The sequence below is a fragment of the Taudactylus pleione genome, unplaced genomic scaffold (assembly GCF_031769625.1).
Source record: "Taudactylus pleione unplaced genomic scaffold, aTauple2 ptg000275l, whole genome shotgun sequence".
Taxonomy (NCBI): Eukaryota; Metazoa; Chordata; class Amphibia; order Anura; family Myobatrachidae; genus Taudactylus; species Taudactylus pleione.
This window is the reverse complement of record NW_028284677.1, coordinates 166,233-310,411: the sequence shown is the minus strand read 5'-3', so window position 1 is coordinate 310,411 and position 144,179 is coordinate 166,233.

The following is a 144,179-nucleotide window of genomic DNA, read 5'->3' as shown; positions in this document are numbered from 1 at the left end:
TTTTGAGCTGTCTTTGTTTGCTTAAGAGGAGATATCACAAATTATGCGCTTTTGTTGTTTCCATTGGTTTCAATGCATTTTGGCCTAAAATGAGCATTTGCTGTTTTCTCTTAAAGGCAACACGGGAGAAAACCCATTTCACATCACATTTGTGGGTCTTGGTCTTCAACACATTCTGTGAAATTTTGAGTTGTCTGTGTTTGCTACAAGAGGAGATATCACAAAGAATGCACTTTTGTTGTTTCCTTTCGTTTAAATGCATTTTGGTCTAAAACGAGCATTTGCTGTTTTCTCTTAAATGCAACATGGGAGAAAAACCATTTCACATCACATTTGTGGGTCTTGGTCTTCAACACATTCTGTGAAATTTTGAGCTGTCTGTATTTGCTACAAGAGGAGATATCACAAAGTATGCACTTTTGTTGTTTCCTTTCGTTTAAATGCATTTTGGTCTAAAACAATCATTTGCTGTTTTCTCTTAAATGCAACATGGAGAAAAACCATTTCACATCAGATTTGTGGGTCTTGGTCTTCAACACATTCTGTGAAATTTTGAGCTGTCTGTGTTTGCTACAAGAGGAGATATCACAAAGTATGTGCTTTTGTTGTTTCCTTTGGTTTCAATGCATTTTGGCCTAAAACGAGCATTTGCTGTTTTCTCTTAAACGCAACATGGGAGAAAAACCTTTTTCACATCATATTTGTGGGTTTTGGTCTTCAACACATTCTATGAAATTTGAGCTGTCTGTGTTTGCTACAAGAGGAGATATCACAAAGTATGTGCTTTTGTTGTTTCCTTTGGTTTCAATGCATTTTGGCCTAAAACGAGCATTTGCTGTTTTCTCTTAAACGCAACATGGGAGAAAAACCTTTTTCACATCACATTTGTGGGTTTTGGTCTTCAACACATTCTATGAAATTTGAGCTGTCTCTGTTTGCTACAAGAGGAGATATCACAAAGAATGCACTTTTGTTGTTTCCTTTGGTTTCAATGCATATTCGTCTAAAACGAGCATTTGCTGTTTTCTCTTAAATGCAACATGGGAGACAAACCATTTCACATCACATTTGTGGGTCTTGGCCTTCAACACATTGTGTGAAATTTTGAGCTGTCTGTGTTTGATACAAGAGGAGATATCACAAAGTATGCGCTTTTGTTGTTTCCATTGGTTTCAATGCATATTGGTCTAAAATGAGCATTTGCAGTTTTCTCTTAAACGCAACATGTGAGAAAAACCATTTCACATCATATTTGTGGGTTTTGGTCTTCAACACATTCTATGAAATTTGAGCTGTCTGTGTTTTCTACAAGAGGAGATATCACAAAGTATGTGCTTTTGTTGTTTCCTTTGGTTTCAATGCATTTTGGCCTAAAACGAGCATTTGCTGTTTTCTCTTAAACGCAACATGGGAGACAAACCATTTCACATCACATTTGTGGGTCTTGGCCTTCAACACATTGTGTGAAATTTTGAGCTGTCTGTGTTTGCTACAAGAGGAGATATCACAAAGAATGCACTTTTGTTGTTTCCTTTGGTTTCAATGCATATTCGTCTAAAACGAGCATTTGCTGTTTTCTCTTAAATGCAACATGGGAGACAAACCATTTCACATCACATTTGTTGGTCTTGGCCTTCAACACATTGTGTGAAATTTTGAGCTGTCTGTGTTTGATACAAGAGGAGATATCACAAAGTATGCGCTTTTGTTGTTTCCATTGGTTTCAATGCATATTGGTCTAAAATGAGCATTTGCAGTTTTCTCTTAAACGCAACATGTGAGAAAAACCATTTCACATCACATTTGTGGGTCTTGGTCTTCAACACATTCTGTGAAATTTGAGCTGTCTGTGTTTGCTACAAGAGGAGATATCACAAAGTTTGCGCTTTTGTTGTTTCCTTTCGTTTCAATGCATTTTGGCCTAAAATGAGCATTTGCTGTTTTCTCTTAAATGCAACATGGGAGAAAACATATTTCACATCACATTTGTGGGTCTTGGTCTTCAACACATTCTGTGAAATTTTGAGTTGTCTGTGTTTGCTACAAGAGGAGATATCACAAAGTATGCACATTTGTTGTTTCCAATGGTTTGAATGCATTTTGGCCTAAAATGAGCATTTGCTGTTTTCTCTTGAATGCAACATGGGAGAAAAACCATTTCACATCACATTTGTGGTATTGGCCTTCAACACATTCTGTGAAATTTTGAGCTGTCTGTGTTTACTACAAGAGGAGATATCACAAAGTATGCACATTTGTTGTTTGCAATGGTTTGAATGCATTTTTTCCTAAAACGAGCATTTGCTGTTTTCTCTTAAACGCAACATGGGAGAAAAACCTTTTTCACATCACATTTGTGGGGCTTGGTCTTCAACACATTCTGTGAAATTTTGAGCTGTCTTTGTTTGCTTAAGAGGAGATATCACAAATTATGCGCTTTTGTTGTTTCCATTGGTTTCAATGGATTTTTTTGCCTAAAATGAGCATTTGCTGTTTTCTCTTAAAGGCAACACGGGAGAAAACCCATTTCACATCACATTTGTGGGTCTTGGTCTTCAACACATTCTGTGAAATTTTGAGTTGTCTGTGTTTGCTACAAGAGGAGATATCACAAAGAATGCACTTTTGTTGTTTCCTTTCGTTTAAATGCATTTTGGTCTTAAACGAGCATTTGCTGTTTTCTCTTAAATGCAACATGGGAGAAAAACCATTTCACATCACATTTGTGGGTCTTGGTCTTCAACACATTCTGTGAAATTTTGAGCTGTCTGTATTTGCTACAAGAGGAGATATCACAAAGTATGCACTTTTGTTGTTTCCTTTCGTTTAAATGCATTTTGGTCTAAAACAATCATTTGCTGTTTTCTCTTAAATGCAACATGGAGAAAAACCATTTCACATCAGATTTGTGGGTCTTGGTCTTCAACACATTCTGTGAAATTTTGAGCTGTCTGTGTTTGCTACAAGAGGAGATATCACAAAGTATGTGCTTTTGTTGTTTCCTTTGGTTTCAATGCATTTTGGCCTAAAACGAGCATTTGCTGTTTTCTCTTAAACGCAACATGGGAGAAAAACCTTTTTCACATCATATTTGTGGGTTTTGGTCTTCAACACATTCTATGAAATTTGAGCTGTCTGTGTTTGCTACAAGAGGAGATATCACAAAGTTTGCGCTTTTGTTGTTTCCTTTCGTTTCAATGCATTTTGGCCTAAAATGAGCATTTGCTGTTTTCTCTTAAATGCAACATGGGAGAAAACATATTTCACATCACATTTGTGGGTCTTGGTCTTCAACACATTCTGTGAAATTTTGAGTTGTCTGTGTTTGCTACAAGAGGAGATATCACAAAGTATGCACATTTGTTGTTTCCAATGGTTTGAATGCATTTTGGCCTAAAATGAGCATTTGCTGTTTTCTCTTGAATGCAACATGGGAGAAAAACCATTTCACATCACATTTGTGGTATTGGCCTTCAACACATTCTGTGAAATTTTGAGCTGTCTGTGTTTACTACAAGAGGAGATATCACAAAGTATGCACATTTGTTGTTTGCAATGGTTTGAATGCATTTTTTCCTAAAACGAGCATTTGCTGTTTTCTCTTAAACGCAACATGGGAGAAAAACCTTTTTCACATCACATTTGTGGGGCTTGGTCTTCAACACATTCTGTGAAATTTTGAGCTGTCTTTGTTTGCTTAAGAGGAGATATCACAAATTATGCGCTTTTGTTGTTTCCATTGGTTTCAATGCATTTTGGCCTAAAATGAGCATTTGCTGTTTTCTCTTAAAGGCAACACGGGAGAAAACCCATTTCACATCACATTTGTGGGTCTTGGTCTTCAACACATTCTGTGAAATTTTGAGTTGTCTGTGTTTGCTACAAGAGGAGATATCACAAAGAATGCACTTTTGTTGTTTCCTTTCGTTTAAATGCATTTTGGTCTAAAACGAGCATTTGCTGTTTTCTCTTAAATGCAACATGGGAGAAAAACCATTTCACATCACATTTGTGGGTCTTGGTCTTCAACACATTCTGTGAAATTTTGAGCTGTCTGTATTTGCTACAAGAGGAGATATCACAAAGTATGCACTTTTGTTGTTTCCTTTCGTTTAAATGCATTTTGGTCTAAAACAATCATTTGCTGTTTTCTCTTAAATGCAACATGGAGAAAAACCATTTCACATCAGATTTGTGGGTCTTGGTCTTCAACACATTCTGTGAAATTTTGAGCTGTCTGTGTTTGCTACAAGAGGAGATATCACAAAGTATGTGCTTTTGTTGTTTCCTTTGGTTTCAATGCATTTTGGCCTAAAACGAGCATTTGCTGTTTTCTCTTAAACGCAACATGGGAGAAAAACCTTTTTCACATCATATTTGTGGGTTTTGGTCTTCAACACATTCTATGAAATTTGAGCTGTCTGTGTTTGCTACAAGAGGAGATATCACAAAGTATGTGCTTTTGTTGTTTCCTTTGGTTTCAATGCATTTTGGCCTAAAACGAGCATTTGCTGTTTTCTCTTAAACGCAACATGGGAGAAAAACCTTTTTCACATCACATTTGTGGGTTTTGGTCTTCAACACATTCTATGAAATTTGAGCTGTCTCTGTTTGCTACAAGAGGAGATATCACAAAGAATGCACTTTTGTTGTTTCCTTTGGTTTCAATGCATATTCGTCTAAAACGAGCATTTGCTGTTTTCTCTTAAATGCAACATGGGAGACAAACCATTTCACATCACATTTGTGGGTCTTGGCCTTCAACACATTGTGTGAAATTTTGAGCTGTCTGTGTTTGATACAAGAGGAGATATCACAAAGTATGCGCTTTTGTTGTTTCCATTGGTTTCAATGCATATTGGTCTAAAATGAGCATTTGCAGTTTTCTCTTAAACGCAACATGTGAGAAAAACCATTTCACATCATATTTGTGGGTTTTGGTCTTCAACACATTCTATGAAATTTGAGCTGTCTGTGTTTGCTACAAGAGGAGATATCACAAAGTATGTGCTTTTGTTGTTTCCTTTGGTTTCAATGCATTTTGGCCTAAAACGAGCATTTGCTGTTTTCTCTTAAACGCAACATGGGAGAAAAACCTTTTTCACATCACATTTGTGGGTTTTGGTCTTCAACACATTCTATGAAATTTGAGCTGTCTCTGTTTGCTACAAGAGGAGATATCACAAAGAATGCACTTTTGTTGTTTCCTTTGGTTTCAATGCATATTCGTCTAAAACGAGCATTTGCTGTTTTCTCTTAAATGCAACATGGGAGACAAACCATTTCACATCACATTTGTGGGTCTTGGCCTTCAACACATTGTGTGAAATTTTGAGCTGTCTGTGTTTGATACAAGAGGAGATATCACAAAGTATGCGCTTTTGTTGTTTCCATTGGTTTCAATGCATATTGGTCTAAAATGAGCATTTGCAGTTTTCTCTTAAACGCAACATGTGAGAAAAACCATTTCACATTACATTTGTGGGTCTTGGTCTTCAACACATTCTGTGAAATTTGAGCTGTCTGTGTTTGCTACAAGAGGAGATATCACAAAGTTTGCGCTTTTGTTGTTTCCTTTCGTTTCAATGCATTTTGGCCTAAAATGAGCATTTGCTGTTTTCTCTTAAATGCAACATGGGAGAAAACATATTTCACATCACATTTGTGGGTCTTGGTCTTCAACACATTCTGTGAAATTTTGAGTTGTCTGTGTTTGCTACAAGAGGAGATATCACAAAGTATGCACATTTGTTGTTTCCAATGGTTTGAATGCATTTTGGCCTAAAATGAGCATTTGCTGTTTTCTCTTGAATGCAACATGGGAGAAAAACCATTTCACATCACATTTGTGGTATTGGCCTTCAACACATTCTGTGAAATTTTGAGCTGTCTGTGTTTACTACAAGAGGAGATATCACAAAGTATGCACATTTGTTGTTTCCAATGGTTTGAATGCATTTTTTCCTAAAACGAGCATTTGCTGTTTTCTCTTAAACACAACATGGGAGAAAAACCTTTTTCACATCACATTTGTGGGGCTTGGTCTTCAACACATTCTGTGAAATTTTGAGCTGTCTTTGTTTGCTTAAGAGGAGATATCACAAATTATGCGCTTTTGTTGTTTCCTTCCGTTTCAATGCATTTTGGCCTAAAACGAGCATTTGCTGTTTTCTCTTAAATGCAACATGGGAGAAAAACCATTTCACATCACATTTGTGGGTCTATGTCTTCAACACATTCTGTGAAATTTTGAGCTGTCTGTGTTTGCTACAAGAGGAGATATCACAAAGCATGCGCTTTTGTTGTTTCCATTGGTTTCAATGCATTTTGGCCTAAAACAAGCATTTGCTGTTTTCTCTTAAAGGCAACACGGGAGAAAACCCATTTCACATCACATTTGTGGGTCTTGGTCTTCAACACATTCTGTGAAATTTTGAGTTGTCTGTGTTTGCTACAAGAGGAGATATCACAAAGTATGCACTTTTGTTGTTTCCTTTCGTTTAAATGCATTTTGGTCTAAAACGAGCATTTGCTGTTTTCTCTTAAATGCAACATGGGAGAAAAACCATTTCACATCACATTTGTGGGTCTTGGTCTTCAACACATTCTGTGAAATTTTGAGCTGTCTGTATTTGCTACAAGAGGAGATATCACAAAGTATGCACTTTTGTTGTTTCCTTTCGTTTAAATGCATTTTGGTCTAAAACAATCATTTGCTGTTTTCTCTTAAATGCAACATGGAGAAAAACCATTTCACATCAGATTTGTGGGTCTTGGTCTTCAACACATTCTGTGAAATTTTGAGCTGTCTGTGTTTGCTACAAGAGGAGATATCACAAAGTATGTGCTTTTGTTGTTTCCTTTGGTTTCAATGCATTTTGGCCTAAAACGAGCATTTGCTGTTTTCTCTTAAACGCAACATGGGAGAAAAACCTTTTTCACATCACATTTGTGGGTTTTGGTCTTCAACACATTCTATGAAATTTGAGCTGTCTCTGTTTGCTACAAGAGGAGATATCACAAAGAATGCACTTTTGTTGTTTCCTTTGGTTTCAATGCATATTCGTCTAAAACGAGCATTTGCTGTTTTCTCTTAAATGCAACATGGGAGACAAACCATTTCACATCACATTTGTTGGTCTTGGCCTTCAACACATTGTGTGAAATTTTGAGCTGTCTGTGTTTGATACAAGAGGAGATATCACAAAGTATGCGCTTTTGTTGTTTCCATTGGTTTCAATGCATATTGGTCTAAAATGAGCATTTGCAGTTTTCTCTTAAACGCAACATGTGAGAAAAACCATTTCACATCACATTTGTGGGTCTTGGTCTTCAACACATTCTGTGAAATTTGAGCTGTCTGTGTTTGCTACAAGAGGAGATATCACAAAGTTTGCGCTTTTGTTGTTTCCTTTCGTTTCAATGCATTTTGGCCTAAAATGAGCATTTGCTGTTTTCTCTTAAATGCAACATGGGAGAAAACATATTTCACATCACATTTGTGGGTCTTGGTCTTCAACACATTCTGTGAAATTTTGAGTTGTCTGTGTTTGCTACAAGAGGAGATATCACAAAGTATGCACATTTGTTGTTTCCAATGGTTTGAATGCATTTTGGCCTAAAATGAGCATTTGCTGTTTTCTCTTGAATGCAACATGGGAGAAAAACCATTTCACATCACATTTGTGGTATTGGCCTTCAACACATTCTGTGAAATTTTGAGCTGTCTGTGTTTACTACAAGAGGAGATATCACAAAGTATGCACATTTGTTGTTTCCAATGGTTTGAATGCATTTTTTCCTAAAACGAGCATTTGCTGTTTTCTCTTAAACGCAACATGGGAGAAAAACCTTTTTCACATCACATTTGTGGGGCTTGGTCTTCAACACATTCTGTGAAATTTTGAGCTCTCTTTGTTTGCTTAAGAGGAGATATCACAAATTATGCGCTTTTGTTGTTTCCATTGGTTTCAATGCATTTTGGCCTAAAACGAGCATTTGCTGTTTTCTCTTAAATGCAACATGGGAGAAAAACCTTTTTCACATCACATTTGTGGGTCTATGTCTTCAACACATTCTGTGAAATTTTGAGCTGTCTGTGTTTGCTACAAGAAGAGATATCACAAAGTATGCGCTTTTGTTGTTTCCTTTGATTTCAATGCATTTAGGCCTAAAACAAGCATTTGCTGATTTCTCTTAAATGCAACATGGGAGAAAACCCAATTCACATCACATTAGTGGGTCTTGGTATTCAACACATTCTGTGAAATTTTGAGCTGTCTGTGTTTGCTACAAGAGGAGATATTACAAAGTATGTGCTTTTGTTGATTCCTTTCGTTTCAATGCATTTTGGCATAAAACGAGCATTTGCTGTTTTCTCTTAAATGCAACATTGGAGAAAAACCATTTCACATCACATTTGTGGGTCTTGGTCTTCAACACATTCTGTGATATTTTGAGCTGTCTGTGTTTGCTACAAGAGGAGATATCACAAAGTATGCGCTTTTGTTGTTTCCTTTCGTTTCAATGCATTTTGGCCTAAAACAAGCATTTGCTGATTTCTCTTAAATGCAACATGGGAGAAAAACTAATTCACATCACATTTGTGGGTCTTGGTTTTCTACACATTCTGTGAAATTTTGAGCTGTCTGTGTTTGCTACAAGAGGAGATATCACAAAGCATGCGCTTTTGTTGTTTCCATTGGTTTCAATGCATTTTGGCCTAAAACAAGCATTTGCTGTTTTCTCTGAAATGCAACATGGGAGAAAAACCATTTCACATCACATTTGTGGGTCTTGGTCTTCAACACATTCTGTGAAATTTTTAGCTGTCTTTGCTTAAGAGGAGATATCCCAAAGTATGCACTTTTGTTGTTTCCATTGGTTTCAATGCATTTTGGCCTAAAACGAGCATTTGCTGTTTTCTCTTAAATGCAACATGGGAGAAAAACCATTTCACATCAGATTTGTAGGTCTTGGTCTTCAACACATTCTGTGAAATTTTGAGCTGTCTGTGTTTGCTACAAGAGGAGATATCACAAATAATGCGCTTTTGTTGTTTCCATTGGTTTGAATGCACTTTTACCTAAAACAAGCTTTTGCTGTTTTCTCTTAAACGAAACATGGGAGAAAAACCATTTCACATCACATTTGTGGGTCTTGGTCTTCAACACATTCTGTGAAATTTGAGCTGTCTGTTTGCTACAAGAGGAGATTTCACAAAGAATGTGCTTTTGTTGTTTCCATTGGTTTCAATGGATTTTGGCCTAAAACAGGCATTTGCTGTTTTCTCTTAAAGGTAACATGGGAGACAAACCATTTCACATCACATTTGTGGGTCTTGATCTTCAACACATTCTGTGAAATTTTGAGCTGTCTGTTTTTGCTACAAGAGGAGATATCACAAAGTATGCGCTTTTGTTGTTTCCATTGGTTTCAATGCATTTTGGCCTAAAACGAGCAATTGCTGTTTTTTCTTAAATGCAACATGGGAGAAAATCTGTTTCACATCACATTTGTGGGTCTTGGTCTTCAACACATTCTGTGAAATTTTGATCTGTCTGTGTTTGCTACAAGAGCAGATATCACAAAGCATGCGCTTTTGTTCTTTCCATTGGTTTCAATGCATTTTGGCCTAAAACAAGCATTTGCTGATTTCTCTTAAATGCAACATGGGAGAAAACCCATTTCACATCACATTTGTGGGTCTTGGTCTTCAACACATTCTGTGAAATTTTGAGTTGTCTGTGTTTGCTACAAGAGGAGATATCACAAAGTATGCACTTTTGTTGTTTCCTTTCGTTTAAATGCATTTTGGTCTAAAATGAGCATTTGCTGTTTTCTCTTAAATGCAACATGGGAGAAAAACCATTTCACATCACATTTGTGGGTCTTGGTCTTCAACACATTCTGTGAAATTTTGAGCTGTCTGTAATTGCTACAAGAGGAGATATCACAAAGTATGCACTTTTGTTGTTTCCTTTCGTTTAAATGCATTTTGGTCTAAAACAATCATTTGCTGTTTTCTCTTAAATGCAACATGGAGAAAAACCATTTCACATCAGATTTGTGGGTCTTGGTCTTCAACACATTCTGTGAAATTTTGAGCTGTCTGTGTTTGCTACAAGAGGAGATATCACAAAGTATGTGCTTTTGTTGTTTCCTTTGGTTTCAATGCATTTTGGCCTAAAACGAGCATTTGCAGTTTTCTCTTAAACGCAACATGGGAGAAAAACCTTTTTCACATCACATTTGTGGGTTTTGGTCTTCAACACATTCTATGAAATTTGAGCTGTCTCTGTTTGCTACAAGAGGAGATATCACAAAGAATGCACTTTTGTTGTTTCCTTTGGTTTCAATGCATATTGGTCTAAAACGAGCATTTGCTGTTTTCTCTTAAATGCAACATGGGAGACAAACCATTTCACATCACATTTGTGGGTCTTGGCCTTCAACACATTGTGTGAAATTTTGAGCTGTCTGTGTTTGATACAAGAGGAGATATCACAAAGTATGCGCTTTTGTTGTTTCCTTTCGTTTCAATGCATTTTGGCCTAAAATGAGCATTTGCTGTTTTCTCTTAAATGCAACATGGGAGAAAACATATTTCACATCACATTTGTGGGTCTTGGTCTTCAACACATTTTGTGAAATTTTGAGTTGTCTGTGTTTGCTACAAGAGGAGATATCACAAAGTATGCACATTTGTTGTTTCCAATGGTTTGAATGCATTTTGGCCTAAAATGAGCATTTGCTGTTTTCTCTTGAATGCAACATGGGAGAAAAACCATTTCACATCACATTTGTGGTATTGGCCTTCAACACATTCTGTGAAATTTTGAGCTGTCTGTGTTTACTACAAGAGGAGATATCACAAAGTATGCACATTTGTTGTTTCCAATGGTTTGAATGCATTTTTTCCTAAAACGAGCATTTGCTGTTTTCTCTTAAACGCAACATGGGAGAAAAACCTTTTTCACATCACATTTGTGGGGCTTGGTCTTCAACACATTCTGTGAAATTTTGAGCTGTCTTTGTTTGCTTAAAAGGAGATATCACAAATTATGCGCATTTGTTGTTTCCATTGGTTTCAATGCATTTTGGCCTAAAACGAGCATTTGCTGTTTTCTCTTAAATGCAACATGGGAGAAAAACCATTTCACATCACATTTGTGGGTCTATGTCTTCAACACATTCTGTGAAATTTTGAGCTGTCTGTGTTTGCTACAAGAAGAGATATCACAAAGTATGCGCTTTTGTTGTTTCCTTTGATTTCAATGCATTTAGGCCTAAAACAAGCATTTGCTGATTTCTCTTAAATGCAACATGGGAGAAAACCCAATTCACATTACATTAGTGGGTCTTGGTATTCAACACATTCTGTGAAATTTTGAGCTGTCTGTGTTTGCTACAAGAGGAGATATTACAAAGTATGCGCTTTTGTTGTTTCCTTTCGTTTCAATGCATTTTGGCATAAAACGAGCATTTGCTGTTTTCTCTTAAATGCAACATGGGAGAAAAACCATTTCACATCACATTTGTGGGTCTTTGTCTTCAACACATTCTGTGAAATTTTGAGCTGTCTGTGTTTGCTACAAGAGGAGATATCACAAAGTATGCGCTTTTGTTGTTTCCTTTTGTTTCAATGCATTTTGGCCTAAAACAAGCATTTGCTGATTTCTCTTAAATGCAACATGGGAGAAAAACTAATTCACATCACATTTGTGGGTCTTGGTTTTCTACACATTCTGTGAAATTTTGAGCTGTCTGTGTTTGCTACAAGAGGAGATATCACAAAGCATGCGCTTTTGTTGTTTCCATTGGTTTCAATGCATTTTGGCCTAAAACAAGCATTTGCTGTTTTCTCTTAAAGGCAACACGGGAGAAAACCTATTTCACATCACATTTGTGGGTCTTGGTCTTCAACACATTCTGTGAAATTTTTAGTTGTCTGTGTTTGCTACAAGAGGAGATATCACAAAGTATGCACTTTTGTTGTTTCCTTTCGTTTAAATGCATTTTGGTCTAAAACGAGCATTTGCTGTTTTCTCTTAAATGCAACATGGAGAAAAACCATTTCACATCAGATTTGTGGGTCTTGGTCTACAACACATTCTGTGAAATTTTGAGCTGTCTGTGTTTGCTACAAGAGGAGATATCACAAAGTATGCGCTTTTGTTGTTTCCTTTCGTTTCAATGCATTTTGGCCTAAAACAAGCATTTGCTTTTTTGTCTTAAATGCAACATGGGAGAAAACACATTTCACATCACATTTGTGGGTCTTGGCCTTCAACACATTGTGTGAAATTTTGAGCTGTCTGTGTTTGATACAAGAGGAGATATCACAAAGTATACGCTTTTGTTGTTTCCATTGGTTTCAATGCATATTGGTCTAAAATGAGCATTTGCAGTTTTCTCTTAAACGCAACATGTGAGAAAAACCATTTCACATCATATTTGTGGGTTTTGGTCTTCAACACATTCTATGAAATTTGAGCTGTCTGTGTTTGCTACAAGAGGAGATATCACAAAGTATGTGCTTTTGTTGTTTCCTTTTGTTTCAATGCATTTTGGCCTAAAACGAGCATTTGCTGTTTTCTCTTAAACGCAACATGGGAGAAAAACCTTTTTCACATCACATTTGTGGGTTTTGGTCTTCAACACATTCTATGAAATTTGAGCTGTCTCTGTTTGCTACAAGAGGAGATATCACAAAGAATGCACTTTTGTTGTTTCCTTTGGTTTCAATGCATATTCGTCTAAAATGAGCATTTGCTGTTTTCTCTTAAATGCAACATGGGAGACAAACCATTTCACATCACATTTGTGGGTCTTGGCCTTCAACACATTGTGTGAAATTTTGAGCTGTCTGTGTTTGATACAAGAGGAGATATCACAAAGTATGCGCTTTTGTTGTTTCCATTGGTTTCAATGCATATTGGTCTAAAATGAGCATTTGCAGTTTTCTCTTAAACGCAACATGTGAGAAAAACCATTTCACATCACATTTGTGGGTCTTGGTCTTCAACACATTCTGTGAAATTTGAGCTGTCTGTGTTTGCTACAAGAGGAGATATCACAAAGTTTGCGCTTTTGTTGTTTCCTTTCGTTTCAATGCATTTTGGCCTAAAATGAGCATTTGCTGTTTTCTCTTAAATGCAACATGGGAGAAAACATATTTCACATCACATTTGTGGGTCTTGGTCTTCAACACATTCTGTGAAATTTTGAGCTGTCTGTGTTTGCTACAAGAGGAGATATCACAAAGTATGCACATTTGTTGTTTCCAATGGTTTGAATGCATTTTGGCCTAAAATGAGCATTTGCTGTTTTCTCTTGAATGCAACATGGGAGAAAAACCATTTCACATCACATTTGTGGTATTGGCCTTCAACACATTCTGTGAAATTTTGAGCTGTCTGTGTTTACTACAAGAGGAGATATCACAAAGTATGCACATTTGTTGTTTGCAATGGTTTGAATGCATTTTTTCCTAAAACGAGCATTTGCTGTTTTCTCTTAAACGCAACATGGGAGAAAAACCTTTTTCACATCACATTTGTGGGGCTTGGTCTTCAACACATTCTGTGAAATTTTGAGCTGTCTTTGTTTGCTTAAGAGGAGATATCACAAATTATGCGCTTTTGTTGTTTCCATTGGTTTCAATGCATTTTGGCCTAAAATGAGCATTTGCTGTTTTCTCTTAAAGGCAACACGGGAGAAAACCCATTTCACATCACATTTGTGGGTCTTGGTCTTCAACACATTCTGTGAAATTTTGAGTTGTCTGTGTTTGCTACAAGAGGAGATATCACAAAGAATGCACTTTTGTTGTTTCCTTTCGTTTAAATGCATTTTGGTCTAAAACGAGCATTTGCTGTTTTCTCTTAAATGCAACATGGGAGAAAAACCATTTCACATCACATTTGTGGGTCTTGGTCTTCAACACATTCTGTGAAATTTTGAGCTGTCTGTATTTGCTACAAGAGGAGATATCACAAAGTATGCACTTTTGTTGTTTCCTTTCGTTTAAATGCATTTTGGTCTAAAACAATCATTTGCTGTTTTCTCTTAAATGCAACATGGAGAAAAACCATTTCACATCAGATTTGTGGGTCTTGGTATTCAACACATTCTGTGAAATTTTGAGCTGTCTGTGTTTGCTACAAGAGGAGATATCACAAAGTATGTGCTTTTGTTGTTTCCTTTGGTTTCAATGCATTTTGGCCTAAAACGAGCATTTGCTGTTTTCTCTTAAACGCAACATGGGAGAAAAACCTTTTTCACATCATATTTGTGGGTTTTGGTCTTCAACACATTCTATGAAATTTGAGCTGTCTGTGTTTGCTACAAGAGGAGATATCACAAAGTATGTGCTTTTGTTGTTTCCTTTGGTTTCAATGCATTTTGGCCTAAAACGAGCATTTGCTGTTTTCTCTTAAACGCAACATGGGAGAAAAACCTTTTTCACATCACATTTGTGGGTTTTGGTCTTCAACACATTCTATGAAATTTGAGCTGTCTCTGTTTGCTACAAGAGGAGATATCACAAAGAATGCACTTTTGTTGTTTCCTTTGGTTTCAATGCATATTCGTCTAAAACGAGCATTTGCTGTTTTCTCTTAAATGCAACATGGGAGACAAACCATTTCACATCACATTTGTGGGTCTTGGCCTTCAACACATTGTGTGAAATTTTGAGCTGTCTGTGTTTGATACAAGAGGAGATATCACAAAGTATGCGCTTTTGTTGTTTCCATTGGTTTCAATGCATATTGGTCTAAAATGAGCATTTGCAGTTTTCTCTTAAACGCAACATGTGAGAAAACCAATTTCACATCATATTTGTGGGTTTTGGTCTTCAACACATTCTATGAAATTTGAGCTGTCTGTGTTTGCTACAAGAGGAGATATCACAAAGTATGTGCTTTTGTTGTTTCCTTTGGTTTCAATGCATTTTGGCCTAAAACGAGCATTTGCTGTTTTCTCTTAAACGCAACATGGGAGAAAAACCTTTTTCACATCACATTTGTGGGTTTTGGTCTTCAACACATTCTATGAAATTTGAGCTGTCTCTGTTTGCTACAAGAGGAGATATCACAAAGAATGCACTTTTGTTGTTTCCTTTGGTTTCAATGCATATTCGTCTAAAACGAGCATTTGCTGTTTTCTCTTAAATGCAACATGGGAGACAAACCATTTCACATCACATTTGTGGGTCTTGGCCTTCAACACATTGTGTGAAATTTTGAGCTGTCTGTGTTTGATACAAGAGGAGATATCACAAAGTATGCGCTTTTGTTGTTTCCATTGGTTTCAATGCATATTGGTCTAAAATGAGCATTTGCAGTTTTCTCTTAAACGCAACATGTGAGAAAAACCATTTCACATTACATTTGTGGGTCTTGGTCTTCAACACATTCTGTGAAATTTGAGCTGTCTGTGTTTGCTACAAGAGGAGATATCACAAAGTTTGCGCTTTTGTTGTTTCCTTTCGTTTCAATGCATTTTGGCCTAAAATGAGCATTTGCTGTTTTCTCTTAAATGCAACATGGGAGAAAACATATTTCACATCACATTTGTGGGTCTTGGTCTTCAACACATTCTGTGAAATTTTGAGTTGTCTGTGTTTGCTACAAGAGGAGATATCACAAAGTATGCACATTTGTTGTTTCCAATGGTTTGAATGCATTTTGGCCTAAAATGAGCATTTGCTGTTTTCTCTTGAATGCAACATGGGAGAAAAACCATTTCACATCACATTTGTGGTATTGGCCTTCAACACATTCTGTGAAATTTTGAGCTGTCTGTGTTTACTACAAGAGGAGATATCACAAAGTATGCACATTTGTTGTTTCCAATGGTTTGAATGCATTTTTTCCTAAAACGAGCATTTGCTGTTTTCTCTTAAACACAACATGGGAGAAAAACCTTTTTCACATCACATTTGTGGGGCTTGGTCTTCAACACATTCTGTGAAATTTTGAGCTGTCTTTGTTTGCTTAAGAGGAGATATCACAAATTATGCGCTTTTGTTGTTTCCTTCCGTTTCAATGCATTTTGGCCTAAAACGAGCATTTGCTGTTTTCTCTTAAATGCAACATGGGAGAAAAACCATTTCACATCACATTTGTGGGTCTATGTCTTCAACACATTCTGTGAAATTTTGAGCTGTCTGTGTTTGCTACAAGAGGAGATATCACAAAGCATGCGCTTTTGTTGTTTCCATTGGTTTCAATGCATTTTGGCCTAAAACAAGCATTTGCTGTTTTCTCTTAAAGGCAACACGGGAGAAAACCCATTTCACATCACATTTGTGGGTCTTGGTCTTCAACACATTCTGTGAAATTTTGAGTTGTCTGTGTTTGCTACAAGAGGAGATATCACAAAGTATGCACTTTTGTTGTTTCCTTTCGTTTAAATGCATTTTGGTCTAAAACGAGCATTTGCTGTTTTCTCTTAAATGCAACATGGGAGAAAAACCATTTCACATCACATTTGTGGGTCTTGGTCTTCAACACATTCTGTGAAATTTTGAGCTGTCTGTATTTGCTACAAGAGGAGATATCACAAAGTATGCACTTTTGTTGTTTCCTTTCGTTTAAATGCATTTTGGTCTAAAACAATCATTTGCTGTTTTCTCTTAAATGCAACATGGAGAAAAACCTTTTTCACATCACATTTGTGGGTTTTGGTCTTCAACACATTCTATGAAATTTGAGCTGTCTCTGTTTGCTACAAGAGGAGATATCACAAAGAATGCACTTTTGTTGTTTCCTTTGGTTTCAATGCATATTCGTCTAAAACGAGCATTTGCTGTTTTCTCTTAAATGCAACATGGGAGACAAACCATTTCACATCACATTTGTTGGTCTTGGCCTTCAACACATTGTGTGAAATTTTGAGCTGTCTGTGTTTGATACAAGAGGAGATATCACAAAGTATGCGCTTTTGTTGTTTCCATTGGTTTCAATGCATATTGGTCTAAAATGAGCATTTGCAGTTTTCTCTTAAACGCAACATGTGAGAAAAACCATTTCACATCACATTTGTGGGTCTTGGTCTTCAACACATTCTGTGAAATTTGAGCTGTCTGTGTTTGCTACAAGAGGAGATATCACAAAGTTTGCGCTTTTGTTGTTTCCTTTCGTTTCAATGCATTTTGGCCTAAAATGAGCATTTGCTGTTTTCTCTTAAATGCAACATGGGAGAAAACATATTTCACATCACATTTGTGGGTCTTGGTCTTCAACACATTCTGTGAAATTTTGAGTTGTCTGTGTTTGCTACAAGAGGAGATATCACAAAGTATGCACATTTGTTGTTTCCAATGGTTTGAATGCATTTTGGCCTAAAATGAGCATTTGCTGTTTTCTCTTGAATGCAACATGGGAGAAAAACCATTTCACATCACATTTGTGGTATTGGCCTTCAACACATTCTGTGAAATTTTGAGCTGTCTGTGTTTACTACAAGAGGAGATATCACAAAGTATGCACATTTGTTGTTTCCAATGGTTTGAATGCATTTTTTCCTAAAACGAGCATTTGCTGTTTTCTCTTAAACGCAACATGGGAGAAAAACCTTTTTCACATCACATTTGTGGGGCTTGGTCTTCAACACATTCTGTGAAATTTTGAGCTCTCTTTGTTTGCTTAAGAGGAGATATCACAAATTATGCGCTTTTGTTGTTTCCATTGGTTTCAATGCATTTTGGCCTAAAACGAGCATTTGCTGTTTTCTCTTAAATGCAACATGGGAGAAAAACCTTTTTCACATCACATTTGTGGGTCTATGTCTTCAACACATTCTGTGAAATTTTGAGCTGTCTGTGTTTGCTACAAGAAGAGATATCACAAAGTATGCGCTTTTGTTGTTTCCTTTGATTTCAATGCATTTAGGCCTAAAACAAGCATTTGCTGATTTCTCTTAAATGCAACATGGGAGAAAACCCAATTCACATCACATTAGTGGGTCTTGGTATTCAACACATTCTGTGAAATTTTGAGCTGTCTGTGTTTGCTACAAGAGGAGATATTACAAAGTATGTGCTTTTGTTGATTCCTTTCGTTTCAATGCATTTTGGCATAAAACGAGCATTTGCTGTTTTCTCTTAAATGCAACATTGGAGAAAAACCATTTCACATCACATTTGTGGGTCTTGGTCTTCAACACATTCTGTGATATTTTGAGCTGTCTGTGTTTGCTACAAGAGGAGATATCACAAAGTATGCGCTTTTGTTGTTTCCTTTCGTTTCAATGCATTTTGGCTTAAAACAAGCATTTGCTGATTTCTCTTAAATGCAACATGGGAGAAAAACTAATTCACATCACATTTGTGGGTCTTGGTTTTCTACACATTCTGTGAAATTTTTAGCTGTCTTTGCTTAAGAGGAGATATCCCAAAGTATGCACTTTTGTTGTTTCCATTGGTTTCAATGCATTTTGGCCTAAAACGAGCATTTGCTGTTTTCTCTTAAATGCAACATGGGAGAAAAACCATTTCACATCAGATTTGTAGGTCTTGGTCTTCAACACATTCTGTGAAATTTTGAGCTGTCTGTGTTTGCTACAAGAGGAGATATCACAAATAATGCGCTTTTGTTGTTTCCATTGGTTTGAATGCACTTTTACCTAAAACAAGCTTTTGCTGTTTTCTCTTAAACGAAACATGGGAGAAAAACCATTTCACATCACATTTGTGGGTCTTGGTCTTCAACACATTCTGTGAAATTTGAGCTGTCTGTTTGCTACAAGAGGAGATTTCACAAAGAATGTGCTTTTGTTGTTTCCATTGGTTTCAATGGATTTTGGCCTAAAACAGGCATTTGCTGTTTTCTCTTAAAGGTAACATGGGAGACAAACCATTTCACATCACATTTGTGGGTCTTGATCTTCAACACATTCTGTGAAATTTTGAGCTGTCTGTTTTTGCTACAAGAGGAGATATCACAAAGTATGCGCTTTTGTTGTTTCCATTGGTTTCAATGCATTTTGGCCTAAAACGAGCAATTGCTGTTTTTTCTTAAATGCAACATGGGAGAAAATCTGTTTCACATCACATTTGTGGGTCTTGGTCTTCAACACATTCTGTGAAATTTTGATCTGTCTGTGTTTGCTACAAGAGGAGATATCACAAAGCATGCGCTTTTGTTCTTTCCATTGGTTTCAATGCATTTTGGCCTAAAACAAGCATTTGCTGATTTCTCTTAAATGCAACATGGGAGAAAACCCATTTCACATCACATTTGTGGGTCTTGGTCTTCAACACATTCTGTGAAATTTTGAGTTGTCTGTGTTTGCTACAAGAGGAGATATCACAAAGTATGCACTTTTGTTGTTTCCTTTCGTTTAAATGCATTTTGGTCTAAAATGAGCATTTGCTGTTTTCTCTTAAATGCAACATGGGAGAAAAACCATTTCACATCACATTTGTGGGTCTTGGTCTTCAACACATTCTGTGAAATTTTGAGCTGTCTGTAATTGCTACAAGAGGAGATATCACAAAGTATGCACTTTTGTTGTTTCCTTTCGTTTAAATGCATTTTGGTCTAAAACAATCATTTGCTGTTTTCTCTTAAATGCAATATGGAGAAAAACCATTTCACATCAGATTTGTGGGTCTTGGTCTTCAACACATTCTGTGAAATTTTGAGCTGTCTGTGTTTGCTACAAGAGGAGATATCACAAAGTATGTGCTTTTGTTGTTTCCTTTGGTTTCAATGCATTTTGGCCTAAAACGAGCATTTGCTGTTTTCTCTTAAACGCAACATGGGAGAAAAACCTTTTTCACATCACATTTGTGGGTTTTGGTCTTCAACACATTCTATGAAATTTGAGCTGTCTCTGTTTGCTACAAGAGGAGATATCACAAAGAATGCACTTTTGTTGTTTCCTTTGGTTTCAATGCATATTGGTCTAAAACGAGCATTTGCTGTTTTCTCTTAAATGCAACATGGGAGACAAACCATTTCACATCACATTTGTGGGTCTTGGCCTTCAACACATTGTGTGAAATTTTGAGCTGTCTGTGTTTGATACAAGAGGAGATATCACAAAGTATGCGCTTTTGTTGTTTCCTTTCGTTTCAATGCATTTTGGCCTAAAATGAGCATTTGCTGTTTTCTCTTAAATGCAACATGGGAGAAAACATATTTCACATCACATTTGTGGGTCTTGGTCTTCAACACATTTTGTGAAATTTTGAGTTGTCTGTGTTTGCTACAAGAGGAGATATCACAAAGTATGCACATTTGTTGTTTCCAATGGTTTGAATGCATTTTGGCCTAAAATGAGCATTTGCTGTTTTCTCTTGAATGCAACATGGGAGAAAAACCATTTCACATCACATTTGTGGTATTGGCCTTCAACACATTCTGTGAAATTTTGAGCTGTCTGTGTTTACTACAAGAGGAGATATCACAAAGTATGCACATTTGTTGTTTCCAATGGTTTGAATGCATTTTTTCCTAAAACGAGCATTTGCTGTTTTCTCTTAAACGCAACATGGGAGAAAAACCTTTTTCACATCACATTTGTGGGGCTTGGTCTTCAACACATTCTGTGAAATTTTGAGCTGTCTTTGTTTGCTTAAAAGGAGATATCACAAATTATGCGCATTTGTTGTTTCCATTGGTTTCAATGCATTTTGGCCTAAAACGAGCATTTGCTGTTTTCTCTTAAATGCAACATGGGAGAAAAACCATTTCACATCACATTTGTGGGTCTATGTCTTCAACACATTCTGTGAAATTTTGAGCTGTCTGTGTTTGCTACAAGAAGAGATATCACAAAGTATGCGCTTTTGTTGTTTCCTTTGATTTCAATGCATTTAGGCCTAAAACAAGCATTTGCTGATTTCTCTTAAATGCAACATGGGAGAAAACCCAATTCACATTACATTAGTGGGTCTTGGTATTCAACACATTCTGTGAAATTTTGAGCTGTCTGTGTTTGCTACAAGAGGAGATATTACAAAGTATGCGCTTTTGTTGTTTCCTTTCGTTTCAATGCATTTTGGCATAAAACGAGCATTTGCTGTTTTCTCTTAAATGCAACATGGGAGAAAAACCATTTCACATCACATTTGTGGGTCTTTGTCTTCAACACATTCTGTGAAATTTTGAGCTGTCTGTGTTTGCTACAAGAGGAGATATCACAAAGTATGCGCTTTTGTTGTTTCCTTTTGTTTCAATGCATTTTGGCCTAAAACAAGCATTTGCTGATTTCTCTTAAATGCAACATGGGAGAAAAACTAATTCACATCACATTTGTGGGTCTTGGTTTTCTACACATTCTGTGAAATTTTGAGCTGTCTGTGTTTGCTACAAGAGGAGATATCACAAAGCATGCGCTTTTGTTGTTTCCATTGGTTTCAATGCATTTTGGCCTAAAACAAGCATTTGCTGTTTTCTCTTAAAGGCAACACGGGAGAAAACCTATTTCACATCACATTTGTGGGTCTTGGTCTTCAACACATTCTGTGAAATTTTTAGTTGTCTGTGTTTGCTACAAGAGGAGATATCACAAAGTATGCACTTTTGTTGTTTCCTTTCGTTTAAATGCATTTTGGTCTAAAACGAGCATTTGCTGTTTTCTCTTAAATGCAACATGGAGAAAAACCATTTCACATCAGATTTGTGGGTCTTGGTCTTCAACACATTCTGTGAAATTTTGAGCTGTCTGTGTTTGCTACAAGAGGAGATATCACAAAGTATGCGCTTTTGTTGTTTCCTTTCGTTTCAATGCATTTTGGCCTAAAACAAGCATTTGCTTTTTTGTCTTAAATGCAACATGGGAGAAAACACATTTCACATCACATTTGTGGGTCTTGGTCTTCAACACATTCTGTGAAATTTTGAGTTGTCTACGTTTGCTACAAGAGGAGATATCACAAAGTATGTGCTTTTGTTGTTTCCTTTGGTTTCATTGCATTTTGGCCTGAAACGAGCATTTGCTGTTTTCTCTTAAACGAAACATGGGAGAAAAACCATTTCACATCACATTTGTGGGTCTTGGTCTTCAACACATTCTGTGAAATTTTGAGCTGTCTGTGTTTGCTACAAGAGGAGATATCACAAAGTATGCGCTTTTGTTGTTTCCATTGGTTTCAATGCATTTTGGCCTAAAACGAGCATTTGCTGTTTTCTCTTAAATGCAACATGGGAGAAAAACCATTTCACATCACATTTCTGGGTCTTGGCCTTCAATACAATGTGTGAAATTTTTAGCTATCTGTGTTTGCTAGAAGAGGAGATATCACAAAGTATGCGCTTTTGTTGTTTTCCCATTGGTTTCAATGCACATTGGCCTAAAACGAGCATTTGCTGTTTTCTCTTAAATGCAACATGGGAGAAAAACCATTTCACATCAAATTTGTGGGTCTTGGTCTTCAACACATTCTGTGAAATTTTGATCTGTCTGTGTTTGCTAGAAGAGGAGATATCACAAAGAATGCACTTTTGTTCTTTCCATTGGTTTCAATGCATTTTGGCCTAAAACAAGCATTTGCTGATTTCTCTTAAATGCAACATGGGAGAAAAACTAATTCACATCACATTTGTGGGTCTTGGTTTTCCACACATTCTGTGAAATTTTGAGCTGTCTGTGTTTGCTACAAGAGGAGATATCACAAGGCATGCGCTTTTGTTGTTTCCATTGGTTTCAATGCATTTTGGCCTAAAACAAGCATTTGCTGTTTTCTCTTAAAGGCAACAACGGGAGAAAACCCATTTCACATCACATTTGTGGGTCTTGGTCTTCAACACATTCTGTGAAATTTTGAGTTGTCTGTGTTTGCTACAAGAGGAGATATCACAAAGTATGCACTTTTGTTGTTTCCTTTCGTTCAAATGCATTTTGGTCTAAAATGAGCATTTGCTGTTTTCTCTTAAATGCAACATGGGAGAAAAACCATTTCACATCACATTTGTGGGTCTTGGTCTTCAACACATTCTGTGAAATTTTGAGCTGTCTGTAATTGCTACAAGAGGAGATATCACAAAGTATGCACTTTTGTTGTTTCCTTTCGTTTAAATGCATTTTGGTCTAAAACAATCATTTGCTGTTTTCTCTTAAATGCAACATGAAGAAAAACCATTTCACATCAGATTTGTGGGTCTTGGTCTTCAACACATTCTGTGAAATTTTGAGCTGTCTGTGTTTGCTACAAGAGGAGATATCACAAAGTATGTGCTTTTGTTGTTTCCTTTGGTTTCATTGCATTTTGGCCTGAAACGAGCATTTGCTGTTTTCTCTTAAACAAAACATGGGAGAAAAACCATTTCACATCACATTTGTGGGTCTTGGTCTTCAACACATTCTGTGAAATTTGAGCTGTCTGTGTTTACTACAAGAGGAGATATCACAAAGTATGCACTTTTGTTGTTTCCTTCCGTTTCAATGCATTTTGGCCTAAAATGAGCATTTGCTGTTTTCTCTTAAATGCAACATGGGAGAAAACAAATTTCACATCACATTTGTGGGTCTTGGTCTTCAACACATTCTGTGAAGTTTTGAGTTGTCTGTGTTTGCTACAAGAGGAAATATCACAAAGTATGCACATTTGTAGTTTCCAATGGTTTGAATGCATTTTGGCCTAAAATGAGCATTTGCTGTTTTCTCTTGAATGCAACATGGGAGAAAAACCATTTCACATCACATTTGTGGTATTGGCCTTCAACACATTCTGTGAAATTTTGAGCTGTCTGTGTTTACTACAAGAGGAGATATCACAAATTATGCGCTTTTGTTGTTTCCATTGGTTTCAATGCATTTTGGCCTAAAACAAGCATTTGCTGTTTTCTCTTAAATGCAACATGGGAGAAAAACCATTTCACATCACATTTGTGAGTCTTTGTCTTCAACACATTCTGTGAAATTTTGAGCTGTCTGTGTTTGCTACAAGAAGAGATATCACAAAGTATGCGCTTTTGTTGTTTCCTTTGATTTCAATGCATTTAGGCCTAAAACAAGCATTTGCTGATTTCTCTTAAATGCAACATGGGAGAAAAACCAATTCACATCACATTAGTGGGTCTTGGTATTCAACACATTCTGTGAAATTTTGAGCTGTCTGTGTTTGCTACAAGAGGAGATATTACAAAGTATGCGCTTTTGTTGTTTCCATTCGTTTCAATGCATTTTGGCATAAAACGAGCATTTGCTGTTTTCTCTTAAATGCAACATGGGAGAAAACCCATTTCATGTCACATTTGTGGCTCTTGGTCTTCAACACATTCTATGAAATTTTGAGTTGTCTGTGTTTGCTTAAGAGGAGATATCACAAAGTATGCGCTTTTGTTGTTTCCATTGGTTTCAATGCATTTTGGCCTAAAACGAGCATTTGCTGTTTTCTCTTAAATGCAACATGGGAGAAAAACCATTTCACATCACATTTGTGGGTCTTGGTCTTCAACACATTCTGTGAAATTTTGAGCTGTCTGTGTTTGCTACAAGAGGAGATATCACAAAGTATGCGCTTTTGTTGTTTCCATTGGTTTCAATGCATTTTGGCCTAAAACGAGCATTTGCTGTTTTCTCTTAAATGCAACATGGGAGAAAAACCATTTCACATCACATTTCTGGGTCTTGGCCTTCAATACAATGTGTGAAATTTTTAGCTATCTGTGTTTGCTAGAAGAGGAGATATCACAAAGTATGCGCTTTTGTTGTTTTCCCATTGTTTTCAATGCACAGTGGCCTAAAACGAGCATTTGCTGTTTTCTCTTAAATGAAACATGGGAGAAAAACCATTTCACATCACATTTGTGGGTCTTGGTCTTCAACACATTCTGTGAAATTTTGATCTGTCTGTGTTTGCTAGAAGAGGAGATATCACAAAGAATGCACTTTTGTTCTTTCCATTGGTTTCAATGCATTTTGGCCTAAAACAAGCATTTGCTGATTTCTCTTAAATGCAACATGGGAGAAAAACTAATTCACATCACATTTGTGGGTCTTGGTTTTCCACACATTCTGTGAAATTTTGAGCTGTCTGTGTTTGCTACAAGAGGAGATATCACAAAGCATGTGCTTTTGTTGTTTCCATTGGTTTCAATGCATTTTGGCCTAAAACAAGCATTTGCTGTTTTCTCTTAAATGCAACATGAAGAAAAACCATTTCACATCAGATTTGTGGGTCTTGGTCTTCAACACATTCTGTGAAATTTTGAGCTGTCTGTGTTTGCTACAAGAGGAGATATCACAAAGTATGTGCTTTTGTTGTTTCCTTTGGTTTCAATGCATTTTGGCCTAAAACGAGCATTTGCTGTTTTCTCTTAAACGCAACATGGGAGAAAAACCTTTTTCACATCACATTTGTGGGTTTTGGTCTTCAACACATTCTATGAAATTTTGAGTTGTCTCTGTTTGCTACAAGAGGAGATATCACAAAGAATGCACTTTTGTTGTTTCCTTTGGTTTCAATGCATTTTGGCCTAAAACGAGCATTTGCTGTTTTCTCTTAAACGCAACATGGGAGAAAAACCTTTTTCACATCACATTTGTGGGTCTTGGTCTTCAACACATTCTGTGAAATTTTGAGTTGTCTCTGTTTGCTACAAGAGGAGATATCACAAAGAATGCACTTTTGTTGTTTCCTTTGGTTTCAATGCATTTTGGCCTAAAATGAGCATTTGCTGTTTTCTCTTGAATGCAACATGGGAGAAAAACCATTTCACATCACATTTGTGGTATTGGCCTTCAACACATTCTGTGAAATTTTGAGCTGTCTGTGTTTACTACAAGAGGAGATATCACAAAGTATGCACATTTGTTGTTTCCAATGGTTTGAATGCATTTTTTCCTAAAACGAGCATTTGCTGTTTTCTCTTAAACGCAACATGGGAGAAAAACCTTTTTCACATCACATTTGTGGGGCTTGGTCTTCAACACATTCTGTGAAATTTTGAGCTGTCTTTGTTTGCTTAAAAGGAGATATCACAAATTATGCGTTTTTGTTGTTTCCATTGGTTTCAATGCATTTTGGCCTAAAACGAGCATTTGCTGTTTTCTCTTAAATGCAACATGGGAGAAAAACCATTTCACATCACATTTGTGGGTCTATGTCTTCAACACATTCTGTGAAATTTTGAGCTGTCTGTGTTTGCTACAAGAAGAGATATCACAAAGTATGCGCTTTTGTTGTTTCCTTTGATTTCAATGCAGTTAGGCCTAAAACAAGCATTTGCTGATTTCTCTTAAATGCAACATGGGAGAAAACCCAATTCACATCACATTAGTGGGTCTTGGTATTCAACACATTCTGTGAAATTTTGAGCTGTCTGTGTTTGCTACAAGAGGAGATATTACAAAGTATGCGCTTTTGTTGTTTCCTTTCGTTTCAATGCATTTTGGCCTAAAATGAGCATTTGCTGTTTTCTCTTAAATGCAACATGGGAGAAAACATATTTCACATCACATTTGTGGGTCTTGGTCTTCAACACATTCTGTGAAATTTTGAGTTGTCTGTGTTTGCTACAAGAGGAAATATCACAAACTATGCACATTTGTTGTTTCCAATGGTTTGAATGCATTTTGGCCTAAAATGAGCATTTGCTGTTTTCTCTTGAATGCAACATGGGAGAAAAACCATTTCACATCACATTTGTGGTATTGGCCTTCAACACATTCTGTGAAATTTTGAGCTGTCTGTGTTTACTACAAGATGAGATATCACAAAGTATGCACATTTGTTGTTTCCAATGGTTTGAATGCATTTTTTCCTAAAACGAGCATTTGCTGTTTTCTCTTAAACGCAACATGGGAGAAAAACCTTTTTCACATCACATTTGTGGGGCTTGGTCTTCAACACATTCTGTGAAATTTTGAGCTGTCTGTGTATGCTACAAGAAGAGATATCACAAAGTATGCGCTTTTGTTGTTTCCTTTGATTTCAATGCATTTAGGCCTAAAACAAGCATTTGCTGATTTCTCTTAAATGCAACATGGGAGAAAAACCAATTCACATCTCATTAGTGGGTCTTGGTATTCAACACATTCTGTGAAATTTTGAGCTGTCTGTGTTTGCTACAAGAGGAGATATTACAAAGTATGCGCTTTTGTTGTTTCCATTCGTTTCAATGCATTTTGGCATAAAACGAGCATTTGCTGTTTTCTCTTAAATGCAACATGGGAGAAAACCCATTTCATGTCACATTTGTGGCTCTTGGTCTTCAACACATTCCATGAAATTTTGAGTTGTCTGTGTTTGCTTAAGAGGAGATATCACAAAGTATGCGCTTTTGTTGTTTCCAATTGTTTCAATGCATTTTGGCCTAAAACGAGCATTTGCTGTTTTCTCTTAAATGCAACATGGGAGAAAAACCATTTCACATCACATTTGTGGGTCTTGGTCTTCAACACATTCTGTGAAATTTTGAGCTGTCTGTGTTTGCTACAAGAGGAGATATCACAAAGTATGCGCTTTTGTTGTTTCCATTGGTTTCAATGCATTTTGGCCTAAAATGAGCATTTGCTGTTTTCTCTTAAATGCAACATGGGAGAAAAACCATTTCACATCACATTTCTGGGTCTTGGCCTTCAATACAATGTGTGAAATTTTTAGCTATCTGTGTTTGCTAGAAGAGGAGATATCACAAAGTATGCGCTTTTGTTGTTTTCCCATTGGTTTCAATGCACATTGGCCTAAAACGAGCATTTGCTGTTTTCTCTTAAATGCAACATGGGAGAAAAACCATTTCACATCACATTTGTGGGTCTTGGTCTTCAACACATTCTGTGAAATTTTGAGCTGTCTTTGTTTGCTTAAGAGGAGATATCACAAAGTATGCGCTTTTGTTGCTTCCATTGGTTTGAATGCATTTTTTCCTAAAACGAGCTTTTGCTGTTTTCTCGTAAACAAAACATGGGAGAAAAACCATTTCACATCACATTTGTGCGTCTTGGTCTTCAACACATTCTGTGAAATTTTGAGCTGTCTGTGTTTGCTACAAGAGGAGATATCACAAAGTATGCACATTTGTTGTTTCCATTGGTTTCAATGCATTTTGGTCTAAAACAGGCATTTGCTGTTTTCTCTTAAAGGCAAAATGGGAGACAAACCATTTCACATCACATTTGTGGGTCTTGGTCTTCAACACATTCTGTGAAATTTTGAGCTGTCTGTGTTTGCTACAAGAGGAGATATCACAAAGTTTGTGCTTTTGTTGTTTCCAATGGTTTGAATGCATATTTTCCAAAAATGAGCATTTGCTGTTTTCTCTTAAACGCAACATGGGAGAAAAACCAATTCACATCACATTAGTGGGTCTTGGTATTCAACACATTCTGTGAAATTTTGAGCTATCTGTGTTTGCTACAAGAGGAGATATCACAAAGTATGCGCTTTTGTTGTTTCCTTTCGTTTCAATGCATTTTGGCCTAAAACGAGCATTTGCTGTTTTCTCTTAAATGCAACATGGGAGAAAAACCATTTCACATCACATTTCTGGGTCTTGGCCTTCAACACAATGTGTGAAATTTTTAGCTATCTGTGTTTGCTAGAAGAGGAGATATCACAAAGTATGCACTTTTGTTGTTTTCCCATTGGTTTCAATGCACATTGGCCTAAAACGAGCATTTGCTGTTTTCTCTTAAACGCAACATGGGAGAAAAACCATTTCACATCACATTTGTGGGTCATGGTCTTCAACACATTCTGTGAAATTTTGAGCTGTCTGTGTTTGCTTAAGAGGAGATATCACAAAGTATGCGCTTTTGTTGTTTCCATTGGTTTCAATGCATTTTGGCCTAAAACGAGCATTTGCTGTTTTCTCTTAAATGCAACATGGGAGAAAAACCATTTCACATCTCATTTCTGGGTCTTGGCCTTCAACACAATGTGTGAAATTTTTAGCTATCTGTGTTTGCTAGAAGAGGAGATATCACAAAGTATGCGCTTTTGTTGTTTTCCCATTGGTTTCAATGCACATTGGCCTAAAACGAGCATTTGCAGTTTTCTCTTAAATGCAACATGGGAGAAAAACCATTTCACATCACATTTGTGGGTCTTGGTCTTCAACACATTCTGTGAAATTTTGAGCTGTCTGTGTTTGCTACAAGAGGAGATATCACAAAGAATGCGCTTTTGTTGTTTCCATTGGTTTCAATGCATTTTGGCCTAAAACGAGCATTTGCTGTTTTCTCTTAAATGCATCATGGGAGAAAAACCATTTCACATCACATTTCTGGGTCTTGGCCTTCAACACAATGTGTGAAATTTTTAGCTATCTGTGTTTGCTAGAAGAGGAGATATCACAAAGTATGCGCTTTTGTTGTTTTCCCATTGGTTTCAATGCACATTGGCCTAAAACGAGCATTTGCAGATTTCTCTTAAATGCAACATGGGAGAAAAACCATTTCACATCACATTTGTGGGTCTTGGTCTTCAACACATTCTGTGAAATTTTGAGCTGTCTTTGTTTGCTTAAGAGGAGATATCACAAAGTATGCACTTTTGTTGTTTCCATTGGTTTGAATGCATTTTGGCCTAAAACAGGCATTTGCTGCTTTCTCTTAAAGGCAACATGGGAGACAATCCATTTCACATCACATTTCTGGGTCTTGGCCTTCAACACAATGTGTGAAATTTTTAGCTATCTGTGTTTGCTAGAAGAGGAGATATCACAAAGTATGCGCTTTTGTTGTTTTCCCATTGGATTCAATGCACATTGGCCTAAAACGAGCATTTGCAGATTTCTCTTAAATGCAACATGGGAGAAAAACCATTTCACATCACATTTGTGGGTCTTGGTCTTCAACACATTCTGTGAAATTTTGAGCTGTCTTTGTTTGCTTAAGAGGAGATATCACAAAGTATGCACTTTTGTTGTTTCCATTGGTTTGAATGCATTTTGGCCTAAAACAGGCATTTGCTGTTTTCTCTTAAAGGCAACATGGGAGACAAACCATTTCACATCACATTTGTGGGTCTTGGTCTTCAACACATTCTGTGAAATTTTGAGCTGTCTGTGTTTGCTACAAGAGGAGATATCACAAAGTATGCACATTTGTTGTTTCCAATGGTTTCAATGCATTTTGGCCTAAAACGAGCATTTGCTGTTTTCTCTTAAATGCAACATGGGAGAAAAACCATTTCACATCACATTTGTGGGTCTTGGTCTTCAACACATTCTGTGAAATTTTGAGCTGTCTGTATTTGCTACAAGAGGAGATATCACAAAGAATGTGCTTTTGTTGTTTCCTTTGGTTTCAATGCATTTTGGCCTAAAACGAGCATTTGCTGTTTTCTCTTAAACACAACATGGGAGAAAAACCTTTTTCACATCACATTTGTGGGTTGTGGTCTTCAACACATTCTATGAAATTTGAGCTGTCTCTGTTTGCTACAAGAGGAGATATCACAAAGAATGCACTTTTGTTGTTTCCTTTGGTTTCAATGCATATTCGTCTAAAACGAGCATTTGCTGTTTTCTCTTAAATGCAACATGGGAGAAAACCATTTCACATCACATTTGTTGGTCTTGGCCTTCAACACATTGTGTGAAATTTTGAGCTGTCTGTGTTTGCTACAAGAGGAGATATCACAAAGTTTGTGCTTTTGTTGTTTCCTTTCGTTTCAATGCATTTTGGCCTGAAATGAGCATTTGCTGTTTTCTCTTAAATGCAACATGGGAGAAAACATATTTCACATCACATTTGTGGGTCTTGGTCTTCAACACATTCTGTGAAATTTTGAGTTGTCTGTGTTTGCTACAAGAGGAGATATTACAAAGTATGCGCTTTTGTTGTTTCCTTTCGTTTCAATGCATTTTGGCATAAAACGAGCATTTGCTGTTTTCTCTTAAATGCAACATGGGAGAAAAACCATTTCACATCACATTTGTGGGTCTTGGTCTTCAACACATTCTGTGAAATTTTGAGCTGTCTGTGTTTGCTACAAGAGGAGATATCACAAAGTATGAGCTTTTGTTGTTTCCTTTTGTTTCAATGCATTTTGGCCTAAAACAAGCATTTGCTGATTTAATGCAACATGGGAGAAAAACTAATTCACATCACATTTGTGGGTCTTGGTTTTCTACACATTCTGTGAAATTTTGAGCTGTCTGCGTTTGATACAAGAGGAGATATCACAAAGCATGCGCTTTTGTTGTTTCCATTGGTTTCAATGCATTTTGGCCTAAAACAAGCATTTGCTGTTTTCTCTTAAAGGCAACACGGGAGAAAACCCATTTCACATCACATTTGTGGGTCTTGGTCTTCAACACATTCTGTGAAATTTTTAGTTGTCTGTGTTTGCTACAAGAGGAGATATCACAAAGTATGCACTTTTGTTGTTTCCTTTCGTTTCAATGCATTTTGGCCTAAAACAAGCATTTGCTGTTTTCTCTTAAATGCAACATGGGAGAAAACACATTTCACATCACATTTGTGGGTCTTGGTCTTCAACACATTCTGTGAAATTTTGAGTTGTCTACGTTTGCTACAAGAGGAGATATCACAAAGTATGTGCTTTTGTTGTTTACTTTGGTTTCATTGCATTTTGGCCTGAAACGAGCATTTGCTGTTTTCTCTTAAACGAAACATGGGAGAAAAACCATTTCACATCACATTTGTGGGTCTTGGTCTTCAACACATTCTGTGAAATTTGAGCTGTCTGTGTTTACTACAAGAGGAGATATCACAAAGTATGCACTTTTGTTGTTTCCTTCCGTTTCAATGCATTTTGGCCTAAAATGAGCATTTGCTGTTTTCTCTTAAATGCAACATGGGAGAAAACATATTTCACATCACATTTGTGGGTCTTGGTCTTCAACACATTCTGTGAAATTTTGAGTTGTCTGTGTTTGCTACAAGAGGAAATATCACAAAGTATGCACATTTGTTGTTTCCAATGGTTTGAATGCATTTTGGCCTAAAATGAGCATTTGCTGTTTTCTCTTGAATGCAACATGGGAGAAAAACCATTTCACATCAAATTTGTGGGTCTTTGTCTTCAACACATTCTGTGAAATTTTGAGCTGTCTGTATTTGCTACAAGAGGAGATATCACAAAGTATGTGCTTTTGTTGTTTCCTTTGGTTTCAATGCATTTTGGCCTAAAACGAGCATTTGCTGTTTTCTCTTAAACGCAACATGGGAGAAAAACCTTTTTCACATCACATTTGTGGGTTGTGGTCTTCAACACATTCTATGAAATTTGAGCTGTCTCTGTTTGCTACAAGAGGAGATATCACAAAGAATGCACTTTTGTTGTTTCCTTTGGTTTCAATGCATATTCGTCTAAAACGAGCATTTGCTGTTTTCTCTTAAATGCAACATGGGAGACAAACCATTTCACATCACATTTGTTGGTCTTGGCCTTCAACACATTGTGTGAAATTTTGAGCTGTCTGTGTTTGCTACAAGAGGAGATATCACAAAGTATGTGCTTTTGTTGTTTCCTTTGGTTTCAATGCATTTTGGCCTAAAACGAGCATTTGCTGTTTTCTCTTAAACGCAACATGGGAGAAAAACCTTTTTCACATCACATTTGTGGGTTTTGGTCTTCAACACATTCTATGAAATTTGAGCTGTCTCTGTTTGCTACAAGAGGAGATATCACAAAGAATGCACTTTTGTTGTTTCCTTTGGTTTCAATGCATATTCGTCTAAAACGAGCATTTGCTGTTTTCTCTTAAATGCAACATGGGAGACAAACCATTTCACATCACATTTGTTGGTCTTGGCCTTCAACACATTGTGTGAAATTTTGAGCTGTCTGTGTTTGATACAAGAGGAGATATCACAAAGTATGCACTTTTGTTGTTTCCATTGGTTTCAATGCATATTGGTCTAAAATGAGCATTTGCAGTTTTCTCTTAAACGCAACATGTGAGAAAAACCATTTCACATCACATTTGAGGGTCTTGGTCTTCAACACATTCTGTGAAATTTGAGCTGTCTGTGTTTGCTACAAGAGGAGATATCACAAAGTTTGTGCTTTTGTTGTTTCCTTTCGTTTCAATGCATTTTGGCCTAAAATGAGCATTTGCTGTTTTCTCTTAAATGCAACATGGGAGAAAACATATTTCACATCACATTTGTGGGTCTTGGTCTTCAACACATTCTGTGAAATTTTGAGTTGTCTGTGTTTGCTACAAGAGGAGATATTACAAAGTATGCGCTTTTGTTGTTTCCTTTCGTTTCAATGCATTTTGGCATAAAACGAGCATTTGGTGTTTTCTCTTAAATGCAACATGGGAGAAAAACCATTTCACATCACATTTGTGGGTCTTGGTCTTCTACACATTCTGTGAAATTTTGAGCTGTCTGTGTTTGCTACAAGAGGAGATATCACAAAGTATGAGCTTTTGTTGTTTTCTTTTGTTTCAATGCATTTTGGCCTAAAACAAGCATTTGCTGATTTAATGCAACATGGGAGAAAAACTAATTCACATCACATTTGTGGGTCTTGGTTTTCTACACATTCTGTGAAATTTTGAGATGTCTGCGTTTGCTACAAGAGGAGATATCACAAAGCATGCGCTTTTGTTGTTTCCATTGGTTTCAATGCATTTTGGCCTAAAACAAGCATTTGCTGTTTTCTCTTAAATGCAACATGGAGAAAAACCATTTCACATCAGATTTGTGGGTCTTGGTCTTCAACACATTCTGTGAAATTTTGAGCTGTCTGTGTTTGCTACAAGAGGAGATATCACAAAGTATGCACTTTTGTTGTTTCCTTTCGTTTCAATGCATTTTGGCCTAAAACAAGCATTTGCTGTTTTCTCTTAAATGCAACATGGGAGAAAACACATTTCACATCACATTTGTGGGTCTTGGTCTTCAACACATTCTGTGAAATTTTGAGTTGTCTACGTTTGCTACAAGAGGAGATATCACAAAGTATGTGCTTTTGTTGTTTACTTTGGTTTCATTGCATTTTGGCCTGAAACGAGCATTTGCTGTTTTCTCTTAAACGAAACATGGGAGAAAAACCATTTCACATCACATTTGTGGGTCTTGGTCTTCAACACATTCTGTGAAATTTGAGCTGTCTGTGTTTACTACAAGAGGAGATATCACAAAGTATGCACTTTTGTTGTTTCCTTCCGTTTCAATGCATTTTGGCCTAAAATGAGCATTTGCTGTTTTCTCTTAAATGCAACATGGGAGAAAACATATTTCACATCACATTTGTGGGTCTTGGTCTTCAACACATTCTGTGAAATTTTGAGTTGTCTGTGTTTGCTACAAGAGGAAATATCACAAAGTATGCACATTTGTTGTTTCCAATGGTTTGAATGCATTTTGGCCTAAAATGAGCATTTGCTGTTTTCTCTTGAATGCAACATGGGAGAAAAACCATTTCACATCACATTTGTGGTATTGGCCTTCAACACATTCTGTGAAATTTTGAGCTGTCTGTGTTTACTACAAGAGGAGATATCACAAAGTATGCACATTTGTTGTTTCCAATGGTTTGAATGCATTTTTTCCTAAAACGAGCATTTGCTGTTTTCTCTTAAACGCAACATGGGAGAAAAACCTTTTTCACATCACATTTGTGGGGCTTGGTCTTCAACACATTCTGTGAAATTTTGAGCTGTCTGTGTTTGCTTAAGAGGAGATATCACAAATTATGTGCTTTTGTTGTTTCCATTGGTTTCAATGCATTTTGGCCTAAAACAAGCATTTGCTGTTTTCTCTTAAATGCAACATGGGAGAAAAACCATTTCACATCACATTTGTGAGTCTTTGTCTTCAACACATTCTGTGAAATTTTGAGCTGTCTGTGTATGCTACAAGAAGAGATATCACAAAGTATGCGCTTTTGTTGTTTCCTTTGATTTCAATGCATTTAGGCCTAAAACAAGCATTTGCTGATTTCTCTTAAATGCAACATGGGAGAAAAACCAATTCACATCTCATTAGTGGGTCTTGGTATTCAACACATTCTGTGAAATTTTGAGCTGTCTGTGTTTGCTACAAGAGGAGATATTACAAAGTATGCGCTTTTGTTGTTTCCATTCGTTTCAATGCATTTTGGCATAAAACGAGCATTTGCTGTTTTCTCTTAAATGCAACATGGGAGAAAACCCATTTCATGTCACATTTGTGGCTCTTGGTCTTCAACACATTCTATGAAATTTTGAGTTGTCTGTGTTTGCTTAAGAGGAGATATCACAAAGTATGCGCTTTTGTTGTTTCCATTGGTTTCAATGCATTTTGGCCTAAAACGAGCATTTGCTGTTTTCTCTTAAATGCAACATGGGAGAAAAACCATTTCACATCACATTTGTGGGTCTTGGTCTTCAACACATTCTGTGAAATTTTGAGCTGTCTGTGTTTGCTACAAGAGGAGATATCACAAAGTATGCGCTTTTGTTGTTTCCATTGGTTTCAATGCATTTTGGCCTAAAACTAGCATTTGCTGTTTTCTCTTAAATGCAACATGGGAGAAAAACCATTTCACATCACATTTCTGGGTCTTGGCCTTCAATACAATGTGTGAAATTTTTAGCTATCTGTGTTTGCTAGAAGAGGAGATATCACAAAGTATGCGCTTTTGTTGTTTTCCCATTGGTTTCAATGCACATTGGCCTAAAACGAGCATTTGCTGTTTTCTCTTAAATGCAACATGGGAGAAAAACCATTTCACATCACATTTGTGGGTCTTGGTCTTCAACACATTCTGTGAAATTTTGAGCTGTCTTTGTTTGCTTAAGAGGAGATATCACAAAGTATGAGCTTTTGTTGCTTCCATTGGTTTGAATGCATTTTTTCCTAAAACGAGCTTTTGCTGTTTTCTCGTAAACAAAACATGGGAGAAAAACCATTTCACATCACATTTGTGCGTCTTGGTCTTCAACACATTCTGTGAAATTTTGAGCTGTCTGTGTTTGCTACAAGAGGAGATATCACAAAGTATGCACATTTGTTGTTTCCATTGGTTTCAATGCATTTTGGTCTAAAACAGGCATTTGCTGTTTTCTCTTAAAGGCAACATGGGAGACAAACCATTTCACATCACATTTGTGGGTCTTGGTCTTCAACACATTCTGTGAAATTTTGAGCTGTCTGTGTTTGCTACAAGAGGAGATATCACAAAGTATGCACATTTGTTGTTTCCAATGGTTTGAATGCATATTTTTCAAAAATGAGCATTTGCTGTTTTCTCTTAAACGCAACATGGGAGAAAAACCAATTCACATCACATTAGTGGGTCTTGGTATTCAACACATTCTGTGAAATTTTGAGCTATCTGTGTTTGCTACAAGAGGAGATATCACAAAGTATGCGCTTTTGTTGTTTCCTTTCGTTTCAATGCATTTTGGCCTAAAACGAGCATTTGCTGTTTTCTCTTAAATGCAACATGGGAGAAAAACCATTTCACATCACATTTCTGGGTCTTGGCCTTCAACACAATGTGTGAAATTTTTAGCTATCTGTGTTTGCTAGAAGAGGAGATATCACAAAGTATGCACTTTTGTTGTTTTCCCATTGGTTTCAATGCACATTGGCCTAAAACGAACATTTGCTGTTTTCTCTTAAACGCAACATGGGAGAAAAACCATTTCACATCACATTTGTGGGTCTTGGTCTTCAACACATTCTGTGAAATTTTGAGCTGTCTGTGTTTGCTACAAGAGGAGATATCACAAAGTATGTGCTTTTGTTGTTTACTTTGGTTTCATTGCATTTTGGCCTGAAACGAGCATTTGCTGTTTTCTCTTAAACGAAACATGGGAGAAAAACCATTTCACATCACATTTGTGGGTCTTGGTCTTCAACACATTCTGTGAAATTTTGAGTTGTCTGTGTTTGCTACAAGAGGAAATATCACAAAGTATGCACATTTGTTGTTTCCAATGGTTTGAATGCATTTTGCCCTAAAATGAGCATTTGCTGTTTTCTCTTGAATGCAACATGGGAGAAAAACCATTTCACATCACATTTGTGGTATTGGCCTTCAACACATTCTGTGAAATTTTGAGCTGTCTGTGTTTACTACAAGAGGAGATATCACAAAGTATGCACATTTGTTGTTTCCAATGGTTTGAATGCATTTTTTCCTAAAACGAGCATTTGCTGTTTTCTCTTAAACGCAACATGGGAGAAAAACCTTTTTCACATCACATTTGTGGGGCTTGGTCTTCAACACATTCTGTGAAATTTTGAGCTGTCTGTGTTTGCTTAAGAGGAGATATCACAAATTATGCGCTTTTGTTGTTTCCATTGGTTTCAATGCATTTTGGCCTAAAACGAGCATTTGCTGTTTTCTCTTAAATGCAACATGGGAGAAAAACCATTTCACATCACATTTGTGGGTCTTGGTCTTCAACACATTCTGTGAAATTTTGAGCTGTCTGTGTTTGCTACAAGAGGAGATATCACAAAGAATGCGCTTTTGTTGTTTCCATTGGTTTCAATGCATTTTGGCCTAAAACGAGCATTTGCTGTTTTCTCTTAAATGCATCATGGGAGAAAAACCATTTCACATCACATTTCTGGGTCTTGGCCTTCAACACAATGTGTGAAATTTTTAGCTATCTGTGTTTGCTAGAAGAGGAGATATCACAAAGTATGCGCTTTTGTTGTTTTCCCATTGGTTTCAATGCACATTGGCCTAAAACGAGCATTTGCAGATTTCTCTTAAATGCAACATGGGAGAAAAACCATTTCACATCACATTTGTGGGTCTTGGTCTTCAACACATTCTGTGAAATTTTGAGCTGTCTTTGTTTGCTTAAGAGGAGATATCACAAAGTATGCACTTTTGTTGTTTCCATTGGTTTGAATGCATTTTGGCCTAAAACAGGCATTTGCTGTTTTCTCTTAAATGCAACATGGGAGAAAAACCATTTCACATCACATTTGTGAGTCTTTGTCTTCAACACATTCTGTGAAATTTTGAGCTGTCTGTGTATGCTACAAGAAGAGATATCACAAAGTATGCGCTTTTGTTGTTTCCTTTGATTTCAATGCATTTAGGCCTAAAACAAGCATTTGCTGATTTCTCTTAAATGCAACATGGGAGAAAAACCAATTCACATCTCATTAGTGGGTCTTGGTATTCAACACATTCTGTGAAATTTTGAGCTGTCTGTGTTTGCTACAAGAGGAGATATTACAAAGTATGCGCTTTTGTTGTTTCCATTCGTTTCAATGCATTTTGGCATAAAACGAGCATTTGCTGTTTTCTCTTAAATGCAACATGGGAGAAAACCCATTTCATGTCACATTTGTGGCTCTTGGTCTTCAACACATTCTATGAAATTTTGAGTTGTCTGTGTTTGCTTAAGAGGAGATATCACAAAGTATGCGCTTTTGTTGTTTCCATTGGTTTCAATGCATTTTGGCCTAAAACGAGCATTTGCTGTTTTCTCTTAAATGCAACATGGGAGAAAAACCATTTCACATCACATTTGTGGGTCTTGGTCTTCAACACATTCTGTGAAATTTTGAGCTGTCTGTGTTTGCTACAAGAGGAGATATCACAAAGTATGCGCTTTTGTTGTTTCCATTGGTTTCAATGCATTTTGGCCTAAAACGAGCATTTGCTGTTTTCTCTTAAATGCAACATGGGAGAAAAACCATTTCACATCACATTTGTGGGTCTTGGTCTTCAACACATTCTGTGAAATTTTGAGCTGTCTGTGTTTGCTACAAGAGGAGATATCACAAAGTATGTGCTTTTGTTGTTTCCTTTGGTTTCAATGGATTTTGGCCTAAAACGAGCATTTGCTGTTTTCTCTTAAACGCAACATGGGAGAAAAACCTTTTTCACATCACATTTGTGGGTTTTGGTCTTCAACACATTCTATGAAATTTGAGCTGTCTCTGTTTGCTACAAGAGGAGATATCACAAAGAATGCACTTTTGTTGTTTCCTTTGGTTTCAATGCATATTCGTCTAAAACGAGCATTTGCTGTTTTCTCTTAAATGCAATATGGGAGACAAACCATTTCACATCACATTTGTTGGTCTTGGCCTTCAACACATTGTGTGAAATTTTGAGCTGTCTGTGTTTGATACAAGAGGAGATATCACAAAGTATGCGCTTTTGTTGTTTCCATTGGTTTCAATGCATATTGGTCTAAAATGAGCATTTGCAGTTTTCTCTTAAACGCAACATGTGAGAAAAACCATTTCACTTCACATTTGAGGGTCTTGGTCTTCAACACATTCTGTGAAATTTGAGCTGTCTGTGTTTGCTACAAGAGGAGATATCACAAAGTTTGTGCTTTTGTTGTTTCCTTTCGTTTCAATGCATTTTGGCCTAAAATGAGCATTTGCTGTTTTCTCTTAAATGCAACATGGGAGAAAACATATTTCACATCACATTTGTGGGTCTTGGTCTTCAACACATTCTGTGAAATTTTGAGTTGTCTGTGTTTGCTACAAGAGGAGATATTACAAAGTATGTGCTTTTGTTGTTTCCTTTCGTTTCAATGCATTTTGGCATAAAACGAGCATTTGCTGTTTTCTCTTAAATGCAACATGGGAGAAAAACCATTTCACATCACATTTGTGGGTCTTGGTCTTCAACACATTCTGTGAAATTTTGAGCTGTCTGTGTTTGCTACAAGAGGAGATATCACAAAGTATGAGCTTTTGTTGTTTCCTTTTGTTTCAATGCATTTTGGCCTAAAACAAGCATTTGCTGATTTAATGCAACATGGGAGAAAAACTAATTCACATCACATTTGTGGGTCTTGGTTTTCTACACATTCTGTGAAATTTTGAGCTGTCTGCGTTTGCTACAAGAGGAGATATCACAAAGCATGCGCTTTTGTTGTTTCCATTGGTTTCAATGCATTTTGGCCTAAAACAAGCATTTGCTGTTTTCTCTTAAAGGCAACACGGGAGAAAACCCATTTCACATCACATTTGTGGGTCTTGTTCTTCAACACATTCTGTGAAATTTTTAGTTGTCTGTGTTTGCTACAAGAGGAGATATCACAAAGTATGCACTTTTGTTGTTTCCTTTCGTTTAAATGCATTTTGGTCTAAAACGAGCATTTGCTGTTTTCTCTTAAATGCAACATGGAGAAAAACCATTTCACATCAGATTTGTGGGTCTTGGTCTTCAACACATTCTGTGAAATTTTGAGCTGTCTGTGTTTGCTACAAGAGGAGATATCACAAAGTATGCGCTTTTGTTGTTTCCTTTCGTTTCAATGCATTTTGGCCTAAAACAAGCATTTGCTGTTTTCTCTTAAATGCAACATGGGAGAAAACACATTTCACATCACATTTGTGGGTCTTGGTCTTCAACACATTCTGTGAAATTTTGAGTTGTCTACGTTTGCTACAAGAGGAGATATCACAAAGTATGTGCTTTTGTTGTTTCCTTTGGTTTCATTGCATTTTGGCCTGAAACGAGCATTTACTGTTTTCTCTTAAACGAAACATGGGAGAAAAACCATTTCACATCACATTTGTGGGTCTTGGTCTTCAACACATTCTGTGAAATTTGAGCTGTCTGTGTTTACTACAAGAGGAGATATCACAAAGTATGCACTTTTGTTGTTTCCTTCCGTTTCAATGCATTTTGGCCTAAAATGAGCATTTGCTGTTTTCTCTTAAATGCAACATGGGAGAAAACATATTTCACATCACATTTGTGGGTCTTGGTCTTCAACACATTCTGTGAAATTTTGAGTTGTCTGTGTTTGCTACAAGAGGAAATATCACAAAGTATGCACATTTGTTGTTTCCAATGGTTTGAATGCATTTTGGCCTAAAATGAGCATTTGCTGTTTTCTCTTGAATGCAACATGGGAGAAAAACCATTTCACATCACATTTGTGGTATTGGCCTTCAACACATTCTGTGAAATTTTGAGCTGTCTGTGTTTACTACAAGAGGAGATATCACAAAATATCCACATTTGTTGTTTCCAATGGTTTGAATGCATTTTTTCCTAAAACGAGCATTTGCTGTTTTCTCTTAAATGCAACATGGGAGAAAAACCTTTTTCACATCACATTAGTGGGGCTTGGTCTTCAACACATTCTGTGAAATTTTGAGCTGTCTGTGTTTGCTTAAGAGGAGATATCACAAATTATGCGCTTTTGTTGTTTCCATTGGTTTCAATGCATTTTGGCCTAAAACAAGCATTTGCTGTTTTCTCTTAAATGCAACATGGGAGAAAAACCATTTCACATCACATTTGTGAGTCTTTGTCTTCAACACATTCTGTGAAATTTTGAGCTGTCTGTGTTTGCTACAAGAAGAGATATCACAATGTATGCGCTTTTGTTGTTTCCTTTGATTTCAATGCATTTAGGCCTAAAACAAGCATTTGCTGATTTCTCTTAAATGCAACATGGGAGAAAAACCAATTCACATCACATTAGTGGGTCTTGGTATTCAACACATTCTATGAAATTTTGAGCTGTCTGTGTTTGCTACAAGAGGAGATATTACAAAGTATACGCTTTTGTTGTTTCCATTCGTTTCAATGCATTTTGGCATAAAACGAGCATTTGCTGTTTTCTCTTAAATGCAACATGGGAGAAAACCCATTTCATGTCACATTTGTGGCTCTTGGTCTTCAACACATTCTATGAAATTTTGAGTTGTCTGTGTTTGCTTAAGAGGAGATATCACAAAGTATGCGCTTTTGTTGTTTCCATTGGTTTCAATGCATTTTGGCCTAAAACGAGCATTTGCTGTTTTCTCTTAAATGCAACATGGGAGAAAAACCATTTCACATCACATTTGTGGGTCTTGGTCTTCAACACATTCTGTGAAATTTTGAGCTGTCTGTGTTTGCTACAAGAGGAGATATCACAAAGTATGCGCTTTTGTTGTTTCCATTGGTTTCAATGCATTTTGGCCTAAAACGAGCATTTGCTGTTTTCTCTTAAATGCAACATGGGAGAAAAACATTTTCACATCACATTTCTGGGTCTTGGCCTTCAATACAATGTGTGAAATTTTTAGCTATCTGTGTTTGCTAGAAGAGGAGATATCACAAAGTATGCGCTTTTGTTGTTTTCCCATTGGTTTCAATGCACATTGGCCTAAAACGAGCATTTGCTGTTTTCTCTTAAATGCAACATGGGAGAAAAACCATTTCACATCACATTTGTGGGTCTTGGTCTTCAACACATTCTGTGAAATTTTGAGCTGTCTTTGTTTGCTTAAGAGGAGATATCACAAAGTATGCGCTTTTGTTGCTTCCATTGGTTTGAATGCATTTTTTCCTAAAACGAGCTGTTGCTGTTTTCTCGTAAACAAAACATGGGAGAAAAACCATTTCACATCACATTTGTGGGTCTTGGTCTTCAACACATTCTGTGAAATTTTGAGCTGTCTGTGTTTGCTACAAGAGGAGATATCACAAAGTATGCACATTTGTTGTTTCCATTGGTTTCAATGCATTTTGGTCTAAAACAGGCATTTGCTGTTTTCTCTTAAACGCAACATGGGAGACAAACCATTTCACATCACATTTGTGGTTCTTGGTCTTCAACACATTCTGTGAAATTTTGAGCTGTCTGTGTTTGCTACAAGAGGAGATATCACAAAGTATGCACATTTGTTGTTTCCAATGGTTTGAATGCATATTTTCCAAAAATGAGCATTTGCTGTTTTCTCTTAAACGCAACATGGGAGAAAAACCAATTCACACCACATTAGTGGGTCTTGGTATTCAACACATTCTGTGAAATTTTGAGCTATCTGTGTTTGCTACAAGAGGAGATATCACAAAGTATGCGCTTTTGTTGTTTCCTTTCGTTTCAATGCATTTTGGCCTAAAACGAGCATTTGCTGTTTTCTCTTAAATGCAACATGGGAGAAAAACCATTTCACATCACATTTCTGGGTCTTGGCCTTCAACACAATGTGTGAAATTTTTAGCTATCTGTGTTTGCTAGAAGAGGAGATATCACAAAGTATGCACTTTTGTTGTTTTCCCATTGGTTTCAATGCTCATTGGCCTAAAACGAGCATTTGCTGTTTTCTCTTAAACGCAACATGGGAGAAAAACCATTTCACATCACATTTGTGGGTCTTGGTCTTCAACACATTCTGTGAAATTTTGAGCTGTCTGTGTTTGCTTAAGAGGAGATATCACAAAGTATGCGCTTTTGTTGTTTCCATTGGTTTCAATGCATTTTGGCCTAAAACGAGCATTTGCTGTTTTCTCTTAAATGCAACATGGGAGAAAAACCATTTCACATCACATTTCTGGGTCTTGGCCTTCAACACAATGTGTGAAATTTTTAGCTATCTGTGTTTGCTAGAAGAGGAGATATCACAAAGTATGCGCTTTTGTTGTTTTCCCATTGGTTTCAATGCACATTGGCCTAAAACGAGCATTTGCAGTTTTCTCTTAAATGCAACATGGGAGAAAAACCATTTCACATCACATTTGTGGGTCTTGGTCTTCAACACATTCTGTGAAATTTTGAGCTGTCTGTGTTTGCTTAAGAGGAGATATCACAAAGTATGCGCTTTTGTTGTTTCCATTGGTTTCAATGCATTTTGGCCTAAAACGAGCATTTGCTGTTTTCTCTTAAATGCAACATGGGAGAAAAACCATTTCACATCACATTTGTGGGTCTTGGTCTTCAACACATTCTGTGAAATTTTGAGCTGTCTGTGTTTGCTACAAGAGGAGATATCACAAAGAATGCGCTTTTGTTGTTTCCATTGGTTTCAATGCATTTTGGCCTAAAACGAGCATTTGCTGTTTTCTCTTAAATGCATCATGGGAGAAAAACCATTTCACATCACATTTCTGGGTCTTGGCCTTCAACACAATGTGTGAAATTTTTAGCTATCTGTGTTTGCTAGAAGAGGAGATATCACAAAGTATGCACTTTTGTTGTTTTCCCATTGGTTTCAATGCACATTGGCCTAAAACGAGCATTTGCAGATTTCTCTTAAATGCAACATGGGAGAAAAACCATTTCACATCACATTTGTGGGTCTTGGTCTTCAACACATTCTGTGAAATTTTGAGCTGTCTTTGTTTGCTTAAGAGGAGATATCACAAAGTATGCGCTTTTGTTGTTTCCATTGGTTTGAATGCATTTTGGCCTAAAACAGGCATTTGCTGTTTTCTCTTAAATGCAACATGGGAGACAAACCATTTCACATCACATTTGTGGGTCTTGGTCTTCAACACATTCTGTGAAATTTTGAGCTGTCTGTATTTGCTACAAGAGGAGATATCACAAAGTATGTGCTTTTGTTGTTTCCTTTGGTTTCAATGCATTTTGGCCTAAAACGAGCATTTGCTGTTTTCTCTTAAACGCAACATGGGAGAAAAACCTTTTTCACATCACATTTGTGGGTTTTGGTCTTCAACACATTCTATGAAATTTGAGCTGTCTCTGTTTGCTACAAGAGGAGATATCACAAAGAATGCACTTTTGTTGTTTCCTTTGGTTTCAATGCATATTCGTCTAAAACGAGCATTTGCTGTTTTCTCTTAAATGCAACTTGGGAGACAAACCATTTCACATCACATTTGTTGGTCTTGGCCTTCAACACATTGTGTGAAATTTTGAGCTGTCTGTGTTTGTTACAAGAGGAGATATCACAAAGTATGTGCTTTTGTTGTGTCCTTTGGTTTCAATGCATTTTGGCCTAAAACGAGCATTTGCTGTTTTCTCTTAAACGCAACATGGGTGAAAAACCTTTTTCACATCACATTTGTGGGTTTTGGTCTTCAACACATTCTATGAAATTTGAGCTGTCTCTGTTTGCTACAAGAGGAGATATCACAAAGAATGCACTTTTGTTGTTTCCTTTGGTTTCAATGCATATTCGTCTAAAACGAGCATTTGCTGTTTTCTCTTAAATGCAACATGGGAGACAAACCATTTCACATCACATTTGTTGGTCTTGGCCTTCAACACATTGTGTGAAATTTTGAGCTGTCTGTGTTTGATACAAGAGGAGATATCACAAAGTATGTGCTTTTGTTGTTTCCATTGGTTTCAATGCATATTGGTCTAAAATGAGCATTTGCAGTTTTCTCTTAAACGCAACATGTGAGAAAAACCATTTCACATCACATTTGTGGTATTGGCCTTCAACACATTCTGTGAAATTTTGAGCTGTCTGTGTTTACTACAAGAGGAGATATCACAAAGTATGCACATTTGTTGTTTCCAATGGTTTGAATGCATTTTTTCCTAAAACGAGCATTTGCTGTTTTCTCTTAAACGCAACATGGGAGAAAAACCTTTTTCACATCACATTTGTGGGGCTTGGTCTTCAACACATTCTGTGAAATTTTGAGCTCTCTTTGTTTGCTTAAGAGGAGATATCACAAATTATGCGCTTTTGTTGTTTCCATTGGTTTCAATGCATTTTGGCCTAAAACGAGCATTTGCTGTTTTCTCTTAAATGCAACATGGGAGAAAAACCATTTCACATCACATTTGTGGGTCTATGTCTTCAACACATTCTGTGAAATTTTGAGCTGTCTGTGTTTGCTACAAGAAGAGATATCACAAAGTATGCGCTTTTGTTGTTTCCTTTGATTTCAATGCATTTAGGCCTAAAACAAGCATTTGCTGATTTCTCTTAAATGCAACATGGGAGAAATCCCAATTCACATCACATTAGTGGGTCTTGGTATTCAACACATTCTGTGAAATTTTGAGCTGTCTGTGTTTGCTACAAGAGGAGATATTACAAAGTATGCGCTTTTGTTGATGCCTTTCGTTTCAATGCATTTTGGCATAAAACGAGCATTTGCTGTTTTCTCTTAAATGCAACATTGGAGAAAAACCATTTCACATCACATTTTTGGGTCTTGGTCTTCAACACATTCTGTGAAATTTTGAGCTGTCTGTATTTGCTACAAGAGGAGATATCACAAAGTATGCGCTTTTGTTGTTTCCTTTCGTTTCAATGCATTTTGGCCTAAAACAAGCATTTGCTGATTTCTCTTAAATGCAACATGGGAGAAAAACTAATTCACATCACATTTGTGGGTCTTGGTTTTCTACACATTCTGTGAAATTTTGAGCTGTCTGTGTTTGCTACAAGAGGAGATATCACAAAGCATGCGCTTTTGTTGTTTCCATTGGTTTCAATGCATTTTGGCCTAAAACGAGCATTTGCTGTTTTCTCTGAAATGCAACATGGGAGAAAAACCATTTCACATCACATTTGTGGGTCTTGGTCTTCAACACATTCTGTGAAATTTTTAGCTGTCTTTGCTTAAGAGGAGATATCCCAAAGTATGCACTTTTGTTGTTTCCATTGGTTTCAATGCATTTTGGCCTAAAACGAGCATTTGCTGTTTTCTCTTAAATGCAACATGGGAGAAAAACCATTTCACATCAGATTTGTAGGTCTTGGTCTTCAACACATTCTGTGAAATTTTGAGCTGTCTGTGTTTGCTACAAGAGGAGATATTACAAAGTATGCGCTTTTGTTGATGCCTTTCGTTTCAATGCATTTTGGCATAAAACGAGCATTTGCTGTTTTCTCTTAAATGCAACATTGGAGAAAAACCATTTCACATCACATTTTTGGGTCTTGGTCTTCAACACATTCTGTGAAATTTTGAGCTGTCTGTATTTGCTACAAGAGGAGATATCACAAAGTATGCGCTTTTGTTGTTTCCTTTCGTTTCAATGCATTTTGGCCTAAAACAAGCATTTGCTGATTTCTCTTAAATGCAACATGGGAGAAAAACTAATTCACATCACATTTGTGGGTCTTGGTTTTCTACACATTCTGTGAAATTTTGAGCTGTCTGTGTTTGCTACAAGAGGAGATATCACAAAGCATGCGCTTTTGTTGTTTCCATTGGTTTCAATGCATTTTGGCCTAAAACGAGCATTTGCTGTTTTCTCTGAAATGCAACATGGGAGAAAAACCATTTCACATCACATTTGTGGGTCTTGGTCTTCAACACATTCTGTGAAATTTTTAGCTGTCTTTGCTTAAGAGGAGATATCCCAAAGTATGCACTTTTGTTGTTTCCATTGGTTTCAATGCATTTTGGCCTAAAACGAGCATTTGCTGTTTTCTCTTAAATGCAACATGGGAGAAAAACCATTTCACATCAGATTTGTAGGTCTTGGTCTTCAACACATTCTGTGAAATTTTGAGCTGTCTGTGTTTGCTACAAGAGGATATATCACAAATAATGCGCTTTTGTTGTTTCCATTGGTTTGAATGCACTTTTACCTAAAACAAGCTTTTGCTGTTTTCTCTTAAACGAAACATGGGAGAAAAACCATTTCACATCACATTTGTGGGTCTTGGTCTTCAACACATTCTGTGAAATTTGAGCTGTCTGTTTGCTACAAGAGGAGATATCACAAAGAATGTGCTTTTGTTGTTTCCATTGGTTTCAATGGATTTTGGCCTAAAACAGGCATTTGCTGTTTTCTCTTAAAGGTAACATGGGAGACAAACCATTTCACATCACATTTGTGGGTGTTGATCTTCAACACATTCTGTGAAATTTTGAGCTGTCTGTTTTTGCTACAAGAGGAGATATCACAAAGTATGCGCTTTTGTTGTTTCCATTGGTTTCAATGCATTTTGGCCTAAAACGAGCAATTGCTGTTTTTTCTTAAATGCAACATGGGAGAAAATCTGTTTCACATCACATTTGTGGGTCTTGGTCTTCAACACATTCTGTGAAATTTTGATCTGTCTGTGTTTGCTAGAAGAGGAGATATCACAAAGAATGCACTTTTGTTCTTTCCATTGGTTTCAATGCATTTTGGCCTAAAACAAGCATTTGCTGATTTCTCTTAAATGCAACATGGGAGAAAAACTAATTCACATCACATTTGTGGGTCTTGGTTTTCTACACATTCTGTGAAATTTTGAGCTGTCTGTGTTTGCTACAAGAGGAGATATCACAAAGCATGCGCTTTTGTTGTTTCCATTGGTTTCAATGCATTTTGGCCTAAAACAAGCATTTGCTGTTTTCTCTTAAAGGCAACATGGGAGAAAACCCATTTCACATCACATTTGTGGGTCTTGGTCTTCAACACATTCTGTGAAATTTTGAGTTGTCTATGTTTGCTACAAGAGGAGATATCACAAAGTATGCACTTTTGTTGTTTCCTTTCGTTTAAATGCATTTTGGTCTAAAACGAGCATTTGCTGTTTTCTCTTAAATGCAACATGGGAGAAAAACCATTTCACATCACATTTGTGGGTCTTGGTCTTCAACACATTCTGTGAAATTTTGAGCTGTCTGTAATTGCTACAAGAGGAGATATCACAAAGTATGCACTTTTGTTGTTTCCTTTCGTTTAAATGCATTTTGGTCTAAAACAATCAATTGCTGTTTTCTCTTAAATGCAAAATGGAGAAAAACCATTTCACATCAGATTTGTGGGTCTTGGTCTTCAACACATTCTGTGAAATTTTGAGCTGTCTGTGTTTGCTACAAGAGGAGATATCACAAAGTATGTGCTTTTGTTGTTTCTGTTGGTTTCAATGCATTTTGGCCTAAAACGAGCATTTGCTGTTTTCTCTTAAACGCAACATGGGAGAAAAACCTTTTTCACATCACATTTGTGGGTTTTGGTCTTCAACACATTCTATGAAATTTGAGCTGTCTCTGTTTGCTACAAGAGGAGATATCACAAAGAATGCACTTTTGTTGTTTCCTTTGGTTTCAATGCATATTGGTCTAAAACGAGCATTTGCTGTTTTCTCTTAAATGCAACATGGGAGACAAACCATTTCACATCACATTAGTGGGTCTTGGCCTTCAACACATTGTGTGAAATTTTGAGCTGTCTGTGTTTGATACAAGAGGAGATATCACAAAGTATGCGCTTTTGTTGTTTCCATTGGTTTCAATGCATATTGGTCTAAAATGAGCATTTGCAGTTTTCTCTTAAACGCAACATGTGAGAAAAACCATTTCACATCACATTTGTGGGTCTTGGTCTTCAACACATTCTGTGAAATTTGAGCTGTCTGTGTTTGCTACAAGAGGAGATATCACAAAGTATGCGCTTTTGTTGTTTCCTTTCGTTTCAATGCATTTTGGCCTAAAATGAGCATTTGCTGTTTTCTCTTAAATGCAACATGGGAGAAAACATATTTCACATCACATTTGTGGGTCTTGGTCTTCAACACATTCTGTGAAATTTTGAGTTGTCTGTGTTTGCTACAAGAGGAGATATCACAAAGTATGCACATTTGTTGTTTCCAATGGTTTGAATGCATTTTGGCCTAAAATGAGCATTTGCTGTTTTCTCTTGAATGCAACATGGGAGAAAAACCATTTCACATCACATTTGTGGTATTGGCCTTCAACACATTCTGTGAAATTTTGAGCTGTCTGTGTTTACTACAAGAGGAGATATCACAAAGTATGCACATTTGTTGTTTCCAATGGTTTGAATGCATTTTTTCCTAAAACGAGCATTTGCTGTTTTCTCTTAAACGCAACATGGGAGAAAAACCTTTTTCACATCAAATTTGTGGGGCTTGGTCTTCAACACATTCTGTGAAATTTTGAGCTGTCTTTGTTTACTTAAAAGGAGATATCACAAATTATGCGCTTTTGTTGTTTCCATTGGATTCAATGCATTTTGGCCTAAAACGAGCATTTGCTGTTTTCTCTTAAATGCAACATGGGAGAAAAACCATTTCACATCACATTTGTGGGTCTATGTCTTCAACACATTCTGTGAAATTTTGAGCTGTCTGTGTTTGCTACAAGAAGAGATATCACAAAGTATGCGCTTTTGTTGTTTTCCCATTGGTTTCAATGCACATTGGCCTAAAACGAGCATTTGCAGATTTCTCTTAAATGCAACATGGGAGAAAAACCATTTCACATCACATTTGTGGGTCTTGGTCTTCAACACATTCTGTGAAATTTTGAGCTGTCTTTGTTTGCTTAAGAGGAGATATCACAAAGTATGCGCTTTTGTTGTTTCCATTGGTTTGAATGCATTTTGGCCTAAAACAGGCATTTGCTGTTTTCTCTTAAAGGCAACATGGGAGACAAACCATTTCACATCACATTTGTGGGTCTTGGTCTTCAACACATTCTGTGAAATTTTGAGCTGTCTGTGTTTGCTACAAGAGGAGATATCACAAAGTATGCACATTTGTTGTTTCCTTTGGTTTCAATGCATTTTGGCCTAAAACGAGCATTTGCTGTTTTCTCTTAAATGCAACATGGGAGAAAAACCATTTCACATCACATTTGTGGGTCTTTGTCTTCAACACATTCTGTGAAATTTTGAGCTGTCTGTATTTGCTACAAGAGGAGATATCACAAAGTATGTGCTTTTGTTGTTTCCTTTGGTTTCAATGCATTTTGGCCTAAAACGAGCATTTGCTGTTTTCTCTTAAACGCAACATGGGAGAAAAACCTTTTTCACATCACATTTGTGGGTTTTGGTCTTCAACACATTCTATGAAATTTGAGCTGTCTCTGTTTGCTACAAGAGGAGATATCACAAAGAATGCACTTTTGTTGTTTCCTTTGGTTTCAATGCATATTCGTCTAAAACGAGCATTTGCTGTTTTCTCTTAAATGCAACATGGGAGACAAACCATTTCACATCACATTTGTTGGTCTTGGCCTTCAACACATTGTGTGAAATTTTGAGCTGTCTGTGTTTGATACAAGAGGAGATATCACAAAGTATGTGCTTTTGTTGTTTCCATTGGTTTCAATGCATATTGGTCTAAAATGAGCATTTGCAGTTTTCTCTTAAACGCAACATGTGAGAAAAACCATTTCACATCACATTTGTGGTATTGGCCTTCAACACATTCTGTGAAATTTTGAGCTGTCTGTGTTTACTACAAGAGGAGATATCACAAAGTATGCACATTTGTTGTTTCCAATGGTTTGAATGCATTTTTTCCTAAAACGAGCATTTGCTGTTTTCTCTTAAACGCAACATGGGAGAAAAACCTTTTTCACATCACATTTGTGGGGCTTGGTCTTCAACACATTCTGTGAAATTTTGAGCTCTCTTTGTTTGCTTAAGAGGAGATATCACAAATTATGCGCTTTTGTTGTTTCCATTGGTTTCAATGCATTTTGGCCTAAAACGAGCATTTGCTGTTTTCTCTTAAATGCAACATGGGAGAAAAACCATTTCACATCACATTTGTGGGTCTATGTCTTCAACACATTCTGTGAAATTTTGAGCTGTCTGTGTTTGCTACAAGAAGAGATATCACAAAGTATGCGCTTTTGTTGTTTCCTTTGATTTCAATGCATTTAGGCCTAAAACAAGCATTTGCTGATTTCTCTTAAATGCAACATGGGAGAAATCCCAATTCACATCACATTAGTGGGTCTTGGTATTCAACACATTCTGTGAAATTTTGAGCTGTCTGTGTTTGCTACAAGAGGAGATATTACAAAGTATGCGCTTTTGTTGATGCCTTTCGTTTCAATGCATTTTGGCATAAAACGAGCATTTGCTGTTTTCTCTTAAATGCAACATTGGAGAAAAACCATTTCACATCACATTTTTGGGTCTTGGTCTTCAACACATTCTGTGAAATTTTGAGCTGTCTGTATTTGCTACAAGAGGAGATATCACAAAGTATGCGCTTTTGTTGTTTCCTTTCGTTTCAATGCATTTTGGCCTAAAACAAGCATTTGCTGATTTCTCTTAAATGCAACATGGGAGAAAAACTAATTCACATCACATTTGTGGGTCTTGGTTTTCTACACATTCTGTGAAATTTTGAGCTGTCTGTGTTTGCTACAAGAGGAGATATCACAAAGCATGCGCTTTTGTTGTTTCCATTGGTTTCAATGCATTTTGGCCTAAAACGAGCATTTGCTGTTTTCTCTGAAATGCAACATGGGAGAAAAACCATTTCACATCACATTTGTGGGTCTTGGTCTTCAACACATTCTGTGAAATTTTTAGCTGTCTTTGCTTAAGAGGAGATATCCCAAAGTATGCACTTTTGTTGTTTCCATTGGTTTCAATGCATTTTGGCCTAAAACGAGCATTTGCTGTTTTCTCTTAAATGCAACATGGGAGAAAAACCATTTCACATCAGATTTGTAGGTCTTGGTCTTCAACACATTCTGTGAAATTTTGAGCTGTCTGTGTTTGCTACAAGAGGAGATATTACAAAGTATGCGCTTTTGTTGATGCCTTTCGTTTCAATGCATTTTGGCATAAAACGAGCATTTGCTGTTTTCTCTTAAATGCAACATTGGAGAAAAACCATTTCACATCACATTTTTGGGTCTTGGTCTTCAACACATTCTGTGAAATTTTGAGCTGTCTGTATTTGCTACAAGAGGAGATATCACAAAGTATGCGCTTTTGTTGTTTCCTTTCGTTTCAATGCATTTTGGCCTAAAACAAGCATTTGCTGATTTCTCTTAAATGCAACATGGGAGAAAAACTAATTCACATCACATTTGTGGGTCTTGGTTTTCTACACATTCTGTGAAATTTTGAGCTGTCTGTGTTTGCTACAAGAGGAGATATCACAAAGCATGCGCTTTTGTTGTTTCCATTGGTTTCAATGCATTTTGGCCTAAAACGAGCATTTGCTGTTTTCTCTGAAATGCAACATGGGAGAAAAACCATTTCACATCACATTTGTGGGTCTTGGTCTTCAACACATTCTGTGAAATTTTTAGCTGTCTTTGCTTAAGAGGAGATATCCCAAAGTATGCACTTTTGTTGTTTCCATTGGTTTCAATGCATTTTGGCCTAAAACGAGCATTTGCTGTTTTCTCTTAAATGCAACATGGGAGAAAAACCATTTCACATCAGATTTGTAGGTCTTGGTCTTCAACACATTCTGTGAAATTTTGAGCTGTCTGTGTTTGCTACAAGAGGATATATCACAAATAATGCGCTTTTGTTGTTTCCATTGGTTTGAATGCACTTTTACCTAAAACAAGCTTTTGCTGTTTTCTCTTAAACGAAACATGGGAGAAAAACCATTTCACATCACATTTGTGGGTCTTGGTCTTCAACACATTCTGTGAAATTTGAGCTGTCTGTTTGCTACAAGAGGAGATATCACAAAGAATGTGCTTTTGTTGTTTCCATTGGTTTCAATGGATTTTGGCCTAAAACAGGCATTTGCTGTTTTCTCTTAAAGGTAACATGGGAGACAAACCATTTCACATCACATTTGTGGGTGTTGATCTTCAACACATTCTGTGAAATTTTGAGCTGTCTGTTTTTGCTACAAGAGGAGATATCACAAAGTATGCGCTTTTGTTGTTTCCATTGGTTTCAATGCATTTTGGCCTAAAACGAGCAATTGCTGTTTTTTCTTAAATGCAACATGGGAGAAAATCTGTTTCACATCACATTTGTGGGTCTTGGTCTTCAACACATTCTGTGAAATTTTGATCTGTCTGTGTTTGCTAGAAGAGGAGATATCACAAAGAATGCACTTTTGTTCTTTCCATTGGTTTCAATGCATTTTGGCCTAAAACAAGCATTTGCTGATTTCTCTTAAATGCAACATGGGAGAAAAACTAATTCACATCACATTTGTGGGTCTTGGTTTTCTACACATTCTGTGAAATTTTGAGCTGTCTGTGTTTGCTACAAGAGGAGATATCACAAAGCATGCGCTTTTGTTGTTTCCATTGGTTTCAATGCATTTTGGCCTAAAACAAGCATTTGCTGTTTTCTCTTAAAGGCAACATGGGAGAAAACCCATTTCACATCACATTTGTGGGTCTTGGTCTTCAACACATTCTGTGAAATTTTGAGTTGTCTGTGTTTGCTACAAGAGGAGATATCACAAAGTATGCACTTTTGTTGTTTCCTTTCGTTTAAATGCATTTTGGTCTAAAATGAGCATTTGCTGTTTTCTCTTAAATGCAACATGGGAGAAAAACCATTTCACATCACATTTGTGGGTCTTGGTCTTCAACACATTCTGTGAAATTTTGAGCTGTCTGTAATTGCTACAAGAGGAGATATCACAAAGTATGCACTTTTGTTGTTTCCTTTCGTTTAAATGCATTTTGGTCTAAAACAATCAATTGCTGTTTTCTCTTAAATGCAAAATGGAGAAAAACCATTTCACATCAGATTTGTGGGTCTTGGTCTTCAACACATTCTGTGAAATTTTGAGCTGTCTGTGTTTGCTACAAGAGGAGATATCACAAAGTATGTGCTTTTGTTGTTTCCGTTGGTTTCAATGCATTTTGGCCTAAAACGAGCATTTGCTGTTTTCTCTTAAACGCAACATGGGAGAAAAACCTTTTTCACATCACATTTGTGGGTTTTGGTCTTCAACACATTCTATGAAATTTGAGCTGTCTCTGTTTGCTACAAGAGGAGATATCACAAAGAATGCACTTTTGTTGTTTCCTTTGGTTTCAATGCATATTGGTCTAAAACGAGCATTTGCTGTTTTCTCTTAAATGCAACATGGGAGACAAACCATTTCACATCACATTAGTGGGTCTTGGCCTTCAACACATTGTGTGAAATTTTGAGCTGTCTGTGTTTGATACAAGAGGAGATATCACAAAGTATGCGCTTTTGTTGTTTCCATTGGTTTCAATGCATATTGGTCTAAAATGAGCATTTGCAGTTTTCTCTTAAACGCAACATGTGAGAAAAACCATTTCACATCACATTTGTGGGTCTTGGTCTTCAACACATTCTGTGAAATTTGAGCTGTCTGTGTTTGCTACAAGAGGAGATATCACAAAGTATGCGCTTTTGTTGTTTCCTTTCGTTTCAATGCATTTTGGCCTAAAATGAGCATTTGCTGTTTTCTCTTAAATGCAACATGGGAGAAAACATATTTCACATCACATTTGTGGGTCTTGGTCTTCAACACATTCTGTGAAATTTTGAGTTGTCTGTGTTTGCTACAAGAGGAGATATCACAAAGTATGCACATTTGTTGTTTCCAATGGTTTGAATGCATTTTGGCCTAAAATGAGCATTTGCTGTTTTCTCTTGAATGCAACATGGGAGAAAAACCATTTCACATCACATTTGTGGTATTGGCCTTCAACACATTCTGTGAAATTTTGAGCTGTCTGTGTTTACTACAAGAGGAGATATCACAAAGTATGCACATTTGTTGTTTCCAATGGTTTGAATGCATTTTTTCCTAAAACGAGCATTTGCTGTTTTCTCTTAAACGCAACATGGGAGAAAAACCTTTTTCACATCAAATTTGTGGGGCTTGGTCTTCAACACATTCTGTGAAATTTTGAGCTGTCTTTGTTTACTTAAAAGGAGATATCACAAATTATGCGCTTTTGTTGTTTCCATTGGATTCAATGCATTTTGGCCTAAAACGAGCATTTGCTGTTTTCTCTTAAATGCAACATGGGAGAAAAACCATTTCACATCACATTTGTGGGTCTATGTCTTCAACACATTCTGTGAAATTTTGAGCTGTCTGTGTTTGCTACAAGAAGAGATATCACAAAGTATGCGCTTTTGTTGTTTTCCCATTGGTTTCAATGCACATTGGCCTAAAACGAGCATTTGCAGATTTCTCTTAAATACAACATGGGAGAAAAACCATTTCACATCACATTTGTGGGTCTTGGTCTTCAACACATTCTGTGAAATTTTGAGCTGTCTTTGTTTGCTTAAGAGGAGATATCACAAAGTATGCGCTTTTGTTGTTTCCATTGGTTTGAATGCATTTTGGCCTAAAACAGGCATTTGCTGTTTTCTCTTAAAGGCAACATGGGAGACAAACCATTTCACATCACATTTGTGGGTCTTGGTCTTCAACACATTCTGTGAAATTTTGAGCTGTCTGTGTTTGCTACAAGAGGAGATATCACAAAGTATGCACATTTGTTGTTTCCTTTGGTTTCAATGCATTTTGGCCTAAAACGAGCATTTGCTGTTTTCTCTTAAATGCAACATGGGAGAAAAACCATTTCACATCACATTTGTGGGTCTTTGTCTTCAACACATTCTGTGAAATTTTGAGCTGTCTGTATTTGCTACAAGAGGAGATATCACAAAGTATGCACATTTGTTGTTTCCAATGGTTTGAATGCATTTTGGCCTAAAATGAGCATTTGCTGTTTTCTCTTGAATGCAACATGGGAGAAAAACCATTTCACATCACATTTGTGGTATTGGCCTTCAACACATTCTGTGAAATTTTGAGCTGTCTGTGTTTACTACAAGAGGAGATATCACAAAGTATGCACATTTGTTGTTTCCAATGGTTTGAATGCATTTTTTCCTAAAACGAGCATTTGCTGTTTTCTCTTAAACGCAACATGGGAGAAAAACCTTTTTCACATCACATTTGTGGGGCTTGGTCTTCAACACATTCTGTGAAATTTTGAGCTGTCTTTGTTTGCTTAAAAGGAGATATCACAAATTATGCGCTTTTGTTGTTTCCATTGGATTCAATGCATTTTGGCCTAAAACGAGCATTTGCTGTTTTCTCTTAAATGCAACATGGGAGAAAAACCATTTCACATCACATTTGTGGGTCTATGTCTTCAACACATTCTGTGAAATTTTGAGCTGTCTGTGTTTGCTACAAGAAGAGATATCACAAAGTATGCGCTTTTGTTGTTTTCCCATTGGTTTCAATGCACATTGGCCTAAAACGAGCATTTGCAGATTTCTCTTAAATGCAACATGGGAGAAAAACCATTTCACATCACATTTGTGGGTCTTGGTCTTCAACACATTCTGTGAAATTTTGAGCTGTCTTTGTTTGCTTAAGAGGAGATATCACAAAGTATGCGCTTTTGTTGTTTCCATTGGTTTGAATGCATTTTGGCCTAAAACAGGCATTTGCTGTTTTCTCTTAAAGGCAACATGGGAGACAAACCATTTCACATCACATTTGTGGGTCTTGGTCTTCAACACATTCTGTGAAATTTTGAGCTGTCTGTGTTTGCTACAAGAGGAGATATCACAAAGTATGCACATTTGTTGTTTCCTTTGGTTTCAATGCATTTTGGCCTAAAACGAGCATTTGCTGTTTTCTCTTAAATGCAACATGGGAGAAAAACCATTTCACATCACATTTGTGGGTCTTTGTCTTCAACACATTCTGTGAAATTTTGAGCTGTCTGTATTTGCTACAAGAGGAGATATCACAAAGTATGTGCTTTTGTTGTTTCCTTTGGTTTCAATGCATTTTGGCCTAAAACGAGCATTTGCTGTTTTCTCTTAAACGCAACATGGGAGAAAAACCTTTTTCACATCACATTTGTGGGTTTTGGTCTTCAACACATTCTATGAAATTTGAGCTGTCTCTGTTTGCTACAAGAGGAGATATCACAAAGAATGCACTTTTGTTGTTTCCTTTGGTTTCAATGCATATTCGTCTAAAACGAGCATTTGCTGTTTTCTCTTAAATGCAACATGGGAGACAAACCATTTCACATCACATTTGTTGGTCTTGGCCTTCAACACATTGTGTGAAATTTTGAGCTGTCTGTGTTTGCTACAAGAGGAGATATCACAAAGTATGTGCTTTAGTTGTTTCCTTTGGTTTCAATGCATTTTGGCCTAAAACGAGCATTTGCTGTTTTCTCTTAAACGCAACATGGGAGAAAAACCTTTTTCACATCACATTTGTGGGTTTTGGTCTTCAACACATTCTATGAAATTTGAGCTGTCTCTGTTTGCTACAAGAGGAGATATCACAAAGAATGCACTTTTGTTGTTTCCTTTGGTTTCAATGCATATTCGTCTAAAACGAGCATTTGCTGTTTTCTCTTAAATGCAACATGGGAGACAAACCATTTCACATCACATTTGTTGTTCTTGGCCTTCAACACATTGTGTGAAATTTTGAGCTGTCTGTGTTTGATACAAGAGGAGATATCACAAAGTATGCGCTTTTGTTGTTTCCATTGGTTTCAATGCATATTGGTCTAAAATGAGCATTTGCAGTTTTCTCTTAAACGCAACATGTGAGAAAAACCATTTCACATCACATTTGTGGGTCTTGGTCTTCAACACATTCTGTGAAATTTGAGCTGTCTGTGTTTGCTACAAGAGGAGATATCACAAAGTTTGCGCTTTTGTTGTTTCCTTTCGTTTCAATGCATTTTGGCCTAAAATGAGCATTTGCTGTTTTCTCTTAAATGCAACATGGGAGAAAACATATTTCACATCACATTTGTGGGTCTTGGTCTTCAACACATTCTGTGAAATTTTGAGTTGTCTGTGTTTGCTACAAGAGGAGATATCACAAAGTATGCACATTTGTTGTTTCCAATGGTTTGAATGCATTTTGGCCTAAAATGAGCATTTGCTGTTTTCTCTTGAATGCAACATGGGAGAAAAACCATTTCACATCACATTTGTGGTATTGGCCTTCAACACATTCTGTGAAATTTTGAGCTGTCTGTGTTTACTACAAGAGGAGATATCACAAAGTATGCACATTTGTTGTTTCCAATGGTTTGAATGCATTTTTTCCTAAAACGAGCATTTGCTGTTTTCTCTTAAACGCAACATGGGAGAAAAACCTTTTTCACATCACATTTGTGGGGCTTGGTCTTCAACACATTCTGTGAAATTTTGAGCTCTCTTTGTTTGCTTAAGAGGAGATATCACAAATTATGCGCTTTTGTTGTTTCCATTGGTTTCAATGCATTTTGGCCTAAAACGAGCATTTGCTGTTTTCTCTTAAATGCAACATGGGAGAAAAACCATTTCACATCACATTTGTGGGTCTATGTCTTCAACACATTCTGTGAAATTTTGAGCTGTCTGTGTTTGCTACAAGAAGAGATATCACAAAGTATGCGCTTTTGTTGTTTCCTTTGATTTCAATGCATTTAGGCCTAAAACAAGCATTTGCTGATTTCTCTTAAATGCAACATGGGAGAAAACCCAATTCACATCACATTAGTGGGTCTTGGTATTCAACACATTCTGTGAAATTTTGAGCTGTCTGTGTTTGCTACAAGAGGAGATATTACAAAGTATGCGCTTTTGTTGATGCCTTTCGTTTCAATGCATTTTGGCATAAAACGAGCATTTGCTGTTTTCTCTTAAATGCAACATTGGAGAAAAACCATTTCACATCACATTTTTGGGTCTTGGTCTTCAACACATTCTGTGAAATTTTGAGCTGTCTGTATTTGCTACAAGAGGAGATATCACAAAGTATGCGCTTTTGTTGTTTCCTTTCGTTTCAATGCATTTTGGCCTAAAACAAGCATTTGCTGATTTCTCTTAAATGCAACATGGGAGAAAAACTAATTCACATCACATTTGTGGGTCTTGGTTTTCTACACATTCTGTGAAATTTTGAGCTGTCTGTGTTTGCTACAAGAGGAGATATCACAAAGCATGCGCTTTTGTTGTTTCCATTGGTTTCAATGCATTTTGGCCTAAAACGAGCATTTGCTGTTTTCTCTGAAATGCAACATGGGAGAAAAACCATTTCACATCACATTTGTGGGTCTTGGTCTTCAACACATTCTGTGAAATTTTTAGCTGTCTTTGCTTAAGAGGAGATATCCCAAAGTATGCACTTTTGTTGTTTCCATTGGTTTCAATGCATTTTGGCCTAAAACGAGCATTTGCTGTTTTCTCTTAAATGCAACATGGGAGAAAAACCATTTCACATCAGATTTGTAGGTCTTGGTCTTCAACACATTCTGTGAAATTTTGAGCTGTCTGTGTTTGCTACAAGAGGAGATATTACAAAGTATGCGCTTTTGTTGATGCCTTTCGTTTCAATGCATTTTGGCATAAAACGAGCATTTGCTGTTTTCTCTTAAATGCAACATTGGAGAAAAACCATTTCACATCACATTTTTGGGTCTTGGTCTTCAACACATTCTGTGAAATTTTGAGCTGTCTGTATTTGCTACAAGAGGAGATATCACAAAGTATGCGCTTTTGTTGTTTCCTTTCGTTTCAATGCATTTTGGCCTAAAACAAGCATTTGCTGATTTCTCTTAAATGCAACATGGGAGAAAAACTAATTCACATCACATTTGTGGGTCTTGGTTTTCTACACATTCTGTGAAATTTTGAGCTGTCTGTGTTTGCTACAAGAGGAGATATCACAAAGCATGCGCTTTTGTTGTTTCCATTGGTTTCAATGCATTTTGGCCTAAAACGAGCATTTGCTGTTTTCTCTGAAATGCAACATGGGAGAAAAACCATTTCACATCACATTTGTGGGTCTTGGTCTTCAACACATTCTGTGAAATTTTTAGCTGTCTTTGCTTAAGAGGAGATATCCCAAAGTATGCACTTTTGTTGTTTCCATTGGTTTCAATGCATTTTGGCCTAAAACGAGCATTTGCTGTTTTCTCTTAAATGCAACATGGGAGAAAAACCATTTCACATCAGATTTGTAGGTCTTGGTCTTCAACACATTCTGTGAAATTTTGAGCTGTCTGTGTTTGCTACAAGAGGATATATCACAAATAATGCGCTTTTGTTGTTTCCATTGGTTTGAATGCACTTTTACCTAAAACAAGCTTTTGCTGTTTTCTCTTAAACGAAACATGGGAGAAAAACCATTTCACATCACATTTGTGGGTCTTGGTCTTCAACACATTCTGTGAAATTTGAGCTGTCTGTTTGCTACAAGAGGAGATATCACAAAGAATGTGCTTTTGTTGTTTCCATTGGTTTCAATGGATTTTGGCCTAAAACAGGCATTTGCTGTTTTCTCTTAAAGGTAACATGGGAGACAAACCATTTCACATCACATTTGTGGGTGTTGATCTTCAACACATTCTGTGAAATTTTGAGCTGTCTGTTTTTGCTACAAGAGGAGATATCACAAAGTATGCGCTTTTGTTGTTTCCATTGGTTTCAATGCATTTTGGCCTAAAACGAGCAATTGCTGTTTTTTCTTAAATGCAACATGGGAGAAAATCTGTTTCACATCACATTTGTGGGTCTTGGTCTTCAACACATTCTGTGAAATTTTGATCTGTCTGTGTTTGCTAGAAGAGGAGATATCACAAAGAATGCACTTTTGTTCTTTCCATTGGTTTCAATGCATTTTGGCCTAAAACAAGCATTTGCTGATTTCTCTTAAATGCAACATGGGAGAAAAACTAATTCACATCACATTTGTGGGTCTTGGTTTTCTACACATTCTGTGAAATTTTGAGCTGTCTGTGTTTGCTACAAGAGGAGATATCACAAAGCATGCGCTTTTGTTGTTTCCATTGGTTTCAATGCATTTTGGCCTAAAACAAGCATTTGCTGTTTTCTCTTAAAGGCAACACGGGAGAAAACCCATTTCACATCACATTTGTGGGTCTTGGTCTTCAACACATTCTGTGAAATTTTGAGTTGTCTGTGTTTGCTACAAGAGGAGATATCACAAAGTATGCACTTTTGTTGTTTCCTTTCGTTTAAATGCATTTTGGTCTAAAACGAGCATTTGCTGTTTTCTCTTAAATGCAACATGGGAGAAAAACCATTTCACATCACATTTGTGGGTCTTGGTCTTCAACACATTCTGTGAAATTTTGAGCTGTCTGTAATTGCTACAAGAGGAGATATCACAAAGTATGCACTTTTGTTGTTTCCTTTCGTTTAAATGCATTTTGGTCTAAAACAATCAATTGCTGTTTTCTCTTAAATGCAAAATGGAGAAAAACCATTTCACATCAGATTTGTGGGTCTTGGTCTTCAACACATTCTGTGAAATTTTGAGCTGTCTGTGTTTGCTACAAGAGGAGATATCACAAAGTATGTGCTTTTGTTGTTTCCGTTGGTTTCAATGCATTTTGGCCTAAAACGAGCATTTGCTGTTTTCTCTTAAACGCAACATGGGAGAAAAACCTTTTTCACATCACATTTGTGGGTTTTGGTCTTCAACACATTCTATGAAATTTGAGCTGTCTCTGTTTGCTACAAGAGGAGATATCACAAAGAATGCACTTTTGTTGTTTCCTTTGGTTTCAATGCATATTGGTCTAAAACGAGCATTTGCTGTTTTCTCTTAAATGCAACATGGGAGACAAACCATTTCACATCACATTAGTGGGTCTTGGCCTTCAACACATTGTGTGAAATTTTGAGCTGTCTGTGTTTGATACAAGAGGAGATATCACAAAGTATGCGCTTTTGTTGTTTCCATTGGTTTCAATGCATATTGGTCTAAAATGAGCATTTGCAGTTTTCTCTTAAACGCAACATGTGAGAAAAACCATTTCACATCACATTTGTGGGTCTTGGTCTTCAACACATTCTGTGAAATTTGAGCTGTCTGTGTTTGCTACAAGAGGAGATATCACAAAGTATGCGCTTTTGTTGTTTCCTTTCGTTTCAATGCATTTTGGCCTAAAATGAGCATTTGCTGTTTTCTCTTAAATGCAACATGGGAGAAAACATATTTCACATCACATTTGTGGGTCTTGGTCTTCAACACATTCTGTGAAATTTTGAGTTGTCTGTGTTTGCTACAAGAGGAGATATCACAAAGTATGCACATTTGTTGTTTCCAATGGTTTGAATGCATTTTGGCCTAAAATGAGCATTTGCTGTTTTCTCTTGAATGCAATATGGGAGAAAAACCATTTCACATCACATTTGTGGTATTGGCCTTCAACACATTCTGTGAAATTTTGAGCTGTCTGTGTTTACTACAAGAGGAGATATCACAAAGTATGCACATTTGTTGTTTCCAATGGTTTGAATGCATTTTTTCCTAAAACGAGCATTTGCTGTTTTCTCTTAAACGCAACATGGGAGAAAAACCTTTTTCACATCAAATTTGTGGGGCTTTGTCTTCAACACATTCTGTGAAATTTTGAGCTGTCTTTGTTTACTTAAAAGGAGATATCACAAATTATGCGCTTTTGTTGTTTCCATTGGATTCAATGCATTTTGGCCTAAAACGAGCATTTGCTGTTTTCTCTTAAATGCAACATGGGAGAAAAACCATTTCACATCACATTTGTGGGTCTATGTCTTCAACACATTCTGTGAAATTTTGAGCTGTCTGTGTTTGCTACAAGAAGAGATATCACAAAGTATGCGCTTTTGTTGTTTTCCCATTGGTTTCAATGCACATTGGCCTAAAACGAGCATTTGCAGATTTCTCTTAAATGCAACATGGGAGAAAAACCATTTCACATCACATTTGTGGGTCTTGGTCTTCAACACATTCTGTGAAATTTTGAGCTGTCTTTGTTTGCTTAAGAGGAGATATCACAAAGTATGCGCTTTTGTTGTTTCCATTGGTTTGAATGCATTTTGGCCTAAAACAGGCATTTGCTGTTTTCTCTTAAAGGCAACATGGGAGACAAACCATTTCACATCACATTTGTGGGTCTTGGTCTTCAACACATTCTGTGAAATTTTGAGCTGTCTGTGTTTGCTACAAGAGGAGATATCACAAAGTATGCACATTTGTTGTTTCCTTTGGTTTCAATGCATTTTGGCCTAAAACGAGCATTTGCTGTTTTCTCTTAAATGCAACATGGGAGAAAAACCATTTCACATCACATTTGTGGGTCTTTGTCTTCAACACATTCTGTGAAATTTTGAGCTGTCTGTATTTGCTACAAGAGGAGATATCACAAAGTATGTGCTTTTGTTGTTTCCTTTGGTTTCAATGCATTTTGGCCTAAAACGAGCATTTGCTGTTTTCTCTTAAACGCAACATGGGAGAAAAACCTTTTTCACATCACATTTGTGGGTTTTGGTCTTCAACACATTCTATGAAATTTGAGCTGTCTCTGTTTGCTACAAGAGGAGATATCACAAAGTATGCGCTTTTGTTGTTTCCTTTCGTTTCAATGCATTTTGGCCTAAAATGAGCATTTGCTGTTTTCTCTTAAATGCAACATGGGAGAAAACATATTTCACATCACATTTGTGGGTCTTGGTCTTCAACACACTCTGTGAAATTTTGAGTTGTCTGTGTTTGCTACAAGAGGAGATATCACAAAGTATGCACATTTGTTGTTTCCAATGGTTTGAATGCATTTTGGCCTAAAATGAGCATTTGCTGTTTTCTCTTGAATGCAACATGGGAGAAAAACCATTTCACATCACATTTGTGGTATTGGCCTTCAACACATTCTGTGAAATTTTGAGCTGTCTGTGTTTACTACAAGAGGAGATATCACAAAGTATGCACATTTGTTGTTTCCAATGGTTTGAATGCATTTTTTCCTAAAACGAGCATTTGCTGTTTTCTCTTAAACGCAACATGGGAGAAAAACCTTTTTCACATCACATTTGTGGGGCTTGGTCTTCAACACATTCTGTGAAATTTTGAGCTGTCTTTGTTTGCTTAAAAGGAGATATCACAAATTATGCGCTTTTGTTGTTTCCATTGGATTCAATGCATTTTGGCCTAAAACGAGCATTTGCTGTTTTCTCTTAAATGCAACATGGGAGAAAAACCATTTCACATCACATTTGTGGGTCTATGTCTTCAACACATTCTGTGAAATTTTGAGCTGTCTGTGTTTGCTACAAGAAGAGATATCACAAAGTATGCGCTTTTGTTGTTTTCCCATTGGTTTCAATGCACATTGGCCTAAAACGAGCATTTGCAGATTTCTCTTAAATGCAACATGGGAGAAAAACCATTTCACATCACATTTGTGGGTCTTGGTCTTCAACACATTCTGTGAAATTTTGAGCTGTCTTTGTTTGCTTAAGAGGAGATATCACAAAGTATGCGCTTTTGTTGTTTCCATTGGTTTGAATGCATTTTGGCCTAAAACAGGCATTTGCTGTTTTCTCTTAAAGGCAACATGGGAGACAAACCATTTCACATCACATTTGTGGGTCTTGGTCTTCAACACATTCTGTGAAATTTTGAGCTGTCTGTGTTTGCTACAAGAGGAGATATCACAAAGTATGCACATTTGTTGTTTCCTTTGGTTTCAATGCATTTTGGCCTAAAACGAGCATTTGCTGTTTTCTCTTAAATGCAACATGGGAGAAAAACCATTTCACATCACATTTGTGGGTCTTTGTCTTCAACACATTCTGTGAAATTTTGAGCTGTCTGTATTTGCTACAAGAGGAGATATCACAAAGTATGTGCTTTTGTTGTTTCCTTTGGTTTCAATGCATTTTGGCCTAAAACGAGCATTTGCTGTTTTCTCTTAAACGCAACATGGGAGAAAAACCTTTTTCACATCACATTTGTGGGTTTTGGTCTTCAACACATTCTATGAAATTTGAGCTGTCTCTGTTTGCTACAAGAGGAGATATCACAAAGAATGCACTTTTGTTGTTTCCTTTGGTTTCAATGCATATTCGTCTAAAACGAGCATTTGCTGTTTTCTCTTAAATGCAACATGGGAGACAAACCATTTCACATCACATTTGTTGGTCTTGGCCTTCAACACATTGTGTGAAATTTTGAGCTGTCTGTGTTTGCTACAAGAGGAGATATCACAAAGTATGTGCTTTAGTTGTTTCCTTTGGTTTCAATGCATTTTGGCCTAAAACGAGCATTTGCTGTTTTCTCTTAAACGCAACATGGGAGAAAAACCTTTAACACATCACATTTGTGGGTTTTGGTCTTCAACACATTCTATGAAATTTGAGCTGTCTCTGTTTGCTACAAGAGGAGATATCACAAAGAATGCACTTTTGTTGTTTCCTTTGGTTTCAATGCATATTCGTCTAAAACGAGCATTTGCTGTTTTCTCTTAAATGCAACATGGGAGACACACCATTTCACATCACATTTGTTGTTCTTGGCCTTCAACACATTGTGTGAAATTTTGAGCTGTCTGTGTTTGATACAAGAGGAGATATCACAAAGTATGCGCTTTTGTTGTTTCCATTGGTTTCAATGCATATTGGTCTAAAATGAGCATTTGCAGTTTTCTCTTAAACGCAACATGTGAGAAAAACCATTTCACATCACATTTGTGGGTCTTGGTCTTCAACACATTCTGTGAAATTTGAGCTGTCTGTGTTTGCTACAAGAGGAGATATCACAAAGTTTGCGCTTTTGTTGTTTCCTTTCGTTTCAATGCATTTTGGCCTAAAATGAGCATTTGCTGTTTTCTCTTAAATGCAACATGGGAGAAAACATATTTCACATCACATTTGTGGGTCTTGGTCTTCAACACATTCTGTGAAATTTTGAGTTGTCTGTGTTTGCTACAAGAGGAGATATCACAAAGTATGCACATTTGTTGTTTCCAATGGTTTGAATGCATTTTGGCCTAAAATGAGCATTTGCTGTTTTCTCTTGAATGCAACATGGGAGAAAAACCATTTCACATCACATTTGTGGTATTGGCCTTCAACACATTCTGTGAAATTTTGAGCTGTCTGTGTTTACTACAAGAGGAGATATCACAAAGTATGCACATTTGTTGTTTCCAATGGTTTGAATGCATTTTTTCCTAAAACGAGCATTTGCTGTTTTCTCTTAAACGCAACATGGGAGAAAAACCTTTTTCACATCACATTTGTGGGGCTTGGTCTTCAACACATTCTGTGAAATTTTGAGCTCTCTTTGTTTGCTTAAGAGGAGATATCACAAATTATGCGCTTTTGTTGTTTCCATTGGTTTCAATGCATTTTGGCCTAAAACGAGCATTTGCTGTTTTCTCTTAAATGCAACATGGGAGAAAAACCATTTCACATCACATTTGTGGGTCTATGTCTTCAACACATTCTGTGAAATTTTGAGCTGTCTGTGTTTGCTACAAGAAGAGATATCACAAAGTATGCGCTTTTGTTGTTTCCTTTGATTTCAATGCATTTAGGCCTAAAACAAGCATTTGCTGATTTCTCTTAAATGCAACATGGGAGAAAACCCAATTCACATCACATTTGTGGGTCTTGGTCTTCAACACATTCTGTGAAATTTTTAGCTGTCTTTGCTTAAGAGGAGATATCCCAAAGTATGCACTTTTGTTGTTTCCATTGGTTTCAATGCATTTTGGCCTAAAACGAGCATTTGCTGTTTTCTCTTAAACGAAACATGGGAGAAAAACCATTTCACATCACATTTGTGGGTCTTGGTCTTCAACACATTCTGTGAAATTTGAGCTGTCTGTTTGCTACAAGAGGAGATATCACAAAGAATGTGCTTTTGTTGTTTCCATTGGTTTCAATGGATTTTGGCCTAAAACAGGCATTTGCTGTTTTCTCTTAAAGGTAACATGGGAGACAAACCATTTCACATCACATTTGTGGGTCTTGATCTTCAACACATTCTGTGAAATTTTGAGCTGTCTGTTTTTGCTACAAGAGGAGATATCACAAAGTATGCGCTTTTGTTGTTTCCATTGGTTTCAATGCATTTTGGCCTAAAACGAGCAATTGCTGTTTTTTCTTAAATGCAACATGGGAGAAAATCTGTTTCACATCACATTTGTGGGTCTTGGTCTTCAACACATTCTGTGAAATTTTGATCTGTCTGTGTTTGCTAGAAGAGGAGATATCACAAAGAATGCACTTTTGTTCTTTCCATTGGTTTCAATGCATTTTGGCCTAAAACAAGCATTTGCTGATTTCTCTTAAATGCAACATGGGAGAAAAACTAATTCACATCACATTTGTGGGTCTTGGTTTTCTACACATTCTGTGAAATTTTGAGCTGTCTGTGTTTGCTACAAGAGGAGATATCACAAAGCATGCGCTTTTGTTGTTTCCATTGGTTTCAATGCATTTTGGCCTAAAACAAGCATTTGCTGTTTTCTCTTAAAGGCAACACGGGAGAAAACCCATTTCACATCACATTTGTGGGTCTTGGTCTTCAACACATTCTGTGAAATTTTGAGTTGTCTGTGTTTGCTACAAGAGGAGATATCACAAAGTATGCACTTTTGTTGTTTCCTTTCGTTTAAATGCATTTTGGTCTAAAACGAGCATTTGCTGTTTTCTCTTAAATGCAACATGGGAGAAAAACCATTTCACATCACATTTGTGGGTCTTGGTCTTCAACACATTCTGTGAAATTTTGAGTTGTCTGTGTTTGCTACAAGAGGAGATATCACAAAGTATGCACTTTTGTTGTTTCCTTTCGTTTAAATGCATTTTGGTCTAAAACGAGCATTTGCTGTTTTCTCTTAAATGCAACATGGGAGAAAAACCATTTCACATCACATTTGTGGGTCTTGGTCTTCAACACATTCTGTGAAATTTTGAGCTGTCTGTAATTGCTACAAGAGGAGATATCACAAAGTATGCACTTTTGTTGTTTCCTTTCGTTTAAATGCATTTTGGTCTAAAACAATCAATTGCTGTTTTCTCTTAAATGCAAAATGGAGAAAAACCATTTCACATCAGATTTGTGGGTCTTGGTCTTCAACACATTCTGTGAAATTTTGAGCTGTCTGTGTTTGCTACAAGAGGAGATATCACAAAGTATGTGCTTTTGTTGTTTCCTTTGGTTTCAATGCATTTTGGCCTAAAACGAGCATTTGCTGTTTTCTCTTAAATGCAACATGGGAGAAAAACCTTTTTCACATCACATTTGTGGGTTTTGGTCTTCAACACATTCTATGAAATTTGAGCTGTCTCTGTTTGCTACAAGAGGAGATATCACAAAGAATGCACTTTTGTTGTTTCCTTTTGTTTCAATGCATATTGGTCTAAAACGAGCATTTGCTGTTTTCTCTTAAATGCAACATGGGAGACAAACCATTTCACATCACATTTGTGGGTCTTGGCCTTCAACACATTGTGTGAAATTTTGAGCTGTCTGTGTTTGATACAAGAGGAGATATCACAAAGTATGCGCTTTTGTTGTTTCCATTGGTTTCAATGCATATTGGTCTAAAATGAGCATTTGCAGTTTTCTCTTAAACGCAACATGTGAGAAAAACCATTTCACATCACATTTGTGGGTCTTGGTCTTCAACACATTCTGTGAAATTTGAGCTGTCTGTGTTTGCTACAAGAGGAGATATCACAAAGTATGCGCTTTTGTTGTTTCCTTTCGTTTCAATGCATTTTGGCCTAAAATGAGCATTTGCTGTTTTCTCTTAAATGCAACATGGGAGAAAACATATTTCACATCACATTTGTGGGTCTTGGTCTTCAACACATTCTGTGAAATTTTGAGTTGTCTGTGTTTGCTACAAGAGGAGATATCACAAAGTATGCACATTTGTTGTTTCCAATGGTTTGAATGCATTTTGGCCTAAAATGAGCATTTGCTGTTTTCTCTTGAATGCAACATGGGAGAAAAACCATTTCACATCACATTTGTGGTATTGGCCTTCAACACATTCTGTGAAATTTTGAGCTGTCTGTGTTTACTACAAGAGGAGATATCACAAAGTATGCACATTTGTTGTTTCCAATGGTTTGAATGCATTTTTTCCTAAAACGAGCATTTGCTGTTTTCTCTTAAATGCAACATGGGAGAAAAACCTTTTTCACATCACATTTGTGGGGCTTGGTCTTCAACACATTCTGTGAAATTTTGAGCTGTCTTTGTTTGCTTAAAAGGAGATATCACAAATTATGCGCTTTTGTTGTTTCCATTGGATTCAATGCATTTTGGCCTAAAACGAGCATTTGCTGTTTTCTCTTAAATGCAACATGGGAGAAAAACCAATTCACATCACATTAGTGGGTCTTGGTATTCAACACATTCTGTGAAATTTTGAGCTGTCTGTGTTTGCTACAAGAGGAGATATTACAAAGTATGCGCTTTTGTTGTTTCCTTTCGTTTCAATGCATTTTGGCATAAAACGAGCATTTGCTGTTTTCTCTTAAATGCAACATGGGAGAAAAACCATTTCACATCACATTTGTGGGTCTTGGTCTTCAACACATTCTGTGAAATTTTGAGTTGTCTACGTTTGCTACAAGAGGAGATATCACAAAGTATGTGCTTTTGTTGTTTCCTTTGGTTTCATTGCATTTTGGCCTGAAACGAGCATTTGCTGTATTCTCTTAAACGAAACATGGGAGAAAAACCATTTCACATCACATTTGTGGGTCTTGGTCTTCAACACATTCTGTGAAATTTGAGCTGTCTGTGTTTACTACAAGAGGAGATATCACAAAGTATGCACATTTGTTGTTTCCAATGGTTTGAATGCATTTTTTCCTAAAACGAGCATTTGCTGTTTTCTCTTAAACGCAACATGGGAGAAAAACCTTTTTCACATCACATTTGTGGGGCTTGGTCTTCAACACATTCTGTGAAATTTTGAGCTGTCTGTGTTTGCTTAAGAGGAGATATCACAAATTATGCGCTTTTGTTCTTTCCATTGGTTTCAATGCATTTTGGCCTAAAACAAGCATTTGCTGATTTCTCTTAAATGCAACATAGGAGAAAAACTAATTCACATCACATTTGTGGGTCTTGGTTTTCTACACATTCTGTGAAATTTTGAGCTGTCTGTATTTGCTACAAGAGGAGATATCACAAAGCATGCGCTTTTGTTGTTTCCATTGGTTTCAATGCATTTTGGCCTAAAACAAGCATTTGCTGATTTCTCTTAAATGCAATATGGGAGAAAAACCAATTCACATCACATTAGTGGGTCTTGGTATTCAACACATTCTGTGAAATTTTGAGCTGTCTGTGTTTGCTACAAGAGGAGATATTACAAAGTATGCGCTTTTGTTGTTTCCATTCGTTTCAATGCATTTTGGCATAAAACGAGCATTTGCTGTTTTCTCTTAAATGCAACATGGGAGAAAACCCATTTCATGTCACATTTGTGGCTCTTGGTCTTCAACACATTCTATGAAATTTTGAGTTGTCTGTGTTTGCTTAAGAGGAGATATCACAAAGTATGCGCTTTTGTTGTTTCCATTGGTTTCAATGCATTTTGGCCTAAAACGAGCATTTGCTGTTTTCTCTTAAATGCAACATGGGAGAAAAACCATTTCACATCACATTTGTGGGTCTTGGTCTTCAACACATTCTGTGAAATTTTGAGCTGTCTGTGTTTGCTACAAGAGGAGATATCACAAAGTATGCGCTTTTGTTGTTTCCATTGGTTTCAATGCATTTTGGCCTAAAACGAGCATTTGCTGTTTTCTCTTAAATGCAACATGGGAGAAAAACCATTTCACATCACATTTCTGGGTCTTGGCCTTCAATACAATGTGTGAAATTTTTAGCTATCTGTGTTTGCTAGAAGAGGAGATATCACAAAGTATGCGCTTTTGTTGTTTTCCCATTGGTTTCAATGCACATTGGCCTAAAACGAGCATTTGCTGTTTTCTCTTAAATGCAACATGGGAGAAAAACCATTTCACATCACATTTGTGGGTCTTGGTCTTCAACACATTCTGTGAAATTTTGAGCTGTCTGTGTTTGCTACAAGAGGAGATATCACAAAGTATGCACATTTGTTGTTTCCAATGGTTTGAATGCATATTTTCCAAAAATGAGCATTTGCTGTTTTCTCTTAAACGCAACATGTGAGAAAAACCACTTCACATCACATTTGTGGGTCTTGGTTTTCAACACATTCTGTGAAATTTTGAGCTGTCTTTGTTTGCTTAAGAGGAGATATCACAAAGTATGCGCTTTTGTTGTTTTCCCATTGGTTTCAATGCACATTGGCCTATAACGAGCATTTGCTGTTTTCTCTTAAATGCAACATGGGAGAAAAACCATTTCACATCACATTTGTGGGTCTTGGTCTTCAACACATTCTGTGAAATTTTTAGCTGTCTTTGCTTAAGAGGAGATATCCCAAAGTATGCACTTTTGTTGTTTCCATTGGTTTCAATGCATTTTGGCCTAAAACGAGCATTTGCTGTTTTCTCTTAAATGCAACATGGGAGAAAAAACATTTCACATCAGATTTGTAGGTCTTGGTCTTCTACACATTCTGTGAAATTTTGAGCTGTCTGTGTTTGCTACAAGAGGAGATATCACAAATAATGCGCTTTTGTGGTTTCCATTGGTTTGAATGCACTTTTAACTAAACAAGCTTTTGCTGTTTTCTCTTAAACGAAACATGGGAGAAAAACCATTTCACATCACATTTGTGGGTCTTGGTCTTCAACACATTCTGTGAAATTTGAGCTGTCTCTGTTTGCTACAGGAGGAGATATCACAAAGAATGCACTTTTGTTGTTTCCATTGGTTTCAATGAATTTTGGCCTAAAACGAGCATTTGATGTTTTCTCTTAAATGCAACATGGGAGAAAAAACATTTCACATCACATTTGTGGGTCTTGGTCTTCAACACATTCTGTGAAATTTTGAGCTGTCTGTGTTTGCTACAAGAGGAGATATCACAAAGTATGCGCTTTTGTTGTTTCCAATTGTTTCAATGCATTTTGGCCTAAAACGCATTTGCTGTTTTCTCTTGAATGCAACATCGGAGAAAAACCATTTCACATCACATTTGTGGTCTTGGTCTTCAACACATTCTGTGAAATTTTGAGCTGTCTGTGTTTGCTACAAGAAGAGATATCACAAGGTATGCGCTTTTGTTGTTTCCATTGGTTTCAATTCATTTTGGTCTAAAACGAGCAATTGCTGTTTTCTCTTAAATGCAACATGGGAGAAAAACCATTTCACATCACATTTCTTAGTCTTCAACACATTCTGTGAAATTTTGAGCTGTCTGTGTTTGCTACAAGAGGAGATATCACAAAGTATGCGCTTTGTTGTTTCCTTTGATTTCAATGCATTTTGGCCTAAAACGAGCATTTTCTGATTTCTCTTAAATGCAACATGGGAGAAAAACCAATTCACATCACATTAGTGGGTCTTGGTCTGCAACACATTCTGTGAAATTTTGAGCTGTCTGTGTTTGCTACAAGAGGAGATATCACAAAGTATGCGCTTTTGTTTTTTCATTTTATTTCAATGCATTTTGGCCTAAAACAAGCATTTGCTGATTTCTCTTAAATGCAACATGGGAGAAAAACCTATTCACATCACATTTGTGTTCTTGGTCTTCAACACATTCTGTGAAATTTTGAGCTGTCTGTGTTTGCTACAAGAGGAGATATCACAAAGTATGCACATTTGTTGTTTCCAATGGTTTGAATGCATTTTGGTCTAAAACGAGCATTTGCTGTTTTCTCTTAAATGCAACATGGGAGAAAAACCATTTCACATCACATTTGTGGGTCTTGGTCTTCAACACATTCTGTGAAATTTTTAGCTGTCTTTGTTTGCTTAAGAGGAGATATCACAAAGTATGCGCTTTTGTTGTTTCCATTGGTTTCAATGAATTTTGGCCTAAAACGAGCATTTGCTGTTTTCTCTTCAATGCAACATGGGAGAAAAACCATTTCACATCACATTTGTGGTATTCATCTTCAACACATTTGGTGAAATTTTGAGCTGTCTGTGTTTGCTACAAGAGGAGCTATCACAAAGTATGCACATTTGATGTTTCCAATGGTTTGAATGCATTTTGGGCTAATACGAGCATTTTCTGTTTTCTCTTGAATGCAACATGGGAGAAAAACCATTTCACATCACATTTGTGGGTCTTGGTCTTCAACACATTCTGTGAAATTTTGAGCTGTCTGTGTTTGCTACAAGAGGAGATAACACAAAGTATGCTCTTTTGTTGTTTCCTTTAGTTTCAATGCATTTTGGCCTAAAACAAGCATTTGCTGTTTTCTCTTAAATGCAACATGGGAGAAAAACCATTTCACATTACATTTGTGGGTCTTGGTCTTCAACACATTCTGTGAAATTTTTATCTGTCTGTGTTTGCTACAAGAAGAGATATCACAAAGTATGCACTTTTGTTGTTTCCATTGCTTTCAATGCATTTTGGTCTAAAATGAGCATTTGCTGTTTTCTCTTAAATGCAACATGGGAGAAAAACCAATTCACATCACATTAGTGGGTCTTGGTCTTCAACACATTCTGTGAAATTTTGAGCTGTCTGTGTTTGCTACAAGAGGAGATATCACAAAGTATGCACTTTTGTTGTTTCCATTGTTTTCAATGCATTTTGTTCTGAAACGAGCATTTACTGTTTTCTCTTAAATGCAACATGGGAGAAAAACCGTTTCACATCATATTTGTGGGTCTTGGTCTTCAACAAATTGTGATATCTCCTCTTGTAGCAAACACAGACAGCTCAAAATTTCACACAAAGTATACACTTTTGTTGTTTCCTTTCGTTTCAATGCATTTTGGCCGAAAACAAGCATTTGCTGTTTTCTCTTAAATGCAACATGGGAGACAAACCATTTCACATCACATTTGTGGGTCTTGGCCTTCAACACATTGTGTGAAATTTTGAGCTGTCTGTGTTTGCTACAAGAGGAGATATCACAAAGTATGCACATTTGTTGTTTGAATGCATATTGGCCTAAAACAGGCATTTGCTGTTTTCTCTTAAACGCAACATGGGAGAAAATATGTTTCACATCACATTTGTGGGTCTTGGTCTTCAACACATTCTGTGAAATTTTGAGCTGTCTGTGCTTGCTACAAGAGGAGATATCACAAATTATGCACTTTTGTTGTTTTCCCATTGGTTTCAATGCATATTGACCTAAAATGAGCATTTGCTGTTTTCTCTTGAATGCAACATGGGAGAAAAACCATTTCACATCACATTTGTGGGTCTTGGTCTTCAACACATTCAGTGAAATTTTGAGCTGCCTGTGTTTGCTAAAAGAGGAGATTTTACAAAGTATGTGCTTTTGTTGTTTCCTTTCGTTTCACTGCATTTTGGCCTAAAACGAGCATTTGCTGTTTTCTCTTAAATGCAACATGGGAGAAAAACCATTTCACATCACATTTGTGGGTCTTGGTCTTCAACACATTCTGTGAAATTTTGAGCTGTCTTTGTTTGCTTAAGAGGAGATATCACAAAGTATGCGCTTTTGTTGTTTCTATTGGTTTCAATGCATTTTGGTCTAAAACGAGCATTTGCTGTTTTCTCTTAAATGCAACATGGGAGAAAAACCATTTCACATCACATTTGTGGGTCTTGGCCTTCAACACATTGTGAGAAATTTTGAGCTGTCTGTGTTTGCTACAAGAGGAGATATCACAAAGTATGCACTTTTGTTGTTTCCATTGGTTTCAATGCATTTTGGTCTAAAACGAGCATTTGCTGTTTTCTCTTAAATGCAACATGGGAGAAAAACCATTTCACATCACATTTGTGGTCTTGGTCTTCAACACATTCTGTGAAATTTTGAGCTGTCTGTGTTTGCTACAAGAGGAGATATCACAAAGTATGCGCTTTTGTTGTTTCCTTTCGTTTCAATGCATTTTGGCCTAAAACAAGCATTTGCTGTTTTCTCTTAAATGCAACATGGGATAAAACCCATTTCACATCACATTTGTCTGTCTTGGTCTTCAACACATTCTGTGAAATTTTTAGTTGTCTGTGTTTGCTACAAGAGAAGATATCACAAAGTATGCGCTTTTGTTGTTTCCAATTGTTTCAAAGCATTTTGGCCTAAAACAGGCATTTGCTGTTTTCTCTTGAATACAACATGGGAGAAAAACCATTTCACATCACATTTGTGGTCTTGGTCTTCAACACATTCTGTGAAATTTTGAGCTGTCTGTGTTTGCTGCAAGAGGAGATATCACAAAGTATGCAGATTTATTGTTTCCAATGGTTTGAATGCATTTTTTCCTAAAACGAGCATTTGCTATTTTCTCTTAAATGCAACATGGGAGAAAACCCATTTCACATCACATTTGTGGGTCTTGGTCTTCAACACATTCTGTGAAATTTTGAGCTGTCTGTGTTTGTAACAAGAAGAGATATCACAAGGTATGCACTTTTGTTGTTTCCATTGGTTTCAATGCATTTTGGTCTAAAATGAGCAATTGCTGTTTTCTCTTAAATGCAACATGGGAGAAAAACCATTTCACATCACATTTGTGGGTCTTAGTCTTCAACACATTCTGTGAAATTTTGAGCTGTCTGTGTTTGCTACAAGAAGAGATATCACAAAGTATGCGCTTTTGTTTTTTCATTTGATTTCAATGCATTTTGGCCTAAAACAAGCATTTGCTGATTTCTCTTAAATGCAACATGGGAGAAAAACCTATTCACATCACATTTGTGTTCTTGGTCTTCAACACATTCTGTGAAATTTTGAGCTGTCTGTGTTTGCTACAAGAGGAGATAACACAAAGTATGCTCTTTTGTTGTTTCCTTTAGTTTCAATGCATTTTGGCCTAAAACTAGCATTTGCTGTTTTCTCTTAAATGCAACATGGGAGAAAAACCATTTCACATCACATTTGTGGGTCTTGGTCTTCAACACATTCTGTGAAATTTTTATCTGTCTGTGTTTGCTACAAGAAGAGATATCACAAAGTATGCACTTTTGTTGTTTCCATTGCTTTCAATGCATTTTGGTCTAAAATGAGCATTTGCTGTTTTCTCTTAAATGCAACATGGGAGAAAAACCATTTCACATCACATTTGTGGGTCTTGCTCTTCAACACATTCGGTGAAATTTTGAGCTGCCTGTGTTTGCTACAAGAGGAGATTTTACAAAGTATGCGCTTTTGTTGTTTCCTTTCGTTTCAATGCATTTTGGCGTAAAACGACCATTTGCTGTTTTCTCTTAAATGCAACATGGGAGAGAAACCATTTCACATCACATTTGTGGGTCTTGGTCTTCAACACATTCTGTGAAATTTTGAGCTGTCTTTGTTTGCTTAAGAGGAGATATCACAAAGTATGCGCTTTTGTTGTTTCCATTGGTTTCAATGCATTTTGGTCTAAAACGAGCATTTGCTGTTTTCTCTTAAATGCAACATGGGAGAAAAACCAATTCACATCACATTAGTGGGTCTTGGTCTTCAACACATTCTGTGAAATTTTGAGCTGTCTGTGTTTGCTACAAGAGGAGATATCACAAAGTATGCGCTTTTGTTGTTTCCATTGTTTTCAATGCATTTTGTTCTAAAACGAGCATTTACTGTTTTCTCTTAAATGCAACATGGGAGAAAAACCATTTCACATCATATTTGTGGGTCTTGGTCTTCAACACATTCTGTGAAATTTTGAGCTGTCTGTGTTTGCTACAAGAGGAGATATCACAAAGTATACACTTTTGTTGTTTCCTTTCGTTTCAATGCATTTTGGCCGAAAACAAGCATTTGCTGTTTTCTCTTAAATGCAACATGGGAGACAAACCATTTCACATCACATTTGTGGGTCTTGGCCTTCAACACATTGTGTGAAATTTTGAGCTGTCTGTGTTTGCTACAAGAAGAGATATCACAAAGTATGCACATTTGTTGTTTGAATGCATATTGGCCTAAAACAGGCATTTGCTGTTTTCTCTTAAACGCAACATGGGAGAAAATCTGTTTCACATCACATTTGTGGGTCTTGGTCTTCAACACATTCTGTGAAATTTTGAGCTGTCTGTGCTTGCTACAAGAGGAGATATCACAAATTATGCACTTTTGTTGTTTTCCCTTTGGTTTCAATGCATATTGACCTAAAATGAATATTTGCTGTTTTCTCTTAAATGCAACATGGGAGAAAAACCATTTCACATCACATTTGTGGGTCTTGGTCTTCAACACATTCGGTGAAATTTTGAGCTGCCTGTGTTTGCTAAAAGAGGAGATTTTACAAAGTATGCGCTTTTGTTGTTTCCTTTCGTTTCAATGTATTTTGGCCTAAAACGAGCATTTGCTGTTTTCTCTTAAATGCAACATGGGAGAAAAACCATTTCACATCACATTTGTGGGTCTTGGTCTTCAACACATTCTGTGAAATTTTGAGCTGTCTTTGTTTGCTTAAGAGGAGATATCACAAAGTATGCGCTTTTGTTGTTTCCATTGGTTTCAATGCATTTTGGTCTAAAACGAGCATTTGCTGTTTTCTCTTAAATGCAACATGGGAGAAAAACCAATTCACATCACATTAGTGGCTCTTGGTCTTCAACACATTCTGTGAAATTTTGAGCTGTCTGTGTTTGCTACAAGAGGAGATATCACAAAGTATGCGCTTTTGTTGTTTCCTTTCGTTTCAATGCATTTTGGCCTAAAACAAGCATTTGCTGTTTTCTCTTAAATGCAACATGGGAGACAAACCATTTCACATCACATTTGTGGGTCTTGGCCTTCAACACATTGTGAGAAATTTTTAGCTGTCTGTGTTTGCTACAAGAGGAGATATCACAAAGTATGCACTTTTGTTGTTTCCATTGGTTTCAATGCATTTTGGTCTAAAACGAGCATTTGCTGTTTTCTCTTAAATGCAACATGGGAGAAAAACCATTTCACATCACATTTGTGGTCTTGGTTCTTCAACACATTCTGTGAAATTTTGAGCTGTCTGTGTTTGCTACAAGAGGAGATACCACAAAGTATGCGCTTTTGTTGTTTCCTTTCGTTTCAATGCATTTTGGCCTAAAACAAGCATTTGCTGTTTTCTCTTAAATGCAACATGGGATAAAACCCATTTCACATCACATTTGTGGGTCTTGGTCTTCAACACATTCTGTGAAATTTTTAGTTGTCTGTGTTTACTACAAGAGAAGATATCACAAAGTATGCACTTTTGTTGTTTCCAATTGTTTGAATGCATTTTGGCCTAAAACAGGCATTTGCTGTTTTCTCTTAAATGCAACATGGGAGAAAACCCATTTCACATCACATTTGTGGGTCTTGGTCTTCAACACATTCAGTGAAATTTTGAGCTGTCTGTGTTTGTAACAAGAAGAGATATCACAAGGTATGCACTTTTGTTGTTTCCATTGGTTTCAATGCATTTTGGTCTAAAATGAGCAATTGCTGTTTTCTCTTAAATGCAACATGGGAGAAAAAACATTTCACATCACATTTGTGGGTCTTAGTCTTCAACACATTCTGTGAAATTTTGAGCTGTCTGTGTTTGCTACAAGAAGAGATATCACAAAGTATGCGCTTTGTTGTTTCCTTTGATTTCAATGCATTTTGGCCTAAAACAAGCATTTGCTGATTTCTCTTAAATGCAACATGGGAGAAAAACCAATTCACATCACATTAGTGGGTCTTGGTCTTCAACAAATTCTGTGAAATTTTGAGCTGTCTGTGTTTGCTACAAGAGGAGATATCACAAAGTATGCACATTTGTTGTTTCCAATGGTTTGAATACATTTTGGCCTAAAACGAGCATTTGCTGTTTTCTCTTGAACGCAACATGGGAGAAAAACCATTTCACATCACATTTGTGGTTCTTGGTCTTCAACGCATTCTGTGAAATTTTGAGCTGTCTGTGTTTGCTACAAGAAGAGATATCACAAAGTATGAACTTTTGTTGTTTCCATTGGTTTCAATGCATTTTGGTCTAAAACGAGCATTTTCTGTTTTCTCTTAAATGCAACATGGGAGAAAAACCATTTCACATCACATTTGTGGATCTTGGTCTTCAACACATTCTATGAAATTTTGAGCTGTCTGTGTTTGCTACAAGAGGAGATATCACAAAGTGTGCGATTTTGTTGTTTCCTTTCGTTTCAATGCATTTTGGCCTAAAACAAGCATTTGCTGTTTTCTCTTAAATGCAAAATGGGAGAAAAACCATTTCACATCACATTTGTGTGTCTTGGTCTTCAACACATTCTGTGAAATTTTTAGTTGTCTGTGTTTGCTACAAGAGAAGATATCACAAAGTATGCGCTTTTGTTGTTTCCAATTGTTTCAAAGCATTTTGGCCTAAAACAGGCATTTGCTGTTTTCTCTTAAATGCAACATGGGAGACAAACCATTTCACATCACATTTGTGGGTCTTGGCCTTCAACACATTGTGTGAAATTTTGAGCTGTCTGTGTTTGCTACAAGAGGAGATATCACAAAGAATGCGCTTTTGTTGTTTCCATTGGTTTCAATGCATATTGGCCTAAAACGAGCATTTGCTGTTTTCTCTTGAATGCAACATGGGAGAAAAATCATTTCACATCACATTTGTGGGTCTTGGCCTTCAACACATTGTGTGAAATTTTGAGCTGTCTGTGTTTGCTACAAGAGGAGATATCACAAAGAATGCGCTTTTGTTGTTTCCATTGGTTTCAATGCATATTGGCCTAAAACGAGCATTTGCTGTTTTCTCTTGAATGCAACATGGGAGAAAAATCATTTCACATCACATTTGTGGGTCTTGGTCTTCAACACATTCTGCGAAATTTTGAGCTGTCTGTTTTTGCTACAAGAGGAGATATCACAAAGTATGTGCTTTTGTTGTTTCCATTGGTTTCAATGCATTTTGGCCTAAAACTAGCATTTGCTGTTTTTTCTTAAATGCAACATGTTAGAAAATCTGTTTCACATCACATTTGTGGGTCTTGGTCTTCAACACATTCTGTGAAATTTTGAGCTGTCTTTGTTTGCTTAAGAGGAGATATCACAAAGTATGCGCTTTTGTTGTTTCCATTGCTTTCAATGCATTTTGGCCTAAAACGAGCATTTGCTGTTTTCTCTTAAATGCAACATGGGAGAAAAACCATTTCACCTCACATTTGTTGGTCTTGGTTTTCAACACATTCTGTGACATTTTCAGTTGTCTGTGTTTGCTACAAGAGGAGATATCACAAAGTATGCGCTTTTGTTGTTTCCTTTCGTTTCAATGCATTTTGACCTAAAACGAGCATTTGCTGTTTTCTCTTAAATGCAACATGGGAGAAAAACCATTTCACATCACATTTGTGGGTCTTGGTCTTCAACACATTCTGTGAAATTTTTAGCTGTCTGTGTTTGCTACAAGAAGAGATATCACAAAGTATGCACTTTTGTTGTTTCCATGGCTTTCAATGCATTTTGGTCTAAAACGAGCATTTGCTGTTTTCTCTTAAATGCAACATGGGAGAAAAAACATTTCACATCACATTTGTGGGTCTTGGTCTTCAACACATTCTGTGAAATTTTGAGCTGTCTGTGTTTGCTACAAGAGGAGATATCACAAAGTATGCGCTTTTGTTGTTTCCTTTCGTTTCAATGCATTTTGGCCTAAAACGAGCATGTGCTGTTTTCTCTTAAATGCAACATGGGAGAAAAACCATTTCACATCACATTTGAGGGACTTGGTCTTCAACACATTCTGTGAAATTTTGAGCTGTCTGTGGTTGCTACAAGAGGAGATATCACAAAGTATGCTCTTTTGTTGTTTCCAATTGTTTCAATGCATTTTGGCCTAAAACAGGCATTTGCTGTTTTCTCTTGAATGCAACATGGGAGAAAAACCATTTCACATCACATTTGTGGGTCTTGGTCTTCAACACATTCTGTGAAATTTTGAGCTGTCTTTGTTTGCTTAAGAGGAGATATCACAAAGTATGCGCTTTTGTTGTTTCCATTGGTTTCAATGCATTTTGGTCTAAAACGAGCATTTGCTGTTTTCTCTTAAATGCAACATGGGAGAAAAACCAATTCACATCACATTAGTGGGTCTTGGTCTTCAACACATTCTGTGAAATTTTGAGCTGTCTGTGTTTGCTACAAGAGGAGATATCACAAAGTATGCGCTTTTGTTGTTTCCATTGTTTTCAATGCATTTTGTTCTAAAACGAGCATTTACTGTTTTCTCTTAAATGCAACATGGGAGAAAAACCATTTCACATCATATTTGTGGGTCTTGGTCTTCAACACATTCTGTGAAATTTTGAGCTGTCTGTGTTTGGTACAAGAGGAGATATCACAAAGTATGCGCTTTTGTTGTTTCCTTTCGTTTCAATGCATTTTGGCCTAAAACAAGCATTTGCTGTTTTCTCTTAAATGCAACATGAGAGACAAACCATTTCACATCACATTTGTGGGTCTTGGCCTTCAACACATTGTGAGAAATTTTGAGCTGTCTGTGTTTGCTACAAGAGGAGATATCACAAAGTATGCGCTTTTGTTTCCTTTCGTTTCAATGCATTTTGGCCTAAAACAAGCATTTGCTGTTTTTGCTTCAATGCAACATGGGAGAAAAAACCATTTCACATCACATTTGTGGGTCTTGGCCTTCAACACATCCAGTGAAATTTTGAGCTGTCTGTGTTTGCTACAAGAGGAGATATCACAAAGTATGCACTTTTGTTGTTTGAATGCATTTTGGCCTAAAACAAGCATTTGCTGTTTTCTCTTCAATGCAACATGGGAGAAAAACCATTTCACATCACATTTGTGGTCTTGGTCTTCAACACATTTGGTGAAATTTTGAGCTGTCTGTGTTTGCTACAAGAGGAGATATCACAAAGTATGCACATTAGTTGTTTCCAATGGTTTGAATGCATTTTGGCCTAAAACGAGCATTTGCTGTTTTCTCTGAAACGCAACATGGGAGAAAAACTATTTCACATCACATTTGTGGGTCTTGGTCTTCAACACATTCTGTGAAATTTTTAGCTGTCTTTGTTTGCTTAAGAGGAGATATCACAAAGTATGCGCTTTTGTTGTTTCCATTGGTTTCCATGCATTTTGGCCTAAAACGAGCATTTGCTGTTTTCTCTTCAATGCAACATGGGAGAAAAACCATTTCACATCACATTTGTGGTCTTCGTCTTCAAAACATTTGGTGAAATTTTTAGCTGTCTGTGTTTGCTACAAGAGGAGCTATCACAAAGTATGCACATTTGATGTTTCCAATGGTTTGTATGCATTTTTGCCTAAAACGAGCATTTGCTGTTTTCTCTTGAATGCAACATGGGAGAAAAACGATTTCACATCACATTTGTGGTCTTGGTCTTCAACACATTCTGTGAAATTTTTAGCTGTCTGTGTTTGCTACAAGAGATATCACAAAGTATGCACTTTTGTTGTTTCCATTGCTTTCAATGCATTTTGGTCTAAAATGAGCATTTGCTGTTTTCTCTTAAATGCAACATGGGAGAAAAACCATTTCACATCACATTTGTGGGTCTTGGCCTTCAACACATTGTGTGAAATTTTGACCTGTCTGTGTTTGCTACAAGAGGAGATATCACAAAGAATGTGCTTTTGTTGTTTCCATTGTTTTCAATGCATATTGGCCTAAAACGAGCATTTGCTGTTTTCTCTTGAATGCAACATGGGAGAAAAACCATTTCACATCACATTTGTGGGTCTTGGTCTTCAACACATTTGTGAAATTTTGAGCTGTCTGTTTTTGCTTCAAGAGGAGATATCACAAAGTATGCGCTTTTTTTGTTTCCATTGGTTTCAATGCATTTTGGCCTAAAACTAGCATTTGCTGTTTTTTCTTAAATGCAACATGGGAGAAAATCTGTTTCACATCACATTTGTGGGTCTTGGTCTTCAACACATTCTGTGAAATTTTGAGCTGTCTGTGTTTGCTAAAAGAGGAGATATCACAAAGTATGCACTTTTGTTGTTTTCCCATTGGTTTCAATGCATATTGACCTAAAACGAGCATTTGATGTTTTCTCTTAAATGCAACATGGGAGAAAACCCATTTCACATCACATTTGTGGGTCTTGGTCTTCAACACATTCTGTGAAATTTTGAGCTGTCTGTGTTTGCTACAAGAAGAGATATCACAAAGTATGCACTTTTGTTGTTTCCATTGGTTTCAATGCATTTTGGTCTAAAACGAGCATTTGCTGTTTTCTCTTAAATGCAACATGGGAGAAAAACCATTTCACATCACATTTGTGGGTCTTGGTCTTCAACACATTCTGTGACATTTTGAGCTGTCTGTGGTTGCTACAAGAGGAGATATCACAAAGTATGCGCTTTTGTTGTTTCCAATTGTTTCAATGCATTTTGGCCTAAAACAGGCATTTGCTGTTTTCTCTTGAATGCAACATGGGAGAAAAACCATTTCACATCACATTTGTGGTCTTGGTCTTCAACACATTCTGTGAAATTTTGAGCTGTCTGTGTTTGCTACAAGAAGAGATATCACAAGGTATGCGCTTTTGTTGTTTCCATTGGTTTCAATTCATTTTGGTCTAAAACGAGCAATTGCTGTTTTCTCTTAAATGCAACATGGGAGAAAAACCATTTCACATCACATTTGTGGGTCTTAGTCTTCAACACATTCTGTGAAATTTTGAGCTGTCTGTGTTTGCTACAAGAGGAGATATCACAAAGTATGCGCTTTGTTGTTTCCTTTGATTTCAATGCATTTTGGCCTAAAACGAGCATTTTCTGATTTCTCTTAAATGCAACATGGGAGAAAAACCAATTCACATCACATTAGTGGGTCTTGGTCTGCAACACATTCTGTGAAATTTTGAGCTGTCTGTGTTTGCTACAAGAGGAGATATCACAAAGTATGCGCTTTTGTTTTTTACTTTGATTTCAATGCATTTTGGCCTAAAACAAGCATTTGCTGATTTCTCTTAAATGCAACATGGGAGAAAAACCTATTCACATCACATTTGTGGTCTTGGTCTTCAACACATTCTGTGAAATTTTGAGCTGTCTGTGTTTGCTACAAGAGGAGATATCACAAAGTATGCACATTTGTTGTTTCCAATGGTTTGAATGCATTTTGGTCTAAAACGAGCATTTGCTGTTTTCTCTTAAATGCAACATGGGAGAAAAACCATTTCACATCACATTTGTGGGTCTTGGTCTTCAACGCATTCTGTGAAATTTTGAGCTGTCTGTGTTTGCTACAAAAGGAGATTTCACAAAGAATGTGCTTTTGTTGTTTCCTTTCGTTTCAATGCATTTTGGCCTAAAACAAGCATTTGCTGTTTTCGCTTCAATGCAAAATGGGAGAAAACACATTTCACATCACATTTGTGGGTCTTGGCCTTCAACACATTGTGTGAAATTTTGAGCTGTCTGTGTTTGCTACAAGAGGATATATCAGAAAGTATGCACATCTGTTGTTTCCAATGGTTTGAATGCATTTTGGCCTAAAACGAGCATTTGCTGTTTTCTCTTGAATGCAACAAGTGAGAAAAACAATTTCACATCACATTTGTGGTCTTAGTCTTCAACACATTCTGTGAAATTTTGAGCTGTCTGTGTTTGCTACAAGAGGAGATATCACAAAGTATGCACATTTGTTGTTTCCAATGGTTTGAATGCATTTTGGCCTAAAACGAGCATTTGCTGTTTTCTCTTAAATGAAACATGGGAGAAAAACCATTTCACATCACATTTGTGGGTCTTGGTCTTCAACACATTCTGTGAAATTTTGAGCTGTCTTTGTTTGCTTAAGAGGAGATATCACAAAGTATGCGCTTTTGTTGTTTCCATTGGTTTCAATGCATTTTGGTCTAAAACGAGCATTTGCTGTTTTCTCTTAAATGCAACATGGGAGAAAAACCAATTCACATCACATTAGTGGGTCTTGGTCTTCAACACATTCTGTGAAATTTTGAGCTGTCTGTGTTTGCTACAAGAGGAGATATCACAAAGTATGCGCTTTTGTTGTTTCCATTGTTTTCAATGCATTTTGTTCTAAAACGAGCATTTACTGTTTTCTCTTAAATGCAACATGGGAGACAAACCATTTCACATCACATTTGTGGGTCTTGGCCTTCAACACATTGTGAGAAATTTTGAGCTGTCTGTGTTTGCTACAAGAGGAGATATCACAAAGTATGCGCTTTTGTTTCCTTTCGTTTCAATGCATTTTGGCCTAAAACAAGCATTTGCTGTTTTTGCTTCAATGCAAAATGGGAGAAAACACATTTCACATCACATTTGTGGGTCTTGGCCTTCAACACATCCAGTGAAATTTTGAGCTGTCTGTGTTTGCTACAAGAGGAGATATCACAAAGTATGCACTTTTGTTGTTTGAACGCATTTTGGCCTAAAACGAGCATTTGCTGTTTTCTCTTCAATGCAACATGGGAGAAAAACCATTTCACATCACATTTGTGGTCTTCGTCTTCAACACATTTGGTGAAATTTTGAGCTGTCTGTGTTTGCTACAAGAGGAGATATCACAAAGTATGCACATTAGTTGTTTCCAATGGTTTGAATGCATTTTGGCCTAAAACGAGCATTTGCTGTTTTCTCTGAAACGCAACATGGGAGAAAAACTATTTCACATCACATTTGTGGGTCTTGGTCTTCAACACATTCTGTGAAATTTTTAGCTGTCTTTGTTTGCTTAAGAGGAGATATCACAAAGTATGCGCTTTTGTTGTTTCCATTGGTTTCAATGCATTTTGGTCTAAAACGAGCATTTGCTGTTTTCTCTTCAATGCAACATGGGAGAAAAACCATTTCACATCACATTTGTGGTATTCATCTTCAACACATTTGGTGAAATTTTGAGCTGTCTGTGTTTGCTACAAGAGGAGCTATCACAAAGCATGCACATTTGATGTTTCCAATGGTTTGAATGCATTTTGGCCTAAAACGAGCATTTTCTGTTTTCTCTTGAATGCAACATGGGAGAAAAACCATTTCACATCACATTTGTGGTCTTGGTCTTCAACACATTCTGTGAAATTTTGAGCTGTCTGTGTTTGCTACAAGAGGAGATAACACAAAGTATGCTCTTTTGTTGTTTCCTTTAGTTTCAATGCATTTTGGCCTAAAACTAGCATTTGCTGTTTTCTCTTAAATGCAACATGGGAGAAAAACCATTTCACATCACATTTGTGGGTCTTGGTCTTCAACACATTCTGTGAAATTTTTATCTGTCTGTGTTTGCTACAAGAAGAGATATCACAAAGTATGCACTTTTGTTGTTTCCATTGCTTTCAATGCATTTTGGTCTAAAATGAGCATTTGCTGTTTTCTCTTAAATGCAACATGTGAGAAAAACCATTTCACATCACATTTGTGGGTCTTGCTCTTCAACACATTCGGTGAAATTTTGAGCTGCCTGTGTTTGCTACAAGAGGAGATTTTACAAAGTATGCGCTTTTGTTGTTTCCTTTCGTTTCAATGCATTTTGGCCTAAAACGACCATTTGCTGTTTTCTCTTAAATGCAACATGGGAGAAAACCCATTTCACATCACATTTGTGGGTCTTGGTCTTCAACACATTCTGTGAAATTTTGAGCTGTCTGTGTTTGCTACAAGAAGAGATATCACAAAGTATGCACTTTTGTTGTTTCTATTGGTTTCAATGCATTTTGGTCTAAAACGAGCATTTGCTGTTTTCTCTTAAATGCAACATGGGAGAAAAACCATTTCACATCACATTTGTGGGTCTTGGTCTTCAACACATTCTGTGACATTTTGAGCTGTCTGTGGTTGCTACAAGAGGAGATATCACAAAGTATGCGCTTTTGTTGTTTCCAATTGTTTCAATGCATTTTGGCCTAAAACAGGCATTTGCTGTTTTCTCTTGAATGCAACATGGGAGAAAAACCATTTCACATCACATTTGTGGTCTTGGTCTTCAACACATTCTGTGAAATTTTGAGCTGTCTGTGTTTGCTACAATAAGAGATATCACAAGGTATGCGCTTTTGTTGTTTCCATTGGTTTCAATTCATTTTGGTCTAAAACGAGCAATTGCTGTTTTCTCTTAAATGCAACATGGGAGAAAAACGATTTCACATCACATTTGTGGGTCTTAGTCTTCAACACATTCTGTGAAATTTTGAGCTGTCTGTGTTTGCTACAAGAGGAGATATCACAAAGTATGTGCTTTGTTGTTTCCTTTGATTTCAATGCATTTTGGCCTAAAACGAGCATTTTCTGATTTCTCTTAAATGCAACATGGGAGAAAAACCAATTCACATCACATTAGTGGGTCTTGGTCTGCAACACATTCTGTGAAATTTTGAGCTGTCTGTGTTTGCTACAAGAGGAGATATCACAAAGTATGCGCTTTTGTTTTTTCCTTTGATTTCAATGCATTTTGGCCTAAAACAAGCATTTGCTGATTTCTCTTAAATGCAACATGGGAGAAAAACCTATTCACATCACATTTGTGGTCTTGGTCTTCAACACATTCTGTGAAATTTTGAGCTGTCTGTGTTTGCTACAAGAGGAGATATCACAAAGTATGCACATTTGTTGTTTCCAATGGTTTGAATGCATTTTGGTCTAAAACGAGCATTTGCTGTTTTCTCTTAAATGCAACATGGGAGAAAAACCATTTCACATCACATTTGTGGGTATTGGTCTTCAACGCATTCTGTGAAATTTTGAGCTGTCTGTGTTTGCTACAAGAGGAGATTTCACAAAGAATGTGCTTTTGTTGTTTCCTTTCGTTTCAATGCATTTTGGCCTAAAACAAGCATTTACTGTTTTCTCTTAAATGCAACATGGGAGACAAACCATTTCACATCACATTTGTGGGTCTTGGCCTTCAACACATTGTGAGAAATTTTGAGCTGTCTGTGTTTGCTACAAGAGGAGATATCACAAAGTATGCGCTTTTGTTTCCTTTCGTTTCAATGCATTTTGGCCTAAAACAAGCATTTGCTGTTTTTGCTTCAATGCAAAATGGGAGAAAACACATTTCACATCACATTTGTGGGTCTTGGCCTTCAACACATCCAGTGAAATTTTGAGCTGTCTGTGTTTGCTACAAGAGGAGATATCACAAAGTATGCACTTTTGTTGTTTGAATGCATTTTGGCCTAAAACGAGCATTTGCTGTTTTCTCTTCAATGCAACATGGGAGAAAAACCATTTCACATCACATTTGTGGTCTTCGTCTTCAACACAATTGGTGAAATTTTGAGCTGTCTGTGTTTGCTACAAGAGGAGATATCACAAAGTATGCACATTAGTTGTTTCCAATGGTTTGAATGCATTTTGGCCTAAAACGAGCATTTGCTGTTTTCTCTGAAACGCAACATGGGAGAAAAACTATTTCACATCACATTTGTGGGTCTTGGTCTTCAACACATTCTGTGAAATTTTTAGCTGTCTTTGTTTGCTTAAGAGGAGATATCACAAAGTATGCGCTTTTGTTGTTTCCATTGGTTTCAATGCATTTTGGTCTAAAACGAGCATTTGCTGTTTTCTCTTCAATGCAACATGGGAGAAAAACCATTTCACATCACATTTGTGGTATTCATCTTCAACACATTTGGTGAAATTTTGAGCTGTCTGTGTTTGCTACAAGAGGAGATATCACAAAGTATGCACATTAGTTGTTTCCAATGGTTTGAATGCATTTTGGCCTAAAACGAGCATTTGCTGTTTTCTCTGAAACGCAACATGGGAGAAAAACTATTTCACATCACATTTGTGGTCTTGGTCTTCAACACATTCTGTGAAATTTTGAGCTGTCTGTGTTTGCTACAAGAGGAGATAACACAAAGTATGCTCTTTTGTTGTTTCCTTTAGTTTCAATGCATTTTGGCCTAAAACTAGCATTTGCTGTTTTCTCTTAAATGCAACATGGGAGAAAAACCATTTCACATCACATTTGTGGGTCTTGGTCTTCAACACATTCTGTGAAATTTTTATCTGTCTGTGTTTGCTACAAGAAGAGATATCACAAAGTATGCACTTTTGTTGTTTCCATTGCTTTCAATGCATTTTGGTCTAAAATGAGCATTTGCTGTTTTCTCTTAAATGCAACATGTGAGAAAAACCATTTCACATCACATTTGTGGGTCTTGGTCTTCAACACATTCTGTGAAATTTTGAGCTGTCTTTGTTTGCTTAAGAGGAGATATCACAAAGTATGCACTTTTGTTGTTTTCCCATTGGTTTCAATGCATATAGACCTAAAACGAGCATTTGATGTTTTCTCTTAAATGCAACATGGGAGAAAACCCATTTCACATCACATTTGTGGGTCTTGGTCTTCAACACATTCTGTGAAATTTTGAGCTGTCTGTGTTTGCTACAAGAAGAGATATCACAAAGTATGCACTTTTGTTGTTTCCATTGGTTTCAATGCATTTTGGTCTAAAACGAGCATTTGCTGTTTTCTCTTAAATGCAACATGGGAGAAAAACCATTTCACATCACATTTGTGGGTCTTGGTCTTCAACACATTCTGTGACATTTTGAGATGTCTGTGGTTGCTACAAGAGGAGATATCACAAAGTATGCGCTTTTGTTGTTTCCAATTGTTTCAATGCATTTTGGCCTAAAACAGGCATTTGCTGTTTTCTCTTGAATGCAACATGGGAGAAAAACCATTTCACATCACATTTGTGGGTCTTGCTCTTCAACACATTCGGTGAAATTTTGAGCTGCCTGTGTTTGCTACAAGAGGAGATTTTACAAAGTATGCGCTTTTGTTGTTTCCTTTCGTTTCAATGCATTTTGGCCTAAAACGACCATTTGCTGTTTTCTCTTAAATGCAACATGGGAGAAAAACCATTTCACATCACATTTGTGGGTCTTGGTCTTCAACACATTCTGTGAAATTTTGAGCTGTCTTTGTTTGCTTAAGAGGAGATATCACAAAGTATGCACTTTTGTTGTTTTCCCATTGGTTTCAATGCATATAGACCTAAAACGAGCATTTGATGTTTTCTCTTAAATGCAACATGGGAGAAAACCCATTTCACATCACATTTGTGGGTCTTGGTCTTCAACACATTCTGTGAAATTTTGAGCTGTCTGTGTTTGCTACAAGAAGAGATATCACAAAGTATGCACTTTTGTTGTTTCCATTGGTTTCAATGCATTTTGGTCTAAAACGAGCATTTGCTGTTTTCTCTTAAATGCAACATGGGAGAAAAACCATTTCACATCACATTTGTGGGTCTTGGTCTTCAACACATTCTGTGACATTTTGAGATGTCTGTGGTTGCTACAAGAGGAGATATCACAAAGTATGCGCTTTTGTTGTTTCCAATTGTTTCAATGCATTTTGGCCTAAAACAGGCATTTGCTGTTTTCTCTTGAATGCAACATGGGAGAAAAACCATTTCACATCACATTTGTGGGTCTTGCTCTTCAACACATTCGGTGAAATTTTGAGCTGCCTGTGTTTGCTACAAGAGGAGATTTTACAAAGTATGCGCTTTTGTTGTTTCCTTTCGTTTCAATGCATTTTGGCCTAAAACGACCATTTGCTGTTTTCTCTTAAATGCAACATGGGAGAAAACCCATTTCACATCACATTTGTGGGTCTTGGTCTTCAACACATTCTGTGAAATTTTGAGCTGTCTGTGTTTGCTACAAGAAGAGATATCACAAAGTATGCACTTTTGTTGTTTCCATTGGTTTCAATGCATTTTGGTCTAAAACGAGCATTTGCTGTTTTCTCTTAAATGCAACATGGGAGAAAAACCATTTCACATCACATTTGTGGGTCTTGGTCTTCAACACATTCTGTGACATTTTGAGCTGTCTGTGGTTGCTACAAGAGGAGATATCACAAAGTATGCGCTTTTGTTGTTTCCAATTGTTTCAATGCATTTTGGCCTAAAACAGGCATTTGCTGTTTTCTCTTGAATGCAACATGGGAGAAAAACCATTTCACATCACATTTGTGGTCTTGGTCTTCAACACATTCTGTGAAATTTTGAGCTGTCTGTGTTTGCTACAAGAAGAGATATCACAAGGTATGCGCTTTTGTTGTTTCCATTGGTTTCAATTCATTTTGGTCTAAAACGAGCAATTGCTGTTTTCTCTTAAATGCAACATGGGAGAAAAACCATTTCACATCACATTTGTGGGTCTTAGTCTTCAACACATTCTGTGAAATTTTGAGCTGTCTGTGTTTGCTACAAGAGGAGATATCACAAAGTATGTGCTTTGTTGTTTCCTTTGATTTCAATGCATTTTGGCCTAAAACGAGCATTTTCTGATTTCTCTTAAATGCAACATGGGAGAAAAACCAATTCACATCACATTAGTGGGTCTTGGTCTGCAACACATTCTGTGAAATTTTGAGCTGTCTGTGTTTGCTACAAGAGGAGATATCACAAAGTATGCACATTTGTTGTTTCCAATGGTTTGAATGCATATTTTCCAAAAATGAGCATTTGCTGTTTTCTCTTAAATGCAACATGTGAGAAAAACCACTTCACATCACATTTGTGGGTCTTGGTTTTCAACACATTCTGTGAAATTTTGAGCTGTCTTTGTTTGCTTAAGAGGAGATATCACAAAGTATGCGCTTTTGTTGTTTCCATTGGTTTCAATGCATTTTGGCCTAAAATGAGCATTTGCTGTTTTCTCTTAAATGCAACATGGGAGAAAAACCATTTCACATCACATTTCTGGGTCTTGGCCTTCAACACAATGTGTGAAATTTTTAGCTATCTGTGTTTGCTAGAAGAGGAGATATCACAAAGTATGCACTTTTGTTGTTTTCCCATTGGTTTCAATGCACATTGGCCTATAACGAGCATTTGCTGTTTTCTCTTAAATGCAACATGGGAGAAAAACCATTTCACATCACATTTGTGGGTCTTGGTCTTCAACACATTCTGTGAAATTTTTAGCTATCTTTGCTTAAGAGGAGATATCCCAAAGTATGCACTTTTGTTGTTTCCATTGGTTTCAATGCATTTTGGCCTAAAAAGAGCATTTGCTGTTTTCTCTTAAATGCAACATGGGAGAAAAAAACATTTCACATCAGATTTGTAGGTCTTGGTCTTCTACACATTCTGTGAAATTTTGTGCTGTCTGTGTTTGCTACAAGAGGAGATATCACAAATAATGCGCTTTTGTGGTTTCCATTGGTTTGAATGCACTTTTAACTAAACAAGCTTTTGCTGTTTTCTCTTAAACGAAACAAGGGAGAAAAACCATTTCACATCACATTTGTGGGTCTTGGTCTTCAACACATTCTGTGAAATTTGAGCTGTCTCTGTTTGCTACAAGAGGAGATATCACAAAGAATGCACTTTTGTTGTTTCCATTGGTTTCAATGCATTTTGGCCTAAAACAGGCATTTGCTGTTTTCTCTTAAAGGCAACATGGGAGACAAACCATTTCACATCCCATTTGTGGGTCTTGATCTTCAACACATTCTGTGAAATTTTGAGCTGTCTGTTTTTGCTACAAGAGGAGATATCACAAAGTATGTGCTTTTGTTGTTTCCATTGGTTTGAATGCATTTTGGCCTAAAATGAGCAATTGCTGTTTTTTCTTAAATGAAACATGGGAGAAAATCTGTTTCACATCACATTTGTGGGTCTTGGTCTTCAACACATTCTGTGAAATTTTGAGCTGTCTGTGTTTGCTACAAGAGGAGATATCACAAAGAATGCACTTTTGTTCTTTCCATTGGTTTCAATGCATTTTGGCCTAAAACAAGCATTTGCTGATTTCTCTTAAATGCAACATGGGAGAAAAACTAATTCACATCACATTTGTGGGTCTTGGTTTTCTACACATTCTGTGAAATTTTGAGCTGTCTGTGTTTGCTACAAGAGGAGATATCACAAAGCATGCGCTTTTGTTGTTTCCATTGGTTTCAATGCATTTTGGCCTAAAACAAGCATTTGCTGTTTTCTCTTAAAGGCAACACGGGAGAAAACCCATTTCACATCACATTTGTGGGTCTTGGTCTTCAACACATTCTGTGAAATTTTGAGTTGTCTGTGTTTGCTACAAGAGGAGATATCACAAAGTATGCACTTTTGTTGTTTCCTTTCGTTTAAATGCATTTTGGTCTAAAACGAGCATTTGCTGTTTTCTCTTAAATGCAACATGGGAGAAAAACCATTTCACATCACATTTGTGGGTCTTGGTCTTCAACACATTCTGTGAAATTTTGAGCTGTCTGTATTTGCTACAAGAGGAGATATCACAAAGTATGCACTTTTGTTGTTTCCTTTCGTTTAAATGCATTTTGGTCTAAAACGAGCATTTGCTGTTTTCTCTTAAATGCAACATGGAGAAAAACCATTTCACATCAGATTTGTGGGTCTTGGTCTTCAACACATTCTGTGAAATTTTGAGCTGTCTGTGTTTGCTACAAGAGGAGATATCACAAAGTATGCGCTTTTGTTGTTTCCTTTCGTTTCAATGCATTTTGGCCTAAAACAAGCATTTGCTGTTTTCTCTTAAATGCAACATGGGAGAAAAACCATTTCACATCACATTTGTGGGTCTTGGTCTTCAACACTTTCTGTGAAATTTTGAGTTGTCTACGTTTGCTACAAGAGGAGATATCACAAAGTATGTGCTTTTGTTGTTTCCTTTGGTTTCAATGCATTTTGGCCTAAAACGAGCATTTGCTGTTTTCTCTTAAACGCAACATGGGAGAAAAACCTTTTTCACATCACATTTGTGGGTCTTGGTCTTCAACACATTCTATGAAATTTGAGCTGTCTCTGTTTGCTACAAGAGGAGATATCACAAAGAATGCACTTTTGTTGTTTCCTTTGGTTTCAATGCATATTGGTCTAAAACGAGCATTTGCTGTTTTCTCTTAAATGCAACATGGGAGACAAACCATTTCACATCACATTTGTGGGTCTTGGCCTTCAACACATTGTGTGAAATTTTGAGCTGTCTGTGTTTGATACAAGAGGAGATATCACAAAGTATGCGCTTTTGTTGTTTCCATTGGTTTCAATGCATATTGGTCTAAAACGAGCATTTGCAGTTTTCTCTTAAACGCAACATGTGAGAAAAACCATTTCACATCACATTTGTGGGTCTTGGTCTTCAACACATTCTGTGAAATTTGAGCTGTCTGTGTTTGCTACAAGAGGAGATATCACAAAGTATGCGCTTTTGTTGTTTCCTTTCGTTTCAATGCATTTTGGCCTAAAATGAGCATTTGCTGTTTTCTCTTAAATGCAACATGGGAGAAAACATATTTCACATCACATTTGTGGGTCTTGGTCTTCAACACATTCTGTGAAATTTTGAGTTGTCTGTGTTTGCTACAAGAGGAGATATCACAAAGTATGCACATTTGTTGTTTCCAATGGTTTGAATGCATTTTGGCCTAAAATGAGCATTTGCTGTTTTCTCTTGAATACAACATGGGAGAAAAACCATTTCACATCACATTTGTGGTATTTGCCTTCAACACATTCTGTGAAATTTTGAGCTGTCTGTGTTTACTACAAGAGGAGATATCACAAAGTATGCACATCTGTTGTTTCCAATGGTTTGAATGCATTTTTTCCTAAAACGAGCATTTGCTGTTTTCTCTTAAACGCAACATGGGAGAAAAACCTTTTTCACATCACATTTGTGGGGCTTGGTCTTCAACACATTCTGTGAAATTTTGAGCTGTCTTTGTTTGCTTAAGAGGAGATATCACAAATTATGCGCTTTTGTTGTTTCCATTGGCTTCAATGCATTTTGGCCTAAACGAGCATTTGCTGTTTTCTCTTAAATGCAACATGGGAGAAAAACCATTTCACATCACATTTGTGGGTCTATGTCTGCAACACATTCTGTGAAATTTTGAGCTGTCTGTGTTTGCTACAAGAAGAGATATCACAAAGTATGCGCTTTTGTTGTTTCCTTTGATTTCAATGCATTTAGGCCTATAACAAGCATTTGCTGATTTCTCTTAAATGCAACATGGGAGAAAACCCAATTCACATCACATTAGTGGGTCTTGGTATTCAACACATTCTGTGAAATTTTGAGCTGTCTGTGTTTGCTACAAGAGGAGATATTACAAAGTAAGCGCTTTTGTTGTTTCCTTTCGTTTCAATGCATTTTGGCATAAAACGAGCATTTGCTGTTTTCTCTTAAATGCAACATGGGAGAAAAACCATTTCACATCACATTTGTGGGTCTTTGTCTTCAACACATTCTGTGAAATTTTGAGCTGTCTGTGTTTGCTACAAGAGGAGATATCACAAAGTATGCGCTTTTGTTGTTTCCTTTCGTTTCAATGCATTTTGGCCTAAAACAAGCATTTGCTGATTTCTCTTAAATGCAACATGGGAGAAAAACTAATTCACATCACATTTGTGGGTCTTGGTTTTCTACACATTCTGTGAAATTTTGAGCTGTCTGTGATTGCTACAAGAGGAGATATCACAAAGCATGCGCTTTTGTTGTTTCCATTGGTTTCAATGCATTTTGGCCTAAAACAAGCATTTGCTGTTTTCTCTTAAAGGCAACACGGGAGAAAACCCATTTCACATCACATTTGTGGGTCTTGGTCTTCAACACATTCTGTGAAATTTTGAGTTGACTGTGTTTGCTACAAGAGGAGATATCACAAAGTATGCACTTTTGTTGTTTCCTTTCATTTAAATGCATTTTGGTCTAAAACGGGCATTTGCTGTTTTCTCTTAAATGCAACATGGAGAAAAACCATTTCACATCAGATTTGTGGGTCTTGGTCTTCAACACATTCTGTGAAATTTTGAGCTGTCTGTTAGCTACGAGAGGAGATATCACAAAGTATGCGCTTTTGTTGTTTCCTTTCGTTTCAATGCATTTTGGCCTAAAACAAGCATTTGCTGTTTTCTCTTAAATGCAACATGGGAGAAAACCCATTTCACATCACATTTGTGGGTCTTGGTCTTCAACACATTCTGTGAAATTTTGAGTTGTCTACGATTGCTACAAGAGGAGATATCACAAAGTATGTGCTTTTGTTGTTTCCTTTGGTTTCATTGCATTTTGGCCTAAAACGAGCATTTGCTGTTTTCTCTTAAACGAAACATGGGAGAAAAACCATTTCACATCACATTTGTGGGTCTTGGTCTTCAACATATTCTGTGAAATTTGAGCTGTCTGTGTTTACTACAAGAGGAGATATCACAAAGTATGCGCTTTTGTTGTTTCCTTTGATTTCAATGCATTTAGGCCTATAACAAGCATTTGCTGATTTCTCTTAAATGCAACATGGGAGAAAACCCAATTCACATCACATTAGTGGGTCTTGGTATTCAACACATTCTGTGAAATTTTGAGCTGTCTGTGTTTGCTACAAGAGGAGATATTACAAAGTAAGCGCTTTTGTTGTTTCCTTTCGTTTCAATGCATTTTGGCATAAAACGAGCATTTGCTGTTTTCTCTTAAATGCAACATGGGAGAAAAACCATTTCACATCACATTTGTGGGTCTTTGTCTTCAACACATTCTGTGAAATTTTGAGCTGTCTGTGTTTGCTACAAGAGGAGATATCACAAAGTATGCGCTTTTGTTGTTTCCTTTCGTTTCAATGCATTTTGGCCTAAAACAAGCATTTGCTGATTTCTCTTAAATGCAACATGGGAGAAAAACTAATTCACATCACATTTGTGGGTCTTGGTTTTCTACACATTCTGTGAAATTTTGAGCTGTCTGTGATTGCTACAAGAGGAGATATCACAAAGCATGCGCTTTTGTTGTTTCCATTGGTTTCAATGCATTTTGGCCTAAAACAAGCATTTGCTGTTTTCTCTTAAAGGCAACACGGGAGAAAACCCATTTCACATCACATTTGTGGGTCTTGGTCTTCAACACATTCTGTGAAATTTTGAGTTGACTGTGTTTGCTACAAGAGGAGATATCACAAAGTATGCACTTTTGTTGTTTCCTTTCATTTAAATGCATTTTGGTCTAAAACGGGCATTTGCTGTTTTCTCTTAAATGCAACATGGAGAAAAACCATTTCACATCAGATTTGTGGGTCTTGGTCTTCAACACATTCTGTGAAATTTTGAGCTGTCTGTTTGCTACAAGAGGAGATATCACAAAGTATGCGCTTTTGTTGTTTCCTTTCGTTTCAATGCATTTTGGCCTAAAACAAGCATTTGCTGTTTTCTCTTAAATGCAACATGGGAGAAAACCCATTTCACATCACATTTGTGGGTCTTGGTCTTCAACACATTCTGTGAAATTTTGAGTTGTCTACGATTGCTACAAGAGGAGATATCACAAAGTATGTGCTTTTGTTGTTTCCTTTGGTTTCATTGCATTTTGGCCTAAAACGAGCATTTGCTGTTTTCTCTTAAACGAAACATGGGAGAAAAACCATTTCACATCACATTTGTGGGTCTTGGTCTTCAACACATTCTGTGAAATTTGAGCTGTCTGTGTTTACTACAAGAGGAGATATCACAAAGTATGCGCTTTTGTTGTTTCCTTTCGTTTCAATGCATTTTGGCCTAAAATGAGCATTTGCTGTTTTCTCTTAAATGCAACATGGGAGAAAACATATTTCACATCACATTTGTGGGTCTTGGTCTTCAACACATTCTGTGAAATTTTGAGTTGTCTGTGTTTGCTACAAGAGGAGATATCACAAAGTATGCACATTTGTTGTTTCCAATGGTTTGAATGCTTATTTTCCAAAAATGAGCATTTGCTGTTTTCTCTTAAACGCAACATGGGAGAAAAACCAATTCACATCACATTAGTGGGTCTTGGTATTCAACACATTCTGTGAAATTTTGAGCTGTCTGTGTTTACTACAAGATGAGATATCACAAAGTATGCACATTTGTTGTTTCCAATGGTTTGAATGCATTGTTTCCTAAAACGAGCATTTGCTGTTTTCTCTTAAACGCAACATGGGAGAAAAACCTTTTTCACATCACATTTGTGCTGCTTGGTCTTCAACACATTCTGTGAAATTTTGAGCTGTCTTTGTTTGCTTAAGAGGAGATATCACAAATTATGCGCTTTTGTTGTTTCCATTGGTTTCAATGCATTTTGGCCTAAAACGAGCATTTGCTGTTTTCTCTTAAACGCAACATGGGAGAAAAACCTTTTTCACATCACATTTGTGCGGCTTGGTCAATCCTCTTTATTGGAGAATTGCAACATGTAAAACATTAAAATTACAATAAATAATGAGGTTCACAGACTAAAAAAAACATAGTACAGTAAACCAAAATGTACAAATCCACATACAAGAAAGAGACAAAAATGGTATATCCACAGCTTAAAACAAGCATAATACAGATAATCAGACACTTAAGCTTCAGTGTCAAGTAACCCATAACTAGAGACAGCCTAAGCCTACCTGGCCGAAGGGCTTCAACTTATTAAGGGCCGCCTACAGCAGCCACCACACAAACGAACTCCATCCATACCACCCAGACAAGACAACACCTTGCTACTCCCCCCACCAACTAACCACCACCTCACCCAATGAATCCCACCACCACTCTAACCACTATCCACCAACACTAACTCCTTTGACAAAGAGAACGTAAAAAAGAGCAGTTTAGATACATGTAAACCATCTCAATAAAAAACAAGTCAATCAAAATCTACAGGGGAAAGAAGTAAAAGTGACAGAAAGCCAAAGAAACAAGCAGAGAGAGACTGCCTGCCACCCACTAAGGGGGTTTCTGGTGCCTCCACCTCCTAGACCACCCGACGGCATCCAGCCTCTCTCTATCCATGTCCATCATCCTTTTCACCTCATGAAGAATACCACCCACCACCTCTAAGCAGGGGAGGATTTTATTTCTCAATGGCAATAAACACCGTGCATTCCATAGGTGATACCTAACTGCTAGACTGACTAAAAATATAGTGACTAAATCAAACCGCCCAAATCCTTTGAAGGCCCCATAAACCCACTCAGGGTAACTCAGCCCCGAAAGGCACGGGATGCGTAAAGATCTTGAAACTGCCTTACACACCTCCACTGTGAAGGGACACCTCAAAAGGAAGTGGTCCATGGTCTCCTCCTCCCCTTGACAACCCTCGCGTGGACAATCACGGTCATCGGCACTTCGACTTTTGATGTTTCCCCTCACGTAGAGCCTCCCTTGAAAGGAAAGCCAGGCAATGTCCCTGAACTTCAAAGGGATTCTCTCTGACATCAGCAAAGAGACCCCGTTTGAGCAGACTATGCCCTGGCAGTCCCTCAGTGACAACGGAGCATAGAAGTGGGAGCGCAAAATGCTTCTCCCCAACTGCTTCCTGGAGAAGGTTTTGACATTCCCCACAACCAGCTCCCACCGTCTCGTCACCTTCAAGCACAGGATGACGTAGATCGGGAGGTATCCACACCTGACTCTAAGAGTTCTTACACGGCCACCATCTTTCCATAGATCAAGGAAGGGAAGCACCCAGGCTCTAAAACTCTCTACCCATTGAGGGGGAGTCTCCAAAAAAAGACTACCAAGATTGAGCTTTAAGAAAGTCGTGGCAAAGAAAACCACGGGGCTGACCATGTCGAGCCCGCCTTCTTCCCTCAACCTGTAGGTTATACCTCTCTTAACGATGTTCATATTGTTTCCCCACAAAAGCAGGAAGAACAAGGAGTTCATCCGGGTCCATAAAGATTGAGGCAAGAAACACACATAACTGACATACAAAAATACTGGGATCAGATAAGTCTTGATCAAATGAACCCTTTCCCTGAAAGAAAGTTTCCACCTCCTCCAAGCCTGCACCTTCCTGGTAGCATCTCCCAACCTCTTCTCCCAGTTTTGAGTGGCATAATCACCATGGCCAAATGTAATACCTAAGATCTTCACTTCTGGACTGGCCCGGGGGAGGCCGTCCGGAAGGTCGAACTCGTCACCTTCCTCCCCCATCCAGAAAGCTTCACACTTATCTTGGTTTACTCTGGAGCTCGATGCCTCAGAGTATTCTGAGATGAGGTGTTCCACATCATATGCCTCTGCCACGGATGACAGGACAACTGTGACGTCATCTGCATAGGCCACCACTCTCAGAGGAGTCTCCGGGCCCAGCTGCACCCCTCCCACAGTGCCACAATCAATCCTCCTTATGAAAGGATCAATTGCGAACACATACAGGAGGGGGCTCAGGGGGCATCCCTGACGGACACCGGAGTCAACCCTAAAAGCAGGGTCTACCCAACCATTAACAAGCGGAAAGCTCTCGGCCTGATTATACAAAACTTGAAGCCAATTGATAACCCTTGCTGGGAGACCATACCTCTCTAGTACAGCCCACAGGTACTTATGGTTCACTCGATCAAAGGCCTTAGACTGATCCAATGCCAGTAAGTACTTGCCCCACTTTTCAGCACGGCATCACTCCACGGCCTCCCGGACGCCAAGGACAGCACTAAATGTGCTACGGCCCTTCACGGTACAGTGCTGAGATGGAGACAGCACTAGCCCGGAAACTTCCATCAACCTATTAAAGAGTATTTTTGCCAGAACCTTCCTGTCCGTATTGAGAAGAGCGATGGGGCACCAGTTCTCAATACGCGACGGATCCTTTCCCTTGGATAACAATATAAGAGCAGAGGACCTCATGGAGGGAGGGAGCAACCCCTCTCCCAGGCACTCATTATAAACCTCCATGAAGTGAGGAGCCAAGACATCAACAAAAGCTTTATAAAATTCGGACGTTAACCCATCCGGTCCCGGGGATTTTTTGATGGATAACCCACCTATGGCTCTCTTGACCTCCTCCACCATTACATCATCACCCAAGGTGTCAAAAGAGGCATCAAGTCCTTCAAGCCCCGGTGTCTCCCTCAGAAACGCCTCCATCCTTTCTCTGATGAGTGGCTGCTCAGACAAAAGGTCGGAGTAGTAAGACCTGATGACTCCCAAGATACCCTTCTTATCCTTGCAAAGAGTACCCTGGTCATCAAGCAGGCCCCTGACCTCCCTCAAATCGACCGATCTTCTACAATTCTGGTAAGGATCAGATGAGTGGTATTTACCATAATCCCTCTCCAGAACCAAAGAAGCCAGACGATCGTACTGAATCTCTTTTAGCTGAGCCTTCACCCGGGAGATTTCCCCACCATCTCCACCCTCAGAGATCAAGAAATCTAATTTCTTTCTCAATCTATGAATGACGCATCTCTTTTTCAAATTCCTCTGGGCTATCAGCCTCCGAAAGAACTCCCGAGTCCTCTTTTTACATACCTCCCACCACTCGGATCTACTCCAACCAGCCTCCAGAAGTGTCTCCTGCAGTTGAAGGAAGTCCCTGAAGGACTGACTGACCCTTTCCTCCTTCAGGAGATCAGAATTCAATCTCCAAATGCCCCGTCCTTTCTGAGGAGTTTCTGAAACATTCAAAGTTACACTCAGAAAAACGTGGTCAGAGAATTCTACCGGCTTCACCTCAGGAGGCAAAGTTTTCGAAGACTCTTTAACAAAAATCCTATCTATCCTAGACCTACGACTTCCGCTAAAATAAGTGTACCCCGTGAGGTCCGGATGATGGCGAATGTGCACATCGACCAGACCAGCCTCTCTAATCATGCTTACTAAAAAATTGGCATCATAACTCAGAGTTGTCCTTGTACCCCCCCTGTCCATAGGCCTAACGACGGTGTTAAAGTCGCCACCAAAGACAATCTGCTGAGCCATAAAAAGAAATGGTTTTATCAACCCGAAAAGGCATTTCCTGACTGCGGTCCGTAGATGTTGATCAGCCTCAAGTCCTGCCCTCTCAGGTTGACATCCAAAACCATGCATCTACCCACCTGCAACTCTATAATTCTGCGTATGGTTACCATGCCGGTAAAAAGCACCGCCACCCCACCGTACGGCTCGGCCGCAAGAGACCAGAAAGATGGACCACGCCTCCACTGGGCCTTAGCAATATGGAGGGTGGACAAATCTCCCACATGGGTCTCCTGCAAAAACAAAAAGTCAACATCAACCGTGTTGAAAAAATCGAAGGCCAAATAACGAGCGCGTTCGGAAAGAACGGAAGCCACATTAATGGTGGCACATCGTATGGGCTGAGGATCCATAGTTCCGAATTATAAAGGTGGGACTCCAACCTACTTTCTCTTTACCAAGCGACCAGATCCCTCATCCGAGGAACCTGTTCGCTTACACGTAAGACCAAAGGGGATACCCGCTTCACCCGACAAAGACACCTCAATCAACTCACCCTCCACCTCATTCACACCAACAGGATCTGAGCCCCCAGCCCTAACCTCAGGGACGTCAGAACCAACCCCACCCCCTTCCCCCAACAACCCTCCACCCCCCACCGTACCCAAACCCCCAGCCGGAGGGGGATCCGGGTCAGGAGGTTTTGGAAGAGCAACTTTCTCCACCTGCACCTCAGGCATGTCACCTGATTTCTCAGGGATACCATCCCCTCCCACCTGGCCATCCGGGGTTTCCACCCCACTAGAACCCACCTCCACCTGAGACACCTTTTGTCCAGAGCCCTGCACCCTACGACCACCTCCGTCCAGCAAGGTTACCAACTCTGAACCCAGCTCCATGCAGGACTCATCCCACTCAAGATCCACCCCCTCTCTATGTACCTCTCTGGCTTTTTTCCCACTAGCCCCTCCGGATTTACTACCTACAACCACAGCAACATCCCCCAGAGTAAACTTTTTCTTTTGCTTCTTTTTTCTCGGCCTATTAGGAACAAACCTCAGCTCCTTACCCCCCACTAGGACAATCTCACCCTCCTCAGTCCCATCCTCATCCGAGGAGGAAGAAAAGACATCAAATTTGTTTGCACAAACTACCTCTGAGGGACCATTATGCCGACCACTCGCCCCACTACCCTTCTTCACCACCTTCCACTCCTGAGATGATGCTACCACTGCAGGGGCAGGTGAGGTACCACTAGGCCCCGCCACTGGCAATTCGACAGGCTGTACCTCTGACTGTACAGCCTGCTGCTCTCCCGTGGGAGTTCTCATAGACACAGGATCACTAGGGGGAAAGACTACGCACATCATAGGCTCACCCTGATTATGAGAGGCCTCGGGACACCTGCTATAGGGATGACCCTCAGCTCCGCACAAGTTGCAGGTCACCTTCAGACACTCTCTAGATGAGTGCCCATCACCATTACAGAGGGTGCATTTAATAACTGGGCAGTTGTTACTCATATGTCTGAAGCTGCCACACTTGTGACAAGTGCGAGGCTGGCCGGGGTAGAAGCACTGGATTCTATCCCTACCGATGTAAGCGGCTGATGGAATGTGCCTCGTCTCTGCACCAACCTGCATCAGCTTTACCAGCACGGAATAAGCCCCACCCCACACCCCCTTGGTGAAGTCAAACCTCTCCAACACTGACAAGACTGTGCAGTGACGAGACAGCCAAAATTCGATATCTGCTGTTGGAAGAGATTCATTGCGCACTAACACAGTGATTTTCACACGATCCTGCCTCGTCAAGGTGTTAGTTTTGTAGGAACTATATGGAGCCTTAAGCCTATTTAATTCCCACATAGACCCAAAGGCCTGCAACCCATTAAGAGAGAGGAAGCTTAGGTCAAAGTCGGGAGTCCTAACCGGGTGGATACAGGCAAATAAGTCCTTCACCACGAATCCCAAGGAGAAAATCATATCCAGAAAATCTGCCTTGGAAGGAACATCGCCTGTACCCACCCACCGAAACTGAACCACATTCCTCCTCTTAATGGGTAACCTACTGCTAGACCACACAGGCTGCGTAACCCTCTGGGGGCCACCAGACAGGATATTGGCATAGGTGGCCGTTCCCGGCGCCACTACAACAGGCGGCACTGGGGTTGGGAGGCTACCAACAGGAGGAAGAGGGGGGGGAGGGAGGGGGGGAACAGGGGGAGCAGAAAGAGAATTGGGGGGGAAACCCCTACAGGCTGACCATTAACTGCCACCACTGAGTCAAGCGCTGCCTGCCTTGATTCCAGCCTCAATTGGTTAGCGCTGATTACATCAATGGCAGCTTTCACTCTGGCAGGCACATTGATGTTTCCAAATATCGATTCAACCACTGCAGACTCTCTCTGCCCCAGCGCACCACGATCTAAGGCTGGCAATCCCTGGGCTGTACCAAAACCACCCCCAAGATGGCTCCCCCCTGCTGCTGAGGACAACCCTGCAGACACAGCATTAGCATTGCCGCTGGCTCCTTTTAAATGGCCGCCGCCAACAATCGCAGACAGTTCCACAGCCTACTTCTCTATGCAGTCCAAGTCCACAGCAAGATGGCTGCCGCCCGATGACAGCGCATCCAGCCCCTGCACGTCTTCAGCCAGATCTCTCGTTACGCCCACAGTGCCCAGACTGGAGCCCACTGTTGCAGGCACGCTGAGAGATCTGGCCTCCGTGCCCGCACCGCCGGTCCGCACCGGCCCTAAGGACGCAGCCTTTGGAGCCGGGGCACGAGCCGATGGACCACAGGACGCTGCGGCAGTTCCCCCGGCAACGGCGTCCGCCGTCACCACAGCAACCGCCATGCCCCCCGCACCACAAGAGCCCAGCCCCGCCTCCAGGAGGGACGCCCCCCCTTGCCCATTCGACGCAGCCACCGATATCCCACCTCCTCCAGCAGCCTCACCGCCGGGCGCCATCACCGGAGCTTCCCGCAGCGAATCCACAGCCGCCTCCTCCTTCTTAGCGTCCTCGCCGGCATCTACAGGATCAGGCCCAGGCACCGCCATCTTGGAAGCAGAACGAACTCCCGCGGCCTCCGCTCCTTCATCCCTGATCACCGATACCGGACCTCCGTCACCCGCGATCTCCACACTGCCAGGCCCCGGGGCCACCACATCACCAGGGATCAGGACAGGAGCTCCTACAGCCACACCAGAGTGAGGTACTTTCTTCTCCCGTTTTAATAGTGAAATTCGGTCTCTCATCCTCTCTACTTTGCTCAGTAGCCCCTCTATCTCTTCATTCAGAGAGGTTTTTCATAGCTACGAGCAGTATTTCTTTTCCTCCTCTTCACAGCTACCCAGGCCTGGGCTCGCCTCACCTCCTGCCGCAGCTCATCCAGGCTCAGGCCAAGGAATTCCTCCTCACCCTCTCCGGACGCCGAGGACAGCATCACACCGCCTAAATCCATGTCCAGGTCCTGGGCATCAGGGCAGAGATCCCCCTCACCACCATCCGGGCTGGTAAGCACGTCCGCGCTCCCCTGTGTTCCCTCACACAGAGGACCAGCATCCATAGGTTCAGGGGTATCCACGGTCACCTCCTGATGCCCAGTCAGGCCTTCATCCACCGGACTTGCCAGGCTCAGCCCCTGGTCACCGCAAACCTCACTGGGGGTGAGCCGGGGGAGCACCACCACAGCTCTCCTTCGGCCCGGATCACCAGGCCCACCACCAGGCCCAGAAGCCTGGGAGGCATCTCCATCATCCTCCGGAGAGGACTCCATCCCTCCTGGGGAGGGGAATGAAATTGAGTCCCTGGCTTCAAAGATCCTCCAAAAGGCCCAGGAGCAGAAATAGACGTCTTACTCCTAGGTCTTCAACACATCCAGTGAAATTTTGAGCTGTCTTTGTTTGCTTAAGAGGAGATATCACAAATTATGCGCTTTTGTTGTGTCCATTGGTTTCAATGCATTTTGGCGTAAAACGAGCATTTGCTGTTTTCTCTTAAATGCAACATGGGAGAAAAACCATTTCACATCACATTTGTGGGTCTTTGTCTTCAACACATTCTGTGAAATTTTGAGCTGTCTGTGTTTACTACAAGAGGAGATATCACAAAGTATGCACATTTGTTGTTTCCAATGGTTTGAATGCATTTTTTCCTAAAACGAGCATTTGCTGTTTTCTCTTAAACGCAACATGGGAGAAAAACCTTTTTCACATCACATTTGTGGGGCTTGGTCTTCAACACATTCTGTGAAATTTTGAGCTGTCTTTGTTTGCTTAAGAGGAGATATCAAAAATTATGCGCTTTTGTTGTTTCCATTGGTTTCAATGCATTTTGGCGTAAACGAGCATTTGCTGTTTTCTCTTAAATGCAACGGGAGAAAACCCAATTCACATCACATTAGTGGGTCTTGGTATTCAACACATTCTGTGAAATTTTGAGCTGTCTGTGTTTGCTACAAGAGGAGATATCACAAAGTATGCGCTTTTGTTGTTTCCATTGGTTTCAATGCATTTTGGCCTAAAACAAGCATTTGCTGTTTTCTCTTAAATGCAACATGGGAGAAAAACTAATTCACATCACATTTGTGGGTCTTGGTTTTCTACACATTCTGTGAAATTTTGAGCTGTCTGTGTTTGCTACAAGAGGAGATATCACAAAGCATGCGCTTTTGTTGTTTCCTTTCGTTTCAATGCATTTTGGCCTAAAACAAGCATTTGCTGTTTTCTCTTAAATGCAACATGGGAGAAAACCCATTTCACATCACATTTGTGGGTCTTGGTCTTCAACACATTCTGTGAAATTTTGAGTTGTCTACGTTTGCTACAAGAGGAGATATCACAAAGTATGTGCTTTTGTTGTTTCCTTTGGTTTCATTGCATTTTGGCCTAAAACGAGCATTTGCTGTTTTCTCTTAAACGAAACATGGGAGAAAAACCATTTCACATCACATTTGTGGGTCTTGGTCTTCAAAACATTCTGTGAAATTTGAGCTGTCTGTGTTTACTACAAGAGGAGATATCACAAAGTATGCGCTTTGGTTGTTTCCTTTCGTTTCAATGCATTTTGGCCTAAAATGAGCATTTGCTGTTTTCTCTTAAATGCAACAAGGGAGAAAACATATTTCACATCACATTTGTGGGTATTGGTCTTCAACACATTCTGTGAAATTTTGAGTTGTCTTTGTTTGCTACAAGAGGAGATATCACAAAGTATGCACATTTGTTGTTTCCAATGGTTTGAATGCATTTTGGCCTAAAATGAGCATTTGCTGTTTTCTCTTGAATGCAACATGGGAGAAAAACCATTTCACATCACATTTGTGGTATTGGCCTTCAACACATTCTGTGAAATTTTGAGCTGTCTGTGTTTACTACAAGAGGAGATATCACAAAGTATGCACATTTGTTGTTTCCAATGGTTTGAATGCATTTTTTCCTAAAATGAGCATTTTCTTTTTTCTCTTAAATGCAACATGGGAGAAAAACCATTTCACATCACATTTGTGGGTCTTTGTCTTCAACACATTCTGTGAAATTTTGAGCTGTCTGTGTTTGCTACAAGAGGAGATATTACAAAGTATGCGCTTTTGTTGTTTCCTTTCGTTTCAATGCATTTTGGCATAAAACGAGCATTTGCTGTTTTCTCTTAAATGCAACATGGGAGAAAACTCATTTCATGTCACATTTGTGGCTCTTGGTCTTCAACACATTCTATGAAATTTTGAGTTGTCTGTGTTTGCTTAAGAGGAGATATCACAAAGTATGCGCTTTTGTTGTTTCCATTGGTTTCAATGCATTTTGGCCTAAAACGAGCATTTGCTGTTTTCTCTTAAATGCAACATGGGAGAAAAACCATTTCACATCACATTTGTGGGTCTTGGTCTTCAACACATTCTGTGAAATTTTGAGCTGTCTGTGTTTGCTACAAGAGGAGATATCACAAAGTATGCGCTTTTGTTGTTTCCATTGGTTTCAATGCATTTTGGCCTAAAACGAGCATTTGCTGTTTTCTCTTAAACGCAACATGGGAGAAAAACCATTTCACATCACATTTGTGGGTCTTGGTCTTCAACACATTCTGTGAAATTTTGAGCTGTCTTTGTTTGCTTAAGAGGAGATATCACAAAGTATGCGCTTTTGTTGCTTCCATTGGTTTGAATGCATTTTTTCCTAAAACAAGCTTTTGCTGTTTTCTCGTAAACGAAACATGGGAGAAAAACCATTTCACATCACATTTGTGGGTCTTGGTCTTCAACACATTCTGTGAAATTTGATCTGTCTCTGTTTGCTACAAGAGGAGATATCACAAAGAATGCACTTTTGTTGTTTCCATTGGTTTCAATGCATTTTGGTCAAAAACAGGCATTTGCTGTTTTCTCTTAAAGGCAACATGGGAGACAAACCATTTCACATCACATTTGTGGGTCTTGGTCTTCAACACATTCTGTGAAATTTTGAGCTGTCTGTGTTTGCTACAAGAGGAGATATCACAAAGTATGTCATTTGTTGTTTCCAATGGTTTGAATGCATTTTTTCCAAAAATGAGCATTTGCTGTTTTCTCTTAAACGCAACATGTGAGAAAAACCACTTCACATCACATTTGTGGGTCTTGGTTTTCAACACATTCTGTGAAATTTTGAGCTGTCTTTGTTTGCTTAAGAGGAGATATCACAAAGTATGCGCTTTTGTTGATTCCTTTCGTTTCAATGCATTTTGGCCTAAAACGAGCATTTGCTGATTTCTCTTAAATGCAACATGGGAGAAAAACCATTTCACATCACATTTGTGGGTCTTGGTCTTCAACACATTCTGTGAAATTTTGAGCTGTCGGTGTTTGCTACAAGAGGAGATATCACAAAGTATGCGCTATTGTTGTTTCCAATGGTTTCAATGCATTTTGGCCTAAAACAGGCATTTGCTGTTTTCTCTTAAATGCAACATGGGAGACAAACCATTTCACATCACATTTGTGGACCTTGGCCTTCAACACATTGTGTGAAATTTTGAGCTGTCTGTGTTTGCTACAAGAGGAGATATCACAAAGAATGTGCTTTTGTTGTTTCCATTGGTTTCAATGCATATTGGCCTAAAACGAGCATTTGCTGTTTTCTCTTAAATGCAACATGGGAGAAAAGCCATTTCACATCACATTTGTGGGTCTTGGTCTTCAACACATTCTGTGAAATTTTTAGTTGTCTTTGTTTGCTTAAGAGGAGATATCACAAAGTATGCGCTTTTGTTGCTTCCATTGGTTTGAATGCATTTTTTCCTAAAACGAGCTTTTGCTGTTTTCTCTTAAAACGAAACATGGGAGAAAACCCATTTCACATCACATTTGTGGGTCTTGGTCTTCAACACATTCTGTGAAATTTTGAGTTGTATACGTTTGCTACAAGATGAGATATCACAAAGTATGTGCTTTTGTTGTTTCCTTTGGTTTCATTGCATTTTGGCCTAAAACAAGCATTTGCTGTTTTCTCTTAAACGAAACATGGGAGAAAAACCATTTCACATCACATTTGTGGGTCTTGGTCTTCAACACATTCTGTGAAATTTTGAGTTGTCTGTGTTTGCTACAAGAGGAGATATCACAAAGTATGCACATTTGTTGTTTCCAATGGTTTGAATGCATTTTGGCCTAAAATGAGCATTTGCTGTTTTCTCTTGAATGCAACATGGGAGAAAAACCATTTCACATCACATTTGTGGTATTGGCCTTCAACACATTCTGTGAAATTTTGAGCTGTCTGTGTTTACTACAAGAGGAGATATCACAAAGTATGCACATTTGTTGTTTCCAATGGTTTGAATGCATTTTTTCCTAAAACGAGCATTTGCTGTTTTCTCTTAAACGCAACATGGGAGAAAAGCCATTTCACATCACATTTGTGGGTCTTGGTCTTCAACACATTCTGTGAAATTTTTAGTTGTCTTTGTTTGCTTAAGAGGAGATATCACAAAGTATGCGCTTTTGTTGCTTCCATTGGTTTGAATGCATTTTTTCCTAAAACGAGCTTTTGCTGTTTTCTCTTAAAACGAAACATGGGAGAAAACCCATTTCACATCACATTTGTGGGTCTTGGTCTTCAACACATTCTGTGAAATTTTGAGTTGTCTACGTTTGCTACAAGATGAGATATCACAAAGTATGTGCTTTTGTTGTTTCCTTTGGTTTCATTGCATTTTGGCCTAAAACAAGCATTTGCTGTTTTCTCTTAAACAAAACATGGGAGAAAAACCATTTCACATCACATTTGTGGGTCTTGGTCTTCAACACATTCTGTGAAATTTGAGCTGTCTGTGTTTACTACAAGAGGAGATATCACAAAGTATGCGCTTTGGTTGTTTCTTTTCGTTTCAATGCATTTTGGCCTAAAATGAGCATTTGCTGTTTTCTCTTAAATGCAACATGGGAGAAAACATATTTCACATCACATTTGTGGGTATTGGTCTTCAACACATTCTGTGAAATTTTGAGTTGTCTGTGTTTGCTACAAGAGGAGATATCACAAAGTATGCACATTTGTTGTTTCCAATGGTTTGAATGCATTTTGGCCTAAAATGAGCATTTGCTGTTTTCTCTTGAATGCAACATGGGAGAAAAACCATTTCACATCACATTTGTGGTATTGGCCTTCAACACATTCTGTGAAATTTTGAGCTGTCTGTGTTTACTACAAGAGGAGATATCACAAAGTATGCACATTTGTTGTTTCCAATGGTTTGAATGCATTTTTTCCTAAAACGAGCATTTGCTGTTTTCTCTTAAACGCAACATGGGAGAAAAACCTTTTTCACATCACATTTGTGCGGCTTGGTCTTCAACACATTCTGTGAAATTTTGAGCTGTCTTTGTTTGCTTAAGAGGAGATATCACAAATTATGCGATTTTGTTGTTTCCATTGGTTTCAATGCATTTTGGCCTAAAATGAGCATTTGCTGTTTTCTCTTAAATGCAACATGGGAGAAAAACCATTTCACATCACATTTGTGGGTCTTTGTCTTCAACACATTCTGTGAAATTTTGAGCTGTCTGTGTTTGCTACAAGAGGAGATATTACAAAGTATGCGCTTTTGTTGTTTCCTTTCGTTTCAATGCATTTTGGCATAAAACGAGCATTTGCTGTTTTCTCTTAAATGCAACATGGGAGAAAACCCATTTCATGTCACATTTGTGGCTCTTGGTCTTCAACACATTCTATGAAATTTTGAGTTGTCTGTGTTTGCTTAAGAGGAGATATCACAAAGTATGCGCTTTTGTTGTTTCCATTGGTTTCAATGCATTTTTTCCAAAAATGAGCATTTGCTGTTTTCTCTTAAACGCAACATGTGAGAAAAACCACTTCACATCACATTTGTGGGTCTTGGTTTTCAACACATTCTGTGAAATTTTGAGCTGTCTTTGTTTGCTTAAGAGGAGATATCACAAAGTATGCGCTTTTGTTGATTCCTTTCGTTTCAATGCATTTTGGCCTAAAACGAGCATTTGCTGATTTCTCTTAAATGCAACATGGGAGAAAAACCATTTCACATCACATTTGTGGGTCTTGGTCTTCAACACATTCTGTGAAATTTTGAGCTGTCGGTGTTTGCTACAAGAGGAGATATCACAAAGTATGCGCTATTAATGTTTCCAATGGTTTCAATGCATTTTGGCCTAAAACAGGCATTTGCTGTTTTCTCTTAAATGCAACATGGGAGACAAACCATTTCACATCACATTTGTGGATCTTGGCCTTCAACACATTGTGTGAAATTTTGAGCTGTCTGTGTTTGCTACAAGAGGAGATATCACAAAGAATGTGCTTTTGTTGTTTCCATTTGTTTCAATGCATATTGGCCTAAAACGAGCATTTGCTGTTTTCTCTTAAATGCAACATGGGAGAAAAGCCATTTCACATCACATTTGTGGGTCTTGGTCTTCAACACATTCTGTGAAATTTTTAGTTGTCTTTGTTTGCTTAAGAGGAGATATCACAAAGTATGCGCTTTTGTTGCTTCCATTGGTTTGAATGCATTTTTTCCTAAAACGAGCTTTTGCTGTTTTCTCTTAAAACGAAACATGGGAGAAAAACCATTTCACATCACATTTGTGGGTCTTGGTCTTCAACACATTCTGTGAAATTTGAGCTGTCTGTGTTTGCTACAAGAGGAGATATCACAAAGTATGCGCTTTTGTTGTTTCCATTGGTTTCAATGCATTTTGGCCTAAAACGAGCATTTGCTGTTTTCTCTTAAATGCAACATGGGAGAAAAACCATTTCACATCACATTTGTGGGTCTTGGCCTTCAACACAATGTGTGAAATTTTGAGCTGTCTGTGTTTGCTACAAGAGGAGATATCACAAAGTATGCGCTTTTGTTGTTTTCCCAATGGTTTCAATGCACATTGGCCTAAAACAAGCATTTGCTGTTTTCTCTTAAATGCAACATGGGAGAAAAACCATTTCACATCACATTTGTGGGTCTTGGTCTTCAACACATTCTGTGAAATTTTGAGCTGTCTTTGTTTGCTTAAGAGGAGATATCACAAAGTATGCGCTTTTGTTGGTTCCATTGGTTTGAATGCATTTTTTCCTAAAACGAGCTTTTGCTGTTTTCTCTTAAACGAAACATGGGAGAAAAACCATTTCACATCACATTTGTGGGTCTTGGTCTTCAACACATTCTGTGAAATTTGAGCTGTCTCTGTTTGCTACAAGAGGAGATATCACAAAGAATGCACTTTTGTTGTTTCCATTGGTTTCAATGCATTTTGGTCTAAAACAGGCATTTGCTGTTTTCTCTTAAAGGCAACATGGGAGACAAACCATTTCACATCACATTTGTGGGTTTTGGTCTTCAACACATTCTGTGAAATTATGAGCTGTCTGTGTTTGCTACAAGAGGAGATATCACAAAGTATGCACATTTGTTGTTTCCAATGGTTTGAATGCATTTTTTCCAAAAATGAGCATTTGCTGTTTTCTCTTAAATGCAACATGTGAGAAAAACCACTTCACATCACATTTGTGGGTCTTGGTCTTCAACACATTCTGTGAAATTTTGAGCTGTCTTTGTTTGCTTAAGAGGAGATATCACAAAGTATGCGCTTTTGTTGATTCCTTTCGTTTCAATGCATTTTGGCCTAAAACGAGCATTTGCTGATTTCTCTTAAATGCAACATGGGAGAAAAACTATTTCACATCACATTTGTGGGTCTTCGTCTTCAACACATTCTGTGAAATTTTGAGCTGTCTGTGTTTGCTACAGAGGAGATATCACAAAGAATGCACTTTTGTTGTTTCCATTGGTTTCAATGCATTTTGGTCTAAAACAGGCATTTGCTGTTTTCTCTTAAAGGCAACATGGGAGAAAACCCATTTCACATCACATTTGTGGGTCTTGGTCTTCAACACATTCTGTGAAATTTTTAGATGTCTGTGTTTGCTACAAGAGAAGATATCAGAAAGTATGCGCTTTTGTTGTTTCCAATGGTTTCAATGCATTTTGGCCTAAAACAGGCATTTGCTGTTTTTTCTTAAATGCAACATGGGAGACAAACCATTTCACATCACATTTGTGGGTCTTGGCCTTCAACACATTGTGTGAAATTTTGAGCTGTCTGTGTTTGCTACAGAGGAGATATCACAAAGAATGTGCTATTGTTGTTTCCAATGGTTTCAATGCATATTGGCCTAAAACGAGCATTTGCTGTTTTCTCTTAAATGCAACATGGGAGAAAAGCCATTTCACATCACATTTGTGAGTCTTGGTCTTCAACACATTCTGTGAAATTTTTAGCTATCTATGTTTGCTAGAAGAGGAGATATCACAAAGTACGCGCTTTTGTTGTTTTCCCTTTGGTTTCAATGCACATTGTCCTAAAACGAGCATTTGCTGTTTTCTCTTCAATGCAACATGGGAGAAAAACCATTTCACATCACATTTGTGGGTCTTGGTCTTCAACACATTCTGTGAAATTTTGAGCTGTCTGTGTTTGCTACAAGAGGAGATATCACAAAGAATGCGCTTTTGTTGTTTCCAATGGTTTCAATGCATTTTGGCCTAAAACAGGCATTTGCTGCTTTCTCTTAAATGCAACATGGGAGAAAACCCATTTCACATCACATTTGTGGGTCATGGTCTTCAACACATTCTGTGAAATTTTGAGCTGTCTGTATTTGCTACAAGAGGAGAAATCACAAAGTATGCACTTTTGTTGTTTCCTTTCGTTTAAATGCATTTTGGTCTAAAACGAGCATTTACTGTTTCCTCTTAAATGCAACATGGGAGAAAAACCATTTCACATCAGATTTGTGGGTCTTGGTCTTCAACACATTCTGTGAAATTTTGAGCTGTCTTTGTTTGCTTAAGAGGAGAGATCATAAAGTATGCGCTTTTGTTGTTTCCATTGGTTTCAATGCATTTTGGCCTAAAACGAGCATTTGCTGTTTTCTCTTAAATGCAACATGGGAGAAAAACCATTTCACATCACATTTCTGGGTCTTGGCCTTCAACACATTGTGTGAAATTTTTAGCTATCTGTGTTTACTAGAAGAGGAGATATCACAAAGTACGCGCTTTTGTTGTTTTCATTGGTTTCAATGCATTTTGGCCTAAAATGAGCATTTGCTGTTTTCTCTTAAATGCAACATGGGAGAAAAAACCATTTCACATCACATTTGTGGGTCTTGGTCTTCAACACATTCTGTGAAATTTTGAGCTGTCTGTGTTTGCTAGAAGAGGAGATATCACAAAGTATGCGCTTTTTTTGTTTTCCCATTGGTTTCAATGCACATTGGCCTAAAACGAGCATTTGCTGTTTTCTCTTAAATGCAACATGGGAGAAAAACCATTTCACATCACCTTTGTGGGTCTTGGTCTTCAACACATTCTGTGAAATTTTGAGCTGTCTTTGTTTGCTTAAGAGGAGATATCACAAAGTATGCGCTTTTGTTGCTTCCATTGGTTTGAATGCATTTTTTCTTAAAACGAGCTTTTGCTGTTTTCTCTTAAATGAAACATGGGAGAAAAACCATTTCACATCACATTTGTGGGTCTTGGTCTTCAACACATTCTGTGAAATTTGAGCTGTCTCTGTTTGCTACAAGAGGAGATATCACAAAGAATGCACTTTTGTTGTTTCCATTGGTTTCAATGCATTTTGGTCTAAAACAGGCATTTGCTGTTTTCTCTTAAAGGCAACATGGGAGACAAACCATTTCACATCACATTTGTGGGTCTTGGTCTTCAACACATTCTGTGAAATTTTGAGCTGTCTGTGTTTGCTACAAGAGGAGATATCACAAAGTATGCACATTTGTTGTTTCCAATGGTTTGAATGCATTTTTTCCAAAAATGAGCATTTGCTGTTTTCTCTTAAATGCAACATGTGAGAAAAACCACTTCACATCACATTTGTGGGTCTTGGTCTTCAACACATTCTGTGAAATTTTGAGCTGTCGGTGTTTGCTACAAGAGGAGATATCACAAAGTATGCACTTTTGTTGTTTCCTTTCTTTTCAATGCATTTTGGCTTAAAACAAGCATTTGCTGTTTTCTCTTAAATGCAACATGGGAGAAAACCCATTTCACATCACATTTGTGGGTCTTGGTCTTCAACACATTCTGTGAAATTTTTAGTTGTCTGTGTTTGCTACAAGAGAAGATATCACAAAGTATGCGCTTTTGTTGTTTCCATTGGTTTCAATGCATTTTGGCCTAAAACGAGCATTTGCTGTTTTCTCTTAAATGCAACATGGGAGAAAAACCATTTCACATCACATTTGTGGGTCTTTGTCTTCAACACATTCTGTGAAATTTTGAGCTGTCTGTGTTTGCTACAAGAGGAGATATTACAAAGTATGCGCTTTTGTTGTTTCCTTTCGTTTCAAAGCATTTTGGCATAAAACGAGCATTTGCTGTTTTCTCTTAAATGCAACATGGGAGAAAACCCATTTCATGTCACATTTGTGGCTCTTGGTCTTCAACACATTCTATGAAATTTTGAGTTGTCTGTGTTTGCTTAAGAGGAGATATCACAAAGTATGCGCTTTTGTTGTTTCCATTGGTTTCAATGCATTTTGGCCTAAAACGAGCATTTGCTGTTTTCTCTTAAATGCAACATGGGAGAAAAACCATTTCACATCACATTTGTGGGTCTTGGTCTTCAACACATTCTGTGAAATTTTGAGCTGTCTGTGTTTGCTACAAGAGGAGATATCACAAAGTATGCGCTTTTGTTGTTTCCATTGGTTTCAATGCATTTTGGCCTAAAACGAGCATTGCTGTTTTCTCTTAAATGCAACATGGGAGAAAAACCATTTCACATCACATTTGTGGGTCTTGGTCTTCAACACATTCTGTGAAATTTTGAGCTGTCTTTGTTTGCTTAAGAGGAGATATCACAAAGTATGCGCTTTTGTTGCTTCCATTGGTTTGAATGCATTTTTTCCTAAAACGAGCTTTTGCTGTTTTCTCGTAAACGAAACATGGGAGAAAAACCATTTCACATCACATTTGTGGGTCTTGGTCTTCAACACATTCTGTGAAATTTGAGCTGTCTCTGTTTGCTACAAGAGGAGATATCACAAAGAATGCACTTTTGTTGTTTCCATTGGTTTCAATGCATTTTGGTCAAAAACAGGCATTTGCTGTTTTCTCTTAAAGGCAACATGGGAGACAAACCATTTCACATCACATTTGTGGGTCTTGGTCTTCAACACATTCTGTGAAATTTTGAGCTGTCTGTGTTTGCTACAAGAGGAGATATCACAAAGTATGTCATTTGTTGTTTCCAATGGTTTGAATGCATTTTTTCCAAAAATGAGCATTTGCTGTTTTCTCTTAAACGCAACATGTGAGAAAAACCACTTCACATCACATTTGTGGGTCTTGGTTTTCAACACATTCTGTGAAATTTTGAGCTGTCTTTGTTTGCTTAAGAGGAGATATCACAAAGTATGCGCTTTTGTTGATTCCTTTCGTTTCAATGCATTTTGGCCTAAAACGAGCATTTGCTGATTTCTCTTAAATGCAACATGGGAGAAAAACCATTTCACATCACATTTGTGGGTCTTGGTCTTCAACACATTGTGTGAAATTTTGAGCTGTCTGTGTTTGCTACAAGAGGAGATATCACAAAGAATGTGCTTTTGTTGTTTCCATTGGTTTCAATGCATATTGGCCAAAAACGAGCATTTGCTGTTTTCTCTTAAATGCAACATGGGAGAAAAGCCATTTCACATCAAATTTGTGGGTCTTGGTCTTCAACACATTCTGTGAAATTTTTAGTTGTCTGTGTTTGCTACAAGAGAAGATATCACAAAGTATGTGCTTTTGTTGTTTCCAATGGTTTCAATGCATTTTGGCGAAAAACAGGCATTTGCTGTTTTCTCTTAAATGCAACATGGGAGACAAACCATTTCACATCACATTTGTGGGTCTTGGCCTTCAATACATTGTGTGAAATTTTGAGCTGTCTGTGTTTGCTACAAGAGGAGATATCACAAAGAATGTGCTTTTGTTGTTTCCATTGGTTTCAATGCATATTGGCCTAAAACGAGCATTTGCTGTTTTCTCTTAAATGCAACATGGGAGAAAAGCCATTTCACATCACATTTGTGGGTCTTGGTCTTCAACACATTCTGTGAAATTTTTAGTTGTCTGTGTTTGCTACAAGAGTAGATATCACAAAGTATGTGCTTTTGTTGTTTCCAATGGTTTCAATGCATTTTGGCCTAAAACAGGCATTTGCTGTTTTCTCTTAAATGCAACATGGGAGAAAAACCATTTCACATCACATTTGTGGCTCTTGGTCTTCAACACATTCTGTGATATTTTGAGCTGTCTGTGTTTGCTACAAGAGGAGATATCACAAAGTAGGCGCTTTTGTTGTTGCCATTGGTTTCAATGCATTTTGGCCTAAAACGAGCATTTGCTGTTTTCTCTTAAATGCAACATGGGAGAAAAACCATTTCACATCACATTTCTGGGTCTTGGCCTTCAACACAATGTGTGAAATTTTGAGCTGTCTGTGTTTGCTAGAAGAGGAGATATCACAAAGTATGCGCTTTTGTTGTTTTCCCATTGGTTTCAATGCACATTGGCCTAAAACGAGCATTTGCTGTTTTCTCTTAAATGCATCATGGGAGAAAAACCATTTCACATCACATTTGTGGGTCTTGGTCTTCAACACATTCTGTGAAATTTTGAGCTGTCTTTGTTTGCTTAAGAGGAGATATCACAAAGTATGCGCTTTTGTTGCTTCCATTGGTTTGAATGCATTTTTTCCTAAAACGAGCTTTTGCTGTTTTCTCTTAAACGAAACATGGGAGAAATACCATTTCACATCACATTTGTGGGTCTTGGTCTTCAACACATTCTGTGAAATTTGAGCTGTCTCTGTTTGCTACAAGAGGAGATATCACAAAGAATGTGCTTTTGTTGTTTCCATTGGTTTCAATGCATATTGGCCTAAAACGAGCATTTGCTGTTTTCTCTTAAATGCAACATGGGAGAAAAGCCATTTCACATCACATTTGTGGGTCTTGGTCTTCAACACATTCTGTGAAATTTTTAGTTGTCTGTGTTTGCTACAAGAGAAGATATCACAAAGTATGTGCTTTTGTTGTTTCCAATTGTTTCAATGCATTTTGGCATAAAACAGGCATTTGCTGTTTTCTCTTAAATGCAACATGGGAGAAAAACCATTTCACATCACATTTGTGGCTCTTGGTCTTCAACACATTCTGTGATATTTTGAGCTGTCTGTGTTTGCTACAAGAGGAGATATCACAAAGTATGCGCTTTTGTTGTTGCCATTGGTTTCAATGCATTTTGGCCTAAAACGAGCATTTGCTGTTTTCTCTTAAATGCAACATGGGAGAAAAACCATTTCACATCACATTTCTGGGTCTTGGCCTTCAACACAATGTGTGAAATTTTGAGCTGTCTGTGTTTGCTAGAAGAGGAGATATCACAAAGTATGCGCTTTTGTTGTTTTCCCATTGGTTTCAATGCACATTGGCCTAAAACGAGCATTTGCTGTTTTCTCTTAAATGCATCATGGGAGAAAAACCATTTCACATCACATTTGTGGGTCTTGGTCTTCAACACATCCAGTGAAATTTTGAGCTGTCTGTGTTTGCTACAAGAGGAGATATCACAAAGTATGCGCTTTTGTTGTTTCCATTGCTTTCAATGCATTTTGGCCTAAAACTTGCATTTGCTGTTTTCTCTTAAACGCAACATGGGAGAAAAACCATTTCACATCACATTTGTTGGTTTTGGTCTTCAACACATCCAGTGAAATTTTGAGCTGTCTGTGTTTGCTACAAGAGGAGATAACACAAAGTATGCGCTTTTGTTGTTTCCATTGCTTTCAATGCATTTTGGCCTAAAACGTGCATTTGCTGTTTTCTCTTAAACGCAACATGGGAGAAAAACCATTTCACATCACATTTGTGGGTTTTGGTCTTCAACACATCCAGTGAAATTTTGAGCTGTCTGTGTTTGCTACAAGAGGAGATAACACAAAGTATGCGCTTTTGTGTTTCCATTGCTTTCAATGCATTTTGGCCTAAAACGTGCATTTGCTGTTTTCTCTTAAACGCAACATGGGAGAAAAACCATTTCACATCACATTTGTGGGTCTTGGTCTTCAACACATCCAGTGAAATTTTGAGCTGTCTGTGTTTGCTACAAGAGGAGATATCACAAAGTATGCGCTTTTGTGTTTCCATTGCTTTCAATGCATTTTGGCCTAAAACGTGCATTTGCTGTTTTCTCTCAAACGCAACATGGGAGAAAAACCATTTCACATCACATTTGTGGGTCTTGGTCTTCAACACATCCAGTGAAATTTTGAGCTGTCTGTGTTTGCTACAAGAGGAGATATCACAAAGTATGCACTTTTGTTATTTCCATTGCTTTCAATGCATTTTGGCCTAAAACTTGCATTTGCTGTTTTCTCTTAAGCGCAGCATGGGAGAAAAACCATTTCACATCACATTTGTGGGTTTTGGTCTTCAACACATCCAGTGAAATTTTGAGCTGTCTGTGTTTGCTACAAGAGGAGATAACACAAAGTATGCGCTTTTGTTGTTTCCATTGCTTTCAATGCATTTTGGCCTAAAACGTGCATTTGCTGTTTTCTCTTAAATGCAACATGGGAGAAAAACCATTTCACATCACATTTGTGGGTTTTGGTCTTCAACACATCCAGTGAAATTTTGAGCTGTCTGTGTTTGCTACAAGAGGAGATAACACAAAGTATGCACTTTTGTGTTTCCATTGCTTTCAATGCATTTTGGCCTAAAACGTGCATTTGCTGTTTTCTCTCAAACGCAACATGGGAGAAAAACCATTTCACATCACATTTGTGGGTCTTGGTCTTCAACACATCCAGTGAAATTTTGAGCTGTCTGTGTTTGCTACAAGAGGAGATATCACAAAGTATGCCCTTTTGTTATTTCCATTGCTTTCAATGCATTTTGGCCTAAAACTTGCATTTGCTGTTTTCTCTTAAACGCAACATGGGAGAAAAACCATTTCACATCACATTTGTTGGTTTTGGTCTTCAACACATCCAGTGAAATTTTGAGCTGTCTGTGTTTGCTACAAGAGGAGATAACACAAAGTATGCGCTTTTGTTGTTTCCATTGCTTTCAATGCATTTTGGCCTAAAACGTGCATTTGCTGTTTTCTCTTAAACGCAACATGGGAGAAAAACCATTTCACATCACATTTGTGGGTTTTGGTCTTCAACACATCCAGTGAAATTTTGAGCTGTCTGTGTTTGCTACAAGAGGAGATATCACAAAGTATGCGCTTTTGTTGTTTCCATTGCTTTCAATGCATTTTGGCCTAAAACTTGCATTTGCTGTTTTCTCTTAAACGCAACATGGGAGAAAAACCATTTCACATCACATTTGTTGGTTTTGGTCTTCAACACATCCAGTGAAATTTTGAGCTGTCTGTGTTTGCTACAAGAGGAGATAACACAAAGTATGCGCTTTTGTTGTTTCCATTGCTTTCAATGCATTTTGGCCTAAAACGTGCATTTGCTGTTTTCTCTTAAACGCAACATGGGAGAAAAACCATTTCACATCACATTTGTGGGTTTTGGTCTTCAACACATCCAGTGAAATTTTGAGCTGTCTGTGTTTGCTACAAGAGGAGATAACACAAAGTATGCGCTTTTGTGTTTCCATTGCTTTCAATGCATTTTGGCCTAAAACGTGCATTTGCTGTTTTCTCTTAAACGCAACATGGGAGAAAAACCATTTCACATCACATTTGTGGGTCTTGGTCTTCAACACATCCAGTGAAATTTTGAGCTGTCTGTGTTTGCTACAAGAGGAGATATCACAAAGTATGCGCTTTTGTGTTTCCATTGCTTTCAATGCATTTTGGCCTAAAACGTGCATTTGCTGTTTTCTCTCAAACGCAACATGGGAGAAAAACCATTTCACATCACATTTGTGGGTCTTGGTCTTCAACACATCCAGTGAAATTTTGAGCTGTCTGTGTTTGCTACAAGAGGAGATATCACAAAGTATGCACTTTTGTTATTTCCATTGCTTTCAATGCATTTTGGCCTAAAACTTGCATTTGCTGTTTTCTCTTAAGCGCAGCATGGGAGAAAAACCATTTCACATCACATTTGTGGGTTTTGGTCTTCAACACATCCAGTGAAATTTTGAGCTGTCTGTGTTTGCTACAAGAGGAGATAACACAAAGTATGCGCTTTTGTTGTTTCCATTGCTTTCAATGCATTTTGGCCTAAAACGTGCATTTGCTGTTTTCTCTTAAATGCAACATGGGAGAAAAACCATTTCACATCACATTTGTGGGTTTTGGTCTTCAACACATCCAGTGAAATTTTGAGCTGTCTGTGTTTGCTACAAGAGGAGATAACACAAAGTATGCACTTTTGTGTTTCCATTGCTTTCAATGCATTTTGGCCTAAAACGTGCATTTGCTGTTTTCTCTCAAACGCAACATGGGAGAAAAACCATTTCACATCACATTTGTGGGTCTTGGTCTTCAACACATCCAGTGAAATTTTGAGCTGTCTGTGTTTGCTACAAGAGGAGATATCACAAAGTATGCCCTTTTGTTATTTCCATTGCTTTCAATGCATTTTGGCCTAAAACTTGCATTTGCTGTTTTCTCTTAAACGCAACATGGGAGAAAAACCATTTCACATCACATTTGTTGGTTTTGGTCTTCAACACATCCAGTGAAATTTTGAGCTGTGTTTGCTACAAGAGGAGATAACACAAAGTATGCGCTTTTGTTGTTTCCATTGCTTTCAATGCATTTTGGCCTAAAACGTGCATTTGCTGTTTTCTCTTAAACGCAACATGGGAGAAAAACCATTTCACATCACATTTGTGGGTTTTGGTCTTCAACACATCCAGTGAAATTTTGAGCTGTCTGTGTTTGCTACAAGAGGAGATAACACAAAGTATGCGCTTTTGTGTTTCCATTGCTTTCAATGCATTTTGGCCTAAAACGTGCATTTGCTGTTTTCTCTCAAACGCAACATGGGAGAAAAACCATTTCACATCACATTTGTGGGTCTTGGTCTTCAACACATCCAGTGAAATTTTGAGCTGTCTGTGTTTGCTACAAGAGGAGATATCACAAAGTATGCACTTTTGTGTTTCCATTGCTTTCAATGCATTTTGGCCTAAAACGTGCATTTGCTGTTTTCTCTCAAACGCAACATGGGAGAAAAACCATTTCACATCACTTTTGTGGGTCTTGGTCTTCAACACATCCAGTGAAATTTTGAGCTGTCTGTGTTTGCTACAAGAGGAGATATCACAAAGTATGCGCTTTTGTTGTTTTCATTGCTTTCAATGCATTTTGGCCTAAAACTTGCATTTGCTGTTTTCTCTTAAACGCAACATGGGAGAAAAACCATTTCACATCACATTTGTTGGTTTTGGTCTTCAACACATCCAGTGAAATTTTGAGCTGTCTGTGTTTGCTACAAGAGGAGATAACACAAAGTATGCGCTTTTGTTGTTTCCATTGCTTTCAATGCATTTTGGCCTAAAACGTGCATTTGCTGTTTTCTCTTAAACGCAACATGGGAGAAAAACCATTTCACATCACATTTGTGGGTTTTGGTCTTCAACACATCCAGTGAAATTTTGAGCTGTCTGTGTTTGCTACAAGAGGAGATAACACAAAGTATGCGCTTTTGTGTTTCCATTGCTTTCAATGCATTTTGGCCTAAAACGTGCATTTGCTGTTTTCTCTCAAACGCAACATGGGAGAAAAACCATTTCACATCACATTTGTGGGTCTTGGTCTTCAACACATCCAGTGAAATTTTGAGCTGTCTGTGTTTGCTACAAGAGGAGATATCACAAAGTATGCGCTTTTGATGTTTCCATTGCTTTCAATGCATTTTGGCCTAAAACGTGCATTTGCTGTTTTCTCTTAAATGCAGCATGGGAGAAAAACCATTTCACATCACTTTTGTGGGTCTTGGTCTTCAACACATCCAGTGAAATTTTGAGCTGTCTGTGTTTGCTACAAGAGGAGATATCACAAAGTATGCGCTTTTGTTGTTTTCATTGCTTTCAATGCATTTTGGCCTAAAACGTGCATTTGCTGTTTTCTCTTAAACGCAACATGGGAGAAAAACCATTTCACATCACATTTGTGGGTCTTGGTCTTCAACACATCCAGTGAAATTTTGAGCTGTCTGTGTTTGCTACAAGAGGAGATATCACAAAGTATGCGCTTTTGTGTTTCCATTGCTTTCAATGCATTTTGGCCTAAAACGTGCATTTGCTGTTTTCTCTCAAACGCAACATGGGAGAAAAACCATTTCACATCACATTTGTGGGTTTTGGTCTTCAACACATCCAGTGAAATTTTGAGCTGTCTGTGTTTGCTACAAGAGGAGATAACACAAAGTATGCGCTTTTGTGTTTCCATTGCTTTCAATGCATTTTGGCCTAAAACGTGCATTTGCTGTTTTCTCTCAAACGCAACATGGGAGAAAAACCATTTCACATCACATTTGTGGGTCTTGGTCTTCAACACATCCAGTGAAATTTTGAGCTGTCTGTGTTTGCTACAAGAGGAGATATCACAAAGTATGCGCTTTTGATGTTTCCATTGCTTTCAATGCATTTTGGCCTAAAACGTGCATTTGCTGTTTTCTCTTAAATGCAGCATGGGAGAAAAACCATTTCACATCACTTTTGTGGGTCTTGGTCTTCAACACATCCAGTGAAATTTTGAGCTGTCTGTGTTTGCTACAAGAGGAGATATCACAAAGTATGCGCTTTTGTTGTTTTCATTGCTTTCAATGCATTTTGGCCTAAAACGTGCATTTGCTGTTTTCTCTTAAACGCAACATGGGAGAAAAACCATTTCACATCACATTTGTGGGTCTTGGTCTTCAACACATCCAGTGAAATTTTGAGCTGTCTGTGTTTGCTACAAGAGGAGATATCACAAAGTATGCCCTTTTGTTATTTCCATTGCTTTCAATGCATTTTGGCCTAAAACGTGCATTTGCTGTTTTCTCTCAAACGCAACATGGGAGAAAAACCATTTCACATCACATTTGTGGGTCTTGGTCTTCAACACATCCAGTGAAATTTTGAGCTGTCTGTGTTTGCTACAAGAGGAGATATCACAAAGTATGCGCTTTTGTTGTTTCCATTGCTTTCAATGCATTTTGGCCTAAAACGTGCATTTGCTGTTTTCTCTTAAACGCAACATGGGAGAAAAACCATTTCACATCACATTTGTGGGTTTTGGTCTTCAACACATCCAGTGAAATTTTGAGCTGTCTGTGTTTGCTACAAGAGGAGATAACACAAAGTATGCGCTTTTGTTGTTTCCATTGCTTTCAATGCATTTTGGCCTAAAACGTGCATTTGCTGTTTTCTCTTAAATGCAGCATGGGAGAAAAACCATTTCACATCACATTTGTGGGTTTTGGTCTTCAACACATCCAGTGAAATTTTGAGCTGTCTGTGTTTGCTACAAGAGGAGATAACACAAAGTATGCGCTTTTGTGTTTCCATTGCTTTCAATGCATTTTGGCCTAAAACGTGCATTTGCTGTTTTCTCTCAAACGCAACATGGGAGAAAAACCATTTCACATCACATTTGTGGGTCTTGGTCTTCAACACATCCAGTGAAATTTTGAGCTGTCTGTGTTTGCTACAAGAGGAGATATCACAAAGTATGCCCTTTTGTTATTTCCATTGCTTTCAATGCATTTTGGCCTAAAACTTGCATATGCTGTTTTCTCTTAAACGCAACATGGGAGAAAAACCATTTCACATCACATTTGTTGGTTTTGGTCTTCTACACATCCAGTGAAATTTTGAGCTGTCTGTGTTTGCTACAAGAGGAGATAACACAAAGTATGCGCTTTTGTTGTTTCCATTGCTTTCAATGCATTTTGGCCTAAAACGTGCATTTGCTGTTTTCTCTTAAATGCAACATGGGAGAAAAACCATTTCACATCACATTTGTGGGTCTTGGTCTTCAACACATCCAGTGAAATTTTGAGCTGTCTGTGTTTGCTACAAGAGGAGATATCACAAAGTATGCGCTTTTGATGTTTCCATTGCTTTCAATGCATTTTGGCCTAAAACGTGCATTTGCTGTTTTCTCTTAAATGCAGCATGGGAGAAAAACCATTTCACATCACTTTTGTGGGTCTTGGTCTTCAACACATCCAGTGAAATTTTGAGCTGTCTGTGTTTGCTACAAGAGGAGATATCACAAAGTATGCGCTTTTGTTGTTTTCATTGCTTTCAATGCATTTTGGCCTAAAACGTGCATTTGCTGTTTTCTCTTAAACGCAACATGGGAGAAAAACCATTTCACATCACATTTGTGGGTCTTGGTCTTCAACACATCCAGTGAAATTTTGAGCTGTCTGTGTTTGCTACAAGAGGAGATATCACAAAGTATGCGCTTTTGTGTTTCCATTGCTTTCAATGCATTTTGGCCTAAAACGTGCATTTGCTGTTTTCTCTCAAACGCAACATGGGAGAAAAACCATTTCACATCACATTTGTGGGTCTTGGTCTTCAACACATCCAGTGAAATTTTGAGCTGTCTGTGTTTGCTACAAGAGGAGATATCACAAAGTATGCACTTTTGTTATTTCCATTGCTTTCAATGCATTTTGGCCTAAAACGTGCATTTGCTGTTTTCTCTTAAACGCAACATGGGAGAAAAACCATTTCACATCAGATTTGTGGGTTTTGGTCTTCAACACATCCAGTGAAATTTTGAGCTGTCTGTGTTTGCTACAAGAGGAGATATCACAAAGTATGTGCTTTTGTTGTTTCCATTGCTTTCAATGCATTTTGGCCTAAAACGTGCATTTGCTGTTTTCTCTTAAACGCAGCATGGGAGAAAAACCATTTCACATCACATTTGTGGGTCTTGGTCTTCAACACATCCAGTGAAATTTTGAGCTGTCTGTGTTTGCTACAAGAGGAGATATCACAAAGTATGCGCTTTTGTTGTTTTCATTGCTTTCAATGCATTTTGACCTAAAACGTGCATTTGCTGTTTTCTCTTAAACGCAACATGGGAGAAAAACCATTTCACATCACATTTGTGGGTCTTGGTCTTCAACACATCCAGTGAAATTTTGAGCTGTCTGTGTTTGCTACAAGAGGAGATATCACAAAGTATGCGCTTTTGTTGTTTTCATTGCTTTCAATGCATTTTGGCCTAAAACGTGCATTTGCTGTTTTCTCTTAAACGCAACATGGGAGAAAAACCATTTCACATCACATTTGTGGGTCTTGGTCTTCAACACATCCAGTGAAATTTTGAGCTGTCTGTGTTTGCTACTAGAGGAGATATCACAAAGTATGCGCTTTTGTTGTTTTCATTGCTTTCAATGCATTTTGGCCTAAATCGAGCATTTGCTGTTTTCTCTTAAACGCAACATGGGAGAAAAACCATTTCACATCACATTTGTGGGTAATCCTTTTTTATTGAAAAACTTGCAGCATATAAATAAATACATAGAAAAAAACTGCACTTCAACATATCTTTTGCCATATATACAAAAATCAACCAGGTTACTGTAATCAAAATATATGACTCTATCAAATTCTGCAAAGAGCCACAAAACAGATAAAACCTCCTGAACATAACACATCACACACTCCACCCAGACAAGACAGTGTACAAACCATCACCTGAAACAACAAAATATCATTAAAACAATAAACTTTAACACAATAAGCTTTTAGCTATTCCCTTTTTCAAAAAAGACTTTAAACTATCACCAACACTAACTCCAACACATAGAGAAAATGAAGGAGCTGTTTAGGCGCATGAAAATCATTCCATAAAAAACAGAAAAAATCCAAAAATCTACTGCGGAAGTGGAAAGAAGAGCTTCAAGCCCATAGGATAAACAGGAAAAAGACTGGTACTTTTTGTCACCCACTAAGGGGGCTTCAGGTGCCTCCATCTCCTCGACCACCCAACAGCATCCAGTCTCCTCCTGTCCATCTCCATCAGAGACCTAACCTCGTGAAGAATATTACACGCCACCACCTCACAGGGAAGGATTTTACTTCTAGTTGTTACTAAGCACCGTGCGCTCCACGTGTGATATCTAACCACTAAACTAACTACAAAAATGGTGACCAAATCATAACGCCCATACCCTTTGAATGCTCCGTAAACCCACTCAGGGTAACTGAGCCCCGAAAGGCACGGAATGCGTAAGGCGCTCGAAACTTTCTTATAAATCTCAATGTTAAAGGGACATTCAAGCAAGAAGTGGTCCATAGTCTCCTCCTCCCCTGGACATTCCTCCCGTGGGCAACCACGATCATCGGCGCTTCTCCACCTGATGTGCCCCCTAACATAGAGCCTTCCTTGAAAAGAGAGCCAGGCCAGGTCCCTATACTTCAGTGGAATCCTCTCTGAACAGATCAAAGAGATCCCATCTGAGCAAACCTTGCCCGGGCAGTCCCTCAGTGATAGCGGGGCATAGAAGTGAGCCCGCAAAATGCCTCTCTCCAACTCCTTCCTAGAAAGGGTCTTGACATCACTCGCCACTACTCCCCATAGCCTTGTCACTCTCAAGCACAGGATGACATAGATCGGAAGAGCACCAGACCTACCTCTGAAGGCTTTAACACGGCCGCCATCATACCAGAGTTCAAGGAAAGGAGACACCCAAGCCCTAAAACTCTCTACCCACCAAGGAGAAGTCTCCAGAAACAGACTTCCAAGATTCAATTTAATAAAAGTTGTGGCAAAAAACACCACCGGATTGACCATACCCAATCCACCTTCATTCCTTGGTCTGTAGGTTATACCCCTCTTGACAATGTTCATCCCGTTCCCCCAAAATAAAAGGAAGAACAAGGATAACACTTTGGACCACAAAGATTGTGGCAAGAAACACACGTAGCTGACATACAGAAAAATAGGAACCAGGAAAGTTTTGCACAAGTGAACCCTTTCCCTGTAGGAGAACTGCCAAGTTCTCCAGGACTGTACTTTCCTGCTGGCTTCCTCTATCCTCTTTTCCCAATTTCGAGTGGCATAATCACCACGGTCAAAAATGATGCCTAAGATTTTGATCTGCGAACTGGCCCGGGGGAGACTGTCCGGAAGGCGAAATTCATCACCTTCCTCCCCCATCCAGAAAGCTTCACATTTGTCCTGATTTACTCTGGAGCACGAGGCTTCAGAGTAGTCGGAGACTAGGTGTTCTATACACTGAGCCTCTGCCACAGAGGACAGGACCACAGTGACATCATCCGCGTAGGCCACCACCCTCAATGGAGCCTCTGGGCCCAGCTGCACCCCCCTCAATGCACTGCAACCAATCCTCCTTACGAAGGGATCGATCGCGAAAACATATAAGAGCGGGCTCAGGGGGCATCCCTGACGGACACCAGAGTCAACCTTGAAAGCAGGGCCCACCCAACCATTAACAAGCGGGAAGCTTTCGGCCTTATTGTATAAAACACGAAGCCAATCCACCACCCTCACTGGAAGACCATACCACTCCAGAACAGCCCACAGGTACTTGTGGTTCACCCGGTCAAAAGCCTTCGACTGGTCCAATGCCAGTAAGTACTTGCCCCACTTTTCAGCACGACAGCGTTCCACGGCCTCCCGGACGCCAAGGACAGCACTAAACGTGCTACGACCCTTCACAGTGCAATGCTGAGATGGAGACAGTACCAGCCCGGAAATTTCCATCAGCCGATTAAACAGTATTTTTGCCAGGATCTTTCTGTCCGTATTGAGAAGAGCGATGGGGCGCCAATTCTCAATACGGGACGGGTCCTTACCTTTTGATAACAATATGAGAGCGGAAGACCTCATGGAAGGAGGGAGCGACCCCTCACCCAGGCATTCATTATAGACCTCCATAAGGCGCGGAGCCAAGATGTCCCTGAAAGCTTTAAAGAACTCGGACGTTAAACCATCCGGACCTGGAGATTTTTTGATAGACAAACTGTCTATTGCCCTCTTGACTTCCTCCACCGTCACATCATCACCCAAAGAGTCAAAGGAGGCATCAAGTTTCTGTAACCCTGGTGTCTCCCTCAGAAAGGACTCCATCCTCTCCCTAATAAGTGGCTGCTCAGACAGAAGGTCCGTATAATAGGACCTGATGACCCCCAGGATACCATCCCTGTCTTCACAGAGAGTACCCTGCCCGTCATACAGGCCCCTCACCTCCCTTAGATCAACCGCCTTCCTGCAACTCTGGTAGGGATCAGGCGAGTGGTATTTACCATAATCCCTCTCCAAAATCAAGGAAGCCAGCCGATCATATTGGAGCTCCCTCAACTGAGCTTTCACCCGGAAGATATCCCCACTATCTCCACACTCAGAGATCAGGAAATCAAGTTTCTTCCTCAAACTCTGGTAGACACATCTTTTTCTCAAGTTCTTTTGTGCTACCAGCCTCTGAAAAAGCCTTCGAGTCCTTTTTTTGCACTCTTCCCACCACTCAGACCTAGACCAACCAGCCTCCAGAAGTGTCTCCTGTAGTTGGAAGAAATCCCTAAAGGACTGGCTAATACTCTCTTCTTTCAGAAGGTCAGAGCTCAAACGCCAAAGGCCCCGGCCTCTCTGAGGAGTTTCCGAAGCATTCAACGCGACACTCAGACAAACGTGGTCGGAGAATTCTACAGCCCTTACCTCAGGAGGCAGAGTTTTCGAACTCTCCTTAACAAAAAACCTATCTATCCTAGACCTACGATTGCTACAATGATACGTGTAACCCGTGAGGTCTGGACAATGGCGAATGTGCACATCGACCAGACCTGCCTCTCTAACCATACTAACTAAAAATCTCGCATCATAGCCCAGGGTTGACTTTGCACCCCCCCTGTCTTTGGGCCTTACAATGGTGTTAAAATCACCACCAAAGACAACCTGCCGGGCCGTAAAAAGGAATGGTTTTATCAGCCCAAAAAGGCACTTCCTATCCCAGGCCGACTGCGGCCCGTAGACGTTAATCAGCCTGAGATCATGCCCCCTTAGGCTAACATCCAAAACCATACACCTACCTATCTGTAATTCTATAATCTTGTGTACAGTTACCATATCAGTAAAAAGCACTGCCACCCCACCGTACGGCTCGGCCGCAAGAGACCAATAGGATGGGCCCCTCCTCCACTGGCTTTTGGCCCTGCGAAGTGTGGACAAGTCCCCTATTCTGGTCTCCTGCAAAAACAAAATATCAACCTCAATCGTGTTGAAAAAAGAAAAGGCCATATAACGAGCACGTTCAGAATAAACGGAAGCCACATTAATGGTGGCACATCGTATAGGGTGTGTAGCCATAGTTCTAGATTATAGAGATAGGGCTCCATTTCACTTTCACTTTGTTACACAGGAAGACCCCTCCCCCGAGGAACCTTCCTGCTTACAAGGCACCCCAGAAGTGATACCTTCACCAGACGATGACACAACCATACACTCACCCTCCACCACATCCACACCATCCCCAAGAGGCACAGCACCCGCAGTTGGTTCACCCGGCCCATCGGCCCCAACCGCAGACACCAACCCCACCTCAACAATACCCTGCCTGTCCCCACCAGTCAGGGAAACAAAAGCAGGATCAGGGTCAAGATCTGGCGGTTTTGGATCCACCAAGATGACTGGAGTTTCCTGACTTGGAGGTATCATCTCCAAAGAATCTCCCAATATAACAGACTCAGGGGTTTCCTCCACTATGTCTGCTCTGGCAGAAAACACTCCAACCTCCTCCATCTTCCCTAAACCCTTTCCTTCACCACTTGACCCTGTCAATCCCAGATTCGACAGGTCCCACTCCAGCTTACCACCCTGTTCCACATTCTTTGATTTTACCGTAACCTTACCCCCTCTTCTCCTGTTTTTCGCTTTGGCACCTTCCGCAGCTTCCCCAAAGGTACTTTTCCTACTGACCTTCTTTCTCACCTCAGAAGGCCGAGCAACCTGAACCAAATCACCACTTTCCTGTCTTACTATCTCCCCCCCCTTCTCCGCTACCTCCTCCTCCTCGTCATCTGCCACAGAGAATGTAAAGCGATTTGAAAGCTGGACAACATCCTCCCTTTGCCCTACCCTCCTCTTCCTATTTGACTTCACAACTGTAAAGGAAGATTCTCCCCTCTCTACCGGCACCTCCTTCTGGATTTTGGCAGCTTCCAGCACCTCTTTTCCACTACCTACTTCCTCACCCTCCTCAATGTCACTCAGACCGGCCCCTCTCGTTGGAGGTTCTATGACCACCGGCAAACTCCCAATAGCACTTTCCTCATTGTGCGATGCCGAGGGGCAACGGCTATAAGGATGACCGATACACCCACAGAGATTACACTTCACCACATCACAATCTCTAGAGAGGTGACCCAACTCGCCACACATGGCACACTTGACCTCAGGGCAATTGTTAGAAAAATGCCTAAAGCTGCCACAACGATGACAGACTCTTGGCTGACCGGGGTAGAAAGCCTGGATCTTATCTCAGCCAATAAAAGCTGCTGCCGGAATATGCTTTGTCTCTATACCTACCCTGTTTAGCCTGACAAAAACAGAATAAGCTCCACCCCACACCCCCTTTGTGTAGTCAATTTTCTCCAGGCACGTGGACAATACTGTACAAAAGCGGGATAACCAGAAAAGGATGTCCTGCACTGGGAGGCTCTCATTTCTCACCAGGATAGTGACTTTAACCCTATCCTGGCGAGAGACCATTTGAGACCTGTAATTACTAAAGGGTGTCACACCCTTCTTCTCCTCCCACCTGGACGCAAAAGCCTGTAACCCCCGCAGAGTCTGAAAACTCAGATCATACTCCGGGGTTCTGATGGGGTGAATGCAGGCAAAGAGGTCCATGGGTGAGAATCCCAAGGAGAAAACCATCTCTAGAAAAACACCCTTACTTGGCGGGTCCCCTTCAGCTACCCACTTTAGCTGCACCACATTCCGCCTTCTTATCGGGGTACCACCACCAATACCACTCCCACCACCATCACCACTGGTAGCGGCATTAGGAATCCTTGGTGCCCCTCCACCAGACACTACTGTCGCATAAGACTTGGGCATAGGCTGGCCCATACTTTCCAGTCTCGAATTATTTTCAGCAATCAATTCAATTGCCGCACGGATCCTCTCAGGCCCCCCTATTCCCCCATACAGTGAGTCTGCTACTTTTAATTGTTCCTCCGACAAAGTGGACCTGTCCAGAGGGGGCAGACCCTGTACCAGGCTAGCACCTGCCCTCAGTACCGGAGCCCCTGGGACAACAGCTGTGGCCTTGTTAACATCTGCCTCCACCCTGTCAGCAATCTGCAACATTTCTGCATCAAGGGAGTCATTCCCACAGTCAGCCGCTACCACCCTCCTCCCAACAGCTGGCAAATCAGTACCGGGCGCCAGCATAATACCGGCAGGCATGACACACTCACCGGATCCAACAGCTGTGTTCCCAATCACCGTGGGAACCACGGCCACGTCCCCATCCACCAGTCGCCGGGGAGCTTCCTCCAACTCCATGGCTCCGTCAGCAACAATCTCCAAAGGCACTTCCGCCCTGCCACCGTGAAGCGCATCGTGAGCCGCATCGTGACCCGCAGAGAGGCGGGTCCCCGCAGCCATCTTCCGGACTCTGTGGATTAACTCCTTCGGGCCCGCAACAGCCGCTGAGACACCCACCATGTCTTCCGACTTGATCTCCGCGCCGCCTCCTTCCCCGATCTCGTCGTCTCCGACCTCCATCAGCGCCATCTTGGGACCCGAAATAGCCTGTTTCTGCAGACTCGATTCCCAAAACGCCTCTGAAGACTCCTCCATCCTCGCTGGGGCTGCCACCGGGCCCGCCAGGCTCAGCAGATAGAGTACTCTGCCCTTGTACTTGGCCCGCTTCTCCGCCAGCATCAGGAGCTCATCTTTGATGATCAGCCTCCCCTCGTTCGTGGATGTCAAGAACTTCTTCTTCTTGGAGGCAATCCGAGCAGACACCCGACCAGCCTCCTTTCTCAAAGCCGCAACATCCATAGCCAGGAACGTCTCCTGTTCAGCGGCAGCAGCAGCAGCAGCGGCCCAGTCTCCCTCGGAATCAGACTCCAGGGAATCTTCCTCCAGGAGACGCTGAGCATCGGGACAGATCTCCTCCTCCATCTCCGTCTCCGTCTCCGCACAAAAGGTAAGCAGAACTGGCTCTACTCCTGGGGTTGCTTCACTCCCAGGGGAGCTTACCACCATCTCACACCCTAGAGTTAAGTCCTCACTCATAGGGGAGCACTGCGTTAGCCCGCACCCTGAAGTTAAATCGCCACTCACAGGGGGGCCATGCAGCATGGGGTCCAAAGTCCGGCTCTCACCATCTTCCACGGCCACATCCAGCCGGGAGAGCACCACCACCGGTCGGCCAGTACTTCCAGCAGGCCCTCCACCACCTCCAGGATCCGGGCCCTCAGAGACTTCCAGGACCCCGGGATCTCCTCCACCATCTCCCGGCAGGCCCTCCATCCTCCCTGGGGAGGGACACTCCAGACAGTCCCTGGCTGCAAATCACTTCCAGAGGCCTAAGAGCTGAATCACAGGCGACCATTTGTGGGTCTTGGTCTTTAACACATCCAGTGAAATTTTGAGCTGTCTGTGTTTGCTACAAGAGGAGATATCACAAAGTATGCGCTTTTGTTAATTCCATTGCTTTCAATGCATTTTGGCCTAAAACTTGCATTTGCTGTTTTCTCTTAAACGCAGCATGGGAGAAAAACCATTTCACATCACATTTGTGGGTTTTGGTCTTCAACACATCCAGTGAAATTTTGAGCTGTCTGTGTTTGCTACAAGAGGAGATAACACAAAGTATGCGCTTTTGTTGTTTCCATTGCTTTCAATGCATTTTGGCCTAAAACGTGCATTTGCTGTTTTCTCTTAAACGCAACATGGGAGAAAAACCATTTCACATCACATTTGTGGGTCTTGGTCTTCAACACATCCAGTGAAATTTTGAGCTGTCTGTGTTTGCAACAAGAGGAGATATCACAAAGTATGCGCTTTTGATGTTTCCATTGCTTTCAATGCATTTTGGCCTAAAACGTGCATTTGCTGTTTTCTCTTAAACGCAGCATGGGAGAAAAACCATTTCACATCACTTTTGTGGGTCTTGGTCTTCAACACATCCAGTGAAATTTTGAGCTGTCTGTGTTTGCTACAAGAGGAGATATCACAAAGTATGCGCTTTTGTTGTTTTCATTGCTTTCAATGCATTTTGGCCTAAAACGTGCATTTGCTGTTTTCTCTTAAACGCAACATGGGAGAAAAAACATTTCACATCACATTTGTGGGTCTTGGTCTTCAACACATCCAGTGAAATTTTGAGCTGTCTGTGTTTGCTACAAGAGGAGATATCACAAAGTATGCGCTTTTGTGTTTCCATTGCTTTCAATGCATTTTGGCCTAAAACGTGCATTTGCTGTTTTCTCTCAAACGCAACATGGGAGAAAAACCATTTCACATCACATTTGTGGGTCTTGGTCTTCAACACATCCAGTGAAATTTTGAGCTGTCTGTGTTTGCTACAAGAGGAGATATCACAAAGTATGCACTTTTGTTATTTCCATTGCTTTCAATGCATTTTGGCCTAAAACTTGCATTTGCTGTTTTCTCTTAAACGCAACATGGGAGAAAAACCATTTCACATCAGATTTGTGGGTTTTGGTCTTCAACACATCCAGTGAAATTTTGAGCTGTCTGTGTTTGCTACAAGAGGAGATATCACAAAGTATGTGCTTTTGTTGTTTCCATTGCTTTCAATGCATTTTGGCCTAAAACTTGCATTTGCTGTTTTCTCTTAAACGCAGCATGGGAGAAAAACCATTTCACATCACATTTGTGGGTCTTGGTCTTCAACACATCCAGTGAAATTTTGAGCTGTCTGTGTTTGCTACAAGAGGAGATATCACAAAGTATGCGCTTTTGTTGTTTTCATTGCTTTCAATGCATTTTGGCCTAAAACGTGCATTTGCTGTTTTCTCTTAAACGCAACATGGGAGAAAAACCATTTCACATCACATTTGTGGGTCTTGGTCTTCAACACATCCAGTGAAATTTTGAGCTGTCTGTGTTTGCTACAAGAGGAGATATCACAAAGTATGCGCTTTTGTTGTTTTCATTGCTTTCAATGCATTTTGGCCTAAAACGTGCATTTGCTGTTTTCTCTTAAACGCAACATGGGAGAAAAACCATTTCACATCACATTTGTGGGTCTTGGTCTTCAACACATCCAGTGAAATTTTGAGCTGTCTGTGTTTGCTACTAGAGGAGATATCACAAAGTATGCGCTTTTGTTGTTTTCATTGCTTTCAATGCATTTTGGCCTAAATCGAGCATTTGCTGTTTTCTCTTAAACACAACATGGGAGAAAAACCATTTCACATCACATTTGTGGGTCTTGGTCTTCAACACATCCAGTGAAATTTTGAGCTGTCTGTGTTTGCTACAAGAGGAGATATCACAAAGTATGCGCTTTTGTTAATTCCATTGCTTTCAATGCATTTTGGCCTAAAACTTGCATTTGCTGTTTTCCCTTAAACGCAGCATGGGAGAAAAACCATTTCACATCACATTTGTGGGTTTTGGTCTTCAACACATCCAGTGAAATTTTGAGCTGTCTGTGTTTGCTACAAGAGGAGATAACACAAAGTATGCGCTTTTGTTGTTTCCATTGCTTTCAATGCATTTTGGCCTAAAACGTGCATTTGCTGTTTTCTCTTAAACGCAACATGGGAGAAAAACCATTTCACATCACATTTGTGGGTCTTGGTCTTCAACACATCCAGTGAAATTTTGAGCTGTCTGTGTTTGCTACAAGAGGAGATATCACAAAGTATGCGCTTTTGTTGTTTCCATTGCTTTCAATGCATTTTGGCCTAAAACGTGCATTTGCTGTTTTCTCTTAAACGCAGCATGGGAGAAAAACCATTTCACATCACATTTGTGGGTCTTGGTCTTCAACACATCCAGTGAAATTTTGAGCTGTCTGTGTTTGCTACAAGAGGAGATATCACAAAGTATGCGCTTTTGTTGTTTTCATTGCTTTCAATGCATTTTGGCCTAAAACGTGCATTTGCTGTTTTCTCTTAAACGCAACATGGGAGAAAAACCATTTCACATCAGATTTGTGGGTCTTGGTCTTCAACACATCCAGTGAAATTTTGAGCTGTCTGTGTTTGCTACAAGAGGAGATATCACAAAGTATGCGCTTTTGTTGTTTTCATTGCTTTCAATGCATTTTGGCCTAAAACTTGCATTTGCTGTTTTCTCTTAAACGCAACTTGGGAGAAAAACCATTTCACATCAGATTTGTGGGTTTTGGTCTTCAACACATCCAGTGAAATTTTGAGCTGTCTGTGTTTGCTACAAGAGGAGATAACACAAAGTATGCGCTTTTGTGTTTCCATTGCTTTCAATGCATTTTGGCCTAAAACGTGCATTTGCTGTTTTCTCTCAAATGCAACATGGGAGAAAAACCATTTCACATCACATTTGTGGGTCTTGGTCTTCAACACATCCAGTGAAATTTTGAGCTGTCTGTGTTTGCTACAAGAGGAGATATCACAAAGTATGCCCTTTTGTTATTTCCATTGCTTTCAATGCATTTTGGCCTAAAACTTGCATATGCTGTTTTCTCTTAAACGCAACATGGGAGAAAAACCATTTCACATCACATTTGTTGGTTTTGGTCTTCTACACATCCAGTGAAATTTTGAGCTGTCTGTGTTTGCTACAAGAGGAGATAACACAAAGTATGCGCTTTTGTTGTTTCCATTGCTTTCAATGCATTTTGGCCTAAAACGTGCATTTGCTGTTTTCTCTTAAACGCAGCATGGGAGAAAAACCATTTCACATCACATTTGTGGGTCTTGGTCTTCAACACATCCAGTGAAATTTTGAGCTGTCTGTGTTTGCTACAAGAGGAGATATCACAAAGTATGCGCTTTTGTTGTTTTCATTGCTTTCAATGCATTTTGGCCTAAAACGTGCATTTGCTGTTTTCTCTTAAACGCAACATGGGAGAAAAACCATTTCACATCACATTTGTGGGTTTTGGTCTTCAACACATCCAGTGAAATTTTGAGCTGTCTGTGTTTGCTACAAGAGGAGATATCACAAAGTATGCGCTTTTGTTGTTTTCATTGCTTTCAATGCATTTTGGCCTAAAACTTGCATTTGCTGTTTTCTCTTAAACACAACATGGGAGAAAAACCATTTCACATCAGATTTGTGGGTTTTGGTCTTCAACACATCCAGTGAAATTTTGAGCTGTCTGTGTTTGCTACAAGAGGAGATATCACAAAGTATGTGCTTTTGTTGTTTCCATTGCTTTCAATGCATTTTGGCCTAAAACATGCATTTGCTGTTTTCTCTTAAACGCAGCATGGGAGAAAAACCATTTCACATCACATTTGTGGGTCTTGGTCTTCAACACATCCAGTGAAATTTTGAGCTGTCTGTGTTTGCTACAAGAGGAGATATCACAAAGTATGCGCTTTTGTTGTTTTCATTGCTTTCAATGCATTTTGGCCTAAAACGTGCATTTGCTGTTTTCTCTTAAACGCAACATGGGAGAAAAACCATTTCACATCACATTTGTGGGTTTTGGTCTTCAACACATCCAGTGAAATTTTGAGCTGTCTGTGTTTGCTACAAGAGGAGATAACACAAAGTATGCGCTTTTGTTGTTTCCATTGCTTTCAATGCATTTTGGCCTAAAACGTGCATTTGCTGTTTTCTCTCAAACGCAACATGGGAGAAAAACCATTTCACATCACATTTGTGGGTCTTGGTCTTCAACACATCCAGTGAAATTTTGAGCTGTCTGTGTTTGCTACAAGAGGAGATATCACAAAGTATGCGCTTTTGATGTTTCCATTGCTTTCAATGCATTTTGACCTAAAACGTGCATTTGCTGTTTTCTCTTAAATGCAGCATGGGAGAAAAACCATTTCACATCACTTTTGTGGGTCTTGGTCTTCAACACATCCAGTGAAATTTTGAGCTGTCTGTGTTTGCTACAAGAGGAGATATCACAAAGTATGCGCTTTTGTTGTTTTCATTGCTTTCAATGCATTTTGGCCTAAAACGTGCATTTGCTGTTTTCTCTTAAACGCAACATGGGAGAAAAACCATTTCACATCACATTTGTGGGTCTTGGTCTTCAACACATCCAGTGAAATTTTGAGCTGTCTGTGTTTGCTACAAGAGGAGATATCACAAAGTATGCGCTTTTGTGTTTCCATTGCTTTCAATGCATTTTGGCCTAAAATGTGCATTTGCTGTTTTCTCTCAAACGCAACATGGGAGAAAAACCATTTCACATCACATTTGTGGGTCTTGGTCTTCAACACATCCAGTGAAATTTTGAGCTGTCTGTGTTTGCTACAAGAGGAGATATCACAAAGTATGCACTTTTGTTATTTCCATTGCTTTCAATGCATTTTGGCCTAAAACTTGCATTTGCTGTTTTCTCTTAAACGCAACATGGGAGAAAAACCATTTCACATCAGATTTGTGGGTTTTGGTCTTCAACACATCCAGTGAAATTTTGAGCTGTCTGTGTTTGCTACAAGAGGAGATATCACAAAGTATGTGCTTTTGTTGTTTCCATTGCTTTCAATGCATTTTGGCCTAAAACGTGCATTTGCTGTTTTCTCTTAAACGCAGCATGGGAGAAAAACCATTTCACATCACATTTGTGGGTCTTGGTCTTCAACACATCCAGTGAAATTTTGAGCTGTCTGTGTTTGCTACAAGAGGAGATATCACAAAGTATGCGCTTTTGTTGTTTTCATTGCTTTCAATGCATTTTGGCCTAAAACGTGCATTTGCTGTTTTCTCTTAAACGCAACATGGGAGAAAAACCATTTCACATCACATTTGTGGGTCTTGGTCTTCAACACATCCAGTGAAATTTTGAGCTGTCTGTGTTTGCTACAAGAGTAGATATCACAAAGTATGCGCTTTTGTTGTTTTCATTGCTTTCAATGCATTTTGGCCTAAAACGTGCATTTGCTGTTTTCTCTTAAACGCAACATGGGAGAAAAACCATTTCACATCACATTTGTGGGTCTTGGTCTTCAACACATCCAGTGAAATTTTGAGCTGTCTGTGTTTGCTACTAGAGGAGATATCACAAAGTATGCGCTTTTGTTGTTTTCATTGCTTTCAATGCATTTTGGCCTAAATCGAGCATTTGCTGTTTTCTCTTAAACGCAACATGGGAGAAAAACCATTTCACATCACATTTGTGGGTCTTGGTCTTCAACACATCCAGTGAAATTTTGAGCTGTCTGTGATATCTCCTCTTGTAGCAAACACAAAGTATGCGCTTTTGTTAATTCCATTGCTTTCAATGCATTTTGGCCTAAAACTTGCATTTGCTGTTTTCTCTTAAACGCAGCATGGGAGAAAAACCATTTCACATCACATTTGTGGGTTTTGGTCTTCAACACATCCAGTGAAATTTTGAGCTGTCTGTGTTTGCTACAAGAGGAGATAACACAAAGTATGCGCTTTTGTTGTTTCCATTGCTTTCAATGCATTTTGGCCTAAAACGTGCATTTGCTGTTTTCTCTTAAACGCAACATGGGAGAAAAACCATTTCACATCACATTTGTGGGTCTTGGTCTTCAACACATCCAGTGAAATTTTGAGCTGTCTGTGTTTGCTACAAGAGGAGATAACACAAAGTATGCGCTTTTGTTGTTTCCATTGCTTTCAATGCATTTTGGCCTAAAACGTGCATTTGCTGTTTTCTCTTAAACGCAACATGGGAGAAAAACCATTTCACATCACATTTGTGGGTCTTGGTCTTCAACACATCCAGTGAAATTTTGAGCTGTCTGTGTTTGCTACAAGAGGAGATATCACAAAGTATGCGCTTTTGTTGTTTCCATTGCTTTCAATGCATTTTGGCCTAAAACGTGCATTTGCTGTTTTCTCTTAAACGCAACATGGGAGAAAAACCATTTCACATCACATTTGTGGGTCTTGGTCTTCAACACATCCAGTGAAATTTTGAGCTGTCTGTGTTTGCTACAAGAGGAGATATCACAAAGTATGCGCTTTTGTTGTTTTCATTGCTTTCAATGCATTTTGGCCTAAAACTTGCATTTGCTGTTTTCTCTTAAACGCAACATGGGAGAAAAACCATTTCACATCAGATTTGTGGGTTTTGGTCTTCAACACATCCAGTGAAATTTTGAGCTGTCTGTGTTTGCTACAAGAGGAGATATCACAAAGTATGTGCTTTTGTTGTTTCCATTGCTTTCAATGCATTTTGGCCTAAAACGTGCATTTGCTGTTTTCTCTTAAACGCAGCATGTGAGAAAAACCATTTCACATCACATTTGTGGGTCTTGGTCTTCAACACATCCAGTGAAATTTTGAGCTGTCTGTGTTTGCTACAAGAGGAGATATCACAAAGCATGCGCTTTTGTTGTTTTCATTGCTTTCAATGCATTTTGGCCTAAAACGTGCATTTGCTGTTTTCTCTTAAACGCAACATGGGAGAAAAACCATTTCACATCACATTTGTGGGTCTTGGTCTTCAACACATCCAGTGAAATTTTGAGCTGTCTGTGTTTGCTACAAGAGGAGATATCACAAAGTATGCGCTTTTGTTGTTTTCATTGCTTTCAATGCATTTTGGCCTAAAACGTGCATTGGCTGTTTTCTCTTAAACGCAACATGGGAGAAAAACCATTTCACATCACATTTGTGGGTCTTGGTCTTCAACACATCCAGTGAAATTTTGAGCTGTCTGTGTTTGCTACTAGAGGAGATATCACAAAGTATGCGCTTTTGTTGTTTTCATTGCTTTCAATGCATTTTGGCCTAAATCGAGCATTTGCTGTTTTCTCTTAAACGCAACATGGGAGAAAAACCATTTCACATCACATTTGTGGGTCTTGGTCTTCAACACATCCAGTGAAATTTTGAGCTGTCTGTGTTTGCTACAAGAGGAGATATCACAAAGTATGCGCTTTTGTTAATTCCATTGCTTTCAATGCATTTTGGCCTAAAACTTGCATTTGCTGTTTTCTCTTAAACGCAGCATGGGAGAAAAACCATTTCACATCACATTTGTGGGTTTTGGTCTTCAACACATCCAGTGAAATTTTGAGCTGTCTGTGTTTGCTACAAGAGGAGATAACACAAAGTATGCGCTTTTGTTGTTTCCATTGTTTTCAATGCATTTTGGCCTAAAACGTGCATTTGCTGTTTTCTCTTAAACGCAACATGGGAGAAAAACCATTTCACATCACATTTGTGGGTCTTGGTCTTCAACACATCCAGTGAAATTTTGAGCTGTCTGTGTTTGCTACAATAGGAGATATCACAAAGTATGCCCTTTTGTTATTTCCATTGCTTTCAATGCATTTTGGCCTAAAACTTGCATATGCTGTTTTCTCTTAAACGCAACATGGGAGAAAAACCATTTCACATCACATTTGTTGGTTTTGGTCTTCTACACATCCAGTGAAATTTTGAGCTGTCTGTGTTTGCTACAAGAGGAGATAACACAAAGTATGCGCTTTTGTTGTTTCCATTGCTTTCAATGCATTTTGGCCTAAAACGTGCATTTGCTGTTTTCTCTTAAACGCAGCATGGGAGAAAAACCATTTCACATCACATTTGTGGGTCTTGGTCTTCAACACATCCAGTGAAATTTTGAGCTGTCTGTGTTTGCTACAAGAGGAGATATCACAAAGTATGCGCTTTTGTTGTTTTCATTGCTTTCAATGCATTTTGGCCTAAAACGTGCATTTGCTGTTTTCTCTTAAACGCAACATGGGAGAAAAACCATTTCACATCACATTTGTGGGTTTTGGTCTTCAACACATCCAGTGAAATTTTGAGCTGTCTGTGTTTGCTACAAGAGGAGATATCACAAAGTATGCGCTTTTGTTGTTTTCATTGCTTTCAATGCATTTTGGCCTAAAACTTGCATTTGCTGTTTTCTCTTAAACGCAACATGGGAGAAAAACCATTTCACATCAGATTTGTGGGTTTTGGTCTTCAACACATCCAGTGAAATTTTGAGCTGTCTGTGTTTGCTACAAGAGGAGATATCACAAAGTATGTGCTTTTGTTGTTTCCATTGCTTTCAATGCATTTTGGCCTAAAACATGCATTTGCTGTTTTCTCTTAAACGCAGCATGGGAGAAAAACCATTTCACATCACATTTGTGGGTCTTGGTCTTCAACACATCCAGTGAAATTTTGAGCTGTCTGTGTTTGCTACAAGAGGAGATATCACAAAGTATGCGCTTTTGTTGTTTTCATTGCTTTCAATGCATTTTGGCCTAAAACGTGCATTTGCTGTTTTCTCTTAAACGCAACATGGGAGAAAAACCATTTCACATCACATTTGTGGGTTTTGGTCTTCAACACATCCAGTGAAATTTTGAGCTGTCTGTGTTTGCTACAAGAGGAGATAACACAAAGTATGCGCTTTTGTTGTTTCCATTGCTTTCAATGCATTTTGGCCTAAAACGTGCATTTGCTGTTTTCTCTCAAACGCAACATGGGAGAAAAACCATTTCACATCACATTTGTGGGTCTTGGTCTTCAACACATCCAGTGAAATTTTGAGCTGTCTGTGTTTGCTACAAGAGGAGATATCACAAAGTATGCGCTTTTGATGTTTCCATTGCTTTCAATGCATTTTGGCCTAAAATGTGCATTTGCTGTTTTCTCTTAAATGCAGCATGGGAGAAAAACCATTTCACATCACTTTTGTGGGTCTTGGTCTTCAACACATCCAGTGAAATTTTGAGCTGTCTGTGTTTGCTACAAGAGGAGATATCACAAAGTATGCGCTTTTGTTGTTTTCATTGCTTTCAATGCATTTTGGCCTAAAACGTGCATTTGCTGTTTTCTCTTAAACGCAACATGGGAGAAAAACCATTTCACATCACATTTGTGGGTCTTGGTCTTCAACACATCCAGTGAAATTTTGAGCTGTCTGTGTTTGCTACAAGAGGAGATATCACAAAGTATGCGCTTTTGTGTTTCCATTGCTTTCAATGCATTTTGGCCTAAAATGTGCATTTGCTGTTTTCTCTCAAACGCAACATGGGAGAAAAACCATTTCACATCACATTTGTGGGTCTTGGTCTTCAACACATCCAGTGAAATTTTGAGCTGTCTGTGTTTGCTACAAGAGGAGATATCACAAAGTATGCACTTTTGTTATTTCCATTGCTTTCAATGCATTTTGGCCTAAAACTTGCATTTGCTGTTTTCTCTTAAACGCAACATGGGAGAAAAACCATTTCACATCAGATTTGTGGGTTTTGGTCTTCAACACATCCAGTGAAATTTTGAGCTGTCTGTGTTTGCTACAAGAGGAGATATCACAAAGTATGTGCTTTTGTTGTTTCCATTGCTTTCAATGCATTTTGGCCTAAAACGTGCATTTGCTGTTTTCTCTTAAACGCAGCATGGGAGAAAAACCATTTCACATCACATTTGTGGGTCTTGGTCTTCAACACATCCAGTGAAATTTTGAGCTGTCTGTGTTTGCTACAAGAGGAGATATCACAAAGTATGCGCTTTTGTTGTTTTCATTGCTTTCAATGCATTTTGGCCTAAAACGTGCATTTGCTGTTTTCTCTTAAACGCAACATGGGAGAAAAACTATTTCACATCACATTTGTGGGTCTTGGTCTTCAACACATCCAGTGAAATTTTGAGCTGTCTGTGTTTGCTACAAGAGTAGATATCACAAAGTATGCGCTTTTGTTGTTTTCATTGCTTTCAATGCATTTTGGCCTAAAACGTGCATTTGCTGTTTTCTCTTAAACGCAACATGGGAGAAAAACCATTTCACATCACATTTGTGGGTCTTGGTCTTCAACACATCCAGTGAAATTTTGAGCTGTCTGTGTTTGCTACTAGAGGAGATATCACAAAGTATGCGCTTTTGTTGTTTTCATTGC